At 35.7% G+C, this 144179-nt stretch overlaps 3 protein-coding genes across 6 annotated transcripts in view; 2 read left to right on the top strand and 1 right to left on the bottom strand.

Moving 5' to 3' along the window:
- The window catches only part of LOC149785940 (baculoviral IAP repeat-containing protein 8-like), a 10606-nt gene extending 9501 nt beyond the window's left edge, over positions 1 to 1105 (top strand). Inside the window, exon 6 of the mRNA XM_089976187.1 lies at positions 1 to 1105. This exon is cut by the window's left edge and continues 340 nt beyond it. The gene's annotated coding sequence lies outside the window, so the exon portion shown is untranslated.
- Positions 1106 to 42894: 41789 nt separating this feature from the next.
- LOC149785939 (baculoviral IAP repeat-containing protein 8-like) lies at positions 42895 to 51858 on the top strand. The gene is made up of 6 exons (XM_089976186.1): positions 42895 to 43035; positions 43621 to 43889; positions 44729 to 44901; positions 45430 to 45541; positions 49456 to 49674; positions 51298 to 51858. Exons 2-6 carry the CDS (start codon positions 43634 to 43636, stop codon positions 51495 to 51497), a joined length of 960 nt encoding a protein of 319 aa, XP_089832312.1. The 5' UTR covers positions 42895 to 43035; positions 43621 to 43633; the 3' UTR covers positions 51498 to 51858.
- Positions 51859 to 68105: 16247 nt separating this feature from the next.
- LOC149785938 (uncharacterized) lies at positions 68106 to 142988 on the bottom strand. Of its 4 annotated transcripts, none has more exons than XM_089976183.1 (7): positions 142835 to 142988; positions 85267 to 85380; positions 83964 to 84032; positions 82252 to 82334; positions 79225 to 79361; positions 75164 to 75249; positions 68106 to 72685 (listed from the first exon to the last, which is right to left on the bottom strand). In XM_089976183.1, exons 1-7 carry the CDS (start codon positions 142845 to 142847, stop codon positions 72252 to 72254), a joined length of 936 nt encoding a protein of 311 aa, XP_089832309.1. In that variant the 5' UTR covers positions 142848 to 142988; the 3' UTR covers positions 68106 to 72251. The 4 variants fall into 4 exon arrangements, with proteins under 4 accessions (XP_089832309.1, XP_089832310.1, XP_089832308.1 ...); XM_089976184.1 differs by lacking the exon at positions 142835 to 142988 and adding an exon at positions 118635 to 118755; XM_089976182.1 differs by lacking the exon at positions 142835 to 142988 and adding an exon at positions 106433 to 106602.
- Positions 142989 to 144179: the final 1191 nt, after the last annotated feature.

Genomic DNA, 144179 nt, shown 5'->3' with positions numbered 1-144179 from the left:
GCGATGAATTTCTGGTTTTGTCTCACATACAATTGAAACAAATGTTGTTCTCGCAGAAAAAGCCTTGGTGGTTCGAATGCTTCAGATAATATAAATAATCATACTACTGTTTTCTTCACGAAATAAGACTACTCAACGTTTCAACATAACTTCGAAAGCACGGTTATTTATGTTGCTAGAACTTGATTCGAAATTGTGATTATTTTTCAGATTTAAGGTGAAAAAGTCTTGAAATCCAAAATTATATCCAAATCATGAGTTTTGGGTCAGTAAACGGAAAAGGAAACTTTCCTGCTAAATAAAAAACCATAAAATAGGTTCTTTGCAGTTTATTGCGATGCAAAATATAGCTAAATTTCTTAAATAGCATAACTAAATTGATTCGCAAATTTCTAATGATAGAATGAAATAAAACTAGCACATTAAAGGCATTTATAGAAGATTGAAAGAAGACCGACTCAAGCTTGACTATCAAGGGAGAAAAAAGAATAATATCATCAACTAAACCTATAAGCCTTTATTTTGCTATGATTTATTTTATTTCATCCAATATTCACACCGACTCAATTGGCATATATACTGGCCAAGGCTTACATGATCAGTATGAGCTTTTTCTGATTTTCAATGCTTTAGTTTATTCAGAAACAAATTTAATCAACCAAAATGTAAAGCGTCTGCTACATGAGTGTACATGACTTGTTTACAAAGTAGATCCAAATACACTATTGGTCACACGTGTCCTGCACGTGAGTGCAATATCAAGGTGTGCAATATCGTAAAATACTGAACGACTCTGACAATGTAAAGTTAACGGAGAAAGAATGAACATGTAATAAATATATAATGCTTTTCGTAAAACATTTAATTACATGTATTTTGTGTAATGATTTTAAACAAGACTATGGGCATTTTGTTACGAATAAACGTGTTGTTTTTGCATCTCACATTTGACACATGTGTGGACCTTATTTACTGCGCTCAACATACAATCAAGACAGTAGAGGAGAGAGAGAGAGAGAGAGAGAGAGAGAGAGAGAGAGAGAGAGTAAAATCCTGTTATTATTAATTCGTTTCTGTTAGTCAGTTTAATAAAATGTTAAATATATTTATTTATGTTCGACATTGTTCATTCCAGTTTGCATGTTAACAAATTTCTTTTTTGATATGGCGACTGACTATATTTGTCTATGTTTTCTATGTATTATAATGTCTTCACAAAAATTCATCGCTGAAAGATTTATATTTCTATAAAACCACGTTCCTAGTGCCATTTAATTGTTTTACTTCATCACATATAAGAATGACACTACATAATATGTCATCACAATAACTTTCTTATGATGGATGCTCGTGTGCGTACGCACACACACACACACACACACACACACACATAAATACACACACATACGAACACACGTAATAGTGACTGAAAATTTGTATGTATCCTTATCACATTCAATAATGTCTATTATAGTTAGGGGCCCCGACTGGCCGAGTGGTCTAAAGCGCTTTCCGTTACGGATCACTGCCATCTCACCTCTGTCTGCATGGGTTCGAGTCTAGGATTAGGCTAATGTTTGGTATGTGAGAAAGCTTGCCATTTGCTTCTCGTGGGTCGGTGGTTCTTCCCGGTGTTTTCCCGGATTCTTCCTCCACCATTAATACTGGCCGCCATGCATAGCCTATCATGTGCTGAAAAAAGGCGTTAAACCCCACAACAACAACAACAACAACAACTATTATAGTTAATTTTATAGTGGTTGTAGAGCTGTATATTTTGTGGAGGCATTCAAAAGAGAAAAAATAGACTTCGATAATTCATTGGACCTGTCAAAGACTCTTAAAAATGTAGGACACAGAGACATTAAGTTTGTGTACGGTTAGTACTTGGTTCATTCTAGTGGTATATTGGAAAACAATGGGCTAAAGTTTGTAAGTGGTAGGGGAGATTGGTACTTGGGATACATTACAGTGATGTAAAGTAAACAGTGCCTGAAATTGGTACGGTGTGATTGATACGTAGGATACATTACAATAATGTATAGGAAATCAACGGCCTGAAGTTTGTACGAGGTGACTGGTACGTAGGATACATTAATGTGATGTATTGGAAAGTTTGTATGGGGGATTAGTACATAGGATACATTACAATGATATATAATGCACTTTGGACTTAAGTTTCTACGCGGGAGTTACATTACAGTGACAAATAGGCAGGGGCGACAATACATTACAGTGACAAATATGCAGGGGCGATAATACATTTCGGTGACAAATAGGCAGGGGCGACAATACATTACAGTGACAAATAGGCAGGGGTGACAATACATTTCGGTGACAAATAGGCAGGGGCAACAATACATTACAGTGACAAATAGGCAGGGGCGACCCTAGAACGAAGTAGGGTAGCAAAGGCAACTACTGCAATGACTTGTCGTAAATAGTACTTGCAGTAGCTTAGTGTTGTACCCAAACAAAAAGCGTTTTACATTTTCGGGGCGTGGGTGGAAACCTTTTCCAAGCCGGCAAGTTTTAGTAGTGATTTCAATGGAACTTCAGGTTAGAGTGTTTTTTTTCAGTATGATTTCTGATATAAATCATGTAACATAAGATATTGGACTGTACACTGCAAGTGATTTAAAGCTGTTTGTTTGGCTTTGTCACACTTAAGCTACCGATGTACATATGGCAGCTATGGATGTGGATGGTAGCAACATTAAGGATGCACAGAAACACAAAAACAACGGAAAGCAATCAAAACACCCAACGCATTGAACACATCTAAATGCACACGTGTTATATTATGGAAGAAAATCATTGTCAATTTACTACTGAAATCAATTCATAGCAGCTCAAAATGAAACCCAAGTCCTGTGAAAGTTATGTTTTTCTTAAATAAGATAGCAGCAGGGAGGGCAATCAGACCTAGGGTTCCCGACAAAAAAATAAATCCTCCACAGAAAACTTTCCCGTAGAAGGGCTCTATTTACCGAATAGAGGCTTCCTGGGGGAGGTTACTCGTTACTGAACCCTGTTCCATTAACGAAACCTTAGTTTGAAGATTTAGCTGAAAAAAATACTCTACGTGATTTTTAATTTTTTTTGATTCTATGTATACGACCGACTCTAGGTAGGTGACCTCCCTGCTGCTATTATCTAATTGAGTAGAGTTGTAATTAGAAGATTACGCAGGAGATTATAATCAGAAAGTTATATCAGAGATAAATATCAACATTAAAAGATTTTATCTAGACCCACTCGATATCTTGATCTGGGATCAGATAGATTTACTGTTACAAATCCATATGGAGTAGATTGAGCTCGTGAGAAAAAGTTTCTGAATTTATTTATATCCATATTACCGCCACACCAAGTTTGATGAATATTTCTTAGCGTACGAGAATCAACACCATTAAAAACAACTAAAATATTACAGTTATCTCTGATAACCTTAGGTATCTGAGTATACCTCTGAGTCACATAAATAACATCTGTGTTTTTGTGTCGACCACGGGAGAATATCCTAGCAGGATTATTTTGTTTATCTAACATCATGTCATCATATACTACTAAATTATTAACTGACCCATCTAGATCATCAACTGATGGAGCCTCCTCAATATCTGTTATAAAATCAATAATACCGTTACCGTCATTTAGCAACGCTGCGTTATCATTAAACTCTTTCAATACCCGATAACAGTGTTGATCATCAACAGATGGTGCAACTAAATATAACTTATCCCACTTCAACCATCTCATTATCAGATTCAATAATAATTGAGTTTTTCCACTCCCTGATGGTCCAATTATTATCATTCTGATCGAATTAGGTAACGCTACGTGGTGCTTAACAGAACAGATATTTTGGTAGCTGAAAAATCAATTACATTCATAATATAATTATAATATGGATTTATATTGTGTTAAGTGTAAAACACGTACACCAACTGCTGATCTAACTACAGTTACAACTCGCAATAACAGATCAGCCGTCACCGGTAGATGTGAAAAATGCGGTACAAAAAAGTTTAGATTTATATCATCAACTAAAAAAAAAAGATTCCATGGAGGTGACATCACCTCAAAATTATCATCGTTACCAGGATTCCCCTGGGCTAAATACTCAGGAGAAAAACACCTACCAGGATACAGCTACTGTGGACCGGGTACCCGACTCGATATCAGATTAAATAATCAGAATCAACCTAATTCAGGTGAGGAACCAATTAATGCTATTGATCGGGCCTGTTTAGTTCATGACATAGCATATAGAAATAAAAATATTCAACAGCGACATCTTGCTGATATAAATTTAATTCACGCAATAAATTCTATAAAAAAATAAATCTATCAAAGAGAGATTAGACTCGTGGTTAATTAAAAACGCAATGAAGGGTAAATTAGTTTTTGGTGCTGGTAATTAATAATGGAAGCGATTTATTATTCTCCAGCAGGATTTTGGCATGGCAAAGCAGCTATCAAGAAACTCGTAAAAGCTGCTAGAGTAAAACCATCTACAGCTGCTGCCTGGCTATCTAAACAAGCTATATGGCAGATTTATCTACCACCACCAAAACGAATTGAATACGCGCATTTTGATGTTAGCGTACCAAATGAGGTCCATCAGGCTAATATAATGTTTTTACCACACGATACTGTTGACGGTAAAACTTATAAATATGTTTTAACCGTAGTAGATATTGCTAGCAGATACAAAGAAGCTGAGCCATTAACTAAGAAAACAGCCGCTGAGGTAGCTGATGCATTTGAAAAAATATACCAACGAGGACCACTAACATATCCGATTTTACTTCAAGTTGATCCTGGACGGGAATTTCTTGGCGCGGTGACCTTATTAATGAAACAAAAAAATACAAAAATAAGACGCGGTAAAGTTAATATTCATAACGATCAGGCGATTGTTGAGAGATTTAATAAAACATTAGCTCAGCGACTTTTTGGTTATCAATATGCCATGGAATTTATTCAGAATAAAAGATCTAATGACTGGGTTGTCAGGTTACCCGGTGTTATATCTGCGATAAATAACGAGACAGCGAGAGCTATATCAATGAAACCAGCAATTGCTATACAGAAAGATTTTATACCGATAAAAAGACGCGATTTTTCAGCTCGGCCTGAACACATATAAGATAGTATCAGTGACAAAATCATCAGGTAGACCAGCGATTTACACACTCGATTCGTTAGCGCCTCAGCGAGGATTTACTCGTGAAGAATTACAAGTAATACCAGCTGATACTCAATTACCGCCTCAATCACTTAAATAATCAACTCCGCGCCGATTACACTCTAAACACGTTAGAGTAACATTATCGCGATTGTGACCTAAATCATTATTTATTCTGTCTACGGTGAACTGTCTGGAATCATTTTTTTGATAACTCCATGTCATTATACAATTGCAGCCGGCACAGTGATTTTTTTGTTTCTCTTTCAGCGATAAAATAAATTCGACGTCTAAATCAAATTCGTGATTATTTTTTTTGTCAGTTTGTTTATAGCTGATCAATTGTTTTTAAATAACATATTCGTTAGTTTCATCGTTAATATTTATTCTATCTAATACAATCCGTCCTAGCTGATTTATTTTTCTTACTCTAGATACAGATAAATACACCAGATTAGACCACTCTATGTAGTCATCTACAATCCAAACTCGAGTATCTGTTATGGTTAATCCCTGCGAAGAATGGATCGTCATAGCATATCCTAACGTTCACGGAGATTTTTCTGCACTCAACATATCACTAACGAAATCGATATCAACGGCGACAATATCATTCAAAACAAGATTCTGCTTTCCTTGTCCTGGTATATCAACGTCAATATTCTGCAATCTGATATCGGCTGGCCTGTAACATAACGGTACTGGCATCAGCGGAAACTTTTCTTGATGTAACTTAAATAATCTCTGCTGAAGCACGTCACGTATTATTTTTCTGCTGGCAACAATCAAATCATTTGGGGTCCACGCTGATAAGAAATCTTCCATAGATGTTTTTGGAATTATTTCTGTCATCACACTACACTGAGTTTTATTTGACTGTAATCGAATTAATCTTTTGAATTCGCTTAATCTGCCATCGAGAGATCTATAACTTCTTCATAATAGTCAACAAAATTCTTTAACCACTCATGAGGGGACTCTCCATCAATAGGATTAGGTTGACCATGATCTCCGCACATAATTATAGCAGTATTTTTTGTTAGCAACCAATCTAGAAACATCATTAACGTTTTAGCGAGTACAGTACAGATCTCGTCCCGTATAATTATTTTATTTACATATTTTTCTCCCATTCGCGAAGGAGTCCATGTACCACCATTGTACTTGAAAAAACTATGATATGTGCATGAGTTAAAACCACGTTGCCTCATCTCTCGTGCTAATCTGTGTGTTGGCGTCAGTACAATTACATCAGAGTTCTTAAATAATTCTATAATTCTGGTCGTTTTGTCTGATCCACCCGGTCCATTCACGTAAACTGTTTTGTATCTCGATACAGGATCATATACAGATGGTGCTGTCGAAATTTCTGATACACTATCAGAGTAATATTTATCCTCAACAGGTACATCGGCGTTTTTACAGTACCATAAAATATTTTCGTCTTTTACTCGCCATGTACCCCAGGATCCATCACCGGTTAATTTTTCTAACTCTGGCAGGTATTTTTCATCAACATAGAATGAGTCAGTAGCTACTCTGACAGCGTCATTAGGGAATCTGTTTATCATTGATAGCAGATTTATACTCGCATACGCTAACATTGATGATCTTAAATGAGTATACTGCGGTGAATCTCCCTCGAGATAACTAACTACAGTACCTAATTTTGTTCCATCTGATAAATAAATACTCTCTCGATCACAAAATATACCTCTCTCAGCAGTATCAGCGATTATAAAATCTAATTCAGCCTCATCCATGATCAATCTGCAATGATGTCGTTGATGATCACATGCTCCACCCTGAATAAACTTTCCGATTATTTTTCTTCCTAAATCTTTTGCATCATCACGCTCAGTTGGTAGCCAAACGTCATTTTGTTTCTTATATGATATGATAGCCTCGCTGACCGTCAACGACGTCAGCATCGCAGAATCCAACATATATCTCAATAACACTATTGGAACCCACTGTTGTTCTGAAAAATGTTTCCCAAACCAAATGTAACATATCTTATGTAAACCATCATTAAACTTAAACGATATGACACGAGCGAATCCTGTCAGGGGAAAATCTGGCAATGATCCATTAATAGATACACGAGTCATCTCATCGCAGGGGTGACCAAATTGAGTAAAATATTCACTGCACTCACCCATTCCGAGAAAACTACCAGGATAACACGCTATCATGCCAAATGAAATCATTTTCATAGGATTATACTCAGTATTCCACAATCCGCCGTGACCGTATTCGACACAACTCTGTTGTATATCTTTAAGAAATTCGCGTCTAGTTGGCTTCCACGAATTTTTCTCTCTCGCTGCGTGAGCAACAACAGATGGAATCGTAAAGCAGTTAACTAATGAATCTTTATTCGCAGAGTATTTTTCTGCTATTTTTATCATAGAATCATGCAAAGACTCACTTCGATATAATTCTCCATTAGGTCGCACGAACTGATCGTATTTCTGATCACTAGAGAATAACCACACGGATACCGGGTCAGATTTACTTATCTCATGAATAAAATCAAAAATATACCCACTGTAAAGTTTAACAATACGCTCTCGAGGGAAAATATTTACTGCACTACTCCATGCATGAGAATTATGGTCAATTATTTCGATGGGAGCTCCTCTGGATTTATACGCAGATGAATATAAAATTTCACCTGATATAGTTTTTACTGTAATAGGAAATTTTAATTTTATTGACAAAGCAGCAACATCACTTACTGATGCTCCATCAGCAACTGATTCAGCCAAGGTATTTATTTTTTCTCGTCGTAGATCTGTTAAACCGTTTCCGCATTTTGCGTTTGTAAAGTGTTCTAGTACTCGCTCAGCTACACAGTTTATTTTCGCCGACATTTTCATCTTAGCGAGATTCTCGACTGTGGGTTTATTTAGTTTATATATGCCATTGACAACAGCTGTAACAGGATAAGCTCGCACGTAGTATGGCTTATCTATTCCTGTTAGTAGTCCTGGTTTAGATTTTTTACTTAATGTTGCAGATTTTTTTCCGCTAATTACAGGATCACGTTTATCTCGAGTGATCCACACGTCATTTTCATTATACACAATAAATTTTATTCTGAGTATATATTTGTCATCACCGAGTAAGTCAATTAATTTTTTAGCTCATGCATCATTCATGGTATTATCAATATCATTTGTTCTCCACGTGGACCACACATGAGCTGCTCCATCATCGTAGAATTCCTTCTTAGCGAGATCTACCTCAGGAACAACATATTCAATATCATCGAGGTCAAATATCTTCATATTATATTTTAGACAAATGTTTAATAAATAAAATGAAAAACTGTAAATGGCTGATGATCGGCTCGTTAAATTGTTGCAACAGTCATGTAGAAAAGAATACTGTGGAATACACTTAGCTTACATAAAGCGAGGAGGAGTTGGACCAACGAGATGTATCAGATGTAACGTTGGAATACGAGGAAAAACACGTATTTGCTCAGATGCGGTGGGAAAAGGTACAGAGAACTAAAACGATATTATAATAAAAAATCACAAGATAGTGATCTCGCTATCAAATGCGAAGAAGATTATATAGATAGATTTTCGAACAAACTTTGATTTAGACAAATGGATTATTGTATAATGAATACGATATTCAAGAAGCATCCTATCTATGATAACTATGAGGCATCATGTGATGGAACAGTTAGAAATGTTAAAACAAAAAAATCGCTTGGTAGAGTCAATAAATTTGGTTATCTTGGTTTTAATACCGGAAAGAAAACTTATCTGAATCACAGATTTATATTCGAGTGTTTTAATGGACCAATAAAAAATGGCCTTGTGGCTGATCATGTTGATGGAAATACACTCAATAATTCCATAGATAACCTTCAGGCTATTTCTGAAAGTGAAAATTTACGAAAAGGTGATGCGGGCGGAAGAAGAATCTCTAAGGCAGATAAATCAGTTGATATGGAGACCAACGAAGAATTATATTTTCAGTCTATGACATTAGCCGGTAAATATTTTGGTATTGGTTCAGCTTCAGTACGCAGAGTTGCAGAGGGAATAATTAATTCAACCTTCTCGTATCGATTTGGTTGTTGGGTTAAATTTAGTTATTTTCCTCTCATATTAGATGAATAAAATTATTTAGAAATAAGCTAATATAAATAATGAATCAAGAAAATATTAACAATATAATTAAATCCATTGAGGCGTTGAAAATCAAAGAAATTCCATTATCAGATGAGCTAGATGCTGATAAAATTACTATGGATTTTGAAACACTAATGCAGAATAAACAGGAGGGTAGATATACTCTGTCGTCCGAGTATAGATTCATAAAGAAAATACAATCATCAATGTACAAATCACTCATCAACATCGACGACACGCAGATATCAGATTTTACTCCGTTAGCTCGTGCTGTTGAGAAGATTCGATCAGCACTATCTGACGAGTATGAATCTAAAAAAATGATTGATACTCGTGCGAGGCAACTGAGAAAGCTAATAGAGTGTTAGTGAAATTACTTAGCAGAAAAAAAACATATAAAATAAAATTATTATTTTTTTGTTGCTCTAATGACGGGATTAAGATTTTATTAGCAGATTTATACTTAGAGTCTCGCCACGTATATCTAACAGATTTCCGGATTGATCAGTTAGTGAGAAATTTACCTGTGACAATACATTATTGTGACATCGAAGATAAATCGGATTAATTGGTTCTTGTATAATTAAATATCCCGGTGATTCCTTTGGTGAAAAGGAATACAAAACAAACCCTTGCTTAGCGTGATTTGACACAGAAGCATCTGCGCTGTAGCTGTTCTCTACGATATCACAATTGAGATTAACAGCAACAACGTTAGTTATATTCACTACATTAGGTGAAATATGCCGTCCGGTACCATCTGGTGCGTTATCACGCTTAAGAATAGATGGTGGTGGTAATCTTTTTCTCCACGCAGCGTGTAATTTAGAAAACATTTCATCAATAGTATCTTTTAGAGATTTTTTTAACTCATCTGCGTTATAACCGGGAAATTTATAATTTGGCAACTCAGCCTCAGTTATCCGATATGCTGTCATAAAATTTTCTTTATTACCTGTTTTATCATCAATTATCATCTGAATTAAAAATCGGTGAAATTCTTCTAAGATAGACGTTAAATTATTCATTATTTCAATATTTTTAATAATTTCATTACATGAAACTTATACATCAGAAATACACTCATTAAAATGTCGTTTCAAATGATCTAATCCATAACGATAGAATTCACTGTGTTCATTAAACGATCTAGTAATATCATTAATGTGATTAGTCTTTCTAGTAACATCACCAGAATAAATGGTTATAGAAAAATCCGCTCCTGGTGTTGATCTTAAAAGTTTCCATTCTATTGTTCTACTACCAAATTCAGGATGATGTGTGTGGTACGTAAAATATTTATCAGGATATGTATCCTTTTTATTCATTACATTATCAAGAATAGTTGATGTTGAAGCTCGTTTATCTGTGTTAAAATCTTCTTTCTTAGGTTCTGGTGGTGCTGGTGGTGTTGGCGGCGCAACCTCAGGCCAACCTAGTATGGTTCTTATTGAACTCGCGTAGATATCTACGCTGTAATTTGAACTCACTTCGATAACCGAGGCCAGTGTTGGCTCGTGCACAGATATTTTTATTCCAGGATCCTCTTCGGTTATATTTTTTATTCTCCACGTCAGCTCGCTGCTGATCTGATCGATTTCATAACTACCTGTTGGCAATCCAACTACAGTCCAATCAGGTGTTCCATCGGGTTTGTTTTTATTAGCAAAAACAAATGAATTATTCGACTGTAAATTTCCAAATGATTTAGATCTGATATTAGGCCAGCTATGATAAACTCTCAACTGCGCTAGTGCTATTTCACTAATAGAAATAGGTGTTGGAAAATTAATACTGAACTCGGGCTTAGTCGAGCTCGCCGAGATCATTGTTGTTTTTTGCGGATTTGTGTTCGTCGCTATCTGCGTCAATAACTCTGTCATTATTTATATTGACGTCTTTAATCGTTTGATTGTAAATCTTAGTCATCAGTGCGAACTCTGTATCAGATACAATACCATCATTAAGACTCTCTGATAACATCGAAGATAATCTTGAATACGCCGCCATCGTTGTGTTTAATTTATCCCTGTATTCGGTTAATTTTGCGCTGGTACATGAAGATATTTTTTTTTTTGCTATTATACCGAATACACCGGATAGCGTGGTAGTCACAGAAACAACAATATTTATCGCTGCCGGTGCTATCATTGTTAACGCGGATAATATTATTCCGGTACCGACAACAACGGCAGATACAGAATAAACAGTACCATCGATTACGACTAATCTGTGCTGATATTTTTTTATTTTTATTTGATAATTATCGATTATATTTTTTAGAGACTCCTGCCACGCACGAGCCTGATCGTATCGGTATCTGGACGCGCTCATTTTATATCAATTAGGATGCTTTTAATACAAACTCAAGCGCGTATGAGTAGGTTGCTGCAAATAAAACATTATCAATTGGCTGTAATTCAAATACTGCTTCAGTATCTTTTTGTAATTCAGCTGTTACCGGGTGAGGCGATTCAAATGATAGTCCAGCTATAATTACCCTAAATTTCATTGGACTAATCACTGTTAATCTGTATACGCCAGCAACAGCTGGAGTATATTTTATTGTATTATTTGTTCTCGTCCACGTTACAGATGTAGATGATGATACCACACGAACGACTTCATCGAGTAATTTTTTAATTTCTGAATATTTTATAGTGATTGCAGGTGATCTACCAAAAAATTCAATAGTTATTTTGTTTAGTTCTAAAGTATTTCCTCTAAAACTTGTAAAAGCTGCGAATGTATTTAAGTGTTCATCATATTCTTCACGTAAGATACCTAATTTTAAATTTACATCATCGACGTATTTTTTTGTTGCAGCATCATCACCTGCTGTTGGATCTCCTAGTGAAGATATTTTGTTTTTGCCCATATTGAGTTCTCCTAACATTGTATCGCCAGTAATTTTTACACGATTATTAATTTTTGTATTAATATCGCTAATTTCTCCATCATATACTGATATATCGATTTTTTGACGTGCTAAATTATTTGTGATTCCAATATCTTCATTTGCTTTTTTTGATGGCATCATCATTGTTTTTAGTATTATCACTGATAGTATTAAAATCACGTAGGTGAGTACTGTATTCACGTAGGTGAGTATCGTATTCGTCTCATTTGATTATATCACCTATCTTAACGTTGCTGGTTTTTAATTTCCCGTGTTGATCTTGAAAAATAGCAACCTCGTCAGATCCTACTCCCGCTATCGATAAAAGATTATTTATGTAATCTTTTGTTACGTATTTATATAAATCAACATCAACAGATTTTTTTCTCATGCGTGATATCAGAGATCTACCATAAATATCAACCATTTTTTATAATCTGATGGATCTAATTTACCTGAAGTGTACTCGTGGACTGTTTTATGATATGGTTTGTTAGATTTAGATATCATATCGAGTATATTAATTGCTTCATCACCGCAGATCGGAGAATCAGTTAGTTTTTATGTTGGTAGCGTAGAATACCATGCTGGTATATTTAATTGAGATACATAATTAAGAAATTCACGAGGAGGAGCTAATCCATATGAATCTGCGTAGATAATCTCGTGTGGATTTATCGCGTAAGCAACCCAGTGAGTACCTGGTCCGGTGTTTTTATCGAGATTTATAATTCCTGTTTCATATTTATTGGGGCGAGCTGGTAATTGATCTCGCATAAATACACCCCTGAAAAATTTTATTTTTTGTTTTTTTAGCAGCGTTAATTAGATCTAAATTTGACATTGGCGTTACCATGAAGGTCTTGCCAGTCGGAGACCCGCTCCGTACGGGTATCTTCGTAGATAAAGTCCTCGACCTTTCTTTTTACCGTATTTTCCACCGCCTATTTTTTTGACAGCCATTTTACCTGCCATTCCAGCAGCACCTAATGCAGCAGCTTTTGCTAAACCCGGTGCTGCCGCGGCGGCTAACGCGGGTAACGCCGCGGCTTTTGCTGCGAGTAGTGCTGGTATCGCAGCTAATAGCGGGAAAATTCCGCCTGTTTTTATCATATCTTTAATGGCACCAGCAGATAAATTAACCTGAATTCCTGTGCTACCTGATTTAGCTTCACTGAAAGGTGCCAGATGCGTTTTGGTTAGAGATAGTTTATTTGGTCCACCTTGAATTTGATTATTTTTCAACTTTAATTTTGTCCCTCAGGTTTCTGTTGTACTCGATTGTAATTTTTTTACCTGACCCGGAGTCAGAGTCACACTAACGTGTTCGTATGGCATTTTATAAATAAAACGATTGATTTAAATTACATTTTCTCAACAGGAACATCAATTATTCTCATGCGACCGCTAATACCCTCGAGAAGCATAGTTCTATCACTAAGTATAACAGCAATTACTCTGTAAATAACATTTGCCAGATTACCTATTCTAGCCTTAAAATGAATATCAACAACAGACTGTTTCATCAGATCAAGATGTTCCAGCGAAAAGTAATAGATAGGATAGAAATTTTTAAAATCTAACTGAGATATCTGCAATCCGGTATCAGTATTTTGATCTCGTCCCAAATAGCTCCATAACCTGTGATAACAGCGTGCTATTGAGTTATTTTCAAAATCCAAATGAATATCTTCAGCTGGTTCCTGGTGCCCATTTATTCTCAGTGATACCTCGCTGACTTCAAGAGTATCAAATATCATATGACTCCGAACTTGAGCATTTATTCGATCAGCACGCTGAAGAGCAATAAATATATGCCTGGGTGCAGAAACACCTTGCTGTGATGCTATGTACCAAGTAAAATTACCTCTGACATTAGTAGGAGAAGAAACATCAGTAACAGTTGTTAACCAAGATACTACTGATTTACCACCCTGGTCCATAAAAGAAATTAATTTATCTTCTTCGAGTAGTGATGGAGTCATTGATGGCATCCACAGCGTTGGTTTTCTTAATATTACTTTACCATCATCACCAACACCAGCACCAACTTCTCTCCAGAGAGCATCGTTGCTGTCACCTTTTCAATAAAATACAATAGTGTGTTTAGCTCCAAAAATAACTTTTCTAAAATCTCTACAAAATCCAAAAATATGTGATAATGGAATTACACATGAAAATCTTCTCTCAACACCTGATAACATACTATGGCGTGTAGCAAACCCGAGATTATAACCTGGGTTAGTATTTATGATCATATTCTCAATAGCAGCAGGAGCAGGATTAGGAGCAACACGATCTACTGGTTGTCTTACATCAAATGGTTTGTGTTCAGGAATATTAGTATTATCTTTTGCAAACATCATGCTGGGGCCGGCTGATCTGATAAAGTCATCTGAGTATCTTGCTAGGCCAATAATTGTTGTTGCTACATCAACGTTATCATTAATTGACTCAATTTCTTTTCCATCCTCCATGTAAGCGGAGCTCTTGAATAATGCCATGATACCGTTGTTGACGAAGCCAATTTTAAAATCGGCTCCAAATGTTCTGACAACAGGAGGACCAGGAACAGGAACAACTCTCTCAATTTCACCAACAACCTCAATAAAAGCCTCACACGGTAAAAAATACCTAGTTGTATCGTGTACTTGTAATTCACTTCTACCAGTAGCATTTGGTTCTCTTGCATCATATGAGTAATATTGATAATCTTGCACTGAGAAATCCTTTCTTACTGGCTCATCCAACTTAAAGGCATCATTAGATGCTCGTGAAAACATTTTATTATAAATTATTTATCTTCTAAAACGATGACTCCCCCCGTATGCGCTGGTATTAATTATCTCCTGCTGTGGCTGTGCTAATGCCAGTGACGGCTGTGTTAGCAGATTAGCAGCTTCTTGCTCTAACGCTAGTGATGCTAGTTTTTGATCAGCAGCGTTATTTATTATTTTACTAACATCAGCAGGCATCTCAGCAGTACTCTGTAATTTTACAGCGGGTTTTTTTCGTCGTCCTAATTTTAATATTCTTTCTTTGACGGCATCAAATGCTTTACTGGCAGCAGAAGCAACGACATTAACAGCTTTATCGCGAATAACACCTATGGCTTTCATCGATAACTGCTTAGCTATAGGACCAACTTTAGGAGCTATTCGCGTGAAAAAAATCACCTATTCCTGACCCGTAGTTGTATTTGTATACGGGTAGCCGCGAGTTAACTACATGAACATGTACTGGTCTCTGATGACTCCTGTGAATAATCATTTTATTATTATCTAATTGTTTAATCGCTGTGGTAGTCAACTAGCTCATCAATAAAATCACGATAAACAGTAACGTCAATGATACCACCCTGAAATAATCTTCGGCAGATATCGGTTGCCTCGTTGATTATCTCGTGCGAGTTGTTTCCAGCTCGTTTCCCTCCAATTAAAACCTCCAATCGAGATACGTCATTGACAACACTGTCAGGACAGACAGAATTATAACCACTACCTGTTTTAGGTGGTGATTTTCCTGGTGAATGTAAATTACGTTTTGCTGATACTTTAAAATGAAAATCTAACATACCAGGATCATCAAAATCAATAAAATCTTTTGATTTAAAAATAGTATATATTATTTCAGGCCAATAATGTTCTGGCATATCTTTAAGATGGTGTTTTTTAACATAAAATCCTCGATTTTTATAATTATGCGCAGCAACTGAAATTGCTTTATCCATGCTAATTTGAATATCACGAATACCCTCTGGTGTAAACATGTCATAGTATCTTTTAAAGATTTTTTTATGTCTTTCTATATCTTCCGGAGTATATCTCCTTAGGTATGGATCTAAACTTGATTTATCCCGTAGTGATGATCCATTTTTTTCTTCCGTGGGTTTATCTTCTTCTTGTTCTTCTTGTTGCTCTTCTATTTCTACCTGCCCGGCTGGTACATGTGGTACTGTTATATAACCTTTTTTAGATTTTGTTTTTGATTCTTCTATTTTTGCTTTTCTTTCTGCTGCTTTTCTCTCTCTTTCTTCTTTTTTTTTTCTTTCTTTTTCTCTTTCTCTTTCTTCTTTTTCTCTTTCTCTTTCTTCTTTTTTCATCATTTTTTCTTTTTCTTTTAATCGTTTTTCTCCTTCTCTCTGCTCTTTCAAATATTCGAATCCTTCCCTTGCAAAATCTTTATATTCATGATAAGAATAATCTCCCACACGATCTAAACGATCAATTCCTCGTTTTGCTTTATATAATAGATCTTCCCACTGATTAGCATTAACTTTCTGAACATATTCGTCTTTTATAAATTTATCTTTATTTTGATAATTAGAACCAGCAAAAAGACCAAATTTTTTTTAATCCTTTCTTGCTGTTAATGTAAATTTGTTTATCCAGATAATCTAAACCAAATTCAGTAAAATATTCTCGTGGAGAAGGAATAATTCTGTTTATTTACCAGGTTTTTCTTCAATAGCTTCAGCACCAGCTACAGCTTCTTCGGGTTCTTCTTCAATAGCTTCAGCCCCAGCTACAGCTTCTTCGGGTTCTTCTTCAATAGCTTCAGCCCCAGCTACAGCTTCTTCGGGTTCTTCTTCAATAGCTTCATCTTCAGCTATCGTTGCGGTCTTAGGTTTCGGTTTGAGTTTAGGTTTTCGTTTTGGTATTGGTCTAAATCTGGGCCTTCCACGTGGAGGTCCAGGTGGAGGTGGAGGTACAACAGGTAGAGGTCTAGTTTGTTCTTCAATTCTTTTCAGCACAGGAAGAATACCGCGTTTTCTCGCTTCAAGATCTTCTACGTCACCTAATAAAACTCTTTCAGTGGTTTCAGTTACTGGTTTAAATAACAACTCAGTTGACTCAGTAAATCCTTCCTTTGCATCCTCAATTGCGCGTATTTTTCTCTTAACTGACTCTCGTGTTGGTAAATATTTTCTTACAGCTTCTCGTCTTTCTCGTGCTATTCTTGATCTTAGTGATTCTCCAACATCCATGATTTATTAAAATAGTATTAATTTTAATTATATAATTTTCGGATATAAACTCTCTGATTATAATCTTCTGCGTAATCTTCTAATTACAACTCTACTCAATTAGATAATAGCAGCAAGGAGGGCACCTACCTAGAGTCGGTCGTATACATAGAATCCAAAAAAATCAAAAATCACGTAGAGTATTTTTTTTTCAGCTAAATCTTCAAACTAAGGTTTCGTTAATGGAACAGGGTTCAGTAACGAGTAACCTCCCCCAGGAAGCCTCTATTCGGTAAATAGAGCCCTTCTACGGGAAAGTTTTCTGTGGAGGATTTATTTTTTGTCGAGAACCCTAGGTCTGATTGCCCTCCCTGCTGCTATAAGATATCATAGTATCAGGCTAAACTTCTTGACCTCACATCCATTTAAATAAAGAAAATGATATTTTGACGAAAATAGTGGTGTTATATATATGCTGAAAGATGTTTTACTGATCTTTGTTTAAAGCAGCGCATGTTATTTTTTCTCTGAATTTATTGTGTTATCATTTAATTTATGTAAATTACTTACACTGGAAAAATAGTACCCATGCAGTAATATTATATATATATATTCTCTCTATAGTATATATTCTCGCATTCTTGTAATGAAGTGAGGATGAGATAATCGGTATCCATTGATTATAATTACTTTTCATTTTAGAAACCTGCATGATATAATAACTTAAAGTTTTATGTATTTACAGGTTTTCGTAGTTTGGCAAAATATTTTCGTTGGAAACATTATTCCATTTTGTATGCTAACTTAGTTCCAAAATGATGAACATAAACATATAAGACAGAATGAAGAGGAAAAATGGTAAAAATTTATTAGAACAGAACTTCTTAGTAAAAGTAATAAGATTGAAATTTATCTAAATTGTATTATAAGTAATGTTTTTTCATTAAATTACATTGAAAGTGATTCTCTATTAAAATCGATTGAGATTAAATCTGTTTATTTCGGTATTACAATTATATAGTATTTAATAAAGATTGCGCCCTTATGAGCAAAAGGCAAAACTCTATACATTTCCCTTATATCACGAGTCAGCTAAATTCTACACAGGGTAGGTTGTGAGATTTACGAACTAGACAAATTCCAAAGATTCCTTCTAAATGGGTGAATGAGCTGATCTAGCAAAATTGTCTACCTAATGACATACATAGACCCAGACGATAATCTGTAAGAAACGATAAAGCATCACTTTGACATTCTGGCTTAACACAAGAACTAGACGTATGACCATATTTGGCCATGTCCTAAGAAACTGGTATAAAAAGCGTCGATGTGTGGAAAAAAACAGTCCAGTCGTCAGAATCTCAAAGAGGATTGTGGCGTTACAGGTAAGATTATCGTCTATGTACAATTTGTTTGATATAGTATAAGGATTTTTAGTGTTCAAATGTTAATCTAACATCGGTATGTTGTAGCATTGGATTATATTAACATTTCTTTACTATTCTTTGATATAATGTACTGGAAAGTTTAATTGTTTGATGAACGTATATTACTTGTAATTATATTATTTATTATAGTAAAAAAACAACGTTCGTTACCAACTTCATACTTAGTAATGGTTAATTTAGAAATAAAATACGATTTAAATAATAGCGTTTAATATGTTGACATTTTTTATTAAATTCAGTAAAATATATTTCTTGTATTGATTGCAGTATAAGTCTGAAATATTGAATTTTAGATTCTTTAGCTATCGTGAATTTATTAGATATTTAATTGTGTTTTATATTCTAAAAGGCAGAAATGATACAAATGTATGATGTTGGTAAGCCAAGGAATATCGTAGTTTTATATGTATCTCTTATATCTGTAATTTACATTTATGAAGATTGATATTGGAATGTTGATATTGGAGTGTAATTTTATATGTTGAGTATTTCAATAAAATGAGTCCATTCGTCAGAATCTCATAGAGGCTTGTGTCGTTACAGCATCCCGAAGTACCCTCGCATCGCCATACTCCCCAGATGTAGCCATATCTTCGTTGTCAAAGTGACACCTCTTTCAAGAGAGCTTGAATTTCTTATTACTACCTCTCTCTATCTCTCTCTCTATCTCTTTCTCTATTTCTCTCTCTATCTCTCTCTCTATTTCTCTCTCTGGTCATGGGAAACATCATTACTAAGAGTTTATGAGACTAACAGTCTATTAAAAAATCAAGAAATTCGCTCACAGCAAATAGCTAATTTCATTAGTCGTTAAGCAATTTTTCTTTATCGTAGGATCTTAAGTACCGTCGGGAAAAAGGAAAGAATGGAAGGATTTCATTTAAAACAAATAAAAAGAATCTGCTTAAATGTTTGGAATAAGCGAAGTATCTATGCCCACACGACATTTCAGATTTGTACCACTTGAAATAAAGAATCGGTGCATTTTATCCGATTTTGAGGAACATATTAATATCTTGTAAGCATGAAGTCAACGTAAAGTTATCAAAGTTATAAATTATTGATAAACCAAGAATACACTATAGTATGTATGATATAACTGAAGTCCATTTCGGTGTTTTCAACACGTTTCGGTGTCTTCAAGGCGTTTCTGTATTTTCAACGCATTCTGGTGTTTTTATACACCGCTGCTTTAGGAGTTCTATGCTAATGTGTCTGTCTGACTGTCTTTATACCATTAATTACAATTTAGTTTGGAATTTGTTCTTAAGCAGCAAGTTTTTGTTTTATTGCTCATACTGTTTACAAGTCAGAAATCTAGGTGCCCCAATATACTGGAGAGAAATTTAAAAGAAAGGCGGAAGATGTGGTAATTATGTTTTGATGTTAAAACATTATTTGAGTTGTTTGACAGCATTTTCCTATAGTGATGCTGTACACTTTCCTTTGGCAGTTTGTGAATATTTTCATGATGCATTTATGCCATTCTATTAATTAAGTTTCCCTTCTAGCTGTGTCTTTATGTCTGGTATATTATTAATTTCAATATTTATATCATCATAATTTTAAATCATGTAACGTCATCAAGTGGAATAACTTTTAATAAATTACAGATTGGACATAATTTGAATAGAATTATTATTGAATACGGAAACAATCAAACCTCTCCTAATCAGCCAGATGTTGGTAGCGTAAAGGCCCCCTGAAGAGTGGTGACTAGTTCATAGAGGTTTAAGAAATACCTTTGTTTAAGGTACTTCAAAATTACAGGTTAGACTGTAAAGAAGTGTATTTATTTTCCCCAAAATACATGCCTATTATCAATCAATGTATTGTATTTTCCTTTAGCTTCCGCACTGAAGAGAAATGCTGGAGAGACAAGCCGCAAGCACCACCAGAAAAAAAATCAAGAGATAATGAAATTGCAAACAAGTTCAGAGTTGGTTTTGTGATCTACATGCTATTTATAGCTTGATCACATGCTGTAATATCTATTTATAGATTGATCACATGTTGTAATATATTTGCTTGACGTCATTTGGGTAAAAAACCAAAATTAGGAGTAAAACATATTACTTCCTTTACGTGAGTCATGCTTTTTAATTGGCCTTGCGTTTTGCATAAGTGAAAAATACAAATATTTTTTTAGAACTTCTGTTTGTAGCTTATAAATGTAATTGTTAAGAGACAATATTTATTTCAGACGGCTTAAATTATCTTAGATTTGTGTTAACTCTGGATTTTAGTCCATTGCTGTGATATAGTACTGCATGTATATAATAATATTACCGGTCACTACTCTTGTATTTTTAAGACATGTATTATCATTACATTTCAGATATTAAGCATTTTTGTGTTTGGAATGTAAATTACTTCAACATATTTGTTAAATTCAAGTGCGTCACACAATGTTGTTTTCTGCACATAATAAAAAATCCAGTCATTAGAGTTGAAAGTTTGCTTTCTTTTCTTTTGAGGATGCAATCAATATTGAAGAGAGCTGAAAAAAAGGAAATAGCGGGGTACAGGAACAGGAAATGACAAAAATACAAAAACCAAGCCTGTTGGGGTATGTATTGGTACATTCAGTCTTTTGATGCATGCTTTCTGAAGTATTGCATCATTTTTCTCCTTTCATAATATTTTATATATGAAAAATCATCATCCTCAGATGTCCAAAAATTGTAAAGGGATTGATGTAATTTTGTAATACAGTAACTGTTATATTGTTACAGTATGAATCAACAGGCTAAAGGGTACATTGTTTGAAAGTTTAATAGCCAATTTTTCTTTTATATTCGTAATAAATAGTGAATAAAATGCATGAATAAAAAATTGTATACATAACTTAGTTGCAAGTAAAATGTTTACATTATGGTTGAAAAGTATATATCTTTCAAGTAAATATTTTTTCGCTGTTTTTGCACAGCTAGCATTAATAGAGTTTCTGGCATGGGGTATCCATTGACTATGTGGGAATGCTGATGGAAATGGTGGGAAGTTTCTATTTCAGTGTGTTAAAATTTAGTGTTAAAGTTTGTACAGGTGGTTCATAGCATGGGGAAACAATGTGTTCTGCAGAATCCCTGCTTCTATTTAAGTTTAAAAGTGTACTATTAAGTCAATATATCACACCAGTTCTTCCTGTACTTTTTATAATTAAGGGTTCTTTGGGAATACTCCGATTTTCCAGATAATTAAATGCTTTGTCTGGTATATCAGTATCTAGTACAGTAAAAAATAAGATTAAAACAGTATATATTATACTACTATATATTTCCCTAAAATATTATAAAAAAAGAGTGTTTTTGACATTTAAATTCACTATGTTTTGGAATTTTGCAAGTCGCAGGTATTATTTCAGGTACGTTAAAAATCTTTAGTGAAATCAACAAGCTTTTTTACAATGTCATCTAAAGTGGAGAACTTTATTTAAAATCATCCCCATGAATGATTAGAGTCATCGAAAAATAAATTGCTTCTGCTTCCCAGACAATTGAATGTTTCTGAAGCGGAGGCTTTGATGGTTAAAGAGTCTACTTGTGTTTGTCTCTGGAAGACTTTGAAGCTGAGGCGAGAGAGCTTCCGCTTGAGGCAGAAGAATAATTGATGCAAGTAGATAAATTGAAGAGTTCAAGAACTGTGTCCATAGTGACATTCCGTACTACCTTGATGAACATAAGGTCGAACCTTTTAAAAATGTTGCTCGAACAGCTGACAAGCATACCTTAGCTCACAACGTTTCTTTTGTCAATAGGTCTTCCGTTCAAAGATCTTCTGGTCAAAAGCCATTTCAGTCTTAGAATCTCAATCTGGCACAACTTTTAGAAATCAAGTTTATTTTAAGACTGATCAGAAACCTTTATCTCTGCCTACGTGCACATATGGCAAAAAGAAATACTCACTATTTCTGATAACTAGAACTTGAAAGTAAGTGACAGAATCCAGATAGACCTATTTTAAATGCTCTTATTTCAAAGAGGTCAAGGTCACGGCCATGTATTAAATGTTTAAGGAACACAGAAACTTCTCTGAATTTTTCCTAGAATTCTTATAAAAAATACATTATACATATTACAAAAGTAATAAAACTGTTTATCTCTATTTATTTAAGTTAATTTTATAAGGGAGATAAGCATGACGTCATAAACAGTGCAATGTGAGGACAATGGTTGTAGCTGTTTGCAGTATTATTTTTCATGTAAAGAATTACAGCTCCTTCACAGCCAAACCTTAGTTAAGTGGCTAATCTCTTTAGCTACATCTTATATAGCTCAGCATGTTTTAGAATATCCTGTACATTCTCTGACTTTGAGATTGTTCATGATGGAATGTTGGTTGTGTTTTCTTGTCGGCTGCAATGGGTTTTATCTTCCTTTTCTTTTTCAATCTTTGTGATTAATTGCATTTGTGGCCTGAAAAGATAATTGTAGAGTTTCTCGGCCATGGACAAAACTTCTTTGTGAATTTTAGCTTCGGACAGAATGTTGTTTGTGATCTCTTCAAAGAGTTTGAGGTGTTTCTTCCTGTTAGAATTCTGTACTGAGCTGTCCTCGGGAAAGATAGATATATATCTGACACTTTTGTTCAAACCCCCTGTATTTGTTTATGCAGAATGGTAGGCTGTCAAAGAATTTGCGAATTCTAAGCATAGACTGTTTGTATAATAGCTGTTTGCTATACAGATAAAAGTGACTGATCTCCTTGATGCATAAAACCTTTCAGCAGACACAATACTATTTAGTATCACAACCCCCAGTTCAAAGTCATTGGTAGTACTGAACACTTTCATCTCAATGCTGTCTCTGTGGCTTCTAGTCCGGCCACTGCTGATGTGGGTACGTGGGAATGCTTGCAAGCAGATTCCCGTGGGTCGGTAGTTTTTTCGGGCTTTCTTTGGTTCTTCTTCCACAAGTTATGCTGGCCGCCATGTATAGCCTATCATGTGCTTTAATATGGCGTTAAACTCCGACAACAACAACAAACATTGTATATTCTCAGTGTGTTTGTAAAACTTATGCATGCTTTTGAATTTCAATACACTAGTGGAAAATTTACTGTAAGTAGAGGCACTGAGCATTACAAGAAACTGCAAGTATTTCCAGTAAAATCCTTCTTCACCATAGGTGCAGCAACAGTTGGACAGACCAAGTATTCTGTCCCATTAATGAACTTTGATAGTACCATGCATTTAAACATTAGTTCTGGCGTAAGAATAATTTCTTTACTGACTTCCTTTGTTAACGTGCGATCAGCAGCTTCTGTATTTCTTTAGTGGTGACTGCTTTGCAGGTCAGATCCTTCCAGTGGACTGGAGTTTGTGCTTGTGCATGGCCCCAAAATAGTTTTTTACTTTCCCCATCAGAGTCTGGATAAGGTCATCCGAACGACAGTTTCTTGTTTTCCAAAAGTAATTGATACTTCATTCGTAGAAAAAACCTTAAGAAAAATCATTACAGGTGCCTCTTTTTTTATACTCCACATGCTTTAGAATGAGAAAAATGTGATACGTTTTTGTCGTCAGTCTCTAAACTGCTGAAGAGAAGTATATCCAACATTGTTTTACACAAAACTTGATCTTTTTGTTTTAATATGCAAGTATCAATGTCATCAGTTTCATATATAGTACAATGCACACTAAAACGTCTGCTGCAGCAAAAATATGCACGTGGGACAATGGAAATTACTTTTAAGGTCAAGTTCATGTGTCTAATTTCTTTATAAATTGATATTCTCTTCACTGAACCTGGAGTCAAACTGTTGATTGTCGCTACTTTTGTTTGCTCCACTGGGTGTTTGCATTGCATAACTTCGTGTCATTTTTCCACAGTTACTTTTTCCTCTTTTTAACCATATCTTGGATACTTTGATAAAGCATATCACTCTGTTAGATTATTTGTGTCACTATCTTCATGGAATAACTTGGGTCCATATTTAGCCCACATTCTACCTTCAGTTTCTAGTGATTCTGCAAATACTCCACTACTTTAACATTTTTTTTTAACTCGTATTGCAGCTTTTCAAATGACTCAAGGAATACTGTTTCCTGTAAACAAATAAAACAGATTATACAGAACAGAAAAATAATATACACTTTACAAACAGTCTAGCTGTGACTATTCAAACAGTGATATAACAACTCGACTTGGAAAACAAATTCTTAACTATCCTCTAACTAGCCTGAAATATTTGTTTGCATGACTACTTTGAATATCATTAGAATGGTCTTTGAATTTTTTAATTATAGGAGACAGTAAGATTACCTTTAATATTATCTGAATTGTCCTAGAAGCAGCCTGTATGTAGCAAGTGTACTTGGACTAACATTAGAACTGTAATTGAAGTAGTCTTCAAATAGTAAGCCTTCGTAGTGCAATTCTGAACTGTCCTTGTGGTAACTGAAGTTATTATTTGTCCTTTTGTTTTTAAAAACTATCTTTTATGTGTAAAAAAAAATACACCAAGTTGTACATATAAGGCATTTATGTTAGGTTACAAAGCGTTTGAATAATGTTACTCCTTGCATGTTAGTACTCATTGCCGCTGATACCAGATTCTTTTCTCATCATTCGCCCGTTGAGGGCCTATAAGAAGAAAAAGAGAGAAATGACCTTTGTTGCTTGCAGATTGAAATATCATAGCTAGGTAAGTAATCGCTTTAAAAAAATTTTGAAAGGACAGTTTGTTTAAATCAAAGTAATTATTTTTATAGTTGTCAATAAACTAAGTCATTAGATATGCTATTGACAGTTAAGACATAACAAGAAGTTGACATGCTAGATGAAGATTATGTCATTGACAGTTCAGACATAACTTGAAGTTGACTTGGTAAATGAAGATTATGCTATTGACAGTTCAGACATAACTCGAAGATGACTTGTTGGATGAAGATTATGCTATTGACAGTTCAGACATAACTCGAAGACGACTTGTTAGATGAAGATTATGCTATTGACAGTTCAGACATAACTCGAAGTTGACTTGTTAGATGAAGATTATGCTATTGACAGTTCAGACATAACTCGAAGTTGACTTGTTAGATGAAGATTATGCTATTGACAGTTCAGACATAACTCGAAGCTGACTTGTTAGGTGAATATTATGCTATTGACAGTTCAGACATAACTCGAAGTTGACTTGTTAGGTGAAGATTATGCTATTGACAGTTCAGACATAACTCGAAGTTGACTTGTTAGATGAAGATTATACTATTGACAGTTCAGACATAACTCGAAGTTGACTTGTTAGATGAAGATTATGCTATTGGCAGTTCAGACATAACTCGAAGTTGACTTGTTAGATGGATATTGTGCTATTGACAGTTCAGACATAACTCGAAGTTGACTTGTTAGATGAAGATTTTTTTTGTGCTATTGACATTTCAGACATGACTCGAAGTTGACTTGTTAGATGGATATTATGCTATTGACATTTCAGACATAACTAGAAGTTGACTTGTTAGATGAAGATTATGCTATTGACAGTTCAAACATAACTCGAAGTTGACTTGTTAGATGAAGATTATGCTATTGACAGTTCAGACATAACTCAAAGTTGACTTGCTAGCTGAAAATAACTTTAGAAGTTGTGCAGACAATACTTAAGTACCTGGAATTGAGAAACTGACACTTATTAGCTAAATATTTACTAATTATTTAATTTGAATATTTAATTGATAATTATAGAATAAATTTCATATATAATTTGATATGCCTCTTTAGCAATTGTGCTGGCTCAATAGAGGATCTCAAATGCGTAGTGATTTAATATATTGCATTTCTGTAATGAGTTGAACAACGTCCAGCTTTTGCGAGCCTTGGCAACTTAAAGCTGGACATTATTGAACAAGTTTCATAAATTTAATGTTAAATAATTAACCATTTCAGATTATGTTTGTCACATACTTGTTATCGTAATGGAAACAGGAGTATAAGAAGAAGAAATAATTACATTCATCGTGACTCAGTTGCTGCACATTTTATTTCTTGTGCGCAAAAAATAGTCCCTGGAATTTTTTCGGCTTTTCCATATCTAGTAAATATTTATTAGTTTCATTTTAAACAGTCATAATTTAAAGAGCAATTACCCTTTCGAATAACAGAATATTGGACCCAATATCATAATTTGTCAACACAGATGTATATACAAGTTCAGTATGATGTCAAGGGATTTGTGTAACAGGGAGAGTGTGTCACTATCAGTTTCACTTCTAAGCATTCAAATTGTTGGATATGTGAAAGGATGATTATACAAGTAGATATTCCACATTTACAGTACTGTATTTGTGACCGAATATTTGCATCATTCGGTTTGGAACAGTAGACTATAGTAGACGTAGACGAATTCGGAATTGCATGACATGATAAGGTGGCGCTCACCAGATAATATGTACTTTTGAGAGAGTGACGTATGTAAGGTGAAGTAGTTTGCATTTAAAACATGCACAGTGGAGAGAATGTTTGCATACCTTAATGTAATGTGGATGATATTTCTTTTGGATATTGTACTTTTGGAAATTTTACATGATTTAAGCACACTGTTAACTAAAATGACTGCTCCCTTGTGTTAAAAAATCAGTCTAAATTAGTCTAAAGTACACTACACATAGCAGCTATTAAAATAGGGAAAATGAATTTTGCCAGACTAGACAATACCAGCTTCTGAAAGTGCAATGAATGAATTACCAAATATATAAAATGTAAAAAAAAGTTATCGGTTCTTTTTTTATACAATTTACCTCTGAAGTTCAGGAAATGAAAATGACCAAGTAGAGCTAGCACTTTTTTGAAAGGTGCACATTTGAAGTAAGGCCAAGCTGTATACTCTATAACCCATAGTACACCCATCAATCATACACCAAAATAAAGGGAATTAAAGGTTCTTTGCATTATACCTGAGATATACAAGGTCTTTTTTTAAACAGCCAGTATAACCAGTGAGGAAAGCCGGGGAAATTCTTTTTCTTTAAAATCCTAACCCTATGCAAAATACGAAACTGTAGAGCGCCACCATAAGAGCTATTTTACGCCATAAACATGTGGTGGTTGGGTATGTTCTTTTAGTTTGGAGATCGGTTTATGTCAGCATTCTTCTGTGAACAGAGGTGAGATTATTTACTCCTCTAAGTTAACATTTAGACCTTTCTTGTTTATAGCGTGAATTCCATGTTACAAGTCTACTCCCACTCTTTTCGACACACATACTATCAATTAACCAATATCCATTGTTTAATATGTTGTTGTTCTTGTTCTTGCTTGGTGTTTAATAACATTTTTCAGCGCATGATATTCAATACATGGCGCAACAAACCCATATGGGGGTAAATGGGCCATATTCGGACAGACGTGACTTTTTTCCACAATTCCCTTTGGGCAGTTGACTCGAAAATGGCCGACAAATGTTAGTAGTAATAGTAACAAAAACAGTTTCAGTAGGCGGGATAATTAACTTTTCCCACGATCGCAGCCAATCAGTAACGATAATAACGCACAAGAATTTCATGGACTTATTTGGTCCAATCAGAATCACATAAAGTGATATGTTAACATGTTGTCATGTCACAAATATTAAACTGTGTTTGTCTGAAACACTTAATAAGATGTCAAACTATATCAGGGGAGGCAATCACGTTAAGTCCAATCTTTTCTTTTTAGGACAAACATTAGACCGGCTTTTCGTTACATAGCCATAACCACTTTTTAATATCAAATGAGCTAAATATATCACAGTGCCAATTATAAGAAATACAAACTATTCTTAGAAACAGAGTAGAATAATTGCAGTTGCATCAGTTGATATTTATATATAGGGAAGATTTCCATTGGTCATAACATAGCCAAATAAGAAGACCTAGTTGCGTTTTTTTCTGTGTAGACTGTACTTTATACTAACTCATATAAATAGAGTCTCGTGCAAAGTAACTAATGTAAATACTGAATCGGAAGGCATACACAATCCCTGCCTATAAAAAGAAATCAAAACACTGGGTTTATATTATATTTAGAAAATTAAATATACTGGTTTGACAGAAATAAAACAATTCTCTAGCTTTTCTGAAGATAAATAACTTTTTCTTTGAGAGTTGAAACAAAGGCTGGGAGGCTCATCATCTGTGAAGAAGAACTTTGAGGCTACACCACTTTCAGTTTCACTGCGGCTCGTTACACATAGATTTCAAACACTAGGTAAATGGATGTAAGGATTAGAAGGAGGGGGAGGGTGTTCAAAGACTAACATTTTAACAATTGGACTCAACAATCTTAAAACATAAGACGCCGACACTTTAGTTACGATGTGGTGGGTGGTTGGTCGACCATCAAGTATATCTCCGCTTTATCTGACATTACTGGTATCCAGTAATGTTACAAAATAAAAAAGCGGAGATCTACTTGTTGCTCGAGGGTAGGTGGGAGATAGATCCAGCTACTCCCCCATCGTAACTGTCAGGCTCGATATCTTGCACAGTTTGACTATTGGACCCCATCACTATAACCATATGTCGATAGTCTAAATTTCATTTGTAAATAGCACCTGTAAGTACTGTAAACTGTTAATGAGAACGAAAATAAATTTAAAGAAACGAAAATTGATTACTCACGTGTCTGGATAATAACGATTCGGCCATGTCACAATAGACTCATGAAAACACCAAATCCAAGAGTGATTCGTATGTCAAATAAAACAATATATCATTTGCTTTGTATATTGAATTTGTAATCAGATCACATATGCAAATTAAAATAAAATATTGAGACCATAATGTGAAATGTTCCGCCTTCCGTTGGTATTTGTTTGATTCTGATCTAACTGTTACGTTACAGTTGGAGAATCCCTTCAGGCGTTATTTGGTGTGTGATTTGGCAACTGACGGTCTATCCCTTCGGGCGTTATTTGGTGTGTGATTTGGCAACTGACAGTTTATCTCTTCAGGAGTTATTTGGTGTGTGATTTGGCAACTGACAGTTTATCCCTTCAGGAGTTATTTGGTGTGTGATTTGGCAACTGACAGTTTATCCCTTCAGGAGTTATTTGGTGTGTGATTTGGCAACTGACAGTTTATCCCTTCAGGCGTTATTTTGGTGTGTGATTTGGCAACTGACAGTTTATCCCTTCAGGCGTTATTTGGTGTGTGATTTGGCAACTGACAGTTTATCCCTTCAGGCGTTATTTGGTGTGTGATTTGGCAACTGACAGTTTATCCCTTCAGGCGTTATTTGGTGTGTGATTTGGCAACTGACAGTTTATACCTCGATAAAATCAGAAAAAAAGATTAACCTCTTAACTGAATGCGATAAGCTAGAAGCGGTTATCAGTTTTCATTATCCTAAAGTACATAAAAGGACTACGATAAAGCTGGAAGATTAACCTATTTTCCATCAAAATGAGAACTCGTGAATTCTTTATTACACATTTACCTTGATGGTTACTAACTAGGCTTAATCGAAATAATTTCCATGCTTGGAATCACACATTGATCACATTACCGATGTACAAAAATGAAGTTGTAACTTCTGAGATAAGCATGTCTTCTCTTTTATAGTTTCGTAGATCTATTTGCAAGGAGTCATCACTGGTTAGGATAAATGCTGGATGTCCATTACAGTATATCCACATAGACTGACACTGTTTTCCTATAAGCCTTGAGTATTTCGTTCGAATGCTGAGATTGTGCATGACTGTTGGTTTTTCGGTATGCTTGGTAGAAAATAACATCTGAATATTTAGGTGTTAGAAGCTTATTAACACCGTTGTTAAGATGAATGCACAAAAGAGCCGTCTTTCTAATGTTTTCATGTAAACTGGAGTAACAAAGAACCCAATGTCATTAAAATCCTTTTGACATATTTTTTTCTGCCCAATCCTGGGTCAAGACAAGAATGTCAACTGGTCCTCTTAAATGTAGCCCTCGTACAATTTCATCTCATAATTCGTTACAAACAGGCATATAATGTTTGTTCCGTGAATCACAGGGATGATGGCCTTCATGAAAATCATAGCAATGTTATACAAATCATAGCAATGTTATACAAATCATATCAACGTTATACAAATCATAACAATGTTATACAAATCATAACAATGTTATACAAATCATATCAACGTTATACAAATCATAGCAATGTTATACAAATCATATCAACGTTATACAAATCATAGCAATGTTATACAAATCATAACAATGTTATACAAATCATAGCAACGTTATACAAATCATAGCAATGTTATACAAATCATAGCAATGTTATACAAATCATATCAACGTTATACAAATCATAACAATGTTATACAAATCATAACAATGTTATACAAATCATAGCAACGTTATACAAATCATATCAACGTTATACAAATCATAGCAATGTTATACAAATCATAACAATGTTATACAAATCATAGCAACGTTATACAAATCATAGCAATGTTATACAAGTCATAGCAATGTTATACAAATCATAGCAATGTTATACAAATCATATCAACGTTATACAAATCATAACAATGTTATACAAATCATAACAATGTTATACAAATCATAGCAACGTTATACAAATCATAGCAATGTTATACAAGTCATAGCAATGTTATACAAATCATAACAATGTTATACAAATCATTGCAACGTTATACAAACCATAGCAATGTTATACAAGTCACAGCAATGTTATACAAATCATAGCAATGTTATACAATGGCTTATTACCACTGTACAATTTATGAGTTGTGTATAGGCTTTACTGTCAGCTTTTCAAACACTGGTCTAAGTGTTTGTTTGTTTTCTTCCGTATTCACTGAAAATAACAGTAGCACTTCCTTCCTGTGCTTGACCAGTCCTGATAAAGGCCTTTAAGATTTTTCCGTGTTACTGAATATGTATGCCGTAAAAAGTCAAGCACATTCTCTTTCTCGCCAATGACAGATAAGTAAATGTACAATGTCTGAATGTTTTTCATCACGTAATCATCCAATTTTATATCTGAGTAATTAAAATGTTTCTCAAAAAGGAATTAGTGTTTCACCTACCAAGTCTACTTGGAGTGATGTCTGAACTGTCCCTGAAGTAGTCTTCGCCAAATAAGTGTACATGTAGCAACGTCTGAACCGTCCCCGAAGTAGAGTTCACCTAGGAAGTCTTGGAGGAATGTCTAATGTGAAGCAGTCTTCACGTGGTATGAGTAATTGGAGTAATGTCTGAACTGTCCTTGAAGTAGTCTTTACCAAGCAAATCCCCTTGGAGTAATGTCTGAACTGTCCTTGAAGTATATATATATATATATATATATATATATATATATATATATATATATATATATATATATATATATATATATAAGGAAACAAATAAACGTATTTAATGGCATGACAAATCTAAGCAGACCATGCACATATGCATACAAATAGCTATAAAAAAATATGTTGGTTACCTCAAGCGGATTTTACTTAATTGTGCAGACAAATTTGTTTCTAAAGAGAAAGGTTCAATTACCATAAAATGTGTGAAATATATAAATTGTGATATATTGGCCTGACAATATGTTATGGTCATCTATTTATGATCAAGGTAGAGTGTAAAATTGGAGAGTTCTAATATTACTGGTTCTCTCATACAAAAATGGATTAGAAATAGACGTACAGACGTACAGCTGGTAAAGAAATTAGAATAACTTCTACTATTGCTAAGTTTGTAGGGATAAGAGACCATAAATTTAATTGCGAGGCTTGGAATTTTTGTCGAATCAGACAACCACTTGTTTTCTTTTTCCTCAAGATCATTTTTATAACCAGTTTTGGAGGAGCGGGAGGATAGAAATATTAGTAAGAAAACTTTTTTCAGTATATGCGAAAGCCGAAAATTGTATAGTCAGCCCCTAATAATCGCTATACCCTGAGTCTATAATTGCATCCATGAAGAACATTTCAAATGTATGTATGTATGTATCTATGTATCTATGACTTCTCTGGCCAGGGGCCCGTAAATTATGTCGGCGGGCCTTTGTTTAGGGGTCATTAATTTTGGCCTTAATATCTTGAGATCATTTTTACTGTTTATGAATGAATATTTTTTTTCTTCTCTTGTTTATAATGTTGTAATGTAAAAGTTCCTGGCGTGAGTCTTAACGTTATTCTTCTTACCTTTGTGAAATACCAGGATGCATCAGGTGAACATTGAAACATTGACTGTATGCTACGATACAAATGACGAATTGCTTATCACAAAGAACATTATGCTTAAAAGATTATGCGAATCCTTGAAACCAAACTGTATCCTTCCTACAACACAAAATACAAATTACATACCACAAATAAGATAATGATGGTGCGATAAATCTTATGACAAGAATGTAAACAAAATTTGAAACGGACGCTCTCTGGCAGGGTTAGAGGCTAGACAAACGAACAAATTTTTTAGACGTTTCGTGACTGAATGCAATGCGATGCTATTCAGGTACTGTTTACGATGAATATTGGGGGTAGTTGTTTCAGACTTTGATTTATCCTACTGCGCCCTAGAATAGGTGCCAGCAACTGTCGCCCTATGCGAACCATGCAATCAGAGCCCACCACCTCTACTAATTTCTCCTCAAATGTTGTGCCCCGTTTAACTTGTCGTCCTAGGCAACCGCCTAATTCGCCTTTATGGTTGGGCAACACCTGCAAATAGGATACAGTGGCTCTAAAATTATGACATGAAATGTGTAGCACGCAGCGGTCTCAGTAAAACTTGTGCTTTTATTGTACATAATTAATATTAGTTTCGGTATATAGAGACCTTTGTCTGGTAGGTCTGCCTATTTTATTAGGTCAACGAGAAATGAGAGCCCGCACAATGGGGTAAGGGAGGTATGATTTTTTAGATTTTATTAGTATAAACTATAAACCATCCTTGGCCTGATCTATTCGCGGCATACTCTCTTGTTGAAAATCAAAGAGAGAAATGGTGCCAATGCTCTAAGGAAATGGTTCGATTTTCTAATCTTAAGCAGTATATTTTGTTGTGGTGTTGGCAGGTTCCGTAAATATTTCGTGAGATTATTAACTTTTTAGTTATGGAATAAAAATTAAGAGTTGATTTTTTTTCAGTTTTATACCTATAAATCGATTAGGGACGTTGAAATTATACTCCTGTTTGCTCACTAGTCATGTATTAAACCTTTTGATCAATATCAAGAAAGACGTCAGTGTACTTTTCAAGAAAGACGTCATTATCAAGAAAGACATCAGTGTACTTATCAATAAAGACGTCAGTGTTCTTATCAATATCAATTATCAATTATTCACGTTGGGAATTACGGGTAAATCCCTTTTGATATTTTTTAACATGTATACAAATTTACAGAGTAAAGTTCTTGTAAATGGGCAGTTTTCAGATTGGTTCTCAATTGGCCAAGGAGTGAGACAAGGGGGTGTTTTGTCAACCTTGATGTACACAATATTTATAAATGACTTGCTGCTACAGTTAGAAAATAGTGGATTTGGAGCAAAGATTGGATCCTTAGCTGTGGGAAATCCAACCCTAGCTGATGATATTTCACTTTTGGCTATATATCCTAGCGATCTACAAAAGCTGTTAGATATAGCATACGACTACAGTAATAAGTGGCTATTCGAGCTTAGTGTTACAAAGTCATACATTATCATTTTCGGACCCCAATACAAGAATTATGTCAATATGAAATGGTATCTTGGCCCGTCATGTTTGCCGGTTACCGATTCGGCAACACACCTGGGTCACCGGATTAACTCAAAGCTGACGTCGCATGACGCAATACTCGATGCATGCAAGAAAGGGAAAAAATCTTTTCACGGTCTGTTTGGTATTGGCATTAAACCGAATGGTTTAAATCCTTTGGTTGCTGTAAATGTAATTAAAAAGGTAATTTTCCCTTCAATGTTTTATGGAAGTGAATTATGGTGTAACATTTCAAAAAGTGACCTCGCTTTATTGGATAAAACTCTGAGGTATTTTGCCAAACATTTACAAGGTTTTCCAATACATACAAGATCAGACATTGCCCTGGGAATGCTAGGATGGACATCAGCGCAGTCCGAAATTGATAGAAGAAAATTGATGTTTTTACACAGATTGTGTTTGATGCCTAACAATGTATATGCTAAACGTGTGTTTAACGTTGCGTTATTTCACTTCATTCTGAGCGGATGCATGTCAAGCTGCGGGTTAATTTCAAATTTATATTATACCTCAAAGAAGTTTGACTTGCTCGGGTATCTAACTGATTATTTACATCATTCTGAAATTCCAGATAAACATAATTGGAAAGAAATTGTAAGGTCAAAAATTGTTGGTCTTGAAAATAGCCTCTGGAGAGTTCGTATGTCTAATCAAGCAGATTTTGATAGATTCTCTTCGATACACGAATACTTACGACCTGCCTCAGTGTGGCAGTCGGCTAAAACCAGACAACACACTAAGGTATTTACATATGTAGCTAACCTATGGGCTGCTGTTCCACAAACACAGCTTGATATGTGTATTAGATGTGGGAATGTTTATACAGACTTCGTACTTCATTGTTGTGTTAGTTGTCCTTATATGTCGAACTTTCGAAATTCTTTCTGGGATTTCCTTACTGATAAATTTCCCCTGAGCCTGCACATTACGTTATTTAATGCAGAAGATGAGCTGCAACTACAATATCTTTTAGGTAAAAGGTTACCATCAGGAGTAATCGACAAAGAAAACTCCAAGCTATTCGTCCTGTATGCAGCATACTTTGTCATGCATTGTGCAGCTATCTTCTGTAAATAAGGTACTGAAACTTGCAACTTATGAGTTGACGAACACTTTGTTGATTGATATTGTGTAAGAATTTGTATTCTAATATAGAATTTTTTTTAAATATTTATTGATTGTATTCAGATGATTTATTCTTATATCATGTAATCTTCCATGGAAGGAAATAAAGATGATGATGATGATGATGATGAAGAAAGACGTCAGTGTACTTATCAAGGAATACGTCAGTGTACTTATCAATAAAGACGTCAGTGTACTTATCAAGAAAGACGTCAGTGTACTTATCAAATGTTCATGAGCTACTTATAACTGATACCCAAAATAAAAATGGTTGTCGGTCTATATACATGTGAGGTTTTGTGTCCCATCGAAAGCCTTGTATGTTTCATGCTAACATCTAGGAAATAAGTAGGACATAACGGCTTTATTGGCATGGGTCTTTTGAATTTAAAAGAAATTGTCAAAATAAAACAACCATTGTCTGGTATGCGTCTTCAAGGTATTAAAGTTATGATTCTGACACGTTGGCATTGTCTAGCATGGGAGGAGGGGAGCGATTGTCCTGCACAAGTATACATCTTTGATTATGGAGGAGATTACCGCCATAATTCTATGCATGCCTTTTCTGATCTTCCTTGATGCATTATTGTAAATGGCTCCTTGCAAGTGCTACTTTCATAATTCTATCAATGTATATTGTATTCTTCATTGATGCAGATTGTACGTGACAGTTTGCAAGTGCTACTTTCCTTCTGCATTTTTGTCAATGGTTGCTTGCAAGTGCACATTAATAACTTTAGTCATGACATTTTATTCTTCATTGATGCAAGCTGTAAATGGCTGCTTGAAAGTGCCTAGATCTACTTTTCTTATGCGTCCTTGTATCTTGCAGTTTGCCAGCTACTGAATTGATTCTGTAGTTTGTCGTATGGCAAATGCTATGTTAGTTATTACAAGTTTTAACATTCCATTTATAAACTTGCTATATCAAAAGTTACACAAATTGCACCTTCCAAACTCATGACTATAATGTAACATCAAGCACGTTGCAAGTTAGAATCAAGGAAGTTAGCATAAAATAATGCCTCATTATGACAACAGATGGCGCTGTGACACGTCAATTTCATACGATAGGACTACTGCCCTGTTCCTAGCAACAAGAGGTTATACCACTTTATGGCATGTTTGGGCGTCTTATTTAAAATATCATTCAAATTAAATTACATTAGCTGATGTCTCAGAGTATTAACATTCGGAAGAGAGGTGGCCTGCAAGTAGCACAAAACAAATTAAATGTATCAAATTGTATACAGTTAGATGTATTTACACAACGTTATATTTTCGCTAACCCTTCCTACCCCATCTTATTTGAACATTTTGTCTGTTTAATTTACCGCTGCCGCACGGTGGCAGAATAGGGTAGCCGCTTATAAGCAAGATTTAGGGCCCTAATTTGTTTATATATTCTCACTTACAATGTTATCAGTTTATAGCATATTTATTATTTTAGAGTGCAGTGCAAATTCTTATATATGAATGGCATGGATGATTATGCAGTAACCAGCAAGTATTGCCACTAGTTGCCTGTGACAAGTATGTCCTATCTCCAATTTCATTTTAAATCTCCAATTCCAATACAACAGCAAGAGGCAAATGACTTGAAGCAAGGACATCACATACAAAGCATATATGCTACAAAAATATGAACTTATTTCATTATATAAGGAAATAAATTCTAAGAGTATGAAATATATTTTCTATATTTAAACATAAAGAACACTTCCAAACAATTATGAGATGCTTTCCTTCGACAGATATCAAACTGGAAACTACATTTTTTTAAATTATTATTTAAAACCGTATTCATCCATATATGAAGGAATATTTATAGTACAGATAAGATGACTGATTGTATGGTACCTCACTGTAAAACATCAGACTCCCTTGGTAGCAATTATAAAAATATATTGAATATAAATAACATTGCTACCGCTATCAGTAACCAGATCAATTTGTTTGTATTATTACTGCTACAGTACAGTACTAAAAGTGCTTGATACATTTGGATATGAAATTAATGTAGTAGTTAAAAAGATTAATACAAATTTGTACATGTATTTTCTACAGATGTGATTGTTTTCTGTTAGAAGAAATAAGACACCAGCCACACCCACATAATTTTCTAAAAAACTTGTAAAGATTTTAAGGCTAGTGACAACTCAGGCTATTGAAGCATCCACCACCCCCTCCACCCTACATAAACATCTTCATTTGTTTGTGATTTTATCATTATTTTATTCTGTTTAAAATATAAGTTAATATTGTCATGACACACAAAATTATCAGCACAATACAACCATCCAATAAAGCAAAATAAATAAATAAAACCAATATACAGTCCTATGTTTAACTTTTCATAGGAAATATAAGAGAAAGAAGTTTAATTTAAACCGGCATTCATAAAAACAATATTGTTAGATGAATTAGTCTGAAACAAAAATTATCATACAGGTAGGCAATTATAAGGAACAAATACCTGGACTGTCTTGTTACATTGTTCTTATAGGTTTACTTGCCAATCCCTTTTGTTTTTCACTTTCACGTAAAATAAAACATGGACGAAGACAAGCTTTTCACACAATCTGGCTTTTGGATTGGACATACACTCATAATTGCAAATTCTGAGGAATTAAAACTGTAAATTCTGGATTGGCCAAGACACATTACCTTTTGTGGACCACATACATTTGTAAATTATGACTCAAGAACAGTCAGGTTATATTCCCTTGTGTTTGTTTCAAGAATTAATCCCCAAAAACATTCCATTACTGGATCTGTCTTCAATATATACACTGTACAAAAATGCTCACTTTTTAAAGAATTTATTTTGCCGGCAATAAACAAAGTTTGTTTGCACTTGCTATGAGCAAAAAAAACATGAAAAGGATTATATTGTATTTGCTAATTTGTTATTTCTGATAATAAGACCTTCACAAAACTGTTATATTTATGAACCTGAGATGAAATTGCAAATTAGGCCTCTTATCCCTAATGTATGTGCCTTGGAACAATGGATAAGGTAAAGAGAGAGAGAGAGAGAGAGAGAGAGAGAGAGAGAGAGAGAGAGAGAGATTCATAAGTAAATTAGCTTCTTCACAGAATAATAGAAACCACTAGCCAATTTCTGACTGCAGTTGTAAGATGTCTGAGCAGAAAGTAACAGCTACTTTATCAGCATGCACGTCATTTTAATTTGAGTTACAGGCCCCCAAGTACTATTCCTCAGAGAAGACACAAGACTAGGTTTCAGAAATTAAAGCCACAAAAGTACCAGTTTGTTACTTTGTAGAAAATGGGATCATTATGAGAAAATGGAGACATCTGATGTACTTGCTGGTGATGAGTGGTCAGTGAGCAATCAAATAATTGTTCCTAAGTCATATAGACAGGAAATACATAGTCTAGCCCATACAACTCCTTAAGCTGGTCATTAAGGTGTCAATAAGACTTATCACAAGATCCTGAAACATTCATTTGCCAAAAATTAACAGCGTTTATAAGTACCATAGATCTTGTCACACTTGTAAAATGGTAGGAAATTCCATTCAGATGATATCTAAGGCACATCTGCAACCTATTCCTGCATTTGACCTTCTGACAAGCCATTTACCAGACAAATGGTAAACTGTCGGTTCTTTACCTAATACCACGGCAAGCAACCAATACGTGTTGACCATAATGTGTGCTTCCTCAAGATTTTCCATAGTCTATTCCTTTGAATATTAAAGCAAAAACTGTTCTAAAAGTTTAGGCAATGTTTTTAACACTTGTTTGCCTCCCCAAATCTGTCCAGCAAATTTTATGTTTGATTATTTCCAACAACTTATGCATGAATTAGACATCCAACAGTTTAATTTTCATATATGTCACCCTGAAAGTAATGGGTCTAGCTCAAGACTGTCCGAAAACACTCTCACCTACCCAGGATACATGTATACCATTATATTTAATCAAACCTTAAAAGTGACAGTGATCAGTAACATCCTGCATTGCATAATTATCGAGAAAGATCAGGATAGTTTTATTTCCGCATATTGGTATTTATCACCAATGAAAGACCTCCATGACTATCCTAAATCAACAAAAGACTGTCCCAAAATCTCTCAACTACCCAGGATACATGTAGGCAATTAAATAGAATAAAACCAAATAAAAATACAGTGATCTGTAAAATTCTACCCTGTATAAATATCGAGTACGATCAGTAGAGTTTATTCTTTTGTTGATACTTGCTGAAGACTGTCCCAAAAAACACTTATCAACCCAGGATACATGTATACAATTACAATAACCTAATGAAAGATGCAGTTTTGGTGCATTCTCTCTCTCTCTTTCTTTCTCTCTCTTTCTTTGATCATATATAAGTCACTAAACTATTTTCATATTGCAAAGAGCAGCACAATTAACAAGTTAGAATCATGCGTCACTGCATTCTTATTTCAAAAATTTTTTAAAGCTTTTTTAAAAATCTTTAATGTGACAAAGAGCAGGTGAATAATTAGAACCCAAGGTCGCTATATTTATATTGTTAAAATTCTTGAACCAAATTATTAATTTTAATTGGTTTGATATTGGTAAGAATTACAATAAATAAAAGTAAAATTTCCTGTAACATCTTTTGTCTCTGATTATTTCTACTTTTGGAGACAAAAGTTTTATGGGAGGCAAACCAGTTTTAAAGCTGTTTTTTCTTCTTCAATTATATATATATATATATATATATATATATATATATATATATATATATATATATATATATATATATATATATACACTCAAAGGTTGAGGTTCTGTACATTTACAATGCAAATTAAGGATTGGAAAACAATAGTATACTAATTGTAACCTTTTTAATCGAAAGTAAATATTTTTATAATGATACGATCATGACGTTCCAGTTTGATTATTTCGGTTTTATGTTTATGTTCCAAAATGAAGATCGTGATAAGAATAAGGAATGCTTACTTTTTTAATTTCGTTTTACCTATAATTTTTAAATGTCATTTTATCTATAAACTTTTTTTTATGTGATATTGATGTTGCTCTGAAATATTTTATTTTCGCGGGGAGCTTATGGGCAAGAGAATCACAGGAAAAGATAAACGTCTGTGAGGTGCGTCAAAATGGGTGAAGTAAAATTCAATCCTTACAACCAGGGTTCGTCTGATGAAAGCTAGTTACGAAGAGTACGAGGGAATATGTCATTGTCATTTCTGATCCTTACTAAAATAAATAAAAAATGTTTCCAAAGTAATGACAGATATCACTAAGAAGTAGATTTCTTAAATGGCAAAGGTAAATACTAAGTGCGTCAAAACGAGGGTTGAAACAAATGGACCACTCTGCTGTACTGTATGCGTTTATGTTTTCGTAAGGTGCTATACATCACTTAGATCTTCGAGAAAACATATGGTTTTCTAGATGATTAAAGCTTTCTTGCTAACGTACACCTTAAAAAAGGGACTGAAAGAGTTATCGACACAAAAATGAATGTCGTAAAGCTCCGTGGGGAGCATTCATTATTTCTGGTAAAGGAAAAGCTTTAGAAATTTAGAGCGCCGTCTGTTGTCATAATGCCATGTTAATTTCTAGTATGCCATTATGACAACAGATGGCCACACGAGTTGGACAACAAAGACAATACTGATAAAACTTAGTATTTACATTGTTGCAAGGCCAAATCTGTGTGAAAACAGCAGTTGGAATGATGTAATTGTAAAGTTTATAAACAGAATATACAAAACTTGTAATAACTGACATCGCGTTTGTCATACGACAAAATACAGAATCAATTCAGTAGTTGGCAAATCGCAAGATACAATGACGCAAAAGAAAATTAGATCGAAAAACTTGCAAGCAACCATTTACAGCTTGGATCAATGAAAAATAAAAAATCCATGTCCAGAATTATGAATAGAGCACTTGCAAGCAGTCATTTACAATAATGCAGAAGGAAAGTAGCACTTGCAAACTGCCACGGCCAATTTCCATCAGTGAAAATACAATATACATTGAGAGAACTATGAAAGCATCACTTGCAAGCAGCCATTTACAATAATGCATCACGGAAGATTAGGAAATACATGCAAATAATTATGGCAGTAATTCCCCTCCATATTTGATAGCGTAGCCGTCATGCTATTTATATCCATGCTATTTATATCCATTATAGTCATATATGTTATCTATCTGGTTTAATATGCGATCTTATGGAAAACAGCTTCATTTTAGTCACGTCGCTTTGTTTTTTTAAAGTATTTACCCAAATCCATATCTGTGTCCAAAATTTCAATAATATAGTCTGTTAAGGTCCGGTATATACCTTTTGTCGTGTATATATGTATGTATGTATGTATGTATGTATGTATGTATGTATGTATGTATGTATGTATGTATGTATGTAGTGTGCTGTTGGTTTTATGTATTTATTTGTCCGCATTTATTTTTTATGAGGCTGAATATTTGTGTTCTTTGTATTCATCACATCCATTTATTCAATGTGTTTGTCTGTCTTTATGTTTGTTATGTTGTGGGCATTTTTGTATATTTTTTGCTGATCATAATGGATGACATTAATCTCCTAACTGAGCACGGTCCTTCTTGGACAACCACAATAGCCACAACAAAAGCCATCTGGAAAAGCTTGATATTGTTCATGTCGATGGATAGTGTTATACTGATTTGTTCTAATTGTTTGGATTTATTTGCTATCAATTTTACAATGGATGATGAGAGTGAAATTAAGCTACATCAGTACTAACGATCTCAAATAAAATCGGCATTCTGGTCTTCATGGAGATGAACACGTTGCTACGATAAATTACATAGTGTACACGTTTTAACAAGACAATAACATGCAGTGTTCGAATGGAACTTTATAGAGTCCATTCTCTGGTGTCATTGCGTCATGTGACCGCCCCCCCCCCCCCCCCGCATTCATGGTCTGCGCGTTTAACGATCGTGCTGAGTAAAGCCGTGCAGAATCTGTGGTTGTGAACTCATTGTAGATGCCCCTGACCGAAGCATCGCAACGCTTCTGCAAAGGTTTCGCTCTCATTTCCTTTTTATTGGGGTGGGGGCTTTGGGCTTAACCCTCTCCCCCTTCTTCCCTGCAGGCCCGACCCTAGGGCAAGGCGAACGAGGCAACCGCCTTGGGCCCTTCGCTTTCAGGAAATAAACTCCGCAGTGCAATTGTTTTTGCTTGGGGCTCTGCGCTCATTGCTTGCTGCCTTGGGGCCCGCTCCTCTGGATCCGCCAGTGAAAACTAGGGGATAAATCCCTTATGTTCCGTGATTTTACTTTCCTTTTGTTTGTATATATATATATATATATATATATATATATATATATATATATATATATATATATATATATAACATTCCAAGTCTTATATTATATTTTGACTTGGGATTTTGCCGGTTATTAATAGAAAGTTTCCAAGTCTTATATTTGTATTCCGCAGTGGGATTTTGCCTGTTATTATCAAACACAGGTCACACGCTTGTATAAAAGGCCCATTGAATGTAGTTCGTTCCAGTTTCTCCCTACAGTCAAGCGTGAGGTATGTTTACAGTGATCTTGTATCTGTCTAGCTTTATCAGTTGGAAACACTGCACAACATTTAAAGAAATGATGCACTTACTTAACGCCTGTAAAAAGCCGTATTTTCCGCATTTTAGATTATGTATATTCTAATTTAAATTTAAAAATTTAAAAAGAGGTCTATTTTGTGTTTCAAACTTCAAAGCACTAAGTCACAAGCTCAACTCTGCAACAAAATCGTATGGATTCATCTTCGATCTCCATTGAAATCTTCATTTGAAACTATCTACATTATTATGATTCTACAGGTTAATTCTGCTGAATTGCACAAAAAACTATATACTAAAACAAGGAGAGGTTTCATTTATAGCAGTGACCTATAAACCTAAAGCCGATTCATACTGGTTACAAGCAATAAGCTATTTAGATTTGCTGTGTTCGAATACATGCAGAAATAATGATGTAGGAGAAAATGAATTTACGGAATGTTTTGTACGTGTTAACATATCGCGGTTACTTTCCGATGCTGTCGTCAATATATCTTTCCATTTGTCAATCTGTCTTGAATCTTGCTAATTCCAAATGTAATGATGATATTTTTCAGTCGGTCTTCTAGAATGGATGCTGCATTTGATAACGGCATCGGCCATAATCAAGCATACGGCCGACATAATCTGAATTTCAGCGATGGCAACTTCTCTTCACCAAATCAACCTAACTTGGACGCCATAAAACCAGACATACTGCCTCATAGGCTATGTCCCAAGTACCCACAATATAATTCGCTACCAGTTCGGCACGGTACTTATCATCAATGGCCACTTGCGAGACCCGGACCCCTACAACTGGCACAGGAGGGACTTTATTATACAGGTACGTGGACTATCATCAAGACCAAGAACAACGAATTTTATAAAATGCAGATAAATATATTATTGTTCTGTCGAATTTGTAGTTAGTTCGCGAGAAATATACAAACGCTTTAATAATAATCGTCGGACAGTGTTCTGTGAACTCATTATCGCTCGATCTATATATGTACCTACATGCCTACCTACCTACTTTCTATCTATCCATGACCTCACTATCTATCGTTATAACTGTACTACTGTCATCATATACAACAAACAAAACTGAATCGTATGGTTTTGGAGAACAAAAGAGCACTTTTTTGTTTACGAATCAACTAACCTCGCGCCAGTTTCGGGACAAACCCCAGGACCTTATAAATCGATCACTTGCCCATTATGATGCTATTGTCGGAACTGGGAAATTTTATTAGCTTGCTAAAATTGGACGGAATATAAATAACTGGGAAACTACTTGTGCTAAATTTAGATATCGATTCAAGTGGAGGGAATTCATCTAGGTTATTCAGTGTTGACCAAGCATACAATCAATAGGATTATAAAAGCTGAGAAACTCCATGCCATATGCTGTATAAACAAGGAATGAATTACACTATGACCATCGTCCCACTCCTCCCCAAAAAGTGTACTTTTTGCGAAAGGCTGAGATTGACGAATTAAGAAACGAGATCATTGTATATGGACGTATATATTTTTGTCTTCAATCAATGTGGTTCTCTCTCTCTCTCTCTCTCTCTCTCTCTCTCTCTCTCTCTCTCTCTCTATATATATATATATATATATATATATATATATATATATATATATATATATATATATATATATATATATATAAAATCATAGGTGATAACGACCGAACGGTATGTTACTATTGTGGGGGAGAACTATCGTCGTGGGGCCCAGAAGATGACCCAGAAACGGAACACGAACATTGGTACCCCGATTGTGAGCTTGTTAAAAGAAGGAAACAACAAAATGAAACTTCCAGTACAAAATCCATCTCCTTCTCGAAGCAGGTAATATTGACTGAAATACAGATAAATTAGATATTAATAGTAATTTGAAAAATCTTGCCTTATTCTGTCGCATTTTTTAAATATTATTTTGAGTCCCATTTTTTAAATATTATTTTGAGTCCATTGCCCTGGACAAATCAGGGTGATAAAACTTAACGCACTTAACGCCTCTCTCATTATTTGAGATCATTATAAATCCTTACTTTGTGTAAACAAAGTTACGAATTATTACAGAATAACAATTCTTTATACAACCAAGAGAGGTATCATGCATGAACATTTCTCTGACAAAAGTGAAAACATGTTCTATACTTGGGAAATGATTAATTTGTTTTCCTTGTTCGAAATTTACTCATCGATTAAGAATCTTAAAAGCAAAGGGATAAATGCGAGAGAGAGAGAGAGAGAGAGGAGGGGGCAGGCACAAAGAAAATAAACTGTTTTAAGATTGCATTTTTATTTTCTTTGTCTTCTTAATCAAAAAGAAAACAGAAGAGTACAAATTATAAGATGACGTCTACTTTTCAGGAACTATATCTAGAAGATCCAATGAAAAGCGCCGCTGTACAGAGTGTCATAGAATACGGCTACACACCTGAAACTATCAAGAAGGCTGTGGATCACCTGACCATACAGAAAGGTATATATAACTAGCTGTACGTTTTGGAGATACTCCTATACAAAGTAATGACATCGCCAAATCTTTTCCCAATGCGGCTATCTATATGTTTACGACGAAGTCTGTTGAAGGGCTTTGAAGAACACTGTAGTACACTTCGAGCCTAGGAAGAAATCAAGTCACGATATATTAATAAAAATGACTTGAAATATTATGAAACAGATTCAAATATTGGAAAGTGTTTTTAATGTATGTTTTTAATATATTCCAAGCTAAACTGCGTAGAAGTTAACATCAGGGGAAAAAATAAACACAAAACAAGGTTTGAAATTAAAAGCTACAAAAACTTCAAGTATGGTATATAGGAAGTATACTTGTCAAAATATCGGATAATATAGTTTCTTTAGATAACCCTAGTTTATCGAGCTGGGGCCCCGAGTGGCCGAGTGGTCTAAAGCGCTCTTCGTTACGGATCACTGCCATCTCACCTCTGTCTGCGGCGGTTCGAGTCTAAGATTCAGCCAATGTGGGTATGTGAGAAAGCTTGCCAGTAGTTTCTCGTGGGTCGGTGGTTCTTTCCGGGGTTTTCCCGGGTTCTTCCTCCACCATTAATACTGGCCGCCATGTATAGCCTATCGTGTGCTGAAAAATGGCGTTAAACCCCACAACAACAACAACAACAAAGTTTATCGAGCTTGTATCCATATGTTACCTGGACAAGAATTATCTTAATCTCAAGGTAACAATATATCACCTGACTGTTTGAAAGTAGCCGGGGAGGATCTGTGGATTTGTGATCAATTGAGCGCGGGTTAGATTCCCATCATCGCATCAACACAGATCAGCTAATGTGTTGTGTTCTTGGGCAAGGCAGTTTACTCTACTTGTCTTGGCGTGAATTATTGTGTTGCAAAACACCACAATCAAAACGGAAAACTACAATTTATTTTTGTTAAATTCGCCAAGGTATCTGGGAAGCATTCAAAGTAGATTAAATTTTAGTGTAGGTGAAACTAATTCCAAAACGCAGGCAATGTTAAAAAAAGTATAAATTTCAAAACATCATAATATCTCATTTATCTGGCAGATGTCCCTAAATTACCTAGACCTAATGAGTAATATCCCTAGATGATTTAAACTGGCAGCTAATACATATTTATTTACCTATTTCTGAAGCATTATGTTACCTAATGATATTGCTAATTATTACTTGCAATATTCAGAAAAAAATCATTGAATACATTCAAATAACGTGAACTATCTATTAGAGATACCTATATTCGCTGACCACTAATTCGCATTACCCGGTAGCCATTGCATTCAAATATTGTTTGCTGACATTTGATTGGTTAATTGATTTTAAGCTTAGAAACTTGAATCTATCACACCTACGTCGGCATCTTGTTACTATGCGCAGGAACAAAGATTATACCTAGAATGGTTAGAGTACTAGGCAAAGAATATATTTAATCACACCAGAATGAATATATCAGCGGTTAGATAAAAAAAGCAAATGGATACATCTGGAAAGCGGTACACTTATATTAAAAGAAATTCGGAAGCGGTTTATGGGTGGTGTGTGACAGTGTCTCCAGATGTGCACTGGACCAAACATGAGACCTAGAAATGCTAATCCGGGATAACTAAGGATACGATTCTTTATTTCACTGTATCTTTAGAAATCTAGATTCAATTTACCTCCTGAAAAGACATTCCAACGTCTGTCATTCTCAGTTAGGTGAGGTGTTTGACACTGAACAAGAAATACCTATTTTGAATAACTTCAACTCCATTTCAGACAGCCATTGAACACCAAGTTATGCACCCGTAACATCACTACATAACAAAACATACACTGTATGTTTGAAGTTAAAGAAATCATACAAGCAAAACTGTAGCATAATTCAAATAGCTTATGACAAATAATAAGTGATTGACTAAAGATTTTATTTTTCGGGTTTTGTAAACATTATGTGCTCTAGCAGAAATAATTTATAAATTGTTGTCGATTTGACTAAATTATTTTAACTTGAAATTTCTTTTTTCCAGTTGTTTCTTATCTGTAACTCTCCTGTATGCTTTTGATGTCTAATTTATCTAACTAATGAATTTGCCGCCTCAGTATTATCGGAGCGAATATATCATCAGCACAGACAACTCTGCACCTACTCACTTTTACCGGTCACTGACAACTCATCTCTGTCTGCGTGGGTTCGAGCCTCGGACTCGGCCAGTGTGGATATGTGAGAAAGCCGCCAGTAGCTTCTCGTTTGTCAGTAGTTTTTACCGGGGTTTTCCCAGGGTTCTTCCTCTGCCATTTATACTGCCCGCCATATATTGCCTATATTGCTTTGAAAAATGGCATTAAGCCTAAAAACAACAACAACAGCAACAACAAAAAACATAATGGAAGTTACGTCGTCCATTAGATCGTGTTGAAGCAACTGTTGCGCGTTAGGTATTTTTAGATAGGGTAATTTATAAACACCTGCCGCGAAAATCACGAAAATTCAGGATATATATTATTATCTGCTGATAATGCCAATTACGCACCAGTTATATATATATATATATATATATATATATATATATATATATATATATATATATATATATATATATATATATATATATATATATATATATATATATGTACGGCAGGTGATATATAGTTACCTGTTAATATTACTAAACAAGGTCCTTGCGATACAAACATAGGGCATCGAAGCTAGGTTTAAATTAAGGTGATTACATATTATTTAAAGTTTGGTGAATTTCTTTTGCATTTGAATTGGTATTACCTTGAGACATAATTTATCTAATGTATTTCAATGAAATCTGCAATTAGAATAAAAACAGGAAACTTAAGGTAACACATTTACCTGCCCATAATGATATTAAAATAATATATATTGTCAGAACCTCGCAGGCAATTTCAGATTAACTGCTGATTTTAATTATCTGTAGATAATACTTGTTATTTGCAAGTAATAGATAGATACCTGGCACATATACAAGGATTTCCTGAGAAAACTGTATTACCAGGATTTTTTGCTCGCAAATTAAACTTGCCATATAGACCAGGTAATGCAGAGCCTCAGAAAAGAAATGTGTATTCGCATTACCTGCTCGTTTTAATTATCTGTAGACAATGTTAATAAGGTCCGGTTACTATTTGGATACGTCCCAGGAAAAATGATGAACAAACAAGTGAGACAAATAGAAGAATGATGAAATATATAAATTTACACATGAACGAGAATAAACAAAGGGATAATAAATATAATTGATCTTAACATTTCGGAATGAATATTTGTATTATACTGAAACAAGGTATATGAATACAAGGTACAAATTATGACAATGAACGGAGGTTATGGGGTTTTACTTAGTGGCTGCAGATAGTGGATTATTTGACTGTATCTGTATTGGTAACGTGTGTGCATATTTCGTCCAAGTATGCCTGACTGAAAAAAGTAAAATTTGCTCGATTTTTCTGGAGGCAGGTGCCGGCTGGTCCTCCACACATAAAAATATGATGATCGTGGCTATCCAAACGTTGCCTGCTAATAACCATAACTAGAGAGAGCCTTTCTTATACGCTGATGGCTATGGGGCACAGTTAATGTAATTAGGTCAAAAGGTCAGTTGTGACACGGTATCAAAGCAACATGCACTTACCCCGGTATGCGCGAAAAGTGTCGAAACTTAATTTTAAGTGATGACGAATCATGCCAAATATCGTAAAATTCCGTCCACTAATTAGATGTGGCCTCATTGTATTAATTATAATATTATGTCTATTATCATATTTAACTTCGACTTTCAAATTTATTCGCGCAACAATAAAAATACATATATGGATTTGAGTATTTGTTCATATTGTCATTGATAAACACTGAATAATAATATGATAATAACTTCAATCTTTACAGGTAAAAGCGCCTTTAATGCAGTAGAGCTAATGGAGATTCTTGAAAACTTTGACGATAACGAAAAGTCTGATAAAGACTTATCAAAACCTGCTAAGCCCATCGAGATTGAAGAAAGACCTGAAACCGGAAACTGCACAGATTCATCATCAGCGTCATTAATTTCATCAGTATCGTCATCTAACGAAGTTAAACATGTAGAAGTTGAAGAGAAGAAGAAATGTAAGTATATGGTATATTTTTTCAAGAGATGAATAACAATAAATTCTAAAAACATTTAATATATATTTTTGGCGTGAATAAGTATTTTGTTCAATTTGATTTTCTATAGCCACAAATTAGATTTATTCTAGAGCCACTAATTATACTTATTCTAGAGCCACTAATTATACTTATTCTAGAGCCACTAATTATACTTATTCTAGAGCCACTAATTATACTTATTCTAGAGCCACAAATTAGACTTGTTCTAGAGCCACTAATTGTACTTATTATAGAGCCACTAATTATACTTATTCTAGAGCCACTAATTATACTTATTCTAGAGCCACAAATTAGACTTGTTCTAGAGCCACTAATTGTACTTATTATAGAGCCACTAATTATACTTATTCTAGAGCCACAAATTAGACTTGTTCTAGAGCCACTAATTATACTTATTATAGAGCCACTAATTATACTTATTCTAGAGCCACAAATTAGATTTATTCTAGAGCCACTAATTATACTTATTCTAGAGCCACTAATTATACTTATTCTAGAGCCACTAATTATACTTGTTCTAGAGCCACAAATTAGACTTGTTCTCATAAATCAATGAATGCGTTTTTTTTCTTTCCTCAAATGCAACATGGGATTTTTGACCTAAACAAATTTATACTTAATATTGGTGACCGCTCCGGTGGCCTAATGGTTAGAGCGTCCGCCTCGGATGCGGGAGGTCGTGGGTTCGATCCCCGGCCGAGTCATACCAGAGACTTAAAAAATGGTACTAACAGCTGCCTCGCTTGGCGTTCAGCATTAATAAGTTAGTGTTAGGACTGTTCGGCCTGGTGTCAGTATAATGTGACTGGGTGGGACATCATGCTACATGTCTGCGGCATGATGCCCAAGTGCTAGACATCACTATAAACTGCCACACTGCAGACATCGTAGCGATATGACTGAAAAATTGTTAAAGCTACGTTAAAAATAAAAATCACATCACATCACTTAATACTGATGGAAATCGTGCCAATTTGTTTAGTACTCGTTGAGGCTCACATGGAAATAAACTGAAGATGAGTTACAAAAGATTTTCTTTAAGCATCGACTTCAGAACACTCTGGAAAAAAATCTACACGTTGCAAATAATGGAACAAACTCTGGATAATTTGTCTTAAAATTAGTAACAGTAATAAAATAACTCAAGTACGACGAGATATTTTTTATAAATTAGATCAAGAAAATTATTTTATTTGTTGTTAGATTAAAAACAGCTTGAATCGTGAATTTCATGTCACGGTGTTGTTGATTTATACAATTTTTCGAACAGTTTTCTTTTGGGTTTTGTGGCGGTGGTGGTAGGACATGCTATTTAAATCATCAATGCTTAGATTATGCTGGTATAAAAATGGATGCGATTTGCAGTACACATGTACGTTAAAAACGTACATCCAGAAGTAAACACAGGGTGCATATTACATTTTTTTAAATGTGTGAATTACTATATCGTCTTAGTGGTTGAACAAAAAGTTTAAATTGTTGGAAGATAGAAAATAAAAAAACAATGTTTTCTTTGAATGATATATTGGCTCGTCAGTTTTCGAATTCATTCTCTTATTGTACTCTAATTTCTTTTTGCAGTGGATGCAAAAACACTTATAGAAGAGAATCAGCGTCTCCGAGATATGGCTCTGTGCAAGATTTGCATGGACAAGTCTTCTTGTATTGTGTTCCTCCCATGTGGTCACATGGTATGCTGTGCCAGCTGCTCTCCGGCCATGCGCAAATGTCCAATATGTCGTGTGCTTGTGCGCGCCACTGTCAAAGCATTCATGGCGTAAAAGACAATGAATTGACGTATCAACCATTAGAAGGCCGGCTCGCGCTTGACTGTCACGGGAGAAACACGAACAACATCATTGAGAGGAAGCACATGCCTACGATTTGCTACGATTTACTTAAATGTTCACGTCCTCTTTCGAAAGAATTGTTAATTTACACATTTTGCTTTTGCTTTTATTTTTGTTGTTGACAAAGTTGATTGTTTTAGTTTTATATAAATCTTATATTACTTGGTGTTTTTCTCTAAGTATTTGTGAGATAAACATCTGTTACATGTATATCCTAAACTAATCACGTAATTATGTATTGTATGTAATATCAATAAACAAGAATGTGTTATAATACATTTATGTCATTTAATACGAAGTGGACCTTGCTTTTTGCACCCTGCTGGCAAATAAGGTACAAAGCGTGTGAGTGTGTGTGCGCGTGTGTAAGACAGAGAGGTATAAACAAAATTGCATGACTTTTATGTTAAAAAATCAATTAGCCGTCCTGTTTTAGCTAGCAAGAAGTTTTAAAACTTGAAGATTTGTATTCACTGAAATACAATACGTGTGCACCATTTGAAACTGAGATTTCATAATTTTAGTAATACCGGCCGAACACGGTCACTTACACGAGTTTGCTTTTGACTACAACATGTATAAACAACATTGGACGGCCAAACGTTTCGATGAGGTTTTATTGAATGCGTACGATGCATCGGTAAAATTAAATTTAAGGATGCCTGGGACAAAAGTAAAATAAATAAGTGAGGTAAAAAAATTGGTCCAGATGTCTAGCTATAATAAAACAAAGCATTATAATAGTATTTCCTCAACAACACAAGTCAATAGCAGTTCATAGCAAAAGACGTTTATACACCCCAAACCCTATTATTTTGTACGTCTAAAAGGAGTTTTGACACGAAGTGATGCTCACAGTGCAAACGCAAAACCTTTTCATAGGTGATAATCGTATATATATAAAAATTGTTCACAAAGGAGCCTGATGCAATTCCGTTTAGGACATTCTACATGGCTTGAACCCAAATGTCTAGTGCTATGGTTAGCTATCTTTTCATCCTAGGCGACTATCTGTATTTCATTGTCTACGTTCTGTGAAATAACTATTGGAGATACACATGCCTCGCATCAACTTCAAGAATAAAATAAGCCCAATACACCCGATTCCACAATATATCTTTCATCCTCAATAATAATTAAAAAAGTCTCATCATAGCCATAAGTTAAGAAACTGGGGACGGCCTATTTTAAGAAACTATCCACCTAAACCAGGGTTCTCAAACACGCGGCCAGCAGGCTGCATGCATCCCGCCAAGCCGTACCCTGTGACCCGCAATCATTGGCGTCACAAGATGTCAAGAGATATAACAAAAGTGGTGCGGCCCTTGTGCCATTGAAGATGCCCTTATGCGGCCCTCACGGTGGTTTGATATTGATACCCCTGACCTAAACTCACAACACTGTTTACTGTAGTAATATTTGCATTTGGGAAACGGTCATGTTGACTTCGTGACGTTGCCAAGCATCCAGCTGAAACTAAGCTACCACACACTTCCCCCACCCTTTTCTGCGTCACATCAGTGACTTACTTTCGTAATGATAGTACAAGTTACTTTGACAATTAGACTCCGGTATTACGTCATCCATAAATAAATGTACTGGCCTGGATGCAAATAATTACGTCATCCATAAATAAATGTACTGGCCTGGATGCAAATAATTACGTAATCCATAAATAAATGTACTGGCCTGGATGCAAATAATTACGTCATCCATAAATAAATGTACTGGCCTGGATGCAAATAATCATGAACAAATTTTGAGTAATTGGATTTTTGTATGTCCATGATGAACGTTGACTTTTAGCTCGGTGCATATCTGTGCCATACAAAGCCTTGACAAGACACATTTCTTTTTGTGTATTGTTAACCGGCTGTGCACCCTGCACCATCGCCGATAAGTAATGATTTACTAATCAATTTGTGATATGAATATTTCGACCAACTCGTAGCTCACGTCTGCGTGTTAAGAGTGACAAATTAGTTCCAAACAATTGGCAGAATTAATTTATTTTATTTTCGTGACCTGCTAAGGTGAATATACTGTCTCTTACTGTACTTTATACTAAGCACAATTCTTCCTAAACAATTGTGTTATCGTGTGATTTTGCAAAGCGTAAGGAAGTTATTGATTATATGGGACCACTTCTGTTGTCAACTCTTCAATTTCGCACGTGTAGTTTTTAACATTTTTAATCTCTATTTCGGAGGTAAGTAAATCCTGCGTGTAGTCCACAATCCAATGAAGCCTAAAAAAAAAGTGATCGACTCTGAAAAACATCGAACTTAAGTAGTTTGTGTCCTAGAATAATACGATTAGGCGAAACTACTAATGCTCGTTTGAAAATAAATTTGCCCAGTCGTATGTAAAACAAGAATTCAGCAACAGCCACGTTTATTCCAACGACATAAATGTATGTTTTAGTTGTGTACTATGCTTATATATATATATATATATATATATATATATATATATATATATATATATATATATATATATATATATATATATATATATATATATATATATATATATATATATATATATATATATATATATATATATATATATATATATATATATATATATATATATATATATATATATATATATATAAAGTGAGAGAGAGAGAGAGAATCCTGATATTATTAATCCATTTTAACTAATCAATTTAATAAGTATTTGTATAGTTAGTTAATATTCGAGATATCATATTGGCATTAGAAGAAAAATCTCTTCCTAAATTTGTTTGTTTTAAAATACTTACTATATTTTTTGATTATGTATGTCTTTCAAACCGTGTATGTATTATATGTCTCCACATTATTGGAATATGTCTTGCAGATTTTGAAGACTAAACATTGGAACCTAAGAATACAAGTAAAGACGGGAGAAAGACGGGACTTCGAACATGTCATTTACACATTCGTCGATGTAAAATCTGTACTTTAGAATGCAGCCATACTCTTCGTGAAATTTCATTGTTTTACCCAACAAAATATAATTAGGACTATACAGTATGTATTGTCTATTTTTCATTTAAAGCATAATCGAAAATATAAGTATATATGTACGAAACGGTGAATTTAGGTTGGTATATATCTTGATTATACTAAGGCAATATTTAGAAATAAGTGATCTTAAGGTACGTTATTACAGATATATACGTAGGACACAGTGGCCTTTGTTTTTTATGTCTCTTGAAAAAAAATAGTAGCTCAATGACTCTTTGAGAGGATCATGAAAATGTAGGATATATCGGTATTAAGTTCGTGCACGAGTAGAAGTGATAATACTTAAAGGTGACATGGAATACAGGATACTTAGAAGACACCGTGGCATTAGTTTTGTACTTGGTGGAATACAGGATACTTAGAAGACACCGTGGCATTAGTTTTGTACTTGGTGGAATACAGGATACTTAGAAGACACCGTGGCATTAGTTTTGTACTTGGTGGAATACAGGATACTTAGAAGACACCGTGGCATTAGTTTTGTACTTGGTGGAATACAGGATACTTAGAAGACACCGTGGCATTAGTTTTGTACTTGGTGGAATACAGAATACTTAGAAGACACCGTGGCATTAGTTTCGTACTTGGTGTTTGTGCTAAAGATTCAGCTGTAAATATGGTGCGTGTGTCTTGGGAAAAAGAATCCGTAGTATGTTCTGTTAGGAGAAAGGTACCTTAGTATGGCATGTTTGCCTTCTTTATTTTGCCAAAAGGCCTTCGTTTGGTATTTCAGCCTATTTTATCAAGATAAAGAGGCCTTAGTTTGGCAAGTCTGAAGATTTTACTAGGAAAAATAGGCCTTAGTCTGGCACGTATGTCTATTGTATTTGGACAGAGGCCTTAGTCTTGTCTGTGTGTCTATTTTATTATGACAAAAAAGAGGCCTTAGTCTGGTATATCGGTCGATTTTATATTAATAAAGAGACCTCAGAACGGCATGTCTGCATATTGTTACGTATATCTGTTTATATATATATATATATATATATATATATATATATATATATATATATATATATATATATATATATATATATATATATAATTGTTTGCTTGTCAGTTTTACATTTTTATTTTTCTTACATGCTATATTAATGTTAATTTATTCACTAGAGATGATACTTTTTCAAAAAAGTGGTTGACCTGAATCATTTTTTTCATAAACACCAGGTCTTGGCCTGGAAGTTGACATAGATTCAAAATTAGTAAACAAAGTTCTATTTTATTTTAAAATGATTGGCTGTAGTCAAAGTCATGATGGGACTACGTGGATTAAGAAGTAAACACTTTTTTAAATTTTTATTCTGGGAATAAAATCATTGGTCTAATCAAGGCCATATTCTGTGTACGTGATATAAACACGATCACATGACTCTCAGTTTTGGGTTTTTCACATTGATGTCAAGTTAACTTGTTGTAGCCATATTTTGAGTTAATTATCTTCAGATCATTTGGATTTCAAATTGAATAATTCTTTATTCTCTTGAATTAATTTGAGAAGCGCTCACACAGAAATTTTGGAAAGGCATTGCTTACAAATTTAATTTGGATTTCCAACACCGGAGTGCCATTATTTGTATTTCTACAAGGAACTGTAGAAAAGCACAGTACTGACTACAGCATACGTCATCGTCATCCATCTTGGATTTTCCATCAGGATTCGAACTTGAAATTATTAGAACATTTATTACTAGGACTTTTGCAATTTAATTCGTGGATTATTCTTAGATTATTTTTGGATTTGATTCTTGAAAACGTAAGTTACCGAATTTTCCTGGAAAATAAATTATTTGTTAAATTTTAAAACGCTTGTTGTTTTAACTCTTTCTTTGTTGCTGTTTATTCGATCCCAAACACGTAACATTATTTTATTAGGATAAAAAGGCCTTAATCTGGCATGTCCGTCTACTGCATTTGAATAGAGATTTTAGTCTGGAAAGTCATCCTATTTCATTATGACAAAAAAGCCTTTGTCTGTCATGCCTGCCTATTTTATTATGACAAAGTCAAAGAGGCTTTAGTCTGACAAGCCTGCCTATTTGATTATGACAAAGTGGCCTTAGTCTGGCATGTCTGGCTATTTTATTAATTTTATTTATCTGTTGACCTAATATATTCTCTATATACGTTTTCGGAAATCAAGGCATTAGATGAGTGAGATTTCTTAATATTAAACAATAGTTGTTATCGAGTGGTTGGTCTATTTAATTATGGAGGAATAATTACGTCTTAATTAAGTCTTGATTTCATCATCTGTTTATACTGATAAATGGATCAGGAAAGAGCGGAGTGACACATTTTCCGCCAGAAAATCGTTTCTTCCATACGAACCCAATTAACAGTTAAATTCGCATATCGAAACATGTAAATATACAAAGATAATAATTACCAAAAATTAATAATTACCAAAAGCAAAATAATGCCATAAAGATATTGAAGTCACAAAGCGAAATCGAAAATAGTCACAATTAAAACTATTGACACATTAATAAGAAAAGGAAAAATTGAGTACATTAACAACAAGTTAGGAAGTTAAAGAACCAAATATCAAAATGTACAATTATCAAATCTTATAGAAGTTGACTGTAGTTGATTGAGGAAGTATTGTTACACTAAATGTTTTAATAAATTTATTAAAAGATTATGGTCTTAGAGTTCAATAATTCATTGTGAAATGCGAAAGATTTAAACTTAAACTTGATTAAATTTTGTATAATCACTAATTATTACTTGAAAGAAGGTATATCCTTTTGACTATATTGGAATGCTGCCATGACTGTCCCGATAGATGCTTGGGCAGAGAAGGATACCACGGCGAGGAAAGGCGAGCTGATGTGTTACTGCTGTAACAGACCAGGCCATGTCGTTAGGGTTTGCAGGAAGTATCGTCCGACAACGATTAATTCGGTAACTCCGAATACTGTTAAGAAACAGAAAACTGGAGTTTACTAACATGACGGTTGTTACGGTTAATGGTGAGATGGCGACCGTGCTATATGATACCGGCTCTAGTTATCCGGCCTTGGTAGATAGTAGATATGTCAAGCCTGGACACAGCCGAGACGGTTAAGTCTAGTATTCTAACCGGACGAAAGATCCTCTCCCGGTTTTTAACATTGATCTTGATTCGCCATATGCAAAGGGACGAATTCGGGCAGCGTGTTTGTCGGGACTATTTCAAGACGTAATATTTGGGTGTAGGTATCTGTTGCCACAGCCTAATCCTTTGACGTGTATACTGTACACGTGAGGTCCGTTGAGACGAGAGCTATGACGCGGAAGTCAGGATCAAATATGCAAAGACACACAACTTCTCCCATAGACAATTTGCTACCTGGCGAGTTGAGAAAACTTCAAGAGGAAGATTTGTCTTTTAATAAGGTACGCAGGTACGCAAAACATGCGTCCATACAGAAATTGCAAGACAGCGAAGCGAAGTTCGCGAAGAAACGCGGTATTTTGTACCAGTACGACAGGAGAGGGACGGATAAGATTGAATAAGTTGTTGTGCCCTTGGCGAAGTGAGCAGAAGTGCTTGTGAAGCCACATGGGCGTGGCGAAGACCAGAGATAGGTTAGTGAGGAAGTTCTAAGGGACAGGTGTATACGAGAATGTTCGGAGGTTTTGTTTTGTCGTGTGACAAGTGTCAGGTTGTGGCACCTAAGACCTCTCATCGCCCGGTGCTACAAGGATCCACCCCACGGATTGACGAACCTTTCTCGAGGGTGGCGATGGACCTAGTAGGTCAGATAAAGCTGGTGGCAGAAAGCGGTAATCGTTATATACTAATGATTGTCGATTACGCCACCCGATGCCTGGAGGTCGTTGCCTTTTAAACATTGACTCAGTCACGGTGGATGGGGCCTTACTAGGAGTTTGGTCCAGAGTTTGTGTCCCTGAGGAGATACTAACCGACCAGGAGACACAGATGGAAGAGGTAAATATATCACTGTTCATTAGACATCTGACAACTACCCCGTATCACCCGCAGTGCAATGGTTTCGTGGAGCTTTCAATGGAACACTGAAATAGGCTCTGAAGAAGCTCTGTGAAGTTCGCCCCAGGGATTGGAATCGATACCTTCCCGCGAAACATTTTGCGTATCGAGAAGTACCACAGGCTAGTTTGGGTGTTTCGCCATTCGAATTAGTCTATGGGAGGACCATTCGTGGTAACGGAGAAAAAGGGCAGGTGGAATTACCGTATCCGGGTAGGAGACAGTGAGAAGCTGTACCATGTAAATCTCCTGAAACGTTACCGTGAAAGAGAGACACCCACAGAGTTTGTGTTTACTACAGTTGTGACTGAAGAACCCGACGACAACGGAGGAGAGGAGGAAATAATCCCTTGCTGTCCTTGGACGAGGAAACATACCTACATCGATGTTGATCTTGACGGGACGTTAACGTCAGAGCAACGTAAGGAAGTGGAGTCGTTACACCAAGACTACTAAAGTGTCTTGACAGAACGACCTGGCAAGACGGAGTTGGAGTAGTTCACCTTGAAGTTACTGGATGAGAAGCCAGCGAAGTTAAGACCATATCCGCTACCCTATGCGAAATTAGAAACTGTCCGAAATGAAATTCAAGCTATAACAGACGTGGGTGTTATAGAACCTACTGAGTCGGCTTATAGCTCTTTGAAAAAGACTGCTCGGCAATTATCTTGGGGATATCTGAATTCCAACGTTACATGTATAGACGAAAATTTATTTTAGAAACTGACCACCAACCACTCGCCTGTTTAGCTCATGCTCATTTAACAAATGGACAATTAATGAGATGGCCATTATTTCTACAACAATACCAAGTCCAGGTACGGTATATTGAGGGCAACGAGAATGTAGGGGCCGACTACTTAAGTAGACTAGGGACGTCTGAAGTGAACGGTTCACCTGAGGTTGTGTAATGAATAAGGTTAGATCTCGAAAATTTGGAGAGTAAAAATCCCTGATTTTACTCTTCGTGGGGGACCTATATGTAAAGATGCAAATGTCCTTTGATTATGAAGAACACATTAATCTGGGCCAGAGAACAATTAATTAGATTTATGGGGATATGTGCTTGTTAAATCGTCATAGTGCAATGATTTATAATGTTTGTGTCAGGAGAGGAAGTGATTCTTAATTAAGCCTTCGCTTACTTAACCGTTAGACGTCTTGAAAAGGGAAGGGTTCCTTCGATTTTATATCGGAACTGTTAGATTTGAAATTTTCCAGATCTGTTGTTCGGAATTCTATAAATCACGCTGACCGCAGATTTTGCGCCTTATTATAAATGGGCGGTAAATATATTTTATCCTGGTTATGACAAATAAGGGGCGTGTTTCCCACCCAATTTTACGGGTATTTAATTACCGCATCGAAAAAATCTAATCGGTCTGTAAATTATCTGCAAGAGTGTAAAAATTTAAGGAACTCCGAGACTGAATTTGGAAGAATACCACACCACCAGTAGCAAAACCGCCACAAAGGAAGAGTTAGATCGTTACGGCAAATGTCAAAAGTACGTTACAGTGATAAACCACAACACATCTGGATACGATACCACAGTTTTTCTGAAATATTTCGCAGAAAAGGGAAATAAATACACCAAAGTGACCAAAATTGAAGCCAAAAACCAATTACATGAAACTAGGTACAAATATTAATCAAAAGGTGTGCGTTGTTTACACTATTTATACGAGACTTAAAACAAGTGTATGATACATGCAAGAAATGGCAATGGGAAGACGGTCGGCCCTTGATATATCGAGGACTGGGATCTGGAAAGTCCACGTATGGTGTACGAGTTACATCGGTAGATAAGGTGCGTTACTGAAACATTTCTACATCGCGTAGCCAATAATCCAAACACATTCTGAACGTGTGAATGTCTAGGCCACAACCTTAAGGAACATGGTAAGCCTATAAGAATCTTGTTGTGATTAGTACCACTGTAAAACACACACACACACACACACACACACACACACACACACACACACAAAATAATCAGCAAAACACATACTTAGTGGGTAGCCACTGCTGGCGAGACATTGTGTCAATTTGTTGTACATGTAAGTCACCACCTCGTTCCAGTACCCTCCCCAAAAGCACACAAAACATGTTTATCTCGTTAATAAAATGTTTTGTTTCTTCTTCTTCTTCTTCTTCTGCATTGTCAGTCACAAACTTAAGAATGTCTGTTGTTATAGCTGTATTGTCCGTCCTCTAAGTGATGGGAGAAATGCCAGTCGTCAGTGTTGTATTCATCAATGTAAATACTGATTTCATGACTAAATGGTTCGGATAAACCCGAGTTAATCAAACTACTGACAAAAGTCTCTTGTTCAAACATCCTGTATAATGACTTGTCTGGTGGTATCAAGTGTTCTAATTTATTTAGTCGTTACTCAAAGAAAGTCATCGAGAACCAGTTTAATTTGTGTAAGTACCCCACAAAGACGAAGGGATGGTAGTCATACTTATTTTGTTATCCTCGATATGTTATTTGAAGATAAGAAATAAATCAAACAATAATAGGAAATATCGCAACGCGAATGTCGTTTACATCACAACAAAATGTATTCCAACAAACCAAAGCGCATTGCACAATTAGTCTGAGTGCACGCTGTTCGGGGCGTTATTTAAAAGACCCAGACACAAATGTCAAGTGCACATGTTGGTCAGTCAATTAGGATAACCATAGCTACATTATGCCTAAGTTACCGCTCATCTCCTCTCGTGTATTTACAGGTTGTTTTAGATATCAATATGCCGGATATTTTGAGGTTTGTACAGATTCGTTTTAGGATTGAGCTCACTATGGCGGTTCGTCATCACTATTCTCGTTCTTCTAAAATTATGAAAATACCACACACACACACACACACACACACACAAACACATGTACGCACGCGCATACACGTACGCATAAACACACACATAGTAATTGCCACCATAAATAAATTAGTACAATTTGGAAGCTAGTTTCAAAGTAGCGTTGTACTGGTTTATTGTTTCAGAATGCAATTTGATACGAGAAATCATTCACATATCCAAACAAACGCAATACTTCTAGAAAATAAGGAATCAGAATTGGTACTAGTAGCTCATCAAAGAAATCAATCAACTTGATACTGGATAAAGGTGGGCTTTTATAATGAATCATTGTTCTTTCACTTCAGTGATAAGATCAAAATGCGTAAAGTTAAAACGTAAGAGAACGAACAATGCTGGGCAAAAATTTCCCAAGGAAACAAAGAAGACAAATAGCGATTGAACACAGGAAAATTAAGCAAGGGGATCATTTGAAACTGACTAATCATTTATACTCAGGGCCGGCGCCAGACCTGGACAGACTATCTGGCGCCCTAGGCAAGGTTAGATTCTGGCGCTCCCCTCCCCCAACGAAAATATCAATTTCAAAATTTATAAACAATAAAAAAAATTAAAAATGCACCCCCTGAAATCAGCGCCCTATGCGGCTGCCTAGTTTGCCTAAATGGTAGCGCCGGCCCTGTTTATACTTGGATATATGGCTGCAAGACAGGTCTCTTGTCTAAGAGCGAATGCAAACTACAAGATAAAATCACGTGTTCCAGGTTGAGTATCGCAAGCGTTCCTTTGCCGATAATACCAGGAACGCAGTTTTCAGTACTATAATGTCTCCAGGATGAATGTTACCTGAGATGGACTGACTTTGTATACCAGATCCTTTAGCCCAATCTTTAGACAATGTAATGGTTTTTGGGGTAAAATTCATACTCAACGAAATTACTTCTAAACAAAGATCTAAGTCTTTCAGTTTTCATTCTGTTTAAAATCACGTCCATTCAACCTTTTAATTTCTGATCGAGATGTTTGGCATTACACAGATGGCTGTATTTTTATCTCACTCCATTTGGTATTAGTGTAAAATGTTTTATATATTAAAAAAACTGAGAAAGTAAATGTACATTTAACTAGTTTGCTCTTGTAAAATATTCAGTGTTTTATGTCACCGTTTTTGTGTACATATATAATACAATGTATTGTTTACATCTGCGTAACTGCTTATTGTGTACATACGCATGTCATCATCATTTTGTATGACCAGACATCATACTATTCAGCAAATCGGAAATAAAACCCTTTCAAACTCTTTTATCTAGAAAAAGACCTGCCGAGTTTCGAAACAAAGATCATTCGTTCTATAGTTTTATACTTCACTTTTCGACCTTGTTGCTTTGTGTACGATGTTGCTTTGTGTACGATGTTGCTTTGTGTACGATGTTGCTTTGTGTACGATGATGCTGTGTGTACGATGTTGCTTTGAGTACGAGCATATGTATACAATATTATACTGTATTTATTTACCTGTAAAACACTTGCGGATAACATTTTTTTGTCTCGATTCACTGTAGCAGAAAGATAGTCCGAGAAATCAACCCCACAAATCTGTGTTGATACTGAAGGACGATGTTGTGGGACTGATGTCACCTGTTCATTAATATGTGCAATTTTGCTGCATTCAAATCATTCCGGAACACTTTAGGCACATACCGATAACTGGTAATAGCCATATCAAGCGCGAACTTCTAAATGGACACAGGACAGATGTCTGTGCCATTTCAGGTGGATTCACAAGTCACCAAACATATGATTTTCTCAGGAAATATAATCTACATGTTACCAAAAGAACACTTCAGCCGACGGAAGCTGCACAGCCACGAGAAATACTGGTAAGTGTATAAACATGTACATCGACGTGTGCAGCCAAATATGGATGCAGATAATTGCAGCTTTTAATGAATAGGTGATATCAGCCCCATACCCGAAAATCAATATCATCACGGGTGAAGGTTGATTTATCGGCCTAGCAGAAAGATAGTACGATATAGCTGTAAAGTAAAGATACATACACTGAACCGGCTTTAAAATGCATCGAATTTGACAGTGCAATGATTTTGTTTTTGCTGGGGATTTTTTTGTTGCTTTATTTTACATTTAACAACGCGTCAGGTGTCTCTATGTTTGCCTAAATGCCGACATACTTGTTTTACTTTGGCATCTAATCCAATTTCTAGTGTTTCACAAGCAGGAAGTTGCAACGAAACTCCCATATGATTGATATTAAAAGATGATGTTAATTGATATCCCAAATTCATGAAATTATTATTACATTCATATAAAGGATCATGACAAAATATTTATACATTTATATTTACGTGAGGTCGATTTGGAAGAACGTTTGGGACATTTATTTAGAATTAAGCAAGGAACAACTTGCTTAACTTTTCTTTTATCTTTTTAGTTTAGCAATCTTTCTTGCCTTCATCTAATATCTTTTTTTTAAAAAAAGTTAGCAATAATCATAATTAAAACCTTTATCATGGAAACAGTCAAGTTTTATCCTTAATGTAATTGATATAAGTTGAAGTTCGTGGATCATCGTTCGTTTTCAAATCTGCCGTGTAGGGGAATGGTATTTGACTACAGCGACGTAGGGGGGGGGGGGGGATTGGGTATAGATTGTAATACATGCATAGATCCGAATGATTAGGTAAACCCACTTCCCTCCTTTTAGATTGTTAATACTGAAACAATCCTGACTACCTGCTGAAAGTTAACTTATATTCTTACAAAGCGCATTTGCACATATCATTATGGTTGGACATACTATATAATCTCCTTTTATTGTTTACGTTCCCTTCATGTTGGAGAGTTTTTATTGTCTTTGTTTCCATTGCAAATAATATTAACTGTAGAAACAGATTTTGATATATGATTAGTTTAATGCGATGGCCGTCCGAGAGTTATGTGTTTGTACGTTGCTGTATTTTGAATGGATATCTATAGCGTTTCAGCCTTTTGGCGATTCTGAGGCAATAAAAGACGCGTGACAAAAGTCGAATCGAGCGGATGGTTGGGTCACGCTTGCACTCCTTGTATTAATTTATAGCCTAGTACCGATAAGGTGATTTAGTTTTGTCAGAGATTTCTTCGTACTTTATTGATAAATCGTCAGACGTCCGTGTCAAGACCAAGCAAAACAAAATTCTCTCTACTGTCATCGCAACTGATAATTTCAAGCAAGGTAGACTAGTTACTACCAATAAGTCAAATTTAGTACTCATAATGACTATAATACTCCTTTGAAGTAGTTTCAACATTTATTTCCCTAGTTATATAAGATAAAAGATTCCACAGAAGGATCTTTTAGACGACACGGTCACACCACAGGTGCTCGACGCAAGCTTGATGTTGAGAAGGAAAAAATCATAGAGTGACAAAAATACTTCAGATTACCCCATGACCCTTTCTGACATATGACCCTGTCTATCATACTATGTAAGAGAGAAGGTAAGTAATTTCCAAATACTTCGTTCCACCCATCACCCTCGATTTCCTTCCGCTATTTTCGTCTGTAACGGCACACGACCACTGTCTATGGCGTGTTTTACTCCTGAGATGTTTTTCGATTCATCAAGCCATCATTCACTTTTTTGCGTTGCACAAAACTGAAGTCAAGGGCTCCGAAACATGCGAATTTCGCCTGCCAGGACAACGTTACGCTCAGGTGAAAACCGGTGAAAAGAGCTGCATATACCATGTTTGCGAATCTACGATACATCCCTTCTTTAATTAAGGAACAGCGGTAGATGCAAAAGTAAGTTTTTACTTACCATTAACTCGATTCAGCTTTAGAAATACAGTTCAATGGAAGAATTAGACATTGTCTTCTTCACTCCACACTCATCGCATACGGAATCGGGTCACAATTAATACTTCCAGTTCAGTACCCCCGAATGTAGTTCTAGTCTATTTTTAGAACATTTTTTCCACTCTCATTTTGGTGGTGATAGAAGAGTTTTATTTATGCATTTTTGGTAGGGATTTAAAGGTACCTGTTTATTCTTGATAATATGAGCTCAGGGTGTTGCTGTCGGTGTGTATTTCGGCGACAGTGCACAGTGAGTAATAAGGCTTTGGTGATGATCCGGAAGTGAAATCTGTGTTCTGATTACATGCTGCTATGTTGACAGTACAGCAGCTCAAAAAAAGTGCAGGTCAACCTTTGACGAGAACTTCACCGTGAAGTCATCTTTGAAGGTATTTTAGATTAACATATGATTTGTATTGATTGTCACACAGTGGAAAGGTCAGTACTGAGAAACAAATGTAGAGAATATATAATAAAATTAATTGTGTTCTATGTCCATACAAGCGACTCTCATTTTCGAAACATCTACACGATGCGGCACACACGTCAACGGCGAAATATGATTGGCTCAAAACGTTATACTGAAATAACATGCTACAGAGAAATAAATATTTTCAGGCATTATCTAAGGCATGCTGCCTTGGGCCCCGCACATCCTAGGGCCGGGCCTCTCTGGACAGAATATATTTCTTTTTTGTCTTCGCGTTGCTTGTATGTCATAATTAGTTCGCTGTATTACATATTTAAGCAGTGGTGAAGTTTGATAGGTAGATACGGTAGTCATAGTAGTCGGATTTTCTTATCATCGTTTCTTACAACAGCGATATTTTTAGTATAACGGTACCAATTGTGCAAGTCCAGGTGGGTGGAGCTTATGGTGTAGGAACATTGCATTCAGAAATAAAGAACAACACTAGCTGTGATTGGTGCATTTTGTAAGAGTTGTAGCTTCTGTTAGGCTTCTTGAAAACATGTGAGATGATGTTAATTTATATCTAGATACTATTTTGTATTGTTTATTATTTGTTTTTTAAAATGTGGTACACATGGCTGAAACTGTCTGTTGTGACTAGATAACTCTTACCCCTGTCTAGTTCCAGCAGAGTTATCTCTCTTAAGTTCAATGGAGTACCTGGTTTTGTCTTTGACAAATTGACAATCTAGCATTGTCCTCTATGACAGTGTGTGACATGCATGCTGAGGTAGGATAGAAAGTATATTCATTTCACCAAACATTAGCATTGAGGAATAATGGAAAAGCAATTGGTACCGTGATACCTTTGGTATAGAGGCTAAACAGCAAAACTCCTAAAAACCGAAAACCCTTTAAAAAACAAAATTGGTTTTGGTTGGTCTTTGGTTTACTTAGGTTTTCGCAGATATATAAATCTGTTTTTATTTGGGGTTATTTGACAGAGAGAGAGAGAGAGAGAGAGAGAGAGAGAGAGAGAGAATAGGGCGCGAGACTGGATTTGTCAAATGGTTCGAAAACGATGCTCCCATAGTTTCTTCAATGAAGATTTTCGCAAAAAATTCATTCTCATTGATGAGAATAATTTTTTCCTGTACGAATAGTTAAATCCTAAAACGATTGGGTGGTCATGCTGACATTTTGACATGTGAGTGAAGACAAATGACAGTCATGGTTACTTAAATTCATCTATGTAATGAGCTTTGTCCGTCCTATTAAGTGAATCTGGCTTTTAAAATACTGTTATGTCAGCCTCCGTTGGCAAATAAATAAAATCGATGTCATGCGCTTGGTTAATCAAACACTGAAATTTAATTTTAAAGTAATTATTCTATTTATTTTGTATACAAATGAATAACAAAATCACAATTAGATAATCAGCAGATAAACATATTCTGTTTTAGATATCTAGTTTACAACTATTTAGTTATGAATAATTAGCCTATTGTTAGCATTAATTTGTGTCGGATCGCGTGAAGTATTGTTTTACTCTTGTATAACATTAGAAATATGATCGGTCTTTGTCTCCAGTTAAACGTAGTTCAGTATTTGCTAACCATAATTAATCTGTTCCAGCTAGTGTCATGAATATGGCAGCTAAAATACATTTTCAAGTTTGAGTTTGAAGGTTGTTTCCGTTTTATGGTTTTTAAAGGGTAAAATTGAAATTTTAGATCGAAGTCTGTCGTTTCGGTATTTCGAGTCGAGGAGTTTCGGATTACTGGGAAAAATGATATTAAGAAGGAAAAATTCGGGACTTCAAAAAGATTTCGGTTTTGAGGCGATTCCAATTTAATGAGGTTTCGGTTTTAAGGAGTCTCATTGTAGTTTGCTTCCGATCCAAGCTAAAATGTATAAACATCAGTAAGAGTCATATCCAATTGTAGCGGTGACCTGTCATTTAAATTGCATTTGGAAAAGACATGATATTTTCCATGCAAGTGTTGATTTGCAAGGGTGGTTAGAGCGTCTGCCTTGGATGCTGGAGGTCACGGGTTCGAACCCCTACCGAATAATATTAAAGACATAACAATGGTACTTGCAACTGCCTCACTAGGCGCTCAGCATTAGGAGGTCAGTTTTAGGACTGGTCGGCCTGGTGTCAGTATAATGTGACTGTGCGACGACATTATGCTACATGTCTGCGGCATGATGTCTCAGTGCTAGACTTCATTATGAACTGCAGCACTGCAAACATAGTAGCTATATGACTGAATTTTTTTGTAAAGCTACGTTAAAAATCCAAAACACACACACACACACACACACACACACACACACACACACACACACATTGGATATATGGGATGGTTAGTATGTACTCGCTGAAAAAAGAAAAACAAACTCGAAACAACAGAAGCCAATAGGATTGCATTTGAAAAGTAATTTATTTGATATTATGCATCTATCGTACTACCACTGTTAATGAAACTCATATATTAGTTGGCTAAAGGTGAAAAGTCTGCTGCAACAATTTCCACAACATATTGTCTGAAATTCTGACGCAGCCCATACTTCATTATCCCTTTTGATGCAGTGCCAAAGAAAGGCACATATTCCATTATTTGTCCACCATAATTTCAAAAGTGGATGTCGGAATGCGAATAATAGACCTATGTTTGTGGATTTCGAGGACGTATGCTTTTCTTGTCACAAATACCCGAGTTACAGACACCGTTTTTTGTCGCCGGGTAATCTTAATTTGCAACAATAAAACCACCTCAGACGAAGTACAAGACTGTTACCACTCAAGTGCGTACCAATCTTTCATGAAGAAAAAACAGAACGGCACCGGCAGCATTAAGAAGTTGCCGTGTTTAACATAATGCAAAATTTTCATGATAGATTATAGCAAGTCATGAAAACTATGGCAAGATCTGGTATCTTTCTCATAAATCTTTATAAAACTTTTTTTACAATAATAGTACCCCAGCCTTTAAAAACTACCTCAAAATACAAATGCAGCCGCGAAGCTGTATGAACAACAATATGAACTTCTGCAAATATTTCAAATAATTTTGTTTTTCTGTAGCTTCGATCCGGTTAGAATCACAACATTGTACCTGCAAACCAGGGTCAATATTGTTTGCACTACTGATTACTCCTAAAAAAAGCAACCCCCCCCCCCCACACACACATATACCCAGATCTGCCAGCGGATTATGTGACGGCTGAGCTGGGTCTGTGCAGTTTGCAGTTGGACTCGTCTTATAAGCGAGTAAGAATGGTGCAATCAAAATTTCAAATAAATAGAAGTCTGTAATTGTGATTGTTAGTTTTGAAGCTAGAGTCTAGGTCTGTAATTGTGATTGTTAGTTTTGAAGCTAGAGTCTAGGTCTGTAATTGTGATTGTTAGTTTTGAAGCTAGAGTCTAGGTCTGTAATTATGATTTGTTAGTTTTGAAGTTAAAGTCTAATTCTGTAATTGTGATTGTTAGTTTTGAAGTTAGAGTCTAGGTCTGTAATTATGATTTGTTAGTTTTGAAGTTAAAGTCTAATTCTGTAATTGTGATTGTTAGTTTTGAAGTTAGAGTCTAGGTCTGTAATTATGATTTGTTAGTTTTGAAGTTAAAGCCTAGGTCTGTAATTATGATTTGTTAGTTTTGAAGTTAAAGCCTAGGTCTGTAATTGTGATTGTTAGTTTTGAAGTTAGAGTCTAGGTCTGTAATTGTGATTGTTAGTTTTGAAGCTAGAGTCTAGGTCTGTAATTGTGATTGTTAGTTTTGAAGCTAGAGTCTAGGTCTGTAATTGTGATTGTTAGTTTTGAAGTTAGAGTCTAGGTCTGTAATTGTGATTGTTAGTTTTGAAGCTAGAGTCTAGGTCTGTAATTGTGATTGTTAGTTTTGAAGCTAGAGTCTAGGTCTGTAATTGTGATTGTTAGTTTTGAAGCTAGAGTCTAGGTCTGTAATTATGATTTGTTAGTTTTGAAGTTAAAGTCTAGGTCTGTAATTATGATTTGTTAGTTTTGAAGTTAAAGTCTAATTCTGTAATTGTGATTTGTTAGTTTTGAAATTAGAGTCCAAATCTGTAATTATGATTTGTTAGTTTTGAAATTAGAGTCCAAATCTGTAATTATGACTGTTAGTTTTGGAGTTAGAGTCTAAGTTCATTTTTTTGTTTGCTCACAGTTTCCAGACTATTATTTTATTTTGTCGAAGAAAAACAAAATCACTCTATTATAAAATTATAATAAATAGAAGATCGTAGAATTGTTAGATGTCATAAGTCGCATAAATACATACTCTTTTCATAATAAAGCAAAACATATACACAATATATAATACAAAAATATATGTTAATGCCCGCCTTTAGTTATCACATGTCAAAGCTGACATTTAATGTAAATAAAAATGTTTTTTAAAACAAAACGTGTCAGATAAATTATTTTCAAAGATACATACATACATACATACCCGCACACATACATACATGCACACACACACACACACACACACACACACACACACACACATACATACATACATACATACATACATACATTTTTTCTTTTAATTGTTGCAAAATTGCTATTTCTTGTTTTGATTTTTCTTATATTGATCTTTTTTCTTACTTTGAAATATATACGTGTTAGTTCTTTTTTTCCGGACTGGTGTATTCATATATACCTTTAATATTTCAAATATTTATTCATAATTGAATGCAGTTTCAAATACACATAAAGATGTCTGTCTTTAAGGTTTTTGTCTAATTTTAACAAGGGCTATATCTGTATAGTCGTGTATACAAACCACTCATAATGCTACACGACTGAAACACACTAATGTCCAGGATCCTTGTTTTTTTTTTTTTCTTCTTCAGTTTTTATTCCCTGAATCGAAATCGTGGTTGGAAATCCTAATCGTTTGTTCATTTTCTTATTTTCAATAGGGAAACGTGATAATGAATCACTTGTACCATGCATACAGTAATTCAAAAGACAGTTTTACATTATTTACGTTAGACACCGAAACTGTTAGTATAAATTTTTCATTGTCTTTCCAAGGTACAACTGAACACATGTATGATACATTTTATGTATGATGAATCTGAAATACCCTAAATTTGCATACATTAAAAAATACTGCTATATGGAATCTCATTTGGAAATGCAAGATTTTTGAAACAATGAAGCCAGAACATGCGAACTTTTTTTTCTAGACTCTGTTTGATATGCAGAATGTCCTTGATAGGGGCTACAATAGAATAAGATCTGCCCAATACAACAAATGCTAAGCCATCTTCATTATTTGAATTGAAACTGTGAAATCACCAAAGGCGGATTTACGGCACCATGAATCCAGTTTCAGATCGACACAAACACTTGGTGTAAATAATCGCATTGGAGTAGCAGTTCCATCGGTTCTCTTCTGTCTGATGCAAACGATGCTAAATTACTTCCTATGCACCAACCATGTCAAAATTATTATCATTTTTTAACTTGTTTTTATGAAAACCCAATTAAGAAACTTCACCAAGGTGTACAATCAGTGAACATTTTGGAGGTTTTGAGGGAGTACGGTTTATATAAAACAATTTACACTATCTTGCTAGATTTTTTAATTATTTTTGTTATCTTCATCTTTTATGTTATATAAGTTCTACAGAGTTTGAATAAATGACCTTGTTGAACTACATCTTTACATTTATTTGGAAGATTTAACTTCCATAATTTATCTTTCCTTGGGGGTGTACATTTCTTTATATTTAGATTTCTAAAACTTGCTTTTAATCAGCACCGTATAGCTGTTATTGTGCTGACGTGTTGTTAAGGCCTATACATACACACTCATCCGCTCTTGACCCCTACATGTTTAATCTGTTAGGGGTGATTTATGACTTTAACACTGGTGGGGTGGGGTATTTCAGGAATGTAAGCAGTATACATTATCCAGACCAAGTCAAAACATTTCTAACAGTTGGTGTCACACTGGAAACAATTATAAAAACTAATTTTTGACATGTTTTGGAAGATCATCTGAAAACCTTATCGTACATACTATAAGATAGTTTGTTCCCGACAGCTCTCCTTGATATTGCCAATTTTAGCCAATCAGCACTGCACTCCCATCACGTCCAGGTACTGTCCCGGTACTGTCCCGGTTACGCTGAAATTCTCAAAATTTCTTATCAAGCAAAGACTATATTATTTTACTCGTGATATTTATGACAACTGTTGAATATATGTCGGTGGGGGAAAGAGTTCAATAAATATTCCATGGTAATCTAATTGTTCCCTTAGAACCATTTGATCCATCAAATGTCAGAAAATGCTACAATTTCTAAGCGTGAAGCCTCTTTCGGATTGTAAGGTATGTATGATTCCATTTAAGTCCTTAATGCACGCTCAGTGTATAATGAGAAATTATTTGATACTAAGCAAGGGATATGAAATATACTTAAAAGCTTCATTTTGATCAAACAAATTTGAGATGTTTAGTATAACTGAGACCTGGTACGTTTACAACCGTTTTGACGAAGTTTCCAAATATACATAATCTATCTGCAGTGAAGAGTCTTTAGAATGCTATGCACTCCAAAGCAAACAATAGTGCTACCGAAATAAGGACAGTGCAATATTGTCTATATCCTGAATTCCATACATTTTTTGCTTCAAAGGAATGATTTGGTATTGATTTACTGCACGTCTTATATATATTATTCAATCTTTTGTGTCTGATCTTTCCACTAAGTACTAAATCTTCTTTATCCAAATAAATATACGAAGCGGAATTCCATCTGCGTTTTTTTTCTGTTGAAAATACTGTGAAAATTCTTCCCGTTATGGCACATTTGTATGGATTGGTCACATTAATTTTTAGCTGGAGGAATTTCTTAGATGAACGTCTTTTGCGTATGCGATGCCCTTTAGATATAATTGGTCTGGCCCTTGCCACAAATGTTTTAGAACTATCCTCTTGGGGGATCATTTCTCCGACTGAAATTTCGTAAGCTGAAAAAATTGGAAGCTGATTAAATTACCTCTGCACATTTTCTATTTTCAAAAAAGTAAGAAAGCCAATTATTATTATTATTATTATTATTATTATTATTATCACGGCTTGTAAGATATGCAATTATGTAGTTGCAATAAAATAATTGTTCGGCCTCTAACCGTACGAATGCAGCATAATTCCAATCCTATGACAATTTACATAAGGCTGATCTCATTCCTACTTGATTATCTATTCCACTGAAATTAAATGTATTCTTAAATTCGATCGATTTCTATGGATCGATTAAACACGCCAGATATAGACAGATAAATCAATGTGTGCATAATTATATTCCAAAGAAATATTTGTGGATTTCAATGTTCTTTTTCTATATGAATGTGTATTTTAGACAACAACAACAACAATAAAATAATAATAATAATAATAATAATAATAATAATAATAATTTTATCTGTCTGAAGATGACACATCTGGTTCTGAATCAATCAACTAATCTTATTTGTAGTCTTCAGATAATAATATGTTGAAACTAAAAATGTAACGAATGTGTTCGACAAAAACTCTGCTTACTAAACTATTTGACTCACACATGTAAAACATAAAATATACATACATACATACACACAAACATACATACATACATACATACATACATACATACATACATACATACATACATACTTGCATTATATCTATCAGATATACATGAAGATTTTGGGAGGTTGGAAATGTGGCTGGGGTAAGCTAGATAGGTGTCTCAATTGCTTTAGTGTTGTGGCATAATCGGAAGAAAGCAATTTGTGAAGCGCTTTTGTAAAATAATATTGTTTGTGTTTGTGTTTGTTTAACGGAATTGGCAAGAAAATTGCACAACATTGTTGCAGAATATATAAAAGATGTTTCGTACATAGTCGTTTAGAAGTTCGCCAAATGCAGATTATCGCACGAACTAGTCTGCAGATAGTGTGAATGGCTATTGGAAGCTGGAGCTGGGAGATCATTGGTATGGTGTGAATGGCTATCGGAAGCTGGAGCTGGGAGATCATTGGTATGGTGTGAATGGCTATCGGAAGCTGGAGCTGGGAGATCATTGGTATGGTGTGGATGGCTATTGGAAGCTGGAGCTGGGAGATCATTGGTATGGTGTGAATGGCTATTGGAAGCTGGAGCTGGGAGATCATTGGTATGGTGTGAATGGCTATCGGAAGGTGGAGCTGGGGGATCATTGGTATGGTGTGGATCCATGTTAGAATAAAATTTATACCTCAGACTAATGTTAAAATACTTTACTCTATAATTAAAAGGTAACAACTGTAAATTAACGAATACATGCTAGGATGGGTTCTCTTTTCCGATAATAATTTTACCGGCTGTTCTTTGAGTTCATATATCTGAGATGGATTAGTAGCAGTGCAATTCCTCCACTTGGCAAATATGAATGATGGTGTGTTTTCAAACATTTTGTATCGGGTTCGATAAACTGAGATAGGTCAATAATTGTTTGCTGACGATCTATCACCTTAGGTTCTATTAGATTCTTTGGAAAGCTTCCGGTATCACTGCCTGTGTTGATCAAGCTAGCAATTTAAGGGGCAGCAAATCGAGCCGATAGTGTGAGTACTTTTTTATTCAGTCCTTTTACTTTGCTGCCAGCAGGTTCTCAAGTATTTATAACATCTTGACAAAATTTTGTAAAGAATCTAGAATGTTATATGTGACTGGACTTCGAGTCCACATAATGGGTGCAAAATATTGTGCAATATGATTCAAATCAGATCTTTACTGTCTTACATGAATATCTGACAGCGACCGCTTAGGGGCCATGTTCTGGTGACCTATATTATTATTATATTCGATAATTTTATATACCAATCAGATGACGTGTTATATTTTTGCTTTTGGGAGACTGAGCAGTGTGGCTTAAGAGCATCGTGTCCCAAACGATTTGATTCACTTTCAGAGTTTTGAAAGATGCACTTTCATTGGCCACTTCAAAGGTCACCAAAACATGACCCCTAAACGGAAGCTGTCTGCTTTTCATGTAGGGCAGTGGAGATCTGATTTGAATCAAACTGAATCTCGTGCTGTGGAAAAATATTGTCCAAGTTCTGAATTTAATGAAGTGATACAGGTATTTAAGTCATTCGCAATGTCTATTAATGCCATTTAGACTGATTATCCATTCATTTGAGAAAAAAATTAAAGCTTAAATCTACCTTGATAGATAGCTAGACAGACAGGCAGACAGACAGACAGATAGACAGATAGATAGATAGATAGGTCAGCATGTGGTTATGCTATTCTAACTCAGATTTAGTTTTTTAAAAAGGAAGAGGGACTTTGATTTTCACTCTTGTACGTGCATGTGTATTGATCTAATATAATATAAACGTATCTAGTATGTAGAATTAACTACTGAGTAAATGAATATGAAAAGTAGCTAGTAGCATGCGTCAATTTTATTAAGTACGTACCATAAGTGTATTTCTCGGAACATACTGTCTTCCCAAAGCGTACGCTGTCAGTGCAGAACTTGCTGTTAGAGTCCTGTGGCGGACAACTATAAAAAATATTTCATGACCTAAATTGTGGTGTAAGTGGAAACGAGCATTCAAAGACACACATAAATAAACATAAACGTACACACACGTTTCTTAGACCTCCCAAATGATGGCCACTGTTGCGTTTACTAATTTGGCTATTGTTCTCTTGTTTTGTATCTTCGCTAGCCAAGGTTCCGAAACGATAACCTTATCTAAACCTTTGCGTATCGAGCGGATATTTCTCCGCTTCAGGTCTGGGAATTTCATTGAATGAGGCGGCAAGCCACACCATCCAATCAAACATACGTTTTTCAGATTCGAACACTCTTCCAACACGATGGGGACAAGGAGAGCAAACAACTTGAATGGACTGATAAATAAGCAATTTTCCATTGCCGGTCTGTGTTTGCACAACTAGCATTCACTCAAATACACCTGTAATGGCTTCCCTCTGTATGTAGTCATACTTTCGATGTTAAACTTACAAAGTATCCTTGTTAAGTCAATTACCTCCACCATTTTCGGCCGATGTTCAGGACGCACGGTACTAATTCAACTCCAAAAGTAAACATGGAAACACTATCATATTCAAAATTCAATAACTTAAAATGTATGGGTGCTGAGGATGAAACCTATAATTATCCATGCACATCTAACCTTGGTGCAAGCTTATGTGTGGAGAACACCATACGAGCCGCGACATTTTAAATACTCTATTATTTGTTCACCCATTTCTAGACTGTTACACAGTTCTTCCGTATAATTAGTACCGTGTGTCCTATAACCAGATTTAAATTTTTTAGAAAAAGTTGTATTTTACTCATTGATATTGGAGCATAATTGTAAGAAAGAATTGGCCATGTTTGTACATGGATAATCGTGCAATAGCATTTTATCTGATACCAATGTCTATTGCTAAATTGCATCCGCATTACCTGTTGCTGAGTTGTATTGTACTTATTAGTGGCTTATTCTTGTTATTAAAATAATTGTTTTCTGACTTTGTATCTTCATGTTATCTTTCTATAGCATGCATGCTACACAAAAGAAACACAAGCATGCTGACATCAGCAAGTATGACATCACAGGGTATCAAATTACATGACGCATTGTATTTTCATCTCTTACTGGCTATAAGACAAGTTTTAAATGTTTTAAATTTCAAAATTGCATTTCTTTTCTTGTGACTCTCACAGAAATAAGATGCAGTGCATCCCTATTCATATCAATCAAACAAAACAAATAAGTATGCCACATGACGGGTCAAAATGTTAACAGATCATTGCCCTTTTGTGACTAAAACAAATACACACACCCATGAAGCGTCAAGAGATGCTGACATTCCAAACTTATTTAAACTATCATCACATGTGATTCATCACCCCCAAATGTTAATAAAAAGGTATAAAAGCCAAGTAAAAGTTCCATAAGCTTTTTTATACTGAATAATTATATAACATAGTGCTACTTTTCAGTATAAAACTATTGGGAAGGGTGAGGAAGCAAAGAATAGACAGAGTAATTTCTTCAAGCATGGTAATGTTCCCCACAACAAGGGGGGAAATGTGCATCAGCCCTAAAGACACAGCCACTTGAGGTCTGTGACATAAGGACAACAAGAGACAAATTTTGAAAAAGCTATCCAAAGTTCCTATAATGCTGACATTCATGTTGGAGACAGAAAGTGTATGTACAAACTGTTGTGGATCAAGCTATTAAGTAAGCTGGAGGTGGAGAAATGTGTGAAAAAACTTGGCGATGCCAAGACAAGTCCATGTCTCTATGCAATATTCAGACACTGATAAAACTTATCACTGCATAAACTACTTGTTAAATATAAGTAATAGAATTGAATTGCATATTAAAGTTGTCTAATACATAAATCTATATCTACATTTACCCCAAACTCATAAAAAATTAAGAAAAAGTCTCAAAATCATTACTTTGGCTACTTTCCACTATAAGCAGTGTTAATTTACTTACTTTTTAATATAAAGCTGAATAAAATGCATACCTTATTGAAAAGAAGAGAAACAAAGTAAATCTTGCAATCACTCAATTACAAAGGGGAGGGAATACACCTTGATTTGGCAAACCAAGTAGCAAGCTCTAATTTACAGCTAAATGATTCCTTATTATTACTTGATAGTAAGTGCAGAGCAATGTTGGCTTCATAAATAGCTTTTGTTTCAAATATGAAACCATAATTCTGACAGTAAGCTTGTTTTCATCTATTCACAACAACATATCTGGTGAACAAACCACATGTCACTTACTGCACAAAGGGAAAAATGCTGAGATGTAGAATAATGTATTCCGAGAGCAAAGTTCCAACACCCCGACTACAAAGGTTTTCTATCATGGGACTTGGTACATGAAGAGAAAAGAGGTCTGGTGTGGTGGGAGCGAGCAATATGTTCACTTTGCAGTTATACATCAAGAATGTTTCAACTGTAGGAAGAGACGCCGAAGAGAGGTTGGGGAAGAAAAACTGCCTGTGTAAATAATGTAATACAGATAGGCCTTTTGCAGACTTCTATTGGGAATGAAGGGTTGAAAACTATTGTTTTAAGTGAAAATGTCCCTCCCTGCTCCATCAACAAAAGGGATGCAGAAAAGTTCCAATATTGCTTGCCAAAAATTGAATGTACCAATATGAGAAACATGCTGAACATAGAAAAGGTGTCAAGGAGTTTAATTCTATGATAGGAAATAAGACAGATATAATTGATATTCAATGTGACTCGACATATAATAATGCAATTTACAGGTTGAGGCAATGCAGCATGTGCAGTTTTGTGCACAGTCCTTGATTTTTACAATGTTCTCTGCTTTGATCTACTGAAAGTGTCTCTAAAGTTAAATGATCAGTATTGATACATAAGTGATTGTGACATAAGTGGCTTACATTTAAAATCTCTCCCCCACCCCCTTTTGGGGAATTGTTGCATGTGTTAAATGGTATTTAACCATATAGGTCAATCTGTGGGCACCATCATATGAAATTCTGCCATCAGGCCATACTATGCTCTTTTCCCCATGGCCTGAGCTATCTACTGTCACTGTCCAGTGTATAAAACCATTCCCATATGTCTTTTTAATAGACTTTTTTCTATAAAATCACATGCAAACCATGAAAAAAAGACTCCATTATGATTGTCATATGCAAAAACCACCAAAATGATAATCTGGATGCACATGGTAACCATGGAAAAAACAAGCTCCTATTATGGTATAGGTCGCATATAGGACTCATTGTACAAATTCAACTCCAATAGTAAACATATGGAAATACTATCATATTCAAAATTCAATAACTTAAAATGTATGGGTGCTGATGATGAGACCTATAATTCTCCATGCACATCTAACCTTGGTGCTAGCTTATGTGTGGAGAACACCATATGAGCCGCGGCATTTTGCTTATCTAGATGTGCATGAAACACATGTTATTGATTCTGTATCAAATGAATCAAGTACTCCTGAGTCAAGCCTGTAAAAATACTAAAATTGCATCAGTAGAAATTTGTCTATATTATTTTAAAATTACATATAGGATAAGCTCTCAAAAGATATTTTTAATAAAATTTTAATTTTCATTATTAACCAATTATGGACCACCAAACTCGTAAATACTCTATTATTTGTTCACCCATTTCTAGACTGGTTCACAGTTCTTCTGTATAATTAGTACCGTGTGTCCTTCAATGCACTACGCTGTTGGTTTGTTGGCATTACATACTAAGGGAGGCAACTCAATTAATCTTAATGTTGCTAGGACAAAGCATCAAAGTGTAGATAGGGTTATCATATCAGAACCTTGTCTAGCGAAGATGCTTGTTGTGATGTGTAAGCAATAAAGACTAGAAATCCAACTAATGACCTTTCAGTTCCATTGCATTATTATCCTTAACCTGCACGCACGCACACACGCACACACACACACACACACACACACACACACACAGAGGTTTGAACTAGCTTCAACTTACAGTAATATTCCTTTGAAGATTCCATCCGGGCAACAGAGCTCCTCTGAGGGATTAAAACAGTTTCCTGAATTCTTGCAATATTTGTGACTAGGATTCAGGCATCTTTTGTTCTGAGCAATATTCGCAATTTCCGTCACCTATGGAACAAGCACAGAGTTAACAAAAGGGGCGGGGGATATATACAAGAGGATAATATGCACATTATTCGCATAGACGTGGAATGATCATTCCATTTATGTAACAATGAACTGCGTCATGGCATGAAAAATCATTCGCTACATAAAAATACAGAAGCCAGCATATATATATATATATATATATATATATATATATATATATATATATATATATATATATATATATATATATATATATATATATATCGGTCAGTGTCGCCCTTACATGGTCGATCAATTTTCCCGATAGTCCTTTCTTTAGTTACAAGAGAGAACCATATATGAAGATAAGAAAAGGACAAAGGGCTGAGACAGTGTCATAGTACATGTTGTGCGGCGTACCAACTTAAAAGGAAAAATAAATAAAAGTCTGAGATCCAAGTTGTTTACCGATTATACTTCCTCAGAAGTCTGGTTTAACTGCAAACTGCGTAGATCCCAATCTGCCTTCGCAAGATTCCCCTCGGGTCTGGCTCCATGCATTTTGTTAGGAGCAGTAATTAGAAAAAAGAACAAAGACCCTGATTTGCTGGTGTATTAGGCGACGGCAGATTAGGGTTTATCTTTTATGTAACTGGATCCGACTTACAGGAATCCCAGAGTTAAAAAGGTAGGAAACTTAACATTCATTTCAAAGCCTGAAAATCAACTTATGTCATATGCATACGAATACAAGTAAGCCTATCGCAAAGTGCTTAATCGATTTTGTATAGACCTGACCATTTAATCAGATCATCGATACTTTGATATAATAATCTATCACATATTGATTTGTCTATATGGTCGATACTTTGATATAATAATCTACCACATATTGATTTGTCTATATGGTCGATACTTTGATATAATAATCTACCACATATTGATTTGTCTATATGATCGATACTTTGATATAATAATCTATCACATATTGATTTGTCTATATGATCGATACTTTGATATAATAATCTATCACATATTGATTTGTCTATATGGTCGATACTTTAATATAATAATCTACCACATATTGATTTGTCTACATGGTCGATACTTTGATATAATAATCTATCACATATTGATTTGTCTATATGATCGATACTTTGATATAATAATCTACCACATATTGATTTGTCTATATGGTCGATACTTTGATATAATAATCTACCACATATTGATTTGTCTACATGGTCGATACTTTGATATAATAATCTATCACATATTGATTTGTCTATATGATCGATACTTTGATATAATAATCTACCACATATTGATTTGTCTATATGGTCGATACTTTAATATAATAATCTATCACATATTGATTTGTCTGTATGGTCGATATTTTGACATAATAATCTACCACATATTGATTTGTCTATATGGTCGATACTTTGATATAATAATCTATCACATATTGATTTGTCTATATGGTCGATATCTTGACATAATAATCTACCACATATTGATTTGTCTATATGGTCGATACTTTGATATAATAATCTATCACATATTGATTTGTCTGTATGGTCGATATTTTGACATAATAATCTACCACATATTGATTTGTCTGTATGGGTAGATTTTTGTGCAATATTGCAAACAAAATGTTTCAAGGAGGCGAGGATGAACACAAGGATGGAAGGACATGACCAAATCAAACTTACCCCTCTTCAAGAACTGGGAATACACACACACATAAAATCCTTATTAGAGCTCTACATCAGTCTCTCCAGTCGTCAAGTCAGCATGTACTATCTATTCCCAGAACATAATCATAAAATTCATTTTGTTTCTTTCTAATAACATCTATACACCTTTCTTAGTTCAGGAATTTTCATTATGCAAAATAATATAAATAACACAAATAGCTTATTTCTACAAAAGGGCGAGAAAAATGCATCAACATTCTCTATCGCCTGAGTAAATCAATGCGTGCATGCAGATTTCAACTTTAGATACATGTAGTTAAAGAGTATTTACAATTTGCTGCCATTGGTAACCATTTGTAAACGAATATTTGACACTTCAGTGATGATACTATCTGCTTTTTTGAGTAGCAAAGGTTGCAGTAGTTAATGGTTGCCATTTCCTTTTACAGGTGAACATCGGGAACTTCAGTTGTAAACAAATTCGGAACGAATATTGTTGTATGCTTTTCAGTTACATTCGTTATTTGTGAGTCATTATAACCTTTCGTTAATCACGTCAGTCAAACTCACAAAAACAAAATTCATTGAACGTGATTATCTTTGGAAAGATATCTTGAATTTTCTTTTTTGACTCTTGCTCAGTCTTCCGTATATAGATGTATCGACAATAGAGTGATACTGATATCTAATCAATATTTAACTCAGCTTAGAACAGAATTTGGAGGCATGGGAAGGCCACAAGTGAAGAGAAACCGACCATTATTACAGTATCAATAAAAGTTTCATAAAACAATAACATTATCATCAAAACATCCAAACTAACCTCCAATGTTATTCCATTTACAAATAACTAATTTTCCAGCACTGTATTCTTTGTGCAATAGGGTGAAGGGGCGATCGCCATTCCTATGCTATAAAAAATTGCATTCGTTACTGATAATTACTTGCAGTTACTAGTTGTAATCGATATGTCACCCTCTGGAGATAGTAAATTGTATCATCTACATCGCAATCTTCATCTAAATTGTTTACAATCATCTGAATCGCCTTCAAGTTTGTTGTCTATATAATTGATGATTGTAGCAATAGGGATACAAGTGAGAATTCTTCAACATGTACTTAGCTATTTGTAAGAAATGATAGATAGGTATGAAATAGAAGATTGGGCTCTGGCACCAATTATGTAGTTCATTTATCAGACATTTTTGTTGACACTAAAAACATACCTTAGATGAACTAGGAGTCACTTTGGTCGTATCTGTTCGACTTGGCTCACTAACAGTGACCAAGCAGAGGCCAGGATCGTAGCCTATGTAATGAGATAAATATCAATAATTAGTCGGCTTTTCTCGCTGATGGTAACCAAGAGCTTAATCATGAATCAAATGATGAAAACTTAATCACAGGAACTAATTTACCATAATGGAAACAATGACAATCGTGTAGCTATAACCATGTATATTGTTCGTCAGGATATTGTATTCCATATGTTTTGTTGTAGAGTGATTCGTCCCTCACCATTAAAGCAAGTAAAACACGACGGAGATTAAAATACGTTTAAAAATCAACCATTTTTCTTCTCTTTTCCAGCATGTTTTGATGCTGGTACTTTTCATATATGTAAAGGAGATTTTACGAAAATATATATTTGTAATTTTCCTCTTTTTATAAATGCAATACATGTTATATAGGATAGCGTATCTGTATTTTATTTTTTGTTGCTTCCATAACGTGATGCTAGTTTCACATGTCAAAACGGTTGGTATGGTTACATAGCGATCACTGCAGTGGCAATTTGCAGTTTATACTCGACATTGACACTGATGCCATGATCATAGATCTTGAACTGTCTCTAGCCCGTTTAATAAGAAAGAAATACTGAAACGTATTTGTAGGCATATGATTCAGTTCTTCTATGTCCAGAAAAATCGAATATGAATGGCACGAGGAAACCACTTTGACGGAATGTCGTGCCACTAAATTGCTCTTCCATAGAGGTAGGAGTTAGCCTTTCTGCTTTGAAATTAGGAATAGCTGAGGCACTTTCTACATAAAAGCATAGCTCACAGCTGTTTTTTATAAACGTATAACATAGCATACAGCTGCCTACGTAAAATATAGTTAACAACTTTCTACGTAAAACATAGCCGACAACTTACTACGTAAAGCATAGCCAACAGTTTTTACGTAAACATAGCCGACAGCTTTCTATATAAAACATAGCCGACAGCTTTTTACGTAAACATAGCCAACAGCTTTCTATGTAAAACATAGCCAACAGCTTTTTACGTAAACATACCCGACAGCTTTCTATGTAAAACATAGCCGACATCTTTCTACGTAAAACATAGCTGACAGCTTTTTACGTAAAACAATACCGACAGCTTTCTATGTAAAACATAGCCGACAACTTTCTACATAAAACAATACCGACAGCTTTCTATGTAAAACATAGCCGACAACTTTCTACATAAAACAATACCGACATCTTTAATCAAGTTATGTACATGTACCTCTTTAAGCGAGACATTAGTTTATCAACTCTCATGCTCTTTTCACAGTGAACGTGTCATTTGTGATAGCAAAATGGTAGTGTATGCCATTGGTTAAATGTGTCATGTACTACATAAGGATTGGGTATATTATCTGCGTGTATGTGTGTGTGTGTGCGCGCGCAAAAGAATCTGAATATAGAGTAAGTTAGTGAGATGGTTAGAACAGTGTCCAGCTAACATTTCAAAAGCAAGAACTATGTTGTCCCATCCCGAGCTCCAAACCGTGGGTTCTTTCTTTCAGAAAACTCACATACTTGTCAAGGCTCCCACACCATCCCCACACACGATATTTCCGGAATCGCCACTGTTGTCATTGCAATTAAAAGTATGAGCGACCAGTGGTGGTGCAAATGTGTCTGCAAATGTGAGAGGGATATATTTACCTGAATTTAATGACGTTAGTTTCGAACTTTCTTCACACCTACATTTGTCCGGGTAGAATAACTGAGAGGCTGTAAATCAATGTGGCAAAGTAATGAAACTTTATGCATAACAACATTTGCTATAAACAAAACGGTTTACGGTTTAAGTAGGTAAATTATATATATATATATATATATATATATATATATATATATATATATATATATATATATATATATATATATATATATATATATGTATATATATCAGAACGTTTTTGATGTGTTAAGATTTAAAACAATGCAGATAATATAAAAATCGCCGTTATGGATTCATATATGGTGAGCAATTTATTATCAATAACAATGTAGCCACAAGACGCCTTATTTAAAATAAATAATTACACTTAGTTTTAGGTTCTTTTAACTTCATTTCACCCCATCCACCTTTTGAATTAGTAAATGGAAATGCAGATTTCAAAAGTCTGAAAAGTGAATCAAATCTTTTGGAACACATTGATTGACATCACTGTTTAGTTTCCGAAACACAAAAATATAAGACTTCTTCTGATTGCCCGATAAACTTAGCGATTTTGATAAAAACAGGTCACCAGAACATGACCCCTATGCCGTCGCTGTCCAAACTTCACGTAAAACAATGGGGATCTGATTTTAATCAGAATTGTTTATATTTGAGTTAGAATAATTATAAATACAGACAAGTATGCAGTTTGTTCTTTTCTTTTCGTTTGTAATCTAAATTTCGGAGAAATTTATGTGAAGGCTATGTTACTGTTTGTTCTTTTTGCAGTGAATAATATCCATGAAAAATACCCCTAGCAATCAAATCACAAGTCACCTGTGCACAAATACCCAACATAGAACTGTCTAATGAGTGGAGTTTTTTTTTTTTTTTTTTTATTTTGTGGCAGAATAAAGCCGAAATCATTTCTTATTTCTTTTTTGGGGTGACAAAACAGAGAGAAATAAACTCTTAATTCGTTGTTTGAGGAAAGTGATAGCATACAACAGTACAGGAATCCATTTTGTTTTCTTATTGTTTATTTAGAAATGTCAATACCGTATTAGTCGACATTAGTATTGAAAGAGAATATAATGCAGTAACAATGAATAAATTACATACATACATACATGCATACATACATACATACATACATACATACATACATACATACATACATACATACATAGGCACGCATGAATAAATATATGTACACATCTAATGAGTCTGTACTTGCTCGTTCTCTTATTTACAACAAAAAGAAAGAAAGGTGTAAACTTATCAAACGGAAAATAAACTTACAACAACAATCTCTCTTCCTGCCTTGAGAGTCTAGTGTATTGTGAAGTGTACCGTCACAGCAAACCTGATCTTGCTCGTAAGGCACTGGGTTGTCGAAATTACACATAAGAAATCCTATGAAAAAATGTTGTGAGATGTAATAAATTACATTTCGGGAAATAGACAAAGTTACACAATATATCTATGTCCCATATTGTTTCCCGATGCATGTTCCAAGTAAATAAAATAGTACCGTAATAAGTCATTTTCATGTACTTTTCATTGGTGTAAATATTTGCACTCGTCTAAATGAAGTTACTTAGATACATCACTTTTAAAACAACAGTGTCAAGGAAAGAGATTTACTTGAAAAAATATATATAATTACTACAGCGTGAAAAGAAGCTTACACTAACTTATTTTTGTCATCGATGAGTGAGCACTCATTATGAAGACAAATACGTCTCTAGTTCCATGCGCATATATGAAACAATTTAAGAGAAATAAAGCAAAACGGTTGAGAATAAACGACCCCCACCCTCCATAAACCCCAATAAATCTTAAGCTCGGATGTAGTCTGCGGCCACATGAACAAAAACGCCCGTAGGCAAAATGGGCCAGCCTTAGGCCGATTCGACCGATTTGGCCCAATGGGACCCCGCGCTCACAGGGGCCCCGTGCGTCAGTAATTTTTAAAAATATATCGACAGAGAGAAAGTAATTTTAAAGCGGTGGAAGGAAATAGTAAGTTCAGTATCATATAAAACTTGTTTAAAAGTTTATTTCCAAATGCCGTGCTCACTGGGGGCCCAGCGCATAAATCCAGCCCCCCCCCCCCCACTGATCCAAATCGGGCATTTGTTCAGGCCGTTCCTGTAGGCAAAACCCACTCATTGCGTTACAGTAATCTTAACACATACATAAAGTACTACTATGACATATCACTACTGAGACATGCTGGTACAAAAAAACTCCTTGATTATGATATGTAATTGTGTAGAATAGGAAATTTCCTTTCTATGGTCATTACCTAAATGTCTTACAATTCATGTTTATCTTCATTATTTTAAAAGAATGCTCAAGCGGTGATATAACATGTTTCTTTCTTGTTAGTTTGTGTGCAATATGTTGCAGTAGACGGTCAGAATAGTCCTTGTGACACGATGATGGTGGGAGGTAGAAAAGCGATCTACCGATATCCTTTACCAATGTTATACACTGGAAAACAAAGTCATACAGATATAAGAAGGCGAGAAAATGTACCTCTTGGCTCGACGTAGGCATGTGACAACCAGCCATCACGTTGCAACTATTTCGATGAACCGCTGTCAAATCGTATCACCCAGCCTGTAGTCATTTTTTACTTAAATGTATTTTTGCAAGTGCAAGCTTTTGCTTGTCGGAAAGGAGTAATTCCAACCGAGTTAGTCACTATAATATTTGACTATATAAAATGTACATTATAAATCGGTATCACTGCTTACGTTTTTTTTTTTTTTTGTGGTTTAATTTCGATGAATAATAATATCTTTGCAAACACAATTCATACACAGAGACTGTTTACCTTTTATCTAATTCGTATCATAGACGTTTCTGCAAATACTGTAAAAAAATCTTTTATTTATAACTATTGTATCGCAATTGTTCGAATCAAGAATTCAAATTGCAATTCACCTTGTCTTTCTGTAACTTCACGTTAAATGAAATAAAGAGATGTAGTGCTCTCACGTGCCAGTTGCGCGTGACTTGAGTGTGTTATGCACTAATATTTGTTCTTGATACAAACATACATACACACTTGTCATGAACTATGAAAGTCACTTACAGCAACCAACATAATGGCGTTATGCTGAGGCTTCTAAAGACCAAGACAGTACTAATGTATTACGGTACAAATCGTACAATCACAGATGGGCGGAGCTTAATGTAGAGGTATTCATAAATAAACAACAAAACTAGCTCTGATTGATGCATTATGTAACATTTGTAGTTCCTGCCAGGCTTAAAAGGTTTAGTCTCTTGGTAACGTGTGAGATTATATTAATTCATATCTAGATCATATTTTGTATTTTATGATTTGGAAAAAATGTGATGCATCATTGGAAATGCATCTGCTGAGAATGGATAACTCTTACCTTGTTAAGTAGCAACAGAGTTATCTCTCTTAAATGAGTGGAGTACCCGGTTTTATCCTCGTCAAACTAACAATATCATTTTTGTTCTCTATGACATTGTATGAAGCGCGATCTGGAGTAGGATATAAAGTACATGTATATCACCAAACATTAGCTTTAAGGCATATGGAACAGCAATCGGTACTGTGATACTTTCAGTGGAAACCTTACTACATATATAAGGAGCGGTAAGTGGTAACAGGGCTGCCAAGTATCTAAAATTAAACACGCGGAGCAGCAGAGAGGGTGAACAGACCATAGAATTACGACAAAACAAATAAAACAAACAAATAAATCATCTCGTAGAAAGGTCAAGATTTTACAAATGAACTTTTCCTTGAGATGTTTATTTTTGCAATGGACGATTGTACTAATAAAACCTCAGTTTGAAATAGTAGCTGAAAAAATAAGGTACTCTACGTGTTTATTTATTTCTTGTTTATTTTTTTGACGACCAACGTTGGTAGGTACCCTCTCTGCTGCTCCTCTTCTGCTGATATTAATTAAATTATTATGTTATAATAAAATGATACATCCAGAATCTAATACTGCAAGAACAGCACGAGAACGATTAGAAACAATTAAAAAATTTCTTCCTGTCAGAGACTCATTTAGAAAAAATCTGCAAGCGCAGCAAGAATCAAAAGTTGAGTACGAAGAAGACACTAAAAAACTATTTAAACCCGTCACTGCAGCTACTAAGAAAGCTGCAGCGGCTGTTGAAAAAACTATATGGGGAGATATTAAAGAGGAAGATGAGAAGAGGAAAAAGGGTATTTTTCCGGTATTAGAACAAACTGCAGCGCAGGCTGAAAAAATAGCAAGAAGAACCAAACAAACAAAAAAGATTTTACGAGACCTTCCAACTGGCATAGCCGCAGCTCAACCTCCACCTGTTGGTGAGGAAATACTTGAAGGTATTGGAGAACTTCGTACTGAAGTCGCCGATGTGAGAAAAAAACTTGCATCTAAATCCAAACCAGCAGGAGAAGACGTAGAATTAATTGCAAAATTTAACGAAGGAGTTGTTGAGGAAATTAGAAAAACTGAAAGAGAGAGATTACCTGAGATGATATTAGATAATATATCTAATAAATCTAGTATTTTAAAACCCCGTCATGAAAAAACAAATGATGATAATTTCATTAAATGGATATATCGCGTATATTACAACAAAAAACAAGCTAGAGGTCTAGAATACGAAAGACTTAAAGAAGAAGTAAAAAGACTTTATAGAGAGAGATGGGAACAACTAGAACAAGGAGAGTCCTACCAGTATCAGCTTCCTCCACCTCTGCAACAAATAGAACAACAGCAATCTTCTTCGCCACAGCAAAGGTTGAAGTCGGAAATAGAAAGGACTAAAGAGCTAATTAAATTACTCCCCTCGAAGAAAATTTCTGCACCGGTTGTAACATTTACACCGACAGATTCACCACATGGATTTCGAGAAGGTGACTCACCCCCGGCCACCACTGAAGTACTTACTCCGGTATTGCAACCACCAGTATTTAAAACACCTCAAGATGAACCTAAAACAGGACGTGGTTTATGTCCTGATAATATCATCAATGACGTGTCACGGTTAGAAGTCCTCATAGGAGGAAAACGTGCTGGAAATAATTCACCAGAAATAACCAATGAAGCAGCTGATATTTGTCGGCGACTATTTCAAGGTGGTATCATGGATATTGGCGTTTACCGAGAACTTATTGATGAGCTCGTTGATGACTAGTTGTTAGATAAATGGTAAATAAAATAAGATGATTGTGCATGATAATCATCGTAAACCCACACAGGTTAGAGCGGTAAACTCACGATTACCAATCTATAGTGTTATTTACGGAAATGGACTTGGTGATGTCATTCGGGGATTATTCACGAGGATAGCTCCAAAAGTAGCACCAGTTGCAAAACAATTATCGATGAAGGCTATTGATATTGTTCGTGATAAAGCTCCTGGTGCAATTGTCAATGTTGCTGGTAAGGCGTTCTCGGCGATCAAGGAAAGACTAGCACGATTATTGCGACGAAAACAACAACCACCGGTGAAACTGGCAAGTACTGAGGTGATGCCCGCAGACGTAAGTAAAATAATAAATCAGGCTGCAAATCAAAAACTAGCGGCGTTAGCAGATCAAGGACTCGGTGAATCTGGAAATAATATCTCAAGTTTGATATCAGGAAGTGGAACTTTCCGAGGTGGAATTTCCCGAAGGCGGTGATCAACGTGTTAGACGAAAAATAATTATAATAAAATGTTCAAGCGCGTATCCGACACAGCATTTGACATGGAAGCACCCGTCCTTAAGGATGAATCTGTACGTGATTATCAATTTTATTCCTATGACGCAAAACAACCAGATCAACGTGGAAGAATTGAACTACAAGTTCATGACACAAGTAGATACTTTTTACCCGCTGATGCCTTTCTTGAGGTAGAAGGTACAATTATAAAAACGGATGATACTAATTACTTAGATCCAGTAAAAATTGGTTTTGTCAACAACGGGATCATAGCATTATTTAGTGGCGCCACATACATGATTGATGGAAAAAATATTGAATCAATTCAGAATGATGTCGACGTTGCTACAACAATAATTGGTCTGGCGAGATATTCTGATGATTATACAAGATCAGCAGGTCCCACAATGATGTTTGTGAAAGATAACTCCGATAACCCTGAAAATGATCCGTATAATATAAGACGACCAAGAAATTTTGCCGATAACGCTGATGCTGATGTGTGGCCAGTAGTTCATGGTTCTAGCGAAAATTTCAACTTGGGATTTGCAGCACGTAGAAATATGTTGCTAGGAGGCAATAGAGGTTTTTCATGTACAATTCCACTATCGCATATTTTTGGATTTTGCAGGAATGTTAAAAAGGTTATTTTTGGAGCTAGACACACGGTTGTTCTTGTAAGAAAGAACGATGATAATGATGCTCTGTGGAGACCCGTTGGTGACGCTGGTAAAGTAATATTATCGAAACTTTCACTGTGGATGCCGGTAATGACTCCAACGATCGCAGAAGAACAGCGATTAATTTCTTTCATGGATGCAGGTGGTAAATCCTTGTTGTCATGGTTAACAACAAGCACGGATAGCATGCAAACTAACGTTAACGGTCAGTTTACATGGCATATAGCATCACAACAGGGTGTTTCTGCACCACGACATATTTTCATTGCTTTTCAGGGAACTAATCGTTTAAACTCACAAATTCACTCTCATATGATATTTGACCAATTAGGTCTCACAGATATTTCTTTACGGATAAACGGACAACAAGAACCAACAGAAAATGTACAACTAAATTATGCATTAAATCACATAGGACGTGCATATCATCGTTTGATGTCATTTATGGGACGTGATCAAAATGTTGATACCGGGTTGCAAATATCACAACTAGATTTTAAAAAATTGTATCCGATTTATTATTTTTCATTAGAACATCTTGATCTATCAAAACAATCTGTCGTTGATATACATCTCAAAGCAACATTAAATACCGGTGGTGTTGATTACAGAGCGATCGCGGTCATACTTAGCGACAAGGCCATGTTATTTGAAGGTGGCAGTGGTCGAATGAGAGTTGTTGATGCACCGGTGGAAAATCTTTAATCGTGTTATTTAGAAAAATATATTTTATATAAAAATGTCGTATAGTCATGTTAATGTTACTCTGACTCCTGGTCAGGTAAAAAAGCTTCAATCAAAAACCGCCAACAAATGCGGAACTAAAATATCACTAAAACGAGATCATATTAGTGGTGGTCCAAACAAATTATCGTTGACAAATAATCAGATTAAACATTTCAATAAAGCCCTGGAATCAAAAACTGGAGTTCAATTCCATCTCTCCCCGAGCGCCATCAAAGACATGGTTAAAACGGGTGGTATATTTCCACTACTTGCGGCCATTCCGGCATTAATAGCTGCGGCTGCTCCAGCCGTAGCAAAAGCGGCCGCGTTAGGTGCTGTTGGAACAGCCGCTGAAATGGCACTAAAGAAAGCAACAGGGCGGGGATACAAAAAAAAGGGACGCGGTCTAAGATTACCGGGATCTCGTTGGGGGAGAGGCCTAAGGCTTCCAGGGTCATTTCGTTAGACGTTCCATCATCAAATTTTGATTTACTTGATGCTGCTAAAAAATTAAAAATATCTGCCTTTAGAGGTGTTTTTATGCGAGATCAATTACCGAAACAACCAAACAAACTAGAAACAGGTATTATTAATCTTGACAAACGTTCCGGACCCGGTACTCATTGGGTATCATACGCGGTTGATCCGCGTGGAATTGTTTATTTTGATTCGTACGGGTTAGCTCCACCTGTTGAATTTATCAAGTATGTCTCACCACTCCACGCAACAACCAGAGGTTATAAAGTTTGGTATTCAACGCTACCCACACAAACAATGACAGATCCGCCAATATGCGGCCGTGAAGTAATTAATGTACTCGACGCTATATCAAAATCATCCAGGCCGCCACATAAAGTCGTGCACGATTATACAAGCAACCGATTTGTTGCGCGTAAGGCGTTTTAAACAACGGATCTTATTATAATGGTTGACATTTACGGAAGATCTTCACGCGTTAAGAAAATAAAATCCGACGTTGATCTGTCGAAGTATGCGACTAAAGATGACCTCGCTGATATTATGAACCTGGCTGGAGTTGATCCAGATGAAGTTGTTATTTTTCAGGATCGATATGGTAAACTAAAAACCAGCAATATCAAATGGAATGATATAGTCCGGCGAGTACTCGGTGCAGTTGCAGATAATATTCCCGTGTTTACTGACGGTGGTAGAATCAGAGATTCAAGTATGTCACTTAAAACCATCAGAGATGAAATTACAAAAAGTGTTGCTAATCGCGTGAGAAACACCGGTGACACAATGACAGGTGAACTTAGCATGAACGGGAACAAAATAGTAGCTGTAACAGCTCCAAAATCTGACAACGACGTCGCAAACAAACTATACGTCGACGACGTGGATGGAAAACTATCCACGCTACGGGCCGAATATGATGTTCACGTAAACGCGTTCACAAATCTTCGCAGAAATTTTAGAAAAATTAATGAAACCGCAGAAGATTTTTTTGGTAATCCGTTGGTCGCTGATATAAAACTCGTTGATATCAAAACTGACCTAGACACGATCAAACAAAGACAGCAAAACATCGTAGCGGGAATTCCTGAGATTGTCAACAAAACAAATTTGATTAAAATTTCAGCTGCAATACCTCCCGGGCATATCACAAACATCGTATGCACGGTATCATCGGGATTTGCAACATGGTCGCAGCAAAATAATACTATCAAATATACCGCAACAGTCACTGGCGTGTACAGGCTATCTGTGTTTAGTGCTGCAAAATTTGAAATATTTACAACGTTTCCATGGCGTCATTCCACCGACAGGTTTTCCGGGGTTGTATCTGTTGTATTAAATAGCGGAACCGAAGAAATATTTATTCTGGAAGCAGATGATAAGAAATTAACCGCAACATCCTTCTGGTGGTGTTTGGAATTTGTAGCTGAAACACCTCAATTGGTTACTGCATAAAAATATATATGGACGGTGCACAATACAGATACAATCAAGCACGTGAATGGCAGGCGGCGCTAAAAGATCAAGTTGATCAATATACAGTAAAAGTAAAAAAATATCGACGACGATTGGTTATCGTTGATGTGATTGTTTATTCAGTATCCGCTGTTGTTGCTGGAACCGGTGTAATATTATCAGCGTTGACAACGATGGCACCAGTAGCTGTAACTATCTGTATTTCAGCAGCAACAACTATTGCAGGTGTGCTTGGTATCATCACAAAAAAATATGTACTTGTACGAACGAAAAATTATCCGATTACATGATAAGATTACATACAGCGACGGTAGCATACTCGAAATTATCCTCGTTGTTATCAGCGAGTCTCAGTGATGGAATTATATCTGATTTCGAATTTTCAATGATAACCAAAATATACGATGAAGGTATTAAAGATACAAGTATCAATAATGACAGAATTACTCCAGCAGATCGTGACCAACACAACTCCGCCAAAGATAACGATGATCTCGGTAAGTTCAACTAATCCTGAATTTAGTGTTAATTTTCCTACTGCAATTCCAGTAAAAGAAATAGCACTAGCACAATTACGAGTATATTACAGCTGGCCAAATATCAGATCAAAATCATTTAATGGTACACCAGCAAATAATTCGCTCGTATTTACTAACAAGAACAAACCCGATGGAACACCTGACTGGGTTGTTGTTGGTATACCAACCGGCAGTTATGAGATTGAAGAGATCAGTGAGGAATTTGCGCGTAGAATAAAATCAATAACAGGAAAATAATCAAAAATATCAATTAATGTTCATGAGCCGACGTTGTCCTCGACGATTGAAATAAACTCGCCTGATTATGCCGTTGATATTTATCAATCTTCAATCAGATCAGTGCTAGGATGGCCTGAAATTCCCAGGGTGTATGAAGGACCACCAGAACCAACTCGGGATGATTTTACGTCAAAGACCAGTCTTCGTCATGATATTAAAATGAATTCAGAATGGCTAGATTACATAGAAGTAAAACCAGGATGGAGGGGGGGGGGGACACCTGTATATGATCCTAGAGCTCTTTTGTATAATCTTAATGAACGTGTTATTGCTTTGAATATTGATTCTATATTTGCTTCAATAAACTTAGACCATGAAATACAAGTAAATAATTTACGTGATAGTTTTCAAGAGTATTTATTTGATTCAACATCTGCGCGCGATAATATTATTAGGTACATAGAAGTTTTAAATTATATAGTTAATTCTTCTGAAGTTATCTATAACAGAATTAGAGATATGGTTCTTAAGTCATCAAGCGATTATAAAAAATCCTTCGCAGCCAAGTACAAAATACCCGAAGCTGACATTGTAACGTTTAAGTTTCCTGATTATAATCCGGATAAATTAAGAAAATCTGTCAATGATGTCATTGATGAGTTTTTTCCTAAAATACTCGATGCGTGGAAAAAACTAGCACCATTAGCAGTTGTTCTCAGATATGATAATGATCCACATGGCGGCGGAAGACACATATCTCCGGGGATCGTTAATATAACATCGACGGTCGCGGTCAATCTGGTTTGTGACGTAATCGATGGCAGCTATCAAATAGATCTCGGAAGATCAAATCAAGCTCAACAAGGATACATCCTGTACACGTTCACACCACAAGTTCCCCCTGGAAATTTAATCGTGCAAGAACCAACTAATCCTGTGTATTTGCGGTGTCACAATAATATGTTAACGCGAATCAATTTTAAACTCACAGACCACCTTAATCGCTTGATTGACATACGTGAAGAAGAGCTTGTAATAAATCTGTATGTAAAGTCGTAAGACTTCCGTCGTAAGGATTTCTGTCCTAAGGACTTCCGTCGTAGATCTTCATGTAATGGAGGGTTTTACACGCGAGGATTTCTTAACAGTTAGAAGAACATTTGTAACAGAGATCAGACTCAAATTCGATCAACTTAAAAAAATATTTTATTATTACTGGCACAAATTTGTGTTTGGTACAAATTAATCGGCACAGGCAACTAAAAAAGCTAGTCGATGAAAGTAAAATTAAAATTTCTATCACAAAAAAAAATAATATTTATTAATTTTCCTGACTTTTACTGAAATTGTACAAATTACTTGATTTTGACTACCAACTACCCCCTCAGAAACATAAAAATGCACGAACTACTTGATTTTGACTACCAACTACCCCCTCAGAAACATAAAAATGCACGAATTACTTGATTTTGACTACCAACTACCCCGTCAGAAATAAGAAATTCTAACCTTGTCAAATTGTTCCTAACAAATTTTATTTATTATAAATTAATTTTATTTATTAATAATATTATTTTTACTGAGATTTTTATTTTTTTTTTACTAAAATACAACGAAATTGCTCAATTTTCCTGATTTTGACTACCAACTACCCCGTCAGAAATCAAGTAATTCGTGCATTTTTCTTTGATTTTGACTACCAACTACCCCGTCAGAATCAAGTAATTCGTGCATTTTTCTTGATTTTAGTAAAAAAAAAATAAATCCTCAGTAAAAATAATATTATTAATAAATAAAATTTATAATAAATAAAATTTATAATAAATAAAATTTATAATAAATAAAATTTATTAGGAACAATTTGACAAGGTTAGAACTTTCTTGATTTTGACTACCAATACACGTGGTCAGCGTTGACATGGACCCCAGTTACCAAAACTTTCATTTTCATTATCACCAGTAATGAGGTTACTCTGGATCGTTTCACCAGTAACGAAGTTACCTTGGATCGTTTCACCAGTAACGAGGTTACCTTGGATCGTTTCACGATCTAACATAATTTTTCTTAATAGTCTTATGCGAGTACTAATCGTTTTCTTTGCCTCATACTCGTGGGATAATAACGATTTAATTCTTTCTACGGCGGCAGAAAGAGGAACGAACTCCTTCACATGATCATCTTCTACGGTAGCTAGCGACTGAAACATTGCCGATTGAATCCGTTTCATGAGCCTGTATTCAGATGATAGTGTGTGTGTCCCCATGGTTTTACGTTCTTGTAAAATCTCAAAGTCAGAAACTATTTTTTCAGGATTAAGTTCATCAGATATATTAATTCCATCTTTTTTCAATTTTTTAATAGCGACAATTACATCATTGATATTTTCATGGTTCATTATATAATATATAAATCTTTAAAATAAAAAAAATATCCCTAGAACACCTATCGAGTGTATTAGCGAGTTCGTCGGGATGTTTCAGGGGACAGCACAACCAAGAACTCGTAGCTTGCCACCGCAATCTACCAAGTTCATTAGGCAAATATTCCCTCTACGAGAGCCCCTAACCCGCCAAACAACGGTCTAGAGGCCCAAGAGGGAGGACAGCACAGTCCTCATTAAACTCGTAGCTTGCCACCGCAATCTACCAAGTTTAGAGGATATACATATAACATATAACTAACTAAGGACAGCACAAGGACAGCACAGTCCTCATTAAACTCGTAGCTTGCCACCGCAATCTACCAAGTTTAGAGGATATACATGTAACATATAACTAACTAAGGACAGCACAGTCCTCATTAAACTCGTAGCTTGCCACCGCAATCTACCAAGTTTAGAGGATATACATATAACTAACTAAGGACAGCACAAGGACAGCACAGTCCTCGTTAAACTCGTAGCTTGCCACCGCAATCTACCAAGTTTACAGGATATACATATAACATATATACAATGAAATGGTTATATACAATGAATGAAGAGCCCCTATCGAGTGTATTAGCGAGCTCAGATTATGAATGAAACGGCACTAACTAAGGACAGCACAAGGACAGCACAGTCCTCATTAAACTCGTAGCTTGCCACCGCAATCTACCAAGTTTAGAGGATATACATATAACATATATACAATGAATGGATATATACAATGAATGAAGAGCCCCTATCGAGTGTATTAGCGAGCTCAGATTATGAATGAAACGGCACTAACTAAGGACAGTACAAACATGTACGCTCAGCAAAATCCCACCCACAATAATTAATCCAGTGGGTGATACGAAAATATGTATCAACCACAAGTCAATATTGTGGTTGGGAATTTTGCTGAGCGGGGGGGTTTTTGCGGTTCCCCCCACTATTATAAAAATCGCAATTATGCGCACACCACCGACAAATTGTCAGCCATGGGGATTCGATCCTGGACCGCGAGCGTCACAGTCCAATACCATACTGATCGAGCTATCAAACATTGTTACGAACATATGTTTCGGAAGTTAATATATAGCTAGCTATATAGCTAGCTATATAGCTAAGGAACCAATATTTACACTAAACAGCGGTTTCTGAATAATAACAGTTTCTGTATTTAACAGTTTCTGTATTTGTAGCGGTTTCTGAATAATAACAGTTTCTGTATTTGTAGCGGTTTCTGAATAATAACAGTTTCTGTATTTATAACAGTTTCTGAATAAATACAGTTTCTGTATTTGTAGCGGTTTCTGAATAATAACAGTTTCTGTATTTATAACAGTTTCTGAATAATAACAGTTTCTGTATTTATAACAGTTTCTGAATAATAGTTTCTGTATTTGTAGCGGGTTTCCCAAGTAGACTGAGAATCAATAATAACAGTTTCTGTAATTGTAGCGGGTTTCCTAAGCAGACTGAAAATCAATAATAACAGTGGCATTAATGCACAACTGCAGGTCGATTACAATGAGCAACGGTTTCTGTTTCACACACAGCTTCCTACGGATCAATAACATTATCATGTGTTGTATGATGGGGAAATATTTAAAAAACATAAATAATACTTCTACGAGTAATTAGTTACGATGTAATTAGTTAAACTGACTAATTACGATCATAAAAAACCAACCATCTACGAAGAAAACTATATATTACAAAGTAATCTCCCCTTATATAATCAAAAATTCAGTAGTGTATGGAGGACCTACTGTGACATAAATTAAAAAAATTAATTCAATGTGGTGATGATAGTTAATAATGTGGTGATGATAGTTAATAATGTGGTGATGATAGTTATTGATACTTAAAGATAATTTTCTGCTTATATTTTTTCGAGAAGGTGGTTTTATATATATTTTCTGCTACTTTTGTACTGATTGCGAGTGAATATCAAAATATTTCGCAGCCGCGTTCATAGACTGAAACATAATTACACTGCCAGTTTCTATGCTTGTGGAAATTACCGCCCTCTTTCCGATTGTCTTACATCTTCCTGTATTACCGCGTGTATTATTCTCGCTGTGAGAGATAGCTTGTAAATTGGATAAATTATTGTTTTGAGTGTCCCCGTCAATATGATCAATAACAAGACCGTCATTGATCACTCCGAAGAAACATTCATACGTAAATCTATGACACAGATAATGTTTCTTTCCCCCCCCCCCCGCATGTGAACATTAGATAACCAACATTAGTAATATAACCAACTTGTTTCTTCAACTTGCAGTGTCTGATGATACCATTAATATTTGATTCATAGTTTGTTATGACAGGATGTGGGACAAATATATTTTGCTCCATTATAATAATATTATATGTTTAAATCATTGTTTGTCTGAAATCTTGATATATAATCCCTCACGGATTTTATAGCGTTTTCACCGCTATTATTTTTTTTGTCATAATATCTTTTAAGCTCTCTGAACCGTTTCCCGCCGCACTTCCCACATAATTCTGTCTTTCCTCGCACTCCAATACCACACCGTAGACATGGTATTGGTCCTAGACTTCCTCGTCGTATGTTTTGTGAGTGCATCCAACAAAATTCCTTTCTACAGGATTTGTTGCATCGATTTACTGAGCCGATCATCAACCATCTGCATTGGGACATTGTATATATATATATATAATTTTCTTTATTTAAATATTTGTTTTAATTATATGAACGAGTTTGAGAGATTATCCCAAACTAGGCCTGTTAAGTATAAATTCAACCTTGACAGATTATCTTCTGACTTGCCAGTACGAGATCTGGTTGATCCGAAAAATAAAAGTTTGATCTCGAAAATTCACGACGCCAAGAAAGAATTTTACACGGATGGTGCATCTCATACATGGTCAACGTTCAAGATTATACGAAACACTGACTTTGTCACGGACGCTACAATGAATGACAAACGAGCGGCAACTATCATTAACTACATCGCTGAATACGAGGGCAATCAAAAATATTTCTTCAGAGTAAAATTTATTGTATTAACAGAAACAGATAGTTGGATTATCCGTGACAAATATGATCCTGTCCTTGGTAATAATAAAACTATCATATTAAGTAAAAATTCCAGACCGGGTCTACTGACAGGTATTGACAAACCGTATTATGAACGAGCATATCCTGTAACAGCAGTTATTTATGGAATTTATGAGATAAATAAAAAACCTAACGTTGATAAACTAGCGCCGATGAAATTTTCAAGGTTAAATTGTGTAGCTGAACGAGTAATAGAACACTTTACAAACGCGATGCGTGGAAATGGATTAACTGATTTAAGGCGTGAAAAAATAAACTCGTGGGCTGATTCAGTTAAGGATACCGGTGCTACAATAAAAGATGTTGCTGGGTTAGGAAAAATATTAAAATTTCCAATAACCGTAGCGACAATAACGGGAGAAGTACTGTACCAGTCGAAATATAAATCGAAAGGAGCTCCAATAAATATTATCGATCATAACGCGCACGCATGGACTAACGCGGTAACAATATTTCCACGTGATCGAACTGTTAGATTTTACCCCCCAGACAATTCTGGGGCAGATAATTCTGGGGCAGATAATTCTGTGGCAGATAATTCTGTGGCAGATAGTATGTTTGATTTTATCAACGAAATAAGTAAAACCGATCCTGTATCGGTATGGTTATTTAAAAGTAATGAGGAGGGTGAATTTGATCAGTTTGTCAAACCGAACGGTGAAATATATCGCACAGAATCCCTCCATGACGAGATGAAAAATCTTGCGACGTTTTTACAGTACAAGCACGCGGAAAATACTGACAAATTACTAACTAATTGTTTTACCGTTCCATCTGTTGCGGCTCATTTCGCCAGAGAACGAAATTCATGGAAACCAACACGATTTGATTTATTCGAGGACGTACGCGCAAGTTGCGTCGAATATGGACATGGCGGATTATGGAATACCAAATACAATTACAATGATGTTATTTCGGTTGATATGGTTGCATGTTATCCAGGAAGTTTTCTGGGATACGGAGATTGTTCTACGTACTTTGAAAGATTTGGTCACCCTACAAACGAGATGACGCGAGTGGCAATTAATGGACCATTACCTGATTTTGATCTGACTGGATTCGCCTGTATTGAATCGTTCGAGTTTAACGAAAATCTTCACAAGATTTGTTATGTTTGGTTTGGTAGACATTTTTGTGAAAAACGTTGGGCACCTATAGTTTTGTTGCGATATATGCTAGATTGTATGATACTGACATCGTTGGTGGTCAGTGAGGCAATTATATCATATCATGCACAGACCAAAGTTTGGTTGCCCATGTCAGATTCTGAAGTTATCAGCGAGTTTAAGGAAAAATATCCTGATATTTCCGAAGATGATATTCCTAATAAACTCAAAACCGCAAAAGATCTCGGTAGAAAAATTATAGGTAAATTTACTCAAGGTGGTGCATATGATTATAAAAGACATCACGCACGATTAATTTTAGATGATGCCGAGTACGATTTTATAATCGCTGATACAACGGCGAAAAATACGTTTGTAAATCGAGAGAGTGTTTATTTATCCGACGGAACAAAATTAGGTACGATCGTTAGTTACATAAATGACGTATCCCCGCAATATACTCATCTAAGATCTTCCATGTTGGCTTATGTTTCTATAAATTTATTATCGATGATTAATAGATTTCCTGAGACCGCAGTCAGAGTCGCAACAGACTCGTTTTATATTTCAAGTAAATATTTAGAACCTGTTATGAAATTTACAAGTAATGATGAACGATGGGGTTCGTGGAGAATAAAAAAGGAACTATTACACAATTATGTAGAATCAGCAGATGTTCCAGTGAGAGATTTTTATCGTGAGGGTAATAAAATATCAGAAATGTCGAAGGCACCATCGTTGAGTGATCCAATAACCAGATATAAGACAGTATATCTCAATGGACCTGGTGGATGCGGCAAAACAACTCGAACGATTAATGTTTTTAGAAATTCAGATATAATCGTGCTGACACCCACACATAGACTCGCACGTGAGATGAAACAGCGGCAAGTACAATCGTGTACGTATCATAGTTTCTTCCGATGGCGCGGGGATAAATGGACTCCTGAACGGATGGGAGAAAAATATATACCTAAAATAATTATTTGGGATGAGATATGCACGGTGTCATTGGATACATTAAAAATGTTTCTTGATTGGTTGTTGACGAAAAATACCGCCATAATAATGTGTGGCGATCATGGTCAACCGCCGCCCTTTGTTGGACCATCTCCACATGATTGGTTAAAAAATTTCGTTGATTATTACGAAGAAATAGATGATGATCATAGAGCTCTTGATGCAAATTTGAGGGAGTTTAAAAAATTAATCAGATTACAATCAAACAAAATTCAGTGTGAAATAATACGTGGAGTGATCTCAGAGACATCAATGAGTGATTTTTTGAACTCATGGAGACCCACCGATTTGATCGTAGCAAGTAGAAAAATAGTCAGAGACGCTTTACAACAACAGTTATTTCAACTACATAAAGAACAATATTCAGAATTACCCGTTCCGTTGTGTTATAGACCATCAGATACACGAAAACAGAATATTAATGTTGATATTCCAGGACCCTTGACAGAGTCAAGGAAACAGAATCTCGTATTAAATGATATTGTCGCCGTTGATATCAGTGTGGTCGAAGATGCATTAGGCGCTGACAAATCTCCATGGGTGTTGGGATACGCCATGACAATCCACTCGTCTCAGGGATTAACTATTTCTGATACACGAGTCTGGATTGTAGACGATCGCATCGAGTGGTCAAATTTAGTTTATTTAGCGGTATCGAGGGTCAGAAATATATCTCAATTACGTAGAATCATAATTCCTGAAATCGTTGATAAATTTAACATCATCGATGATAATATAATAAGAAAAAAATTAATCGGATACAAACAATCTGACAAAAAAAATAAACGTGACTTTGATCTTGATGTTGAATTTATTATTAAGTTAAAACAGCAGCAGAACAATCATTGCATCAGTTGTAATTGTATAATGTTATGGCGGTATTCGAGTAATGATTCAAGACAATTTACCGTAGATAGAAAAGATAATAGTCGCGGTCATACACGAGAAAATACCATGTTAACCTGTCTTGAGTGTAATCGACGTAGAGGCGCTAGTTAAGTGATCGAAATCACCGGAGTGATCGCGGTGGTAGTTGTGTATCCGCGGGAATTATTTGTAGTTGTTCACGTGTAAATCCACGTTGAGGAGCGGCCGAATCTAATCTGTAGATTGCAGGTCTGGAAACGCCTACATTTCTTCCAGTGGATCTTGTCACGGTAGATATTTTGTGTGTGGTAACACTCCAAATAGGATCAGTTGCTCTCGCTTTACCACCTTCAAGTTCACCAGGCTCATATAAATATCTGACTGTGACATCACCTAATATTTTTTGTTTTCCAGCATCTTTCCGTTGTGTTGGTATATTTTTTTTTGTGACCGCGCTAATGGGTTTCATGTTGGTTGTTCGTGTAATCTCATTATTTAATGCAGCTATCACGATTGGTAATCTTGCCACCCATTCGCGAGATCTTTTATCCTGAATAAATTCCCTCGCGTATTGATATCCAAATAACCGTTCAGCAAGTGTTCGATTAAATCGCTCAACAATTGCTTGATCACGGTGAATTGCAGTATGACCTCGTCGTATTTTGGTATTATGTTGTTTCATCAGCGATGATACTGGACCAAGAAATTCCTTACCAGGATCAACCTGTAATAGATTTGGCCATCGTAGACCACCTCGTGGTCCACCACCTCGTTGATAAATTCGTTCAAACGCATCGGCTACTTCAGATGATGTTTTCGCTGATAGCGGCTCTGCTTCTTTATATCTACTTGCAACATCAACTACGGTTAGCGCGTACTTGTACGTTTTTCCACGCACAGTATCATGCGGTAAAAACAGAATATCAGCTTGATGAACTTCATTAGGAACACTGACATCGAAATACGAGTACTGAATTTGTTTAGGACGTGGTAGATAAATTTGCCATATTGCTTGTTTAGATAACCACGTTTTAGCAGTAGAATGTTTAACCGCCGCTGCATCAGCGAGTTTACCAATTGCTGCTTTGCCTCTCCAGTATCCTCTCGGTGAATAATAAATTGATTCCATTATTAATTACCAGCCCCAATCGCTAATTTACCTTTCATCGAGGATCTTACTAACCAATTAGCTAATGATTCTCTAATATTTTTATTTTTTATAGAATTTAATGAATGAATTAATTTTACATCTGCAATATGCCTATCTTGTAGATTTTGACTTTTATAAGCTACATCATGAGCATGACAAGCTCGATCAATAGCATTTATTGGTTCCTCGCCTGGTTTTGGTTGATCTTGATCATCGAGCCTGATATCAAGTCGAATACCAGAACCGCAATAATTATATCCTGGTAGATGTTTTTCTCCACTATATTTAGCCCATGGAGCACCTGGAAACTTTGACATCAAATTAGCAATATCACCACCGCGCTTATTAGGTAAAAACGAAAATTTCTTTCTACCGCATACAGAACATTTTCCACCATACGCTATTTTTTTATTTTTTGTTATAACCGTGGCTAAATCAGTAGTTGGAGTTTTAACTCTACAGCGTAAACAATATAAATTCATGTTATAATATATATGGATATAATTGATTTCTCAGCAACTCGGCAACGAGAGCCAGTTAAGCATCATCCTGCGCTACCGAACTCCATCAGAATGATTATCATAGGACCATCTGGATCGGGTAAGACGCAATTATTACTTAATCTGATAATGAGATGGTTGAAATGGGATAAGTTGTATTTAGTAGCACCATCCGTTGATGATCAACGATGTTATGATGTACTTAAAGATTTCAATGAAAACGCGCGATTACTGGATGAAGATAATGATGTTATAGAGTTTATAACCGATATTGATGAAGCACCATCCGTAGATTCCATAGACGGATTTATTAATAATTTAGTTGTATACGACGATGTGATGCTAGATAAACAATCAAATCCAGCCAGAATATTTTCCCGAGGTAGACACAAAAATACAGACGTGATCTATGTTACTCAACGATATACACAAATTCCGAAGGTGATCAGAGACAACTGCAACATTTTAGTTGTGTTTAATGGCGTAGACACACACACGTTGCGAAATATTCATCAAACTTGGTGTGGTGGTGACATGGATATAATTAAATTCAAAAATTTCTTCTCACGAGCGCAAGCTACCCCGCATGGATTTATAACAATAAATTTACATGATCCAAGAACAAGATATCGTGTGGGTATTGATAAAATATTTGAGTAACAGGGGTGATGATAAAATTAAATTGAATTAAATAGATATCATTAATATAATGAACAACTGTGCGTGGCTGCGTCAAGGAACAACAGATAAATGCAACAAAAGGTGCCGTGGAGAATATTGCAAGAAACATAATTATCTTATAAAGAAAAACCCTCATGCTGGTCCACGAAGATGTGTTGGATGTAACAACGGCGTTAGAGGATTATATCAGATTTGCAAAAATTGTGGTGGAGATCGATATCGAAGTTTGATGATATATTATAAACACAGAAAGAACATAAATCCCAAAATAGAAAAACCACCATCAGAACTTGAATATTACTTGAAACATAGAACAAATTCCGAAGATTCAGATGAAGATGAAACAGATGAGGAAAAACGACAGCGAGAACGCGTTGAAAAATATTCATCAAACTTGGTATGGTGGTAAATTAATAGCAGCAGAGAGGGTACCTACCAACGTTGGTCGTCAAAAAAATAAACAAGAAATAAATAAACACGTAGAGTACCTTATTTTTTCAGCTACTATTTCAAACTGAGGTTTTATTAGTACAATCGTCCATTGCAAAAATAAACATCTCAAGGAAAAGTTCATTTGTAAAATCTTGACCTTTCTACGAGATGATTTATTTGTTTGTTTTATTTGTTTTGTCGGAATTCTATGGTCTGTTCACCCTCTCTGCTGCTCGCGGGAAATTCCCGTCTATTTATTTATAGAATTTTGTTATATCTAAATATGGAAAAGAATGTACGATCCACTTTATGTAACAGTTTCAAACTTTGGATGTAGAAATGTAACAATTAGCCGCACCTTATATACGTGTAATCGACTGGACTGCTCTGTATATACCATCAATTAAAACGTTGGAAATTAGGTAGGATGACCCATACTTTGCAGATAATAGAGATGACCCATATCTTATAAGTAATAGGGAGGACCCAAACCTTATAGGTAATGGGGATGACCCGTATCTTATAAGTAATAGGAACGACCCAAACCTTACAGGTAATGGGGATGACCCATACCTTACATGTGTGAATTTCGGATTTTTAACGTGGCTACAATTTTTCAGTCATAACGCTACGATGTCTGCAGTGAGGCAGTTGATATGATATCTAGCACCAGGACATCATGCCGCAAACATGTATTATCATGTCCCACCCAGTCACATTATCCTGACACCAGGACGACAAGTCCTAACACTAACCTCTTAATACTGAGCCATTTATTTTCTTCTCTAATCTAGCGATTAGTGGTTAGAGCATCCGCCTCGGATGCCGGATGTTTCTGGTTCGAACCCCTACCGAGTCATAAAAAAGACTTATAAAAATCGTACTAACAGCTTCCTCGATAGGCGCTCAGCATTAAGAGGTCAGTGTTAGGACTTACCGGCATGGTGTAAAGATAATATCACTGGTTGGGACATGATGTTACATGTCTGCGGCATGATGCCCCAGTGCTAGACATAATTATAGACTGAAATAATGCAGACGCCTTAGCGATTTGACTAATACAATTGTTAAAGCATGGTAAAAAAATCCAAATCACAGAGACTCGGTTAAGTTATAAATACTACACAAACTTTATACAAAGATGTTAGGCTTTGTAAAATGCAAGAGTATTTCATCTCGCAATAATACTATCACATACTATGACGTTCTGTCAAGCTGCTGCCAGTTATGTAACACACACACACACACACACATACACACACACACACACACACACACATGTTTTACATTTAGATAAATATAAATAATATGGTTATCAACCTCGCACAAGAAGTTTCTCTATGAATCTGTGTTAGTTTGATTATGTACTAGAGAGAGATGTTTCTAAAACTTACCAGTGACACTATCAAACCTAGCGGCGCATATCCATAGAATCACTATCGGCTTCATAAACGACGTATCTTGTGACATTATAGCAGCGATAAATCTTTGTAGGTAAGAGTTTTGCTGTATATACGATGTATACATGTATAGAAGCATATCAGTTATTTTAAGCTTTAATGTATTCCCCACTAACGACTTAACTCTATAACTTTAAAAGCAAGTTGGAAGAAACCCAAGTATGCGCTATTAATGCCTACCAATAAACCCGCTGATCAAACCTCAATACGGGTGCGGCCTGAAAGACTGTTTCACGATAATAAAATGTACCAAGTTGCAGAGTTTAGAGCCTTTACTCAGGAAATACCAGACGGCGGCAAGTGTAGTTGGTTGAGAAAGAAAACGGAAAACCCACAGAACGACCCCACAAATTCACGTGATGCATATGGGTATATGTTTACTCATATACCCACGTTCGTCCAGCCAAGACTAGAACTCGCGTGGAAAGAGGTGAGATGTGTGACTGATTTATCAAGGAGAGCGCCTTAAACCACTCGGTCACCAGCGGTCCCCTTAGAAAGTAATTTTTATTGTAAATATGTGACCTATATGATAGTATTGAACAATCTACTTGCTTACAACTGAAAACACAAAAATACTAACACATTAAACAAGAGTATCCACTATGTTCCTGATAAGGCACAGCTTACGTCCATTGGATATTTGAAGGTAAAAGACTGAATCTCATGCATAAAATTAGAAAAAGAAACAAACAAACAAATACCCCCCCCCCAAAAAAAAAAAAAATAAATAAAAAAATAAAATAAACAACCAAGCGTAGCACAGTTTTTAGATACATTACAATTGGAAGATACGTAAATCAACATATCAGAGTACACGGAATATGTCGGGATGTCTCAAGTAATTATTAAAATAAATGTGTACAGAAAGGGTGCATATGTGTCCTCAACAGAGCACAGGTAGATCAGACAAATATGAAATTAACTCATTCTTTGATAAATCTAAAATGGTCCAGTGATAATATACACGCTAAGCCTCAGATTTATCAACTGCTTTTTTATTCTCGGTTTTTCTGTGAATGTAAATTAACATCAAATCTCATATTAAGCAACATTATTTCACAGTTTTGTCATACTCAGTTTTAATTTTCACACCGGCAGTCATATGTGATTAATATTTTCATTCATCACCCTGTGGCTTTTTCATTATTATGAAATAAAATGTTAAAAAAAGAAATGCATGATAGTATTTACTAACTTAAAAATATGAAAGCTTTCAAACTTTCACTGAAGGGTGTGAAACATAAACAAGCCGACCAAGTACCACCGACTAAAAAAATTGTTATTAGGTTTCTGGAAATTAAGTAAAAATAAAATGTTATCGAAATATTTTGAATATAAATCGGCTTCATTGGTGTAATTGGTTAGGCTTGATAAAGACTACACATAAGCCTAAGCATGACATTGATAACTATTGAAAATTACGATTTGTCTTTGTAGCAGCATATGTGAATAAAATAAAAAATGTACCTAGTACGAAAACTCTGCTCAAATTTAATAAATCCAATTAAAAGGTTGTACATAAGACTTACATGAAGCTTTGTTCATAAGACTTAGATGAAGCGTTGTACTTAAGACTTAGATGAAGCGTTGCACTTAGGATTTACAATAAGCGTTGTACTTAGGATTTACAATAAGCGTTGTAATTAAGATTTATAATAAGCATTGCAATTAAGATTTATAATAAGCATTGTAGTTAAGATTTATAATAAGCATTGTAATTAAGATTTATAATAAACATTGTAATTAAGATTTATAATAAGAACTGTATTTGAGATTTACATGAAGCGTTGTACTTGAGACTTACATGAAGCGCTGTACTTGAGACTTACATGAAGCGTTGTACTTGAGACTTACATGAAGCGTTGCACTTGAGACTTACATTAAGCGTTGTACTTAAGACTTATATGAAGCGTTGTACTTAAGACTTATATGAAGCATTGTACTTAAGACTTATATGAAGCGTTGTACTTAAGACTTACATGAAGTGTTGTACTTAAGACTTACATGAAGCGTTGTGCATAAGACTTACATGAAGCGTTGTACTTAAGATTTATAATAAGCGTTGTACTTAGGACTGACATAAAGCGTTGTACTTAGGATTTACATAAAACATTGTAATTAAGATTTATAATAAGCGTTGTACTTAGGATTTACATAAAGCGTTGTACTTAGGATTTACGTAAAGCGTTGTAATTAAGATTTACATAAACCGTTATACTTAGGATTTACATAAAGCGTTTCACTTAGGATTTACAGAAAACGTTTTATTACAATTTTACATAAAGCGCAATACTTAAACTTAAGATAATCCAGTGTGCTAAATGTTTAACATAAATCAGAGTACTTAAGCTTTAGCATAAGCGTTGTACTTAAGATTTGTGTTGTGTGTTGTGTTTTTGATTTTTAACGTAGCTTTAACAATTTTTCAGTCATATCGCTACGATGTCTGCAGTGTGGCAGTTTTTATAGTGATGTCTAGCAATGGGGAATCATGCCGCAGACATGTAGCATGATGTCCCACCCAGTCACATTACTCTGACACCAGGGCGACCAGTCCTACCACTAACCTCTTAATGCTGAGCGCCAAGCGAAGCAGCTGTTAGTTCCATTTTTGTAAGTCTTTGGTATTACTCGGCCGGGGATCGAACCCACGACCTCCCGCATTTGAGGCGGACGCTCTTACCAGTAGGCCACCGAAGCGGTCGAACTTAAGATTTACATAAAGCGTTATGTTTAAGATTTATATAAAGGGTTGTAACTAAGATTTTCACAAAGCGTTGCTCCTAACTACTTAAGATTTAGCTAGAAGCGTGAACATATAAGCAACATTGAGATTAAATATTCAAATTTTTGAGAAAAAAAAGACTGTGATATTTATTTTTTTTAATTCAAAGAGAATGAATGGTTTTGTTAATGAAAATGTCCAAAAGAACAAATGCATTACAATTAAAATAATCTCTTTATTTCAAATTTAAAGCAGTTGGTCTCATTCTTTTCTTTTGGCAGGGTGGGTGGGTGTGGGTAAAAAAAAAACTGCAACTAAGTACAAGACAGTATAGACTATAATGCAGACTCAGATTGGCATAACTTTGCGAGATGAGAATAAGTGTCAGATAGGCCTCGCGCATTGATATTCTTCATCATAATTTTATTTTTCTCCACAAGAATAATTGTGATAGGTCATTCATGCTGTGCTCCATGCACATGCTGTCAACCTTTAATGACTTCGGCTTGTATACATTAAATTGGAATATCTGTCAAACTCTGACATGTTCTTGACACAGTATTCTTATCCATGTGCCCCGAACTACTAGATATGCCCCACACTAAGCCCCTGACTACTGCATATGCCACAGACTACTGCATATGCCACAGACTGCTGCATATGCCACAGACTATTGCATATGCCACAGACTACTCCATATACCCAAGACTACTGCAAATGCCACAGACTACTGCATATGCCACCATATGCCACAGACTACTGCATATGCCACAGACTGCTGCATATGCCACAGACTATTGCATATACCCACGACTACTGCAAATGCCACAGGCTACTGCATATGCCACAGACTACTGCATATACCCAAGACGACTATATATGCCCCAGACTACTTCATATGCCACAGACTACTGCATATACCCAAGACGACTATATATGCCCCAGACTACTTCATATGCCACAGACTACTGGATATACCCAAGACGACTATATATGCCAAATACTACTTCATATACCACAGACTACTGCATATACCTAAGACGACTATATATGCCCCAAGACTACTGCAAATGCCACAGGCTACTGCATATGCCCAAGACTACTGCAAATGCCACAGGCTACTGCATATGCCACAGACTACTGCATATGCCACAGACTGCTGCATATGCCACAGACTATTGCATATACCCAAGACTACTGCAAATGCCACAGGCTACTGCATATACCACAGACTACTGCATATACCCAAGACGACTATATATGCCAAATACTACTTCATATGCCACAGACTACTGCATATACCCAAGACGACTATATATGCCCCAGACTACTTCATATGCCACAGACTACTGCATATACCCAAGACGACTATATATGCCAAATACTACTTCATATACCACAGACTACTGCATATACCTAAGACGACTATATATGCCCCAAACTACTTCATATGCCACAGACTACTGCATATACCCAAGACGATTTTATATGCTCCAGACTACTTCATATGCCACAGACTACTACATATGCCCAAGACGACCATATATGCCCCAGACTACTTCATATGCCACAGACTATTGCATATACCGAAGACGACTATATATGCCCTAGACTACTTCATATGCCACAGACTACTGCATATACCCAAGACGACTATATATGCCAAATACTACTTCATATACCACAGACTACTGCATATACCCAAGACAACTATATATGCCCCAAACTATTTCATATGCCACAGACTACTGCATATACCCAAGACGACTATATATGCCCCAGACTACTTCATATGCCACAGACTACTGCATATACCCAAGACGACTACATATGCCAAATACTACTTCATATGCCACAGACTACTGCATATACCCAAGACGACTATATATGCCCCAGACTACTTCATATGCCACAGACTACTGCATATACCCAAGACAACTATATATGCCCCAAACTATTTCATATGCCACAGACTACTGCATATACCCAAGACGACTATATATGCCCCAGACTACTTCATATGCCACAGACTACTGCATATACCCAAGACGACTACATATGCCAAATACTACTTCATATGCCACAGACTACTGCATATACCCAAGACGACTATATATGCCCCAGACTACTTCATATGCCACAGACTACTGCATATACCCAAGACGACTATATATGCCAAATACTACTTCATATGCCACAGACTACTGCATATACCCAAGACGACTATATATGCCAAATACTACTTCATATGCCACAGACTACTGCATATACCCAAGAGGACTATATAAACTCCAGACTACTGCATATGCTCCGCTCTATTTAAAAATCATTCGCATCTATGTGCATTAGAGTATGTGTGTGGTGTGGTGAATGGAGCCTAGATGGCTTTCCATACAGTAACTCTGTTGACAAAATCGTGTAAACCTTCCCATGAATAACCCATTAAAGAAGTAAGACGCACCTACCATCTGATGCTCTTTATACAAGTGTTGATTCTGTCAGTTTCAGAAAGTTCCTGCGTCCGGTACACAAAGAGCTTCAAATGCGACGCAGCGAGATTGGCCGAGAGGTCTAAAGCGCTCTCCGTTACGGATCACTGCCATCTCACCTCTGTCTGCGTGGGTTCGAGTCTAGGATTCGGCCAATGTGGGTATGTGAGAAAGCTTGCCAGTAACTTCTCGTGGGTCGGTGGTTCTTCCTGGAGTTTTTCCGGGTTCTTCCTCCACCATTAATAATGGCCGCCATGCATAGCCTATCGTGTGCTGAAAAATGGCGTTAAACCCCACAACAACAACAACAACGCAGCGAGATACCACTCCTAGTAAAAAGTATACTCGTGTAATGAACAATATATGGGTCCGGCGCAATTTACATCTGGACGAGAGGTTGGTGGTAAAGGTTATTCTATTTCGGCCAAGAACACATTACAGGTGGTATCATTCATGAACACTGTTTAAGAAAGTCGACCGTAATTTGACGACTAGGACCTGCTCCGTTGTTTCTGTTCGATCTTTGATCAACCCCTTTTCTGCACCATACACAGCAGTTAGCTAATGTTCAATTTTCAGTTCTTTTCTTGAGTACGAAATCACTTGTTATTTTGCATAAATATGACGAAGTATTCAAGTTGCGATGTTTGGTCAAAAAGAGTATGAAAGCTTTTCTCGATAAAGTACCAATACAATGATGTATGTCTACATCTTAATTGTTTCTGTTGAGGCAAGTCTTCTGTAAAATCTCGGGTCTATCGCTATCGACTAGTTTAGGCAGTAATAACCCTACTGTAAATTTGTTTAAAAATTACGAATAGATATTTTGTAAGAAAACTCTGACACTTGGAAGAACCAAAAACAAACATAGAAACTGATGAAATACGGGAATATGTACATTTCATACACCTTGAAATTTGAATCAAAGTTCATTTTATTACCCTGCAGTATATGTTGAAATAAATATAAAAAAAGGCCTATTGATGTTGAAAGTACGTAGACGGTTTAAATATGACGACCCTATTCGATTCTTAAGGTTATATTAATAAAAGGGTAATTCAGACAGACATACATACATACATACATACATACATGTTTTTATGGGCACATGTAGATGTATAGTTCTGCGAATTATGTTCATACAAAGGAAGGAAAAGTTTGGGCATTTACACCACGTCCACGTCAGTAAAATAATTGAAATTATTAAATATATGAGAGCGGTAAATGTGAGCGCTTTGAGTTTTCCTGGTTATTGAAAGGAATCTAAACTTTATATGCAACTACTCTTTATAGTCCACAGTACGCCCATTTTCCCTAGGTCGTGTCATTGATTTGTCTAAATCGGAGTTTTAGGATGTACAACAATAATGCTATTATTAACAAAAACAGCAAGTATCATCATCATCATCATCATCTTACACAGCATTCTAGGCGTATTATAATTAATGAAAACAACGCAAGTATCATCGTTACAAATGTTGTTAGTGCAATAGTGATGAACCTCTTTTTATGCACAAAAACAGATAATTAAGAATTGGTTTTTGCTTACTATCCATTTCCAGAACAGAAAACAACTTTACAACAAGATTGCACAAAAATTAAAGGTCTTTGCATGTTCGCGATAAGTTAGACCAAACATCGGCTGTGAGATTGATCTTCACCTACAATGGATGCATGTTCAAGAAGAAAAGAGAAAAAAACATTAACAGTTGATGAATGTTTTGTAGGTTTCAATTAAATTACAGCTTTCAGTAAGAAAATAAAGGAAAATCAAATTATTATATATGTTATGTGGATAATTATTTAGGATCGATAACTCGTACTCTTATATTTGAAAAGCTCTTAAATCTGAAATGCTTTCTGGGTCAACCGACGGGTTGAATGACAAAGAGACAGTGGGTAGCCATTATCTTTGACGAATTGCTAATTATGGTAAAATTTTTCATGTGTCAAAATTGTACAGAACTTTATTTCTATTTTGATATGCCTTTTGTCTGTCGTTTGTTTGGTAGAAAAGTCAGTATTTGATGTGCATTATATACGTACCAAGTTTGAATAATTATCTGCTATATATAGCTCCAACGTATTTGTGTATATCTACTTTCTGTTTGGCTTGTTTACTGTCCTACTGGTTACCTAGTTGCAAAACAATGATGCAAAGATATATTTGAAAAATCCCAAGTGTGCTATGAATAAAGTATGCACATCATTACAAAACGAAAGTTGAAAATGCTGTCTAAGCACTCTCCTGCTTTTGTAAGATTAAATAAAAACTTACTGAAATACTTGCATTAGGATTTTGCGAACCACTAACACCCGCAGACCAAATGCGAAAATGCTGACCTGCCTTACTTTGTAAAGGCCCGTTATTTTCATTCAATTGCAGATTTTCCTAACAAAACAAGAACAAAACAAAAACAAAACAAACAACAAAAAAAAAAAAAAAAGAAAGAAAGAAGAAGAATAAATAAAAGAAGAAGAAAGAAAGGTGTGGTCTTTGGGGTCATTCTTTCTCAAAGGATTTCGTAAACTAATGACAAAGCAACCAAATTTCAACACCAGTGTCTGAAAAAAACCTATTACAGAACACCCTGACCAATATTCATCAATACAACTGATGTGATCTGAATGACTAAAGTTTAATGGCAATAAAAGGCACGATTTCTACCTGGAAAGAAGTTTTTACTGTAAATACTGCACCTACATGACATGACTGAATACTTATAAGGCATATTTGTTTACATATGTGTACACCAAAAGTTGCAACATGTGTGTACACCGAAAGTTACAACATATGTGTACACCAAAAATTACAACATGTGTACACCAAAAGTTACAACATATGTGTACACCAAAAGCTACAACATATGTGTACACCAAAAGTTAACCAAAAGTTACAACATATGTGTACACCAAAGTTACAACATATGTGTACACCAAAAGTTACAACATATGTGTACACCAAAAGTTACAACATATGTGTACACCAAAAGCTAACCAAAAGTTACAACATATATGTACACCAAAAGTTACAACATATGTGTACACCACAAGTTACAACCTCTTTTAACAAGATCATGATGTATATTCGATTTAAGATACAGCTGACATCCCTTGGATATTTGAAAGAAAACGATATAATCCTAAACATAAACCTGGGGAAAAAAAACTATGCCACAATGTTTCGATGCCATTTATATGCATTATAGGACACGAGATCGAATATATTTTGGTACATATAATCTGTTCAATTGTCTAAAGAGATTTATTAAACTGAATAAGAAAACGAAGGAAACAAATATCGTCATGTACTCAACGAGGAGGCGCCACGAAGAGATGCATAAAATGCATTCTGGATTAAAAAAGGGCAGGTTCTGGTCTTAATTTTCTTATAATTAGTTTTCCACGTTAATCATGAAAATTGTCAGTGACTGAACTTACATGGATTGATGCCATTCGATAACATGAGTCAACTATGTACTTGTCACTCTCTACAATAAAGCGTACCCATTTGTAAGGATTAAATATTGATTAAATGTAGTAATAAAATTGTTTAAGTAGCGATTTTAACACTTGTCATAATCACGTTTGAAAGTCATGAGTGATGGAGAAATGAAGTATTGATGAGTGTTGATTGCAAACTGAAATCAAGTGACTACGTGTCTGTTACCGAATCAGACTGCAAGCTTGCCGGGGCCACACAAAAATTAAGGTTCGAATGTTGCAGTAAACATTAAAACTAAAACCCTTAAAACTAAATTCATAATCATTAAAACCTTTTAGAAGATGTTAGGCTCTGAACTCTGCCTGTGAAGTTTGGCATACTATCAAACTCCAAAATGTAAGAAATCTCGATGTATTTCAACATCGTTGTACCAAGGCTTTCCTCATACCACAAGACCAGGAATAAGATAAAGATAAAGAGGGGATAAAGAGAGTTGTATCGGCAATTGATGAAAGGAAACTGAACTTTCTAGGTAAATTATGCCATCTTCCAAACATTGAGCATCTAAAAGAATATTTTTTTTTATTCAGGTTGTACCTATATCGTTCTAGAAAATATGGCACAGAACAGAAATGTTTTATTCCCGATATACGTAGCATTTTACACACATATAATATTTATTAATTTATTTACATTTTTGTTGGAGACTAAATATTTCAAGCAAAAACACAGTGGATGCAGATTAGAAAACACCCTAAAGTATGAAAATGAACTATGTATTCAGCATCTTCTGGGTACGGAATTTCATAAAGGTGTATGTACGCTTAGATGAGCCCCAAGTAACAAGAAATTGTGTAGTGCTGCTTCAGTGTTCGCATGTTTAATGGATGTTGTTGTTTTTCGTTGTCCCAAGACTGATTTTCACAGTATCGAAGTTTGGAAGACATGTGACGGTTGGACCCTGTCCTTGCGTTTCATTTGTGTCTATTTGGCTATAAGAATGCCTCTCGTCTCTCTACCATACTATATCTGCGAAACTACCTCAGTATCATAAGATGATTAACCTATAAGCCACATTTTAAAAGAAAGGAATACACGATTAACAATATGATACATTACTCATATATAATATATATGTATATGTTGTTATTAAGCAGGTCACAAGAATACCATTAGTAGCCTTCCCTGCCGCGGGCCTATTGTATCGGGGTATGAATTCAGCATGCTTGAAGTAGTGAATAGGGACGATTGAGGGTCAAGGGGATTTTCATGTTTAAATAGTGTCTTTGCACTATTGGGTCTATGTAAATTTAACATGGGAGCACAGGATATGGAATATAGGGTATAGGGTAATTTAACATGGGGGAATGGGACTGTTGAGTGTCAAGGGGAATTTAACATGGTGGGATTGTAGAGTGTCAAGAAATGGAACATGGTGGGACTGTACAACTTCAACTGATATTTGTATATTAAGCATTACCAAGACCTGAAATTTTGCTGGGGTGTTCAAAAATTTGCATAATTGTAATGATGCTATAAATAGCTATAATCAAGGAAAAGTTCAACGCCAAAATGGATGTGACTAAACGTAATGCTAAAATGACGAAATTGTCCCAGAAGTTGTAGCTATAAATAGATAGTGAGATTTCATAGGAATTTCAGCTGATCATAGCTATAAATAGATACATGGGTGTTTATCCACGATCGTCACACAAGTTGATATTGTAAGTAGTTACTAGGTTTATCCATTTTAGTCTAAACCATTGTAACATAATTTTCGGGGATATGTTTATTCTCCTTTAAATTCTGGGACAATTTCGTCATTTTAGCGTTACTTTTTGAACACTCGTGCAAAATTTCAGGTCTTGGTAATGCTTTATATATAAATCTCAGTTGACGCTCTACAGTCCCACCATGTTAAATTCCCCTTGACCCTCAACAGTCCCATTCCTCCATGTTAAATTCCCTCAGATCCTATATTCCATATCCTGTGCTCCCATGTTAAATTTACATAGACCCAATAGTGCAAAGACACTATTTTAACATGAAAATCCCGTTGACCCTCAGTCGTCCCTATTCACTACTCTTGAGTAACCAGTCCTCTCTAAAATTTGTTTCGGACACTTTAATCCATATTCTACCTCTCTTATTCTTACAATGAAAATAATCGCAGCAATGTATTTACTGACGATTTCATTTTTTCTTAACATCATCTATTCATGATCATCCGCCACGTGCTCTGTAACTGTTCACGAACTAATACATTATGCATGTATGTATGTATGTATGTATGTATGTATGTATGTATGTATGTACGTATGCATGCATGCATGCATGCATGCATACATGCATGCATGCATGCATACATACATACATGCATGTATGTATGTATGTATGTACGTATGTATGTATGTATGTATGTATGTATGTATGTATGCATGTATGTTCTCTCGTTCTTGCTCTCTGTCGTACCCACAATAATACGGTTTTATGCAGAAAGCTGCAACTGATTTTATATATATTTTAATTACCATTTAGCAATTAGTTAGGCAACAGTACTAATTGCTAATTGCTAGATCAAAGTTACACAGCATCAATCTTTGCTGGTTTATATTTTTTTTTATCCGGGAAGTTAAGAATCGATAATTTTACTCTAATATTCCTAATCGACGTTTCACGAACTTTTAAGATCTTTCTCCATACTTTGAAGGGAGCATTTCTTTGTTTTAATACCGTTTCTGATGGAGAGTAGTGGCGACTGTCTTGCCTCAGGTGAAATCGACCAAGCCCTGCGACAATGCGGCGCTCCCGTTAAATACCGAACATTCAGAGGGAGTGCAATTCACTTGCAAGCAACTAATCACAAAGTTATAGGTACCTATACCAAATATAGACGATGAGTCTAAATGGGTGTATATTGGCAGGCACAGCATAACAGCCAATACACACAAACATGCAGTCTGAAGTTTAATATGATTTCCTTAGAATGAATTTGAACAGTCCTTGCAATGCAACTTTGTCATAACGCAATTTATACTATTGCACTATTGAAAAAAATCTAAGGATGTTTCAAGATGACTTTTAAAAGTTGTACAAATTATGTTCAGATACAATTTTAACACGTTATCAAAGTTTAGGGCAATATTGGTACTTTATTACTGTTCAAAATCTAAGCTAATAGATAAAATGAACAGTTCCATGTAGAAATCAACTGAAAGCCTATTGTCAAACATACATTCACACAGAACCATAAACCTCCGAAAAGGGAGACCACTGTTGATGAAGTTGCATGTTAATATCGTGCAATGCTCTTTATTCCATCACCTACGTCCTCGGATTTCTGCCTCGTGCTCGTGCATCCATTATCATTAAATAATGATACAATTAGAATAAAATAAGTGAACTCAGAACGCTAAAGCTGTGTAAACTAAGTAGTGTATATTCAAATTGTGTCACGTTGTACATAAATAGTACCTTGATGATCCATAAGATTTGCCCGCTATATCCAGGCTATCCCATTCTCGAGGTGTATAATCCATGGAATTTACTATGCATTTTTATTCACGGTCATCTATTCTACATTTTCAAATCATTCATCACTTGGCAATTTGACTGTCTTTATACTGCACTACCTCTATATAGGTGTTAAATTAAGGATTGGCATAAGTGTTAACTTACCGAGTATTCCAGGAAGGGATATATCTACTTTTAACGGACACCATTCCAAGAATCTGGGGTAAAGCGTACAACGTTATTACTTCCGGGACACCATTCTCTTTCTCTGAGTCACCATGATATGGTTTTCAAGTGATTCTAAGATTCTTGAGGTTACGTTTGAGCTTAAAAAGCCGTAGTTGAGTACTGTTTAAGATCTTTACTTTCTTTCAGCAATTTTTAAAAATACCACAATTAAAATCCAGGAGAAGAAATCATGTTAAAAATATTTAACAAAACCTGTGACCTGCAATCTATTTTATCTTCTGTTCAGACATAGTTTCAAACACTCTCCGCCTTGTCTGGTAATAGAAAATAATTAAGTTTTTAAAAATATGTTGAAATACGGGAAGGTGGAATTCTTTCATTTATTGCTTAAATAACGTTTAGAATTGCTTAGAAGTAGAATTTTCCATTCAAATAATATCACATGAATCACCTTGCTAAAGAGTTTTATGGCTTTATTGACTTCCTCTTATACTCAAAAGCATTGATTCTATAGTAGTTTAATGGGTAGGGAAAAAAATCATGAATACCTTGTGTCGATAGCGACCCTAATTGAGCAAATTCTGATATGGGTGCACAAAGTACCCAAAGTGATCCAGAACAGGGAGTGGGAGGAGACGGGAAGCTGCCCATAATAGCTGGAAGTGGAGGTGAAAAACAGAAGGGACAATACACGGATTACAACCCCAAATGATAGACAAACAACTGTCTAGAAAGGAAAACACAAGAAACACTCGAACATTCATACAAACGAATACCATTGCAGATGAACACCGTCACTTACAAACACTTGTCATTACAGACAAACACCAACACGTGCAACCCAACACCAGTAGAGGCGGACAAATGATTGTGAAGATGGCGTCCATGATGCTTTTTGTTCCTTTTGCGATACAGTTGGAATGGCTTTGTCATGGACTGTTGGGTAGACTTTGAGTAGGAGAGTTGTTTTAATGGTATAGGTAGCTGCGCGTCCGATGCCGTGCTACACAGAATCGAACGAGCTCTAATCAATTTAATTTGAACAACGTACATGCCAAGATCCAAAGCCTACAGCATGAATCCCTAGCCTCTGCATCACATTCCTTCTTTTGTGCGCGTCGAACGGTACCTGGCATTCTTAGGAGACCCGTCTATTAAACTAATTCTAAAAAACCTTTAATATCGGATCATAAAAAAAACCATGTATATTTACGTAGTATTTAAGAAAAGAATTTACTGTCAAATTAACATTACAATTTTATATTTCGGATATAAAAAGTTAATAATTAGCTACATTCTATAGATATGAAATCGTTTGCACTGCACTGTACTTGACAACAATCAATGTTGTAAATCAGGTAAGGATGACCCATACCTTACAGGTAATAGTGATCAGCCAAACCTTATAGGCAACATGGGTCAGCCATACCTTACAGGAAAAAATGATCAGCCATTACATTACACGTAACAAGGATCAGCCATACCTTACAGGTAACATACATAAAATGATAATAACGCCGCCTAAATGCAGGTACAGCCATTCCGTATCTACGAGGGTGGCTGATGCAATATTTTCTGTGTTTATTTCGACTTTCTGAAGAATGCTAGTAGTAAAGGGGGACACCCTACGTACAATGGGAATTAGCATTACAGGGACCCCTGGGACACTCTACGTACAATGGAAATTTAACATGGAGAAAAATCGTGGGACACTCTACGTACAAGGGGAATTTAACATGGCGAAAAAATCGTGGGTCACTCTACGTACAAGGGGAATTTAACATGGGGAATAGAGTTTGGGCTTGTTTAGGGACAAGGGGAATTGAACATGGGATTTTTTTTTTTTTTAAAAAGGGGTAGGCAATTGAAAGGCTATCTCTTTTCGAGAAATATGGCTGGCACTGAAAAGGGCCTTTGGGTTATCTTCTTCTTCTTCTTCTTCTGCTTCTAATTTCTTCTTTTTCTCAACCAACTTCTTATTTTCTCTCCTACACTCTTTTTCTTCTTTTTTTCTCCTCCTCTTCTTTCTTCTCTTCCTCCTCTTCTTTCTTCTCTTCCTCCTCCTCTTCTTTCTTCCTCTTCTCATTTTCTTCTTCTTTTTCAATTTTTTCGTTCCATTTTGTGACGATCGTGGATAAATACCTATGTATCTATAATCAGCTGAAATTCCTATGAAATCCCACTATCTATTTATAGCTCCAACTTGTGGGTTTTTCCTTTGGAAAATCCCACTATCTTTTTATAGCCTCAGCTTGAGTGACGTTCCTGTTTATGAATTCTAGTATATATGTATAGCTACAAAATGTGGAAATCCCCAAGTCGATATTTATAGTCTCGAAATTTCCAGCGTCAGTGACGTCACTGTACTGAACACTAGGGGATAAATGGCAACAGTGTTGCAAGTGGCTGACCTGAATACGCGCTACTGTAGGTAGGTAGGTAGAGTGTATCTGATAGGGATAAAGTGAGTTTTATACGGACAAACAGAGACCAATAGACACACACAACGTACGCGTGCAGACACACACACACACACACAAACACACAAACACACACACAACGTACGCGCGCCGACATACTCACACACACACACACATACTCACACACACACACACACACACACACAGAAACACACAACGTACGCGCGCAGACATACTCACACACACACATAAACACACACACTATAAAATAGATAAAATTAATAACTACTTACAATATCAACTTCTGTGACGATCGTGGATAAATACCTATGTATCTATAATCAGCTGAAATTCCTATGAAATCCCACTTTCTATTTATAGCTCCAACTTGTGGGTTTTTCCTTTGGAAAATCCCACTATCTTTTTATAGCCTCAGCTTGAGTGACGTTCCTGTTTATGAATTCTAGTATATATGTATAGCTACAAAATGTGGAAATCCCCAAGTCGATATTTATAGTCTCGAAATTTCCAGCGTCAGTGACGTCACTGTACTGAACACTAGGGATAAATATCAACAGTGTTGCAAGTGGCTGACCTGAATGCACGCTACTGCAGGTAGGTAGGTAGAGTGTATCTGATAGGGATAAAGTGAGTTTTATACGGACAAACAGAGACCAATACACCCACCCACACAACGTACGCGCGCAGACATACACACACACACACACACACACATACACACATACACATACAGAGGGAAGAGGAAAAAACAAACCCCAAATATACTATCAACACAGAAGGGAGATGATACAAACCCCAAATAAACTATCCACACAAACGTACGCGAACGCATACAAACCCCAAATATACTATCAACACAGAGTGAAGAAGTAAAAGTTTTTTGAAAGCACCTAAGCCCTCACCTGCAATGACCAACTCTGCCAAACACCTACACCCCACCCACCCCCACTCCCAACACTACAAAACCCATTTAACCCGTTATTTTATGGCATCAGTGTGTGATTTAGGAAACATCAAGACACAAAATAATGGAGGAACAGACTGACTATTGTTTACCGACTTGCATGCCTAAAGAGCGTGCGTGAAGGAAAACATCCTTCCATTTCAATTCTAACTAAAACATGATCCAGAGGGATAGAGATAGGTGAAAGGGCACAATTTCATAAAGTGTGAGTAGAAAACAAAACACGCCATCCTTATTATACAATGTCAAGACCAAGAGACACTTACGTGTTCTTTCTGGTCTATTCTCTTTTAGAAGGTAGTATGAAATTTCACATCAGGGCCAACGCATCGGCTCACATTGTCAATTTTTCCATTTCCATGTCTTTACTGGCACAAGTTCTTCATCATCTTCAATTTCTTCTTCTTCTGAATCCCTCTTCTCTGTTTCGTCTTGTTTTTGTTTATTCTCTTTTCTCGTAGGGCACTCTGAATTCCAGTGTCCTTTCTCCTGACAACGATATTAGGTATCTTGACTTTTGTCTCTCTTTCTTAGACGAAGCAGGTATTCTGGAGACAAATACCCATTTACCTTTGCAGATATAGCAAACTTCATTAGCACTTACACACTTTCGTATGACTCTCATCAAATCAACGACCAAAAGAGTAAGTTTTGTTGCCACTTTCGCATGTGAATTATGCTTTCGTATGACTTTTAGCAAATATTTGACCAGCAGGTCGATCTGTGCTGACTCTTCCATCTTTGATCGTTTGAGAGCGGAATGAATACTCTGACGCTAAGACACTCTCCTTATATACAGAGACCTGCTGCGTATGAAACCTAGTCAAATGTAATTTTGCAATAAGATGAAACGATTTCATTGAGGAAGTAAAAGGCAATGATGTACCGTATCGCCTCACACAAAACCTGAAGTGTTAGTTCAAATCCGTGTCAGCGATTTCGAAGACGACATAACTGGGCTTTAATCAATGCTCTCCATTTCTGCCACAAAACCACGAGTCCTGATTCACGCCAAAAGAAATTTCGTTCGGTCCATAAAAAATAGTATCACATCCGAGAAACGCAAAAACGAACTTCCAGAAAACTGAGAACGACGGCTTACACCTGCAGCGTGAAATGTATGAGTTCAAGTAGTGCGTAAAACTTAGTCAAATTAAATTTTTATAGTCAAGACGAAACGATCTCTTTTCGAAGAAGAAAGCAGACACCAAGCGACAATGGCGATCCGTGTCACACAACACTTTTCAAAATGTATATGATCAGAGGTTTGTTCTAGCGATCTGCACGGTTAAATTAAATGTTGATGTATTTTGCAATAAGACGGACACAATTTCCATGGGATCGCCCATGGAACCATTGTTCGTGCATTAGTTTAATTTTTTAAAATATTTTTTTTATATAAATCGCCTATAGGATAGACCCAGTAAAGCATGGCCATTCTCGTCACTGTGTGAATAGCTACTCAAGTCAATTCGAAGTGAACGCGGTAAGAAAATAAGTATAGCCAATGAAATGGCTTACAACGGGTGATGCATTGTTTTGTTCTAGGACTGTGTGGCATAATAATCCCTATGTTCTTGCGTTGTTACCATTACAGTGCAGACAGACTGAAATGTGAACTTACAAGCCCTCTTTGTGTGTGTGTGTTGTACCATTTCTTCTTACCACATCAAAATACTGAGCGTCACAGTATTGGTTCGCGTTTTCAAGCTGACCATTTTTTTTAAATCTCACTTAAACATTTTAACATAAACACTCACACTCACATCGGTAGAGTCAGAACAGACGTGTTACAGTACTGAGGGGCATGTTATCTTTTTTTTTTCAAACTAATAAATTTGGGGTTTGTATGAAGTAAAGAACCGAAAGTACAGTGAAACTCAAGGATGATGACCCAATCTGTCTGTCTATTGATGCGTGTATTTACTTAAGAAGAAATATGACCTCTAAAACACAAAGAGATACGGCAAGCATGATTAGAATGAACATAACGATGTTTTCCTTCACGTCCGTGTAATTTAGAGTTTCAATCCTCTTTGAAAACAAACTTGGTCTCCCTTTGTAGGGCTTGAAATAATAAAAAACCTGAAAAAATCTTAAGCACTTTGCTATAGATAATTTCATCAACAGACTAAACAACATAAATGCCGTTACAACACTAGAAAGCCTTAAATCTTCTATCAAAAAGAAATGCATCAAAAAATTAAAGATTAACGATAACTAACCAATGAAACCGAATTTAACAAAGGCAGTGACATGTGAAGAAATGTCTCTCACTTTGGAAAGGTAGGCGAATGTACTCTGTCATGCACCATCAACTTGAAAAAAAAATTATAAACAGAGAGAAACCTGAATTCAAAATTCAGTTGTTTTTTTTCTTCAAAATTGTTTCGTTTCTTTTTTCTTTTTTTGGAACAAATCTAAGCACTAATATAGAGTGGAAAAGGGAAAATGCACATACAAGCTTTGATATTTCTGAAAAAATGAGGGGATATTCCTAACGTTCATAACCACCTATGGGCTTGGACTTGTCTGTGACTTATCCACAAAACAAGATGTACATATTTCTGGTCAAGCTGCAAGTGTGTGCGTGTCTTTGAAAATGGTAAAAATGGGATATACAATTTTCTCGTGATACTTATAAAGTGAAGAGTCTGTGCAAGTGTCAAAAGCCAAAGTCATATAAGTTTTGTATTTTGTACGGCTTGTAAAGATTTCCACTTTAGAAAATGTGAAGTATCACAAGTTATTATCAAAAACAGAAGTGGAACATAGGGGCTTGCAAGAAAGAAAATAACCCAGACAGTTGGTGTCATCAAGAGTGCTAGAGACGGTACCCGAACTTGCTTGCTTGCTTACTTGAATTAAAGTGATTTTCGCCCTAATGGAGCATATATCACTGGTTTAATAACGCACCGCGTGATTTTTAATTACTCCCAGGGAAGGAAAGAGAGCCTCATCTCCCAGGCTTTTATGTACTCACAGACTACTTTTAAATTTAGCCACTCAGGTGTAGGACTAACTAGTCCTTAACAACCTGACTGAAAGGCTTTAAACATGAGTGGGAATAGTCTCACCACACACTCATATTTTTGTCCGAGCGTGGTAAAGGAGGAAAAAGGTGCTCAAAAAGACAGCCATGGGTGTTAAGTACTCAACAAAACGCTAGCCCGTACTTATTTCAAATCAAGTCGTGTCACCAAAAAGACGACGTGTACGACATCAAAGGCATTGTCAAACGCAGAAACCGTAAAGTGGGCAAACGACGTGTCAAAGAAGTCAAAGTACGTTGGAAAGGATATCCACCCAGTTTTCATTCTTGCATCGACGCTTCGCACTATAAAAAGAAGTGACCATCATGCCCTTTCACACAGATTCAGCTACTGCGATCACTCCTTCACCCAATTCTTCTCTGCAAGATTTACAAACACAACCCTTGTGGGTGTGGTATGGAAAACGTGTGCCTAAAACGCAAATCGTCTTTTTCTGCCAAACCTTCGTGGTGTATTGTGTCATCGGTGCAGCCATTGCCAATTTGAGTTTGCAACAAGGAGACAAACACTTGTGGACCATTGTATTGAGCAGTTACATCGGTTACCTGCTTCCTAATCCCTCCCTGAAATTCTCCTCGAACGGGAACCACCGGAACCTTGTGTCCAGTGTCAGTGCCAGTCACCACTCCAACAACAACCCCATTTTGGGCGGAGACACTCCTCTAACTTCCAGTATCGCCTCGGAGAGCCACAAAACTCTGGAATTATGAGCAATAACAACCAATTTTACTTAACCTTACCCAGTGACAGTTCCATGGAGGTGTTTCCCAAGAACACGTTGTGCTGTTACACGGTCAAATTACCTCAGACCATCCAGTTAGATCACGAAGCCCATTGGGAAGTGGCTTTAGTGGAAATCATTCACCCAACACAAATCAAAAACATCACCGAAAAGCAAGACACTTTCGAGGTGGAAATCCTGAATGCCCAATTGGAGGAAGAAATCAACAAAATAGGGTTTTTAGGGGACACAAGACCAGCCAGCAATCCAGCCTTCATTATCTACACCTTGAAAATTCCTTCAGGTTATTATTTTAGTGGTGAACATTTGGTGGACACTATTGCGGACAGGTTCAACTTAGCCTTTGGCAAAGCACTGAACAGAGCCAAAAAAAAGTGTGAAGATTGAGTACAATAAAGTGGCTCATCGTCTCGTGATCAAATTTCAAGATACGGACACATTGTCCCTCAGGTTCAATGGTAGTTTGTTTGAAATTTTGGGCGGACATGCAGAAATGGTCGCAAACAATATGAGCCCCAAGATCAAAAGTAATATGGATTTTTACAGAGCTTTTGGAAACCCGGTAGAGCTGAACCAAGGACTTAATTTGATCTTTGTGTATTCCGATGTGGTGGAGTACAACGTGGTGGGACACACCTCTGTTCCGTTACTGCGTGTCATTCCTTTCAAAGTGGATAGTACCACAAACAATGACCAGGAAGGTGCAAACACCTATCACGTACACCGTGAATTTGTACATCCTCACTATTTGCCCGTCAGTAAGTCGTATTTAGACACTGTCAACATTGCTATAAAAGGAGATCTGGGACAAAATATTCCATTCTCCAAAGGGAAAGTTACAGTGAAACTCCATTTTCGAAAACGGTTCTCTAACGAATTGTAAGTCAAGACAGCGAGGAGGGACATTTCCACCCTATAAAATCCGGCCAGACGCGTGTGGAATTTCAGTTTGCAGAAAATCTACGCGCAGATCATACGGTGAACGTCATCCTGTATGCTGAATTGGACAATACGATATAAACCAACAGTTTGAGAGAAGTCATTCTAGACTATTAGAAGTCATGGAGGATTTTTATCAATGTTTGTATAGTAGGGATTCTTTGGACATGGAATGTGAAGATCCCCGAGGAAGGAGAATCCCAAGACAAAGACGAAGAAGTCATCATGATGAAGTCTAGATGGCCAGAACAAGAATCACATTTAGTTTCCTGTTATGCTATAGTCTTGACAGAAAAAAATTAAGGAATTGATCAAGAAAAATTGTTATGGATGTCAAAACGATCATCCCACTCAAATTCAACATGATAAATGCCTGATGTTAAGTCAAGAAGAAAAATTGGACGAGTATCTGGACGAAGCTTGGAGTCTCATCTCGAACAAAGACGTGTTGCACCTGTGGTATAAAGACTTGCGTGAACATTCTTGTCCACCATTAACCACACAAGAGATCCATCGCATCGAAGCTCTCCTGAATCAGAGTGAGGAAACAGAACGAATAACCGTTTATTCGTCAGACATTTTCAAGCAAAAAGTCAGGATCGAATTGACCACTTATCATTACCTGTGAAGAAGAAAAAATACAAAAAATGGATACCTGAGAACTTTATTACCTTTTGAACCACAGTTTGTACACTGCTTCTTGGAATCCTGTCGTCTGTGCTAAAGATGAACTCCCTCATTGCACACCTCAAAACCATCAAGCTTATGTGATCAACACGGACGACAGTCATCTCCCAGGAACCCACTGGGTAGCCGTCTACTTTCCTCAAGAAGGATGTGTGGAATACTTTGATTCCTATGGACTGCCCCCTTTGGAAGACGATATCATTGACTTTATGAGAAGAAATGCTCAGACCACACGATTCAATAATGTGAAATAACAAGGCACATATTCCTTGGTGTGTGGACAGTACTGTGTGTATTTTCTGCATGATTGCAGCTTGGGCTATTCTTTAGAACATTTAGTGACTCATTTTGATGCTCGTCATTCTTTTTGAAACGATGTGAAAGTACATCGATGGTTTTGTGACCAGTATGCTTATCTTTTGTCTCTAACTAGAAAACGTAGTGTCCATCAATGGCCTAATGACTTTCGACAGTGGAAATCACAATTTCATTCACAACGTTGTCAGCCCTGTTTAAAGTAGACTGTGAATTGAAAAAAAAATGTTTGGTATTTGATGTTATAGTGTTGGATTATTGTTAAAAAAATGTTAGAGTTGTTTGTTAGTATGAATAAAAAATGTTGTGTTTTGAAGAAAAAAATGCCTTTGTGGTTTATTTGGCTATATGAATCTTGATTCATGCTCTTTGACTTCTCTCTATCCTTCCCATAACACTATTTGAACGTTCCGGCTAGAAAACCGTGTAGTAATGTTTTCCTTCACGTCCGCGCTTTGACTTTAAGAACCGGGGAAGTTTCCAGTCTGCCCATCCATTGTTAACTCATCCTCCTACGAAGATGTGCTCCAAACTAGCTAAGCTAAACGAAGCCTACGTGAATTTACATAGGGTCAGACACAGTCTGATACCGAAGCCAGAAGAGATAGAAAATGTGAGAATGCTAAAAGTCACTGAAGACCTGAAAGAAGAGCTCTTCAAGGAGGAATTCAAGAAGGAGAAAGAAGAATGGATGGAGAAGTACAGACTTCATAAACAGCAGAGACAGCAGCAACAGCAGCAGCATGAACCTAACAGAGGCTTTGTCAACAGTTGTATCGACACCAAAGAGTTCTTCTTCTCTTTTCCGAAGAAGCAGACCTTATCCTATGAGAAAGCCTGTCATCAGAGGAGGCCGCCATCTTATAACCTAAGCGATCGCCATAGCTTCAAGTTCCAAAAAAAAAATTTCAGGGCTACCCCATACTCTCGAAAAGAAATAACATTCCATTGCCTATGATATGTTAGTCAGTTAGAAGAAAAAATACAGAAGTGAGTCTATCAGCACATGATTTCTTTATCTTGGTTAGAAAGTGCGACTCTAAGTCCTTCGTTTCCGTCGCTTATCAAAATTTTAAAAATAGTAATGTTCTGTAAAAAAGTGAGTGAGTGTTTCTTTTAGGTTTGTGCGTTTTTGTTTTTTTTTGTTGGTGATAATATGGATAATGTAAGTTCGGGTACAACGAAATTAAAAGAATTAGGCCCAGAACTCGGTGTGGAGGGAAGAAATCTACGCAACAGTAGCGGGAGCAAGAAATGCAGACCTAGCCAGTTAGCACTCCACCCACCTCGAGAACACAAATAACATCTAGTCAACAGCCGACTATACCTAACAAACAACCTGCCCCGGAAAGAGTGGTGGCAAAACAAAGGGCCAATTATGTTAGATAAACGGTATGGCAAACTCAGATGTAATTATCGGAGGCACTACGTTCTTTTCTGGGGCCCAGAGTGGCCGAGTGGTCTAAAGCGCTCTCCGTTACGGATCACTGTCATCTCACCTTTGTCTGCGTGGGTTCGAGTCTCGGATTCGGCTAATGTGGGTATGTGAGAAAACTTGCCAGTAGCTTCTCGTGGGTCGGTGGTTCTTTCCGGGTTTTTCCCGGGTTCTTCCTCCACCATTAATGCTGGCCGCCATGTATAGCCTATCGCATGCTGAAAAATGGCGTTAAACCCTACAACAACAACAACGTTCTTTTCTCACTCCGATACTACAGGCAATCTCAGCTGAAAGAACAACCACAACAACAATAACAGCGACAGACACCATAGCAGCGGATTTGAAACTATCTACCTCAACTAAAGAATTAGTATCAGAACCAGAAGAGGAAATTGAGGCGGTTGAGGAAGAAGAGGGGGACGCTGACCCTCGTTGAGAAGTACACCGAAATGGGACTAGATCAAGCATTGTATGACGTCAACAAAGCAGGGCAGTTTATTAGAGCCATACAATACGTTGCCTACAAATCTCTAGACACCTTTAAACCAAGACCTTCTCAATGGGGATTAGGGTCAGAGTTCTTCCCCAATTCTACAGACAAACCTACACTGGATACCCCCTCAGTCAACTGGTAGAAGCCGCTGCTTACATTGCCGCCCATCATGGCTACGCATTTCCTGATATCAAGAATCATGAGACTAGGAGTGCAGGAAAGAACGTGAAAGCAAAAGAGAGACGTGTTACCTTCTAATAGAAAAAACAAACTTTTTTAGGGCTCCAAAAGATTGCTTTTTATTAAATAGGGAACCATATTTGGCTTGGTATCCCTCCTTGACTAAACTATTCTCGAAACAAACTTGACCCATTGGAACACCGCAACAAATTTAACTTTTTAAACCTAACAGTGACCAAACTGGTATATGTCTCTTAAACATAATAATTTAAATAAGATCAGTATGGTTATTTTTATGTACACTAAGTACTAATATTAGATAAATATGTTAGGAAGTAGGAAATTTAACAGACTCGTTAGATTTGAATTAATTGCACAAGTGGTTAACACATTATTGGTACTTTTTACTGTCCATTAGCAAAAACGGGACTTGATTTGAAATAAGTACGGGCTAGCGTTTTGTTGAGTACTTAACACCCATGGCTGTCTTTTTGAGCACCTTTTTCCTCCTTTACCACGCTCGGACAAAAATATGAGTGTGTGGTGAGACTATTCCCACTCATGTTTAAAGCCTTTCAGTCAGGTTGTTAAGGACTAGTTAGTCCTACACCTGAGTGGCTAAATTTAAAAGTAGTCTGTGAGTACATAAAAGCCTGGGAGATGAGGCTCTCTTTCCTTCCCTAGGAGTAATTAAAAATCACGCGGTGCGTTATTAAACCAGTGATATATGCTCCATTAGGGCGAAAATCACTTTAATTCAAGTAAGCAAGCAAGCAAGTTCGGGTACCGTCTCTAGCACTCTTGATGACACCAACTGTCTGGGTTATTTTCTTTCTTGCAAGCCCCTATGTTCCACTTCTGTTTTTGATAATAACTTGTGATACTTCACATTTTCTAAAGTGGAAATCTTTACAAGCCGTACAAAATACAAAACTTATATGACTTTGGCTTTTGACACTTGCACAGACTCTTCACTTTATAAGTATCACGAGAAAATTGTATATCCCATTTTTACCATTTTCAAAGACACGCACACACTTGCAGCTTGACCAGAAATATGTACATCTTGTTTTGTGGATAAGTCACAGACAAGTCCAAGTCCATAGGTGGTTATGAACGTTAGGAATATCCCCTCATTTTTTCAGAAATATCAAAGCTTGTATGTGCATTTTCCCTTTTCCACTCTATATTAGTGCTTAGATTTGTTCCAAAAAAAGAAAAAAGAAACGAAACAATTTTGAAGAAAAAAAACAACTGAATTTTGAATTCAGGTTTCTCTCTGTTTATAATTTTTTTTTTTCAAGTTGATGGTGCATGACAGAGTACATTCGCCTACCTTTCCAAAGTGAGAGACATTTCTTCACATGTCACTGCCTTTGTTAAATTCGGTTTCATTGGTTAGTTATCGTTAATCTTTAATTTTTTGATGCATTTCTTTTTGATAGAAGATTTAAGGCTTTCTAGTGTTGTAACGGCATTTATGTTGTTTAGTCTGTTGATGAAATTATCTATAGCAAAGTGCTTAAGATTTTTTCAGGTTTTTTATTATTTCAAGCCCTACAAAGGGAGACCAAGTTTGTTTTCAAAGAGGATTGAAACTCTAAATTACACGGACGTGAAGGAAAACATCGTTATGTTCATTCTAATCATGCTTGCCGTATCTCTTTGTGTTTTAGAGGTCATATTTCTTCTTAAGTAAATACACGCATCAATAGACAGACAGATTGGGTCATCATCCTTGAGTTTCACTGTACTTTCGGTTCTTTACTTCATACAAACCCCAAATTTATTAGTTTGAAAAAAAAAAGATAACATGCCCCTCAGTACTGTAACACGTCTGTTCTGACTCTACCGATGTGAGTGTGAGTGTTTATGTTAAAATGTTTAAGTGAGATTTAAAAAAAATGGTCAGCTTGAAAACGCGAACCAATACTGTGACGCTCAGTATTTTGATGTGGTAAGAAGAAATGGTACAACACACACACACAAAGAGGGCTTGTAAGTTCACATTTCAGTCTGTCTGCACTGTAATGGTAACAACGCAAGAACATAGGGATTATTATGCCACACAGTCCTAGAACAAAACAATGCATCACCCGTTGTAAGCCATTTCATTGGCTATACTTATTTTCTTACCGCGTTCACTTCGAATTGACTTGAGTAGCTATTCACACAGTGACGAGAATGGCCATGCTTTACTGGGTCTATCCTATAGGCGATTTATATAAAAAAAATATTTTAAAAAATTAAACTAATGCACGAACAATGGTTCCATGGGCGATCCCATGGAAATTGTGTCCGTCTTATTGCAAAATACATCAACATTTAATTTAACCGTGCAGATCGCTAGAACAAACCTCTGATCATATACATTTTGAAAAGTGTTGTGTGACACGGATCGCCATTGTCGCTTGGTGTCTGCTTTCTTCTTCGAAAAGAGATCGTTTCGTCTTGACTATAAAAATTTAATTTGACTAAGTTTTACGCACTACTTGAACTCATACATTTCACGCTGCAGGTGTAAGCCGTCGTTCTCAGTTTTCTGGAAGTTCGTTTTTGCGTTTCTCGGATGTGATACTATTTTTTATGGACCGAACGAAATTTCTTTTGGCGTGAATCAGGACTCGTGGTTTTGTGGCAGAAATGGAGAGCATTGATTAAAGCCCAGTTATGTCGTCTTCGAAATCGCTGACACGGATTTGAACTAACACTTCAGGTTTTGTGTGAGGCGATACGGTACATCATTGCCTTTTACTTCCTCAATGAAATCGTTTCATCTTATTGCAAAATTACATTTGACTAGGTTTCATACGCAGCAGGTCTCTGTATATAAGGAGAGTGTCTTAGCGTCAGAGTATTCATTCCGCTCTCAAACGATCAAAGATGGAAGAGTCAGCACAGATCGACCTGCTGGTCAAATATTTGCTAAAAGTCATACGAAAGCATAATTCACATGCGAAAGTGGCAACAAAACTTACTCTTTTGGTCGTTGATTTGATGAGAGTCATACGAAAGTGTGTAAGTGCTAATGAAGTTTGCTATATCTGCAAAGGTAAATGGGTATTTGTCTCCAGAATACCTGCTTCGTCTAAGAAAGAGAGACAAAAGTCAAGATACCTAATATCGTTGTCAGGAGAAAGGACACTGGAATTCAGAGTGCCCTACGAGAAAAGAGAATAAACAAAAACAAGACGAAACAGAGAAGAGGGATTCAGAAGAAGAAGAAATTGAAGATGATGAAGAACTTGTGCCAGTAAAGACATGGAAATGGAAAAATTGACAATGTGAGCCGATGCGTTGGCCCTGATGTGAAATTTCATACTACCTTCTAAAAGAGAATAGACCAGAAAGAACACGTAAGTGTCTCTTGGTCTTGACATTGTATAATAAGGATGGCGTGTTTTGTTTTCTACTCACACTTTATGAAATTGTGCCCTTTCACCTATCTCTATCCCTCTGGATCATGTTTTAGTTAGAATTGAAATGGAAGGATGTTTTCCTTCACGCACGCTCTTTAGGCATGCAAGTCGGTAAACAATAGTCAGTCTATTCCTCCATTATTTTGTGTCTTAATGTTTCCTAAATCACACACTGATGCCATAAAATAACGGGTTAAATGGGTTTTGTAGTGTTGGGAGTGGGGGTGGGTGGGGTGTAGGTGTTTGGCAGAGTTGGTCATTGCAGGTGAGGGCTTAGGTGCTTTCAAAAAACTTTTACTTCTTCACTCTGTGTTGATAGTATATTTGGGGTTTGTATGCGTTCGCGTACGTTTGTGTGGATAGTTTATTTGGGGTTTGTATCATCTCCCTTCTGTGTTGATAGTATATTTGGGGTTTGTTTTTTCCTCTTCCCTCTGTATGTGTATGTGTGTATGTGTGTGTGTGTGTGTGTGTGCGTATGTCTGCGCGCGTACGTTGTGTGGGTGGGTGTATTGGTCTCTGTTTGTCCGTATAAAACTCACTTTATCCCTATCAGATACACTCTACCTACCTACCTACAGTAGCGCGTATTCAGGTCAGCCACTTGCAACACTGTTGCCATTTATCCCCTAGTGTTCAGTACAGTGACGTCACTGACGCTGGAAATTTCGAGACTATAAATATCGACTTGGGGATTTCCACATTTTGTAGCTATACATATATACTAGAATTCATAAACAGGAACGTCACTCAAGCTGAGGCTATAAAAAGATAGTGGGATTTTCCAAAGGAAAAACCCACAAGTTGGAGCTATAAATAGATAGTGGGATTTCATAGGAATTTCAGCTGATTATAGATACATAGGTATTTATCCACGATCGTCACAAAATGGGACGAAAAAATTGAAAAAGAAGAAGAAAATGAGAAGAGGAAGAAAGAAGAGGAGGAGGAAGAGAAGAAAGAAGAGGAGGAGAAAAAAAGAAGAAAAAGAGTGTAGGAGAGAAAATAAGAAGTTGGTTGAGAAAAAGAAGAAATTAGAAGCAGAAGAAGAAGAAGAAGAAGATAACCCAAAGGCCCTTTTCAGTGCCAGCCATATTTCTCGAAAAGAGATAGCCTTTCAATTGCCTACCTCTTTTTTTAAAAGATTTAAAAAAAAAAAAAAAAAAATCCCATGTTCCATTCCCCTTGTCCCTAAATAAGCCCAAACTCTATTCCCCATGTTAAATTCCCCTTGTACGTAGAGTGACCCACGATTTATTCCCATGTTAAATTCCCCTTGTACGTAGAGTGTCCCACGATTTTTCGCCATGTTAAATTTCCATTGTACGTAGAGTGTCCCAGGGGTCTCTGTAATGCTAATTCCCATTGTACGTAGGGTGTCCCCCTTTACTACTAATGCTGCGTGGATGAATTTCGGCCATTTTATGTTAATAATGTGTATAGTGATGGTCCGAAATATGGCACGGACATGCGACATTTACCGCTTCCATGAGACAACGCGCAAATCGGCACAAAAACTGGACGTTCGAAAAGTATTTTCTTATTTTGCCATTCATCTTCTGTCTCTGTATAAGTTACAAATGCTGCAAAAATGTCGGACAAAGATGGTAGGCTTTGTAAAATGCAAGACTATTTCATCTAAAAATAATATCACGAACTCCTAGTTTCTTTCACACGGAAGCAGACATGCCAGAGAGTGAGAAAGACAGAAAGAGAGAGAGAGAGGGGGGAGTGTTCTAAAAAAGCCGTATAAAATTAAAAAGCATATCGGTTTCATAAACGATGCATTTTTGTAACATTTTATCCTCGATAGAAAACAACGAGCCTTATCATGACGGTAGGAGTTGTGCTATATGTGTTTTGTACAGTGTATGTGTACCAAATTATCATCCAAATTTAGCTCCTAAGTGTTTCCACTAATTACTTAGTTCTAATTCAGAAGAACATGTATTCAAGAAACCCAATGAACATATTAAATATGTAGTTTGGGACAAAACTTGTCGGAACACGCCAATCAAATCCTGGTAGGATAGGTGCGATCTAAATGCATGTTAAAATGTAATAAAGTTCATCCCAACAGCATATAAAGTTGATGCTGCTGAGTTTTAATGCATTGTTCAATACTTGCATGGCTATACACTGCGAGCCAGTATACTTGATGCAGGAGGAACTCAGAAAACCCCCGAGAAAAACTACCCTTTCACGGGATACAAATGGGTACCTTTTTGTCTGAGATACCCTTGTTAGTCAAGCAAAGACTCACGCGGAGGTGAGATGTGTGAGTGACACGTAAAGGTGAGCATCTTAAACCACTCGGCTACGATGGTTCCTTCCTAGAGTGAAGGTTTTATTTTAAATATGGCTCCTATATGACAGTATAGGATAATATAAAGGCATATGTGATCACAACTGAAAGCTTAAAATTACCAATACATTAAACAAGAGCATACAGGATGTTCCCAACAAAACACAGCTGACATTAATTGGATATTTGAAAGAAAACAACTCAGTCTCATGCATAAGAAAAGAAAAGAACAAACGTACCACAAATTGTTGATACAGCATATATACCTTATGCCTTAGTTGGAGAAGATATATATATATATATATATATATATATATATATATATATATATATATATATATATATATATATATATATATGTGTGCGTGTGTGTGTGTGTGCGTGCGTGCGTGCGTGTGTGTACACAGAATCTGTTAAAAGTTTTAAAATAATTATTAGACTTAAACGTGTACAGAAAGTGTGTACGCGTGTCCGCAATAGATTACATGTGGCTAGTAAAGTAATAAATTGAAACCTTCTTTGAAAAATCTAATTGCCAAATTCTGATATGGAAGTTCCAGCTGTTTTGCCTTCGTATTCTTATCTTATCGATGTAAATTAACATACAAATCCCCTATTAAGCACAATCCTTTTACAACTTGGACATGATCAATTTTCACCATCTGTAAGAATATGTTCATTCTTGAACCAGTGGCATTCTCGTCATTAAGAACAAAACTTAAAAAGAAATAAATGATAGTATTTACTAATAGAAACAAAATATACAAGTTTTGAAATTTGGCTCATGGGTATGGCACATGAACAAGCCGACCAAATACTATGGACTAGAAAATACTAATTAGGTTCCTCAAAGTAAGGTAAACCAGTGGCATTCTCGTCATTACGAACAAAACTTAAAAAGAAATAAATGATAGTATTTACTAATAGAAACAAAATATACAAGTTTTGAAATTTGGCTCATGGGTATGGCACATGAACAAGCCGACCAAATACTATGGACTAGAAAATACTAATTAGGTTCCTCAAAGTAAGGTAAACCAGTGGCATTCTTGTCATTACGAACAAAACTTAAAAAGAAATAAATGATAGTATTTACTAATAGAAACAAAATATACAAGTTTTGAAATTTGGCTCATGGGTATGGCACATGAACAAGCCGACCAAATACTATGGACTAGAAAATACTAATTAGGTTCCTCAAAGTAAGGTAAACCAGTGGCATTCTCGTCATTACGAACAAAACTTAAAAAGAAATAAATGATAGTATTTACTAATAGAAACAAAATATACAAGTTTTGAAATTTGGCTCATGGGTATGGCACATGAACAAGCCGACCAAATACTATGGACTAGAAAATACTAATTAGGTTCCTCAAAGTAAGGTAAACAAAATCAATAGTATCAAAACATTCTAAATGGTAAAGCTGGTGTATTGATTTAATGAGTTTGACTTTATGCAGAGCGCAGATAAGTCTAAATATGACATTAATAACAGAAATCAAGAGTATTTTTTTCTTTACACTTTAAGTTTAGAATAAAAAACCATTTTGGAACAAGAATGTACAAAAAGTGAGAACGGGGTGTCGCATCTTTATAGTCTGTATTAAAGTCGGATTGGCCTTGACCTACAATGGAAGCATGTTCATGGAGAAAAGGGGAACAGACATTAGATTAGATATTAAGCAATGCCTTGTAGATTGCAACGGAATTAAAATTCTCATAAAGATATTAAAGCAACACGAATTACTAATTATTTTATATGGACTGAGAACTCGCATTCTCATATCACTCTTATGAATTTATTACGACATAGAACTCGTACTCGTATATAATTCGTACGTATTTAATATGACTGAGACATCGCATTCTTATATCAAAAATGTTTTGTTTAACCGATCGGTTAAATAAGACACAGACAGTCAGTGGTCATGCTCTTTGAGGACTGACTAATTAAGCATATTGTTTGGTTCGCCATTTGTTTGTGACAAAAAATATGCAAAGCTTGACTTTCATTTTCATATGCATCTGTCTGATTTTCTAGTTGATGCAATTTTGTGTGGAACTATTTGTATTCTATGCACAATGTTTGTTTATTAAGTTTAAATATTTACCTGCTATATTTAGCTCACGCGTGTGCTTATTTATATCTACTTTCAGCTTAACTCGTTTAGTGTCCCACTAGTTACTTAGTTCTAAAACAATAATAAAAATATACATTTGAAGAAACCCAAGTGTGTTATTAATATATAAAATAACTACGCCATTGGAAAACGAAAGTAAAGATTTGCACGCCGTTTTGTTCAAAATGCTGTCAAAGCACTCACATAGTTTGTGGGATTGTTACAAAACGCCAATAAAATACTGCCGTTATCGTTTTGCTAACCATTAAAACTTACATACCAAGCCCTAAAATGCTGACCGTTGTCAATGTCCTTTATTTGCATTCATTTGCAGTTTCCCTATAATAAAACGACGCCGTGGTCTTTGCTTTCCTAATTATTCATGGGAGGTCGTAAATTAATGTTAAAGTACCTGAACTGCAATACCAGAATTGGAATAAGAAACGTTTATGAACATCGGAACAATCTTGATCAATACAACGGGTGAAGTCTGAAAGACTGTTTAACGGCAATAAAAAGCACGGCATCTGCCTCGGAAAAAGTGTTGTTGTAAATAGTGCATTTGCATGACATGATATAATAATAATAAGGCATATTTGCTTACAATTGCAAGCACCAAAATAGCAACACATTAAATTATAGGGACAATTCTACTCCTAATAAGACGATGCTGACATCCATTGGATGTTTGAAAAAAGAAATTTGAATCCCAAATATACAGTTAGAAAAAAAGAAAAAAAAAGAAACATCACAAGTTTAGGATACCGTATATATGCCTTACAATTGGATGACGCTGGAGTTAAACAGATTTGGTACATAAAAACTGCTCAGATGTCTAAAGAAATTTAAAAAACTAAATGAAACATATATCAACATTGCAAGTGTGGTAGAGACAATGGTGAATTCCTTATATTTATATTATGGATATATGTCTGCCATTTTACGTATTGTACTCAGATATGTACTTCCATCTTAGATCTATTTCAATCTTCTTCTTTTTCTCTTTCTCTATCTCCCCCTCCTTTACCAACTCGCACTCGATGTCTCCCGAGGCTAGGTTGAATAAATCTTAAAATGTGTCAAGACTGTTGATCCTCTAAAAATAGTATACATTTATGAAATCGTTGTTTGAAGAGTTAAGCTATTATTTTGAATATCGCTGCCCCCTCCCCATTTTGATTCCTATTTATTATTGTATTCATTCCCACTTGATCATGCGAGCTAGCAGTCAGTTTAATATTTTATTATCTACGTTTAGCTAGCAGTCAGTTTAATATTTTATAATCTACGTTTAGCTAGCAGTCAGTTTAATATTTTATAATCTACGTTTAGCTAGCAGTCAGTTTAATATTTTATAATCTACGTTTAGCTATTAGTCAGCTTAATATTTTATAATGTACGTTTAGGAGGGGGAATAGGCTCCAGGTCCTTAAATCTTCTTTATCACACTTTCCTTTATAGATAATTGTAATTACTCTCTGTCTGTCTGTCTGTCTCTCATAGAGGCATTACTTCGCGTAGACAAATGTTTATATATAACGATTCTAGTATGGATACTAATTCTTTCCTTAAGGTCATTTGGAACTCCGCAAATAAATCATCTGACCTTGGCTGTTTACTTTTCAGTAATTTATTAAAAATTATATAAATTTCCTCCTTGCCCCTAATAAACCTTTTACTTTCATATATTGTGATGTATATAATACCGTATAATAGGATTCAAGTTTTCCTTAGCACGTCTTCCTTCCCTTTATATCCACATTTCCCTCCCTAATTTCGTCAATCTTTTTCTCACCTCACCTTCGTATCGCCTTTCTTCTATATATGCCTTCTGCATTTCTATATATGTCTCCATATTTTCCCGCCCACAGTCTTACTACTTTTATTTCTTCATTATTTATCCATTCTATGTCTCTTCGGGCTTGCGTTTTGATTTCCTCCCCTTGGTTTCCATTATTAATCAAATTTTGAAGTACTTCGTTTTCCGTTTGTAATTTTTCCTTCGTAATATTATAGTATGTTTGGTTTCTTCCCTTATGGTTATTTTTAATTTATCCTATTCCTCTCTAATATTTAAATGTTCCATGTCCATAAAATGTATAAGCTTTCCTTTTATCTTCGGTACCTACTGAGCGTCATTTCAAATATTGTTAATTTGCCAGGTCCTATGACGCCATTTGTCTCTTTGTTTTAATTTAAAACTGATATTACCCATAAAATGATCAGTGATTTTAGTATTACATACATTGCATTCTTCTGCTTGTCTTATGCCTACAGCTGATATGTGGGGGGGGGGGGGCTTTCAAGTGGTATTTGCTTGCTTATTTTGACCTCTATTTAATGTTGTTTGCAGGGGTGTCACATGTATTCCTACTTGCATTCCTATTGACTCCGCCTGTTGCTCCCCAGTGATTTATTTCCTGGGTGTTATCTCTTCTCCTGTTGTTTTCCCTCGTATTAGCAGGGTTTTGATCGTTTTCGTGGCATAGGTTTCTGACCGTGCAGTAAATATCAAGCTTTGAATTTCATGCGATAAAAGAGGCCATTATTGAGGACACGTGTTTATAACGCTTTGAGCAAATGCAGATACAATGCCATAAACGTTACGTCCAGGTATTCCTGGAATTTAGATTTAATTACATGTGTAGTGTATTTTGTGCTCATATGTGGCCACGTGAGCAGTGGCTAAGCGACATCACATAAACCTTAAATTGTGGTGAAACTGTTTTTCTGGCTACATCAGTAACAACTATACTTTGCTTGACTGTTCGTCTACTCCACTTAAGACGATTTTTTAAAATTTGTTCTAACCTGTCGAAATTCCATGCATAGCTAGGTTTTACAAACTAGTACAATACCAATGTTCAGGCATGTGTTATCGGAACATCATACAGCTTATACAAACGCTTATGTCCTTCGTCAGAACTAAATTTAGATATATTTTAATATTATGAATGGGGTTTTTACAAACGCTCACGAAGTTAATAAAATTTTCTATTTGAGGAGATTTTTCCAGTGTTCCTAAATATACATTAGTCTCAGGTTATTTAGTATCAATTATGCCCTCTCAAAGTCAATGTCAAAAGTCAAAATGTTTATTTTGAGTTGTCATAAGAGATACAACAAACAAAATTTACTAGCTCAGAGAGTGTTTTGACCAACTATTTCATTACTTTGATGAATATGTGGAGATTATCATTTGCTTTTGGTACTAAATTATATTTCAGTGAAATTTGCCAAATTCACCATGGACTTCAGAAAATTATATTAATGTCTTAACATTGAAAATGCTTTTGTAAAAGTGAATTTCACCTGTTTCTGTATTTCCTAAATTTTCATATCCCAAATTTTAGAGTTATTTTAATGTTACGAAAGGTGTTTTTTTTCTCCCCCAAATGCTCACGAAATTTGCAAAGTGTCCCATGGTCTTAAGATTAAAAATTCTTTTGCAAAAGTGAATTTCAAATGTTTCTGTATTTTCTTTATTTTCCTACCCCAAATTTCTAAACCATACATGTATGTAATAATAGGTACCACGAATTTATTACAAAGATATAGTGCTTTGTACAACTGTCGCTGCGCTGTACCCTACACTGGATATGGACAGCGTTCTTTTGGATACCAGGGCCCAGCAACGTGGAATGAATTGCCCACTGAACTTAGACACAAAGACTCAGTGACCACATTCAAGAGTACTCTCAAAACTCACTTATTTCGACTGCAAGAACAAACTTAAAGATCTAATAATGTTTCCTACCTGAAATATTCTCAGCATGTTTTTTAATGTTTTCTAATGTTTTCATGGTGTTTGTTTTTGTAATGATATCATTATATGTTTTTTATCTTATAGGTGTTGCCTAATGTTGCAAAGTGCTTAGAGCTTCTAAAGATTAGGCGATATACAAAGTCCTCATAATTTTTATTATTATTAGTATTATTGTCTCGTGATGAACCGCTCCGGTGGCTTAGTGGTTAGAGCGTCCGCCTCGGATGCGGGAGGTCGTGGGTTCGATCTCCGGCCGAGTCATACCAAAGACTTACAAACATGGTACTAACAGGTGCCTCGCTTGGCGCTCAGCATTAAGAGTTTAGTGTTAGGACTGGTCGGCCCGGTGTCAGGATAATGTGACTGGGTGGGACATCATGCCACATGTCTGCGGCATGATGCCCAAGTGCTAAACATCACTATAAACTGCCACACTGCAGACATCGCGATATGACTGAACATTTGTTAAAAGCTACTTTAAAAATCCAAATCACACACCGTTTCTGATGGAGAGTAGCGGCGATTGTCTTTGCCGCACGTGAAATCAATCAAGCCCAACGACCCTGCATCGCTCCCGTTCAATACAGAACATTCAGAGGGAGTGCGATTCACTTTGCAAGCCACTAATCACAAAGTTATTGGTACATATACCACATATAGAAGATGAGTCTAAAAGGATATTTCAGGACAAACCCCAATATTAAATGACTTTGAAAAGTTGTACAAATCATGTTGAGATACAACTTCAGCACGTTATGAAAGTTTAGGGCAATATTGGTACTTTATCACTCTTCAAAATCTAAGCTAAGAGATAACATGAGTTGTTCCATGTAGAAATCAAACTGAAAGCCTATTATCTAACATGCATGCACACATAACCATAAACCACCGAAACGGGAGACCACTGTCGATATGTTGCATGATAATATCGTGCAATGCTATTTATTCCTTCACCTACGTCCTCGGATTTCTGTCTCGTACTCGTGCATCCATTATCATTTAAAAATGATACAATTACAATAAAACAAGAAATCTCAGAACACTAAAGCTGTGTAAACTAAGTAGTATATATTAAAATTGTGTTAAATTGAACATAAATAGCAGGCTTACCTTGATCATCCATAAGATTTGCCAGTTATATCCAGGCAACCCAATTCTCGAGGTGTATAATCCTTGGAATTTGCCATGCATTTTTAGTTACGGTCATCTACTCAGTTCAAATCGTTAATCACTTGGCAATTTGACTGTCTCTATACTGAAGTACCTCTATATAGGTGTTAAATTAAGGATTGAGGCAAGTATTTACTCCCAGAGTATTCCGGGAAGGGAAATATCTACTTTTAACGGACACCATTCCAAGAATCTGGGGTAAAGCGTGCAACGTTATTACTTCCGGGACACCATTCTTTTACTCTGAGTCACCATGATATGATTTTCCAACAATCCTCCGATATTACAAAATCTTCAGGTTACGTTTGAGTTTAAGATGTCGTAATTGAATACTCGTAAAGATCCTTGCTTTTTTATATAAAAATAAAAAAGATTAAAATCCAACAAATACTATCATTTCAAATTATCTCCAGACTGAAATTCCCTTAGGATAAATAAATATCCTAGTTTAAACAAAACCTTGGGTTTAGATTTACTTTGTAACATACCTAACTAATTGGGAACATCATTTATTTGTCATGGTTTTGATTTTTTTTTAGGAAGACTTATTTAAATGAAAAACACATTTAAGATTTCGAGGATTATAGTCTGTGAATGTACTTTGACAAATTCTTTGATGATTAAATATGATTGAAGGACTTTACATTTGCTTTTAATAATAATTTAATTTAAATATGTATCAATACAGATTTAGCCAGTAAAATTTATTTTTCGTCTCCAGTCTATTGCTAGGCTTTTATTCTATTATCCTTTTAGGTTCTTCCCGCAATCAAACGCCTATACAGTATGTAAACAAATTATATTGAAGGAATATCTTTTTCGTGACGACTTAAGTTTCTAACAAACAATTTAATATGTAATATACTGCATTTGAGGTTTATCTCTACTTACACCTATAATAAAAGTATACGCTATCAAATTTTAATTTAAATAAAAATTGTTTCATATGTGTCGCTGATGGCTTCTGAGGTACAGCTGATAAGGGTATGTTATTAATAATCTTAGGTTTTACAGTTTACAACACACACACACACACACACACACACAGAGTTAGTTCAGTTCCCTTGCCTCTCCCGTTAAAATTTAACTTTCATTTTACGTCTCTCTCTCTCTCTCTCTCTCTCTCACACACACACACACACAGAGTTTGTACTGTTTTATTCTTTTTAACCATAAACATCAATAACAGTGCATCGACATGTCTTTAATTGTTTTTGTTACGTATGCATGATTTAAATTTAATCTTTGTGTAGACCTTAAGGAATTGTGGAGACTCACAGTAGGA

Source organism: Sinohyriopsis cumingii, chromosome 12 (assembly GCF_028554795.1).
Source record: "Sinohyriopsis cumingii isolate HCF-2022 chromosome 12, ASM2855479v2, whole genome shotgun sequence".
Taxonomy (NCBI): Eukaryota; Metazoa; Mollusca; class Bivalvia; order Unionida; family Unionidae; genus Sinohyriopsis; species Sinohyriopsis cumingii.
Note: the sequence above shows the minus strand (reverse complement) of the source record. Positions and strands in the feature narration are given on the sequence as shown.

What these genes read in the sequence shown, in the direction of transcription:
- LOC149785939 (XM_089976186.1), top strand. Translation starts at nt 43,634, where the DNA reads ATGGATGCTGCATTTGATAACGGCATCGGCCATAATCAAGCATACGGC. An exon ending in TCACCTGACCATACAGAAAG is followed by an intron (nt 45,542 to 49,455) that starts GTATATATAACT and finishes CAATCTTTACAG; the next exon opens with GTAAAAGCGCCTTTAATGCA. An exon ending in AGTTGAAGAGAAGAAGAAAT is followed by an intron (nt 49,675 to 51,297) that starts GTAAGTATATGG and finishes TTCTTTTTGCAG; the next exon opens with TGGATGCAAAAACACTTATA.
- LOC149785938 (XM_089976182.1), bottom strand. Translation starts at nt 106,577, where the DNA reads ATGCTTCTATACATGTATACATCGTATATACAGCAAAACTCTTACCTA. An exon ending in TAGGTTTGATAGTGTCACTG is followed by an intron (nt 85,381 to 106,432) that starts GTAAGTTTTAGA and finishes ATTTTTTCATAG; the next exon opens with GATTTCTTATGTGTAATTTC. An exon ending in TTCCGAGAAATACACTTATG is followed by an intron (nt 72,686 to 75,163) that starts GTACGTACTTAA and finishes CAATTTTTTCAG; the next exon opens with CTTACGAAATTTCAGTCGGA.